The sequence below is a fragment of the Barbus barbus genome (genome assembly GCF_936440315.1).
Source record: "Barbus barbus genome assembly, chromosome: 16".
In the NCBI taxonomy this organism is placed as follows: Eukaryota; Metazoa; Chordata; class Actinopteri; order Cypriniformes; family Cyprinidae; genus Barbus; species Barbus barbus.
In genome coordinates, this window is record NC_136744.1 from 6,489,654 (window position 1) to 6,615,122 (window position 125,469).

At 38.6% G+C, this 125,469-nt stretch overlaps 1 protein-coding gene across 2 annotated transcripts; it reads left to right on the top strand.

Moving 5' to 3' along the window:
- Positions 1–28,164: 28,164 nt before the first annotated feature.
- On the top strand, positions 28,165–121,497 carry LOC306882821 (tight junction-associated protein 1-like). Of its 2 annotated transcripts, XM_079437741.1 has the most exons (10): positions 28,165–28,590; positions 67,209–67,357; positions 74,443–74,502; positions 81,136–81,331; positions 84,154–84,182; positions 99,161–99,322; positions 103,151–103,217; positions 109,631–109,738; positions 112,434–112,517; positions 118,604–121,497. In XM_079437741.1, exons 4-10 carry the CDS (start codon positions 81,152–81,154, stop codon positions 120,035–120,037), a joined length of 2,064 nt encoding a protein of 687 aa, XP_079293867.1. In that variant the 5' UTR covers positions 28,165–28,590; positions 67,209–67,357; positions 74,443–74,502; positions 81,136–81,151; the 3' UTR covers positions 120,038–121,497. The 2 variants fall into 2 exon arrangements, with proteins under 2 accessions (XP_079293867.1, XP_079293868.1); XM_079437742.1 differs by lacking the exon at positions 67,209–67,357 and having other exon boundaries at positions 28,264–28,590.
- The last annotated feature ends 3,972 nt before the right edge of the window (positions 121,498–125,469 follow it).

The window sequence follows — 125,469 nt, forward strand, 5'->3', positions numbered from 1 at the left end:
TCAGTGTTTTTTATTTATGATTACTATGTACTTGACCTTTCCACCCCAACCAGCTCTTAAAGTCTCCGAGGACAAACAGTTGCATGATGCAGTGCATGAACTCTGACAGTTGAACTAACAAACCTTATGCAAGAGTATGATAATGTTGACATAAGGCAGTGCTACAATTCTAGCACCACTGTGTCTCAGACTACCTGCACTAATCTTAGACAGTTCATAAGAGATTAATGCTCAACTGAACCTCTACAGTTTGATATGATGAAAGTACATTAATTAAAACTGTATAAAGAAATAGATGCAGCTTTATAGATTTTTGGGGTTTTCAATTTGATATGAGTACTCTTAAAACTCATTTTCCCAAGATAGTGGTGTGTGCCTAAAGCCTGCACATCAGTTTTAATATAATCATCAAGAGTGCTCTTTAAAGGATCAACGGCATCCTTTTAGAAGCAAGTCAATGAGACGTTGACCAATCCTCCCTGACCATGTGAACATTTAAGTGTATTGACCGATGTCGTCTTCCCTTCTTAGGCTAAACGATACTGAAGAGTGAATAAGAAATGCTGTCAAGTCACTATCAAATATTAATGAATGCTGTGTGTCTGGAAGTCAAGTCAAGTCAATATTATTTGTATAGCGCTTTTAACAATGCAAATTGTGTCAAAGCAGCTTTACATTGGCTTGATATAAATCTGGGTGGCTTTATATCAGCTTTACAGTATTTAGACGGGGAAATAGTTTGTTGAAATAGTGTCATTCTCCTCTGGCCAGACAAAATGAGCAGTTTTAATCTAGGCTAAACAGAGTCAGATTGTGCAAAGGACTCATCTGGTTCCTGTGGTCTTGTCCCGATGGCCGTCTTGGAGACAGGGTCTTCACTGGGGATCAGTCTCTGGGGCTCATCTGGGTGTCCTGGCTGTAGAGGTCATCTCTAGGTGCTGATCCACCATCTGATCTGGATACAGTCTGGATCTGGGTGGCTACGTTGACCTCGGAATAAGAAAGAAACAGACTAATATTAGCGTAGATGCCATTCTTCTAACAATGAAACAAGTACATCAGGTGTTCTGGGAAGTGTTCCCGGTTCTGGTTGACCTAATTAATGCAGCCTAACAATCCTTTAACAGATTTGAATTATAGAAATGTGATAGTGTATTATGTGTAAACCAGGTTAAAGAGATGGGTCTTTAATCTAGATCTAAACTGACAGATTGTGTCTGCTTCCCAAACAGTGTTAGGTAGATTGTTCCAGAGTTTGGGCGCTAAATAGGAAAACGATCTCCCGCCCGCAGTTGATTTTGATATTCTAGGTATTATCAAATGGACGTGAAGGACTATAAAGCATTACAATAATCTAGCCTCGAGGTCATGAATGCATGAATTAATGTTTCTGCATTTGACATTGAGAGCATAGGTCGTAATTTAGATATATTTTTAAGATGGAAAAATGCAGTTTTACAAATGCTAGAAACATGTTTTTTGAAGGAAAGACTGCTATCAAAAAATACGCCTAGGTTCCTAAGTGATGACGAAGAATTTACAGAGCAGCCATGTTGTGGTCGATAGTGTCAAACGCGGCGCTATGATCCAGTAGCACTAATAGAGAGATACAACCACGATCAGATGATAAAAGCAGGTTGTTTGTAACTCTAATGAGAGCAGTCTCAGTACTATGATATGGTCTAAAACCTGACTAGAAATCCTCACATATATAATTTTTCTCTAAGAAGGAACAGTTGTGATGATACTACCTTTTCTAATATCTTTGACAGAAAAGGGAGATTCGAGATCGGTCTGTAATTAATTAATTATTTAGGGTCAAGTTGTGTTATTTTAATGAGAGGCTTAATAACAGCCAGTTTGAAGGTTTTTGGGACATATCCTAACGACAATGATGAGTTAATAATATTCAGAAGAGGATCTATTACTTCTGGAAGCAGCTCTTTTAGGAGCTTAGATGGAACAGGGTCTAAAATACAGGTTGTTGTTTTAGATGATTTAACAAGTTTATACAATTTGTATTTCAAATAGAAGAGAATGAGTGGAATTGTTCCTCAGGGGATCTATAGTGCACTATCTGATGCAATACTTTGGCTGACAGCTGCATGGTTACAATTTTATCTCTAATAGTTTTGATCTTGGAAGTAAAGTAGTTCATAAAGTCATTACTAATGTGCTGCTGGGTAATGTCTGCTCCTGCTGATGTTATATTTTTTGTTAATTTAGCCACTGTATTAAATAAATAGTTGAGGTTGTGTTTGTTTTATTGTAAAAGAAACGTAAAGTAAGCAGATCTAGCAGTTTTCATGTTTTTTCTGTAGGATAGGGTACTTTCCCGCCAAGCAATACGAAATACCTCTAATTTTGTTTTTCTCCAACTGCGCTCCATTTTCCGGGCTGCTCTCTTTAGGGCCTGAGTGCGCTCATTATACCACGGTGTTGGACTCTTTTCCTTAATTTTCCTTAAGCGTAAAGGAGCAACCGTATCTAAAGTGCTAGAAAAGTGAGAGTCAATAGTTTCTGTTACATCATCAAGTTGTTCTGAGCTATTGGATATGCTGAGGAATTGAGATAAGTCAGGAAGATTATTTATAAAGTAGTCTTTTGTGGTAGAAGTGATGGTTCTACCATATTTGTAACAAGGAGTTTGCTTTACAGCTTTAGCTATATGGAATATACACGAAACTAGATAATGATTTGAGATATCATCGCTCTGCTGCAATATTTCAACACCACTGACATCAATTCCATATGACATGATTTCAGTATGATTTCTACAATTAGTAGGTCCTGAAATGTGTTGTTTAACACCAATAGAGTTTAGAATGTCTACAAATGCTGATCCCAACGAATCTCTTTCATTATCAACATGGATATTAAAATCATCAGCAATTAGGACTTTATCTGCAGCCAGCACTACCTCAGATAGAAAATCAGCAAATTCTTTAATAAAGTCTGTATGGTGCCCTGTATACAGTAACCAGTACAAACATCACAGGGGATTTATCATTAACACTTGTTTCTTTGGATAGGAAGGCACGTAACGTGTTGACTAAATACCGCATATACAATAAGACAGCCTACATCTATTTGATATCTGATCTTTACCACCACAGTACTGAGAGGTGATGAACTACATTATTATTTTTTGTACAGCAGGAACATATGGAGTTTCTACATTCTGCATCAGAAAAATCTTATACAATTCTGCAAACTAAAAAAACCTATACATTAATTTTCATTTTGCATTTGATATCTCATCAAATCACCTCTTCCAAATCCTCTTCCAAATGCAAGAAAAGGTGTGTTTATGAATAAAATGCAAATACGTTATATTTAGCCAATAAATGTCTGTGAATTGTCAAAAAGCTTGAGATGAATCCAGCAAACCTGGTTTGTTAAAGGGCTGTCTTAGTCTTAAGTCACATGGCCACAGCTATCCATTAGCATGCATTTACTCAATGGAAGTTGCTTGTCTGACACATACAGCCTCAGAAGTAAACAAAAAAAGAGAAGCATTTTGCCCTCATAATGGTGTAATACATACAGTAAACCAGCCAGGGCTAACTAACTAGAACATGCTAACCAGCAAAGTCTGACCCCTTGCATCAACTATTCCAGATAAACACGTTCTTAAACAACACATTTAAACAAAATGAAGTGTAATAGGTTGTTTTTTGATATCCCATGGGTTAGTTTCTCAAATTGGACCTCACTTTACTGACTGTCAAAGGTTTGGATATGCCAGACTAGTTAAGGGAGTTATAATACTTAGCACATGTTCATATTATTTACCTGGATCTAATGTTTTCTAGCTTACTAAAAAATTTTTTTGTCAATGAATCAAACAAGTAGTAACATTTCATAGCTTTTAATCATGATGAAAATATCTGGTAAAGCCATTCTTGAAATTGTGTGATGAAGAAAACCTTTGCTTTCTTCTCATCATATGCCAAACAGTTTTGGTTTCCCTCTAGCACACGTGTCTGCTCTTGCTTTAAAGTGTTCAATTATGCTTAAATGCCACAAGCTCAAAAAGCGAAAACATTTACCTGCGCTCAAGTGTAAAATGAGGGAAACCTTAAACCGACAGTCCCAAATAATCCCCTTTTTCTTCTTTTTCCTCCAGATCACCATCACACTCTTCTAAGACAGCAACACAAACTCTCCGAGGCTGTTTATTGCCCACTGCAATATATCAGCTTATTCACTCAGCCCTCGAGTGCAACTGTATGCTCAGAACCACCTGTCTGTTGGGCGATCCTCTTCCAAACGTCACACTGATATTAAATGATAATGCAGATGTGACATTGCCAGTGTGTGAGGCGCATAAAGGCCAACTAAACATTAATAGATCTCAGAGTGCATGATAAGTGTTTAGAGCTGAACAATATTAGTCTTAGTCACATACTGAATGCAGTCGCGATTTACACAGTTTATCATCGCATAAGGGAAAGTGTAAGGAGATATATAGACTATCCGATCTTTGATTTCACACACTATTAAGTGACAGCCACTGAAAATGAAGGGGAGCTCTAGATCTGAGAATGAAATCAGGGAGTGATAAAACCAGGCAATCTCACCAGTCTACAGTGTTTTACATATAAGGCTAATATAAATAATCACATGACTTGATCAGTTTTATAATCTAAAACTATTATTTTGCTAATAATGCTATGGTGTTAATTAAGTCACCATTACGATGTAAACCCTAAAGCTGTCATTAGTAGAAGATTAATCTCTTTTAATAATATACCCTATAATTCATCTGGTGATTTATAATGAATTGAAATGTCATGTTTTAGAATGTTCTTTAGATACATTTGTCATGCGCAGCTTCTTATGGCATATTGTAGCTGTTATAGCCATTCTTTTAGTTTTGATTGTGTTGTTTTTTTTTAGTTTGTGGATATATTTTGTGTGAAACCACAAAAGGACTATTCCCTCTTTGGTGATCTTGGAATCTGTTCAATTTAAGCAATTTCTCTCCATTTAAAAGTGCAGTCACATTAGCAAAATTTCCATAATATTTTAGCAAAACTTTCTATTATCTATAGTTAATAGAGTGCAGTGATATAAGAAGCACAGCTCGCACAAAAGTCGCTTTCATACCAAGCAGCTTTCTGTTGGTTAATGCCGTCAATCTGCATTACCAGCTGAACTGGATGCATAATCTGTGTGGGGAAATCTTTCATTTTCATGTGAAATTCCAGACTGCATGGATTTAACTTTAAAACAACTGGATTTCACAAGTGAAAAATCACCTAACAATATGTAATGTGACAGCTTTAATATAACTATTTTGAATAATTTTGTTCTAACTCAATTTAAATAATTGAGTAAAAGCACTAATGTTGATCACCTCTGTGAGTCTACTTTAAAATATATAACTAGTTCATAAATCCTTGTTCAAATTTTTACACTTTTCAGTTTACACTGAAGGCAATTGGTTTGCATGCCATTATTTCAAAGTAGTGTTACATTAAACCAATCAAAAAAAAAAAAAAAAAATATATATATATATATATTCTTATTTTTTTATCATGTTATTTGCCATTCCCTTTCTTCCAACTTTCATTTGGGTCTGCTCCTTAAGGAAAAAAAAAGAAGAAAAAGAAAGGAAATATTGGGTCCCTCTCTATATCAGGACTGGATGGACCCAATATTTCCTTTCTTTTTCTTCTTTTTTTTTTTAAGGACAACAAAATCATTAATATGCATCGGACTCAATGTGCAAGGTTTCTGTGCGTGACAAATTTTTAGGATTACGAATACGATAAAATGCATGCGAAAAGTTCGGACTCAGTGCGCAGAGACCTTTAGAAATGAAACTGTTGATATAAGTAGAGATAATGCATGCTCACACCATCTGCCTGCTTTAAATCATTTGTAGTCTGATTCTGAGAAGGAGTCTTCAGCAAGTAGAAGACTAGATACTGAGCACCACCATTTACAAGCCCTGACTATTACCTCATACCTCTGTCTCAGACCATTTTTTACAGAGATGCATTTGTCAGCCAGTTCATATGTCCAGGCCTCTGATGTACCCCAGTATAAATACCCCCTTACCCTCAAGCTATTTTGGAAAAGTGTAAGATTTGGAGGAAAGTCTCACATGTGTGTTTCCCCCGTGACGTCCCAAAGCAGTCTGCGTCACCATTAGATGCTTATAATAACTGGACACCTGATCCCTGACTGCTGAAGGTGGGGGTGAAGATGCCTCGTAAGACATTGTGAATCAATCATACAGACAGATAAGGTGACAACCGAGGGCAGGGTGAAAGAAGGGAGATAACCATGTGAAGACAAATGCTGCTAAGAAAGTGTGAACACAAAAGAACTCACTCATCTATAAAACATTACATATTTAGAAAATATGCAGGTTAATGTATAGATTTCCCCACAAAGATTACAAGAAGATAGAAAAGAAATCTGAAAACAGATTGATTAAACTATTGTAAACAATACTCACTACCGTAATGCAGCAATTATCATTGCCGTAATGTTGTAAATATTAATGTAATGAGAACTGTGCAGGAAATGTGCATAACAGCCATAAAAATAATAACCATTGCATTATAGGTTAAAGCAAGAATTCAAGAATCTGTGGTTTACAGTGATATTAGAAAAGCTAAGGGGTGTTGCTAGGCACAATGCAGAGTGTATAGCTGACAAAGTTTCATAAAATAAACATATAGCAACAATAATTTCTTGATATAAAAATTGATTCCACCATTTCGTTCTTTAGGAATATTTAGCAGAATGGTTAACAAACAACACACAGATCCAGTAACAAAGATGTAGTAGCACAGTAATACTAATGTAATGAGGTCACAGATGTGTATTTATAGGGTATTTTACAACTGCTTTGAATGTGATTCAGGCAATCATGAGCGAGTCATTTGAACAGTCCATTTAACCGATTTCTTCAAAAACACTCAGGATGTATCCATTGTAACGGGACGCTTTCCCCGGCAGACAGGCGGACACAGGATACAAAACAAAACTCCAACTTTATTAAAAGAAACAGAAGAAAACTCCAAGTAATCTGCATACTCGTAACTTCAAGACTAGACGAAGACTTAAGGGAAACTGAGGACTTTTAAAGTGAGTGGAACAAACGAGGAAACAAGGTAATTAATAGAACACAGGTGATGAATATAACTAATTAACAAAACTGGGTCATGAACTAAAACAGGAAGAACCAAATATGGGCAGAAAGGAAACTAAACAGAAACAGATATATTACAGTATCTCCCCCTCCCGGAAGGTGCGTCCCGCACCGTAACAGTAACATCGGGGAGGGGGGGGGCGGGCGTCCTGGAGGCTGGAGCAGGACCAGGATAGGACAGGGGAGCCTCCAGGACGGATCAGGAGCCTTGGGAGACCATGGCAGGACTGGAGATTCGGGAGGCCATGGCGGATCTGGAGCCTTGGGAGGCCATGGCAGGACTGGGGATTCGGGAGACCATGGCGGATCCGGAGCCTTGGGAGGCCATGGCAGAACTGGAGATTCGGGAGACCATGGCAGGACTGGAGATTCGGGAGGCCATGGCGGATCTGGAGCCTTGGGAGGCCATGGCAGGACTGGGGATTCGGGAGACCATGGCGGATCCGGAGCCTTGGGAGGCCATGGCAGAACTGGAGATTCGGGAGACCATGGCAGATCCGGAGCCTTGGGAGGCCATGGCAGGACTGGAGATTCGGGAGGCCATGGCGGATCTGGGGACTCAGGAGTCCATGGTGGATCAGAGTCCATTGTGGCCTTGGCCTTTGGCCTGGCCACACAGACTGGGGCTATATGGCCCCCCCCCAAAATTTCTTTGGGAAAGTTCCCCTCTGGGGGCCACATTGGAGGAGAGGGCTCTAGAGGGCGCTCTGGAAGAGCGGGCACTACAGGGCGCTCTGGAGGAGCGGGCACTAGAGGGCGCTCTGGAGGAGCGGGCACTTGGGGGCGCTCTGGAGGAGCGGGCACTTGGGGGCGCACGGGAGGTGCAGAGCTGGACGGAACCAGCGGAGACGAAGGAGAGCTGGACGGGACCAGCGTAGATGCAGGAGGGCGCTCTTGCAGAGCGGACTCCTGAGGGCGCTCTTGCAGCGCCGACACTTGAGGGCGCTCTTGCAGCGCAGACACTTGAGGGCGCACGGGAGGCGCGAAGCTGGATAGAACCAGCGGAGACGAAGGAGAGCTAGACGGGACCAGCGGAGACGCAGGAGGGCGCTCTTGCAGCGCGGACTCTTGAGGGCGCTCTTGCAACGCGGACACTTGAGGGCGCTCTTGCAGCGCGGACACTTGAGGGCGCTCTTGCAGCGCGGACACTTGAGGGCGCTCTTGCAGCGCGGATTCAAAGGGGCGCTCTTGTAGCGCGGACATTAGAGGGCGCACGGGAGGCGCGGGGCTGGACGGGACCAGCGGGAACTCAGGTGGGCTGGACGGGACCAGCGGGAACTCAGGTGGGCTGGACGGGACCAGCGGGAACTCAGGTGGGCTGGACGGGACCAGCGGGAACTCAGGTGGGCTGGACGGGACCAGCGGGAACTCAGGACGGCTGGACGGGACCAGCGGGAACTCAGGACGGCTGGACGGGACCAGCGGGAACTCAGGACGGCTGGACGGGACCAGCGGGAACTCAGGACGGCTGGACGGGACCAGCGGGAACTCAGGTGGGCTGGACGGGACCAGCGGGAACTCAGGTGGGCACTTGCGAGGTGCCGGAATTGGTGGGCTCAGACGAGGAGCAGGCACAGGAAGGCACTGGCGAGGAGCTGGCACTGGAGGGCGCCTGCGAGGAGCAGGTACTGGATGGCACTGGCGAGGAGCAGGCACTGGATGGCACTGGCGAGGAGCAGGCACTGGATGGCACTGGCGAGGATCAGGCACTGGAGGGAATGTCATGCCCTCAAACTCAATTAAAATCCCTACCGGCACCTGTTTTTCCTTCCTCGGTGGTTCAGGGTGAACCGTTATAGGCGGCGGGATCCTCTCCAGCGCGGACGGCGCAACGTTCATCGCCCCTTGCGGCGGAATCCTCCTCGCCGTGGGCGGAACATTCATCGCCGTGTACGGCGGAATCCTCTTCGTCGCGGACGGCGCAACGTTCATCGCCCTTCGCGGCGGAATCCTCTTCGCCGCGGGCGGAACATTCATCGCCGTCTCAGGCGGAGCGAATTTCTCTTGGGCGGGGGGTAAGGGCGAGCGGCGAATGGCGACCCGTTCTCCCCAAAACGGGTGGCCTGGGTAAGCCGCGACAGGCAGCCCAATATCCCACGCACGACGGGTAGGGGCGAGCCGCGAACGGCGGCGTGATCCCCCGTGACCGACGGCGACTAACTCGATCATAGCTGGCGTCGATCACGTCTTCGGTATAGGTCTAGTCTTCTGTAACGGGACGCTTTCCCCGGCAGACAGGCGGACACAGGATACAAAACAAAACTCCAACTTTATTAAAAGAAACAGAAGAAAACTCCAAGTAATCTGCATACTCGTAACTTCAAGACTAGACGAAGACTTAAGGGAAACTGAGGACTTTTAAAGTGAGTGGAACAAACGAGGAAACAAGGTAATTAATAGAACACAGGTGATGAATATAACTAATTAACAAAACTGGGTCATGAACTAAAACAGGAAGAACCAAATATGGGCAGAAAGGAAACTAAACAGAAACAGATATATTACATCCATATGCTTTTTACTATATAGTATACTAAAAACAGTATTTGAAATAAGTAGTATAATCAAATTTAAGTATTCACAAAAAAGTAGGCAAAAACTGCAAGATTGTGAAATGGACACTTTACTATCCCATGAGGCCACGGAAAAGGATTTGCGTATGGCAGTAATGCAACTGATGCTGTAGGTCACATGACATGACAACATGATGAATGCAGTATGTCCAGGTTACATTCATACTATGCCCTTTCATAGTATAGAATACATATTCAACAGTAAAGCCCCGTTCACACCAAGAACAATAACTATAAAGATAACGATATTAGCGTCCACACCAGCGAACGATATCGTTATAGCTCGGTATAGCAGGGTGGATTCTGATTGGCTGTCAGTGTTTGTATCTGTCACGCCTTTGGACTGTCAGTGTGTTTGTTTTCCTCCACTTGTCTTCCTTCTGTCTCTGTAGGGTCTACTTGTTGTCTACGTGTGTTTGCTCCAGTTCCTGTTGTGGATTATCCCCTGTGTTTCTATTATTAAAGACTGTTAATGTCGCTTCGCATCTCCATCGCTCCTTTCGGCATAGTGTGACAGTATCGTTCATCAGCTAGAAAAAAATAGTTCTGAAAGTGATCCCAACGATATCGTTTCTCTGTGCCTTTATCGTTATAGTTGTGGTGTGGACTCTGCTATTCTTTAATACTGAGAACGATTATCTATATCTTTATCGTTATCTTTGTAGTTATCGGGCTTGGTGTGAACAGGCCTTAACACCAGTAGCAAAGGTTCTTACTCAGCCCAAATCATTTTATGAGTGAGCCACTGAATCATTCACTCAACCATTTTTTTTTTCTTCAAAAACGCAAAAACAAAATTAACTGGCAATGTTGTGTCTGACATGTAGAGTAAATTACTTTAACGTTTGTTTAATTGAATTGTAGTATGAGGAATATTGCAATCATGCTGCCTCCTTGTTAATCCAATAACTTCTCAGAAACAGCTCAAACTGTTGTAGCTAATTAATGTAATATTTTCAATTTAGTGACAATCTTTTAAACTAGCACTTAGACTGGGAGCTACTAGAATAATCACCACACTTCACCTCACTAACAACGACTCTGTCAATTACTTACCTTCGCTCACCTTTTGTTCAACTTTGAAACACAAAGTTCTGTCATGAACTCTATATGGCGCAGGCTGATAGGTCTAACTTAATCTGATATAAGTACATCATTATTCACACAGTGCAGCCCATTAGTTAGTTGTATCAGCAGTCAATGAGCTTGATGCTCAACATTCAGATACTAGGATAGTACTGTTAGAGAAGCTGCCGGACACAAGGGTAAGTGTAACACACAGTGACTTTATTTATAGAGATTGTGCAGTGGATGAGTGCGGCTGGTGATGAGAGGTGAGTGTCCGCCTTGAAAAGGTCTTTGAATGCCAATGGGGAAGGAACTGAGTGTTGTCTTTGTGCTTTCCAGGAACAAGGAGCAGAGCATCCGATGAGGACCGGGGTGACAGAGAAACTGACCACGGAGAGGAACAATCTGGACACAGGGAGACAACGGGACGGAGAACAGGAGGTAAGTACAACAGGTAAAGAGTAGGAGACAATACTCATCGATCTTGGTATGCAGGAATTGGAGTCCACGTTGGAATAACGAGATCGGACCCAGAGTGACTGGAGGTGAGTGCTTTTGTGTGGTTCTGGATGATGATGATGGTGATAAGGAGCAGGTGCGCATGATTAGAAAAAAGGTGCAGGTGAAAGTGATCGTGATGACGGTGGAGACGGGCCATTCTGTGACAAGTACCTGCCATAGGAGTTGCAGCGTGCCTCAGAAACCACCTTCTCCACCTTCCCCAGCTCCACCTGTATAGATCTGCTACGGGGCAATTTAATGTATGCAATGTATGGGGATAATTTCTAAACACATTGACATTTCTAATCTCTCAGAGTTGTCATGACAGAAATTAAGATATTTTAATGAATCCTGAGAAGTCTTCAAAAGGTTTTGAAACTTTGATGCTTCAAAAAGTTCAGAAAGACATTGGATTGTGCCCCGAAACCTTCTCGAACAAGGAAGACTATGACATCAGTGGCAGACCGTAGTTTGAAATGTGCCATTTTTTAAAAGCCGTCAGAGTTCAGGTAAATTAACAACTTTAACAACAACAATTAAATATGTCAGTTCAGCAGCTCGACAGAGGAGACCAACACTCTCCTTCTGCGAGAGATAATGATTTTTTTGTTAATGGTGTTTGTTTGGACTGTTGTTATTTGTATGTTTAATTTTATAGTTAAATTTGTTTTGTTAAGCAGCGGTTGTGTGTGGTCTTGATTTTTGTTGCGTTCTTAGGCCCCATCCACACGGAGACGCATTTAGCTGTATACGCAAAAGTTTTGTATCGGATTGACGTTTCGTCCAGACGGATCTGGCATTTTGGGAGAGTGAAACCGCTATTTTTTTAAACCAGGTCCCAGAGTGGATAAATCTGAAAACAACACCCTTGCATTTTCGTGTGTACAGCCAATCCGTATATTTTGTGAAACGATGACGTCTCGACCCTAGTCAGACACCGCTACATCACGTAACAGCAACAACAACAACATGAACAAACACGGTACGATTGTCTTTTTATTAACTATCTTTAACACAGATTAATAAATGTATTGTTCCATGTTTGTTTGTATACCGCGCACAAGGTTTATGCTCATAGTCCAAGTCTTTTTCTCCGTTTTTAGTGTATCTCTGTGGCAGAATTACAGCGCCACATACTGGTCTGGCATGTAAACTATATCGTTTTGTGTTGGTTTCATGGTTTCGAGTGTATGCAGATGTTTCTTGAGACAAGGGGGAAAAAAAGATCGGATAGGGAAAGCTCTGGCTTCGTTTGGATGTAGCCTTAGAAAAAGATTCGTAACAACATATAAACACTGATCAACATTGCTAAGTTCTTACGAAGACTCAGATGCTTGTACGGCGAATAAACCTCATTGGTTCTTGTGCATCAGGCAAGCACATTTGCACTTTGTCAGGAACTTTATGAAGCATCAAATTTTGGGTAAACGGCCTTTCATTGAAGGGACAGATATCTCTCAGGTTTCATTAAATATATCCTCACTTGTGTTAAGAACATGAATGAAAGACTTTGAAAAGAGTTCGAAACAACACGTGAGTGAATAAAAGATGACAGAATTTTAATTTGAACGAAACTTGTTATCATTTGTCATTTTGGTAACTCTTTAGACTAGGAAATACATATTCATTATTAATTAAGAGTTTTCCCTCAAACTCCTAACTACTGCTTATTGACAGAATGTAAGGTGGTTGTTGTGGTAGTTATGTTTAAGTATAGGGTAGGGTTAAGGGATCTAGGATATGGTCATGCAGTGTGCTTTTTTCGCTAATAAACAGCCAATATGCTAGTAATATGCATGCTAATAAGCAACTAGCTATAAGTAAATTGTGTTCCCTAATCTAAAGTATTACCATAATTTCTTTCTTTTAAGATAATTCTGAAGCTCCTAGAGTGCCATGACCTACAGAGTTCAGTTCCTACCCTAATTAAATCAATTATAACCAATCAAGGTCTTCAAGATTACTTGATTATTAGAGGCGAAAAGGTATTTCGGCATTTGAGCTATTCTATGGTAATAGCCACCACACATTTCTGTAAAATCCAGCATTTACACAAAACAATATAAGCTCATTATTTTTTAAGGTGCACCTGAGCACCTGCTATGTTCCCTTAGGAGTTCCCATAATGCAACTAGTCTTTGTGTGCTGCTCAGTGGCGGTGAAGGTGGTGAAATAAGGTGCTATTTCAAGTTTGACATGAGGCTCTTGGCCTTTGAAGTCTGAAGTACAAGAAGATTACTTTTATACCGATGCTGTCATCTGTCAACAACCATATATTGAAAGATGAGCAGCGTATCTCTCAGTCCTGCTGACCTGCACAATCTGATAGAGTTTTCCATTAGAGTTGGGACCTTTGGACAGACCGATATCTCAGGCCTTCTAAAATAACACCCATGGCTGTAACAGAGGGACCGGGGTCAGAGCGAGAACGGCAGCTGCAAGGGTCCGGAGTCCCCTGAAAGTGATGGGCATGCTCACCATTGACGTTCTTCAATGCATTGTTCTAAACAAAATGGTTCATGTGGGTATTGTCTTTCCCTACGACGAGTTAAGCTGCACTTGTGCTACAAGCCGTTGGCATGCGAGAACGCTGATGCTCTCTAAGGTCCCTGTCGAGATCGACCTGTCTGTCATTGTTGCTTGTAAAAATAACCACATCATTCTTCAGAAAGCAGCTGCCTACACAACTGCAGGGCGACAATCAACCAGGACAAGGAGGAACAAAATGGAGCAGCTCCCTGATTACTGATGGCTGCTGTCTGATAACAGGCAGCTTTGCGTAATGAGTGTTAATGAGCGTCTGCCATCTTATAGCCTAATCAATAGCCCCCCTTAAGTACTACAAAGAGCCACTGCACTGATTATTTATATGGCAAAATGAGGAGTTATAAGAGGAAACAGAGATAATAAGCTACTAATGAGGAATTAGTCAAGAGAAATTAAGCATCTGAAGACTTAGCTTCTGTTTCCCTACTGCACCTTGATTGAGATGAATCTTCACACTAATAAAAAAACACAGCAGCAGTACCTTTATATAAAACATATTCTATAAAAAAAACGTATACTACGTTAAAAAATGATACTGTTATCGTTATAAATGACCTATACCTACAGAACAGAGCCGTTCACTTGCTGCACACACTATAAAGAGCTGATTCATTGCTGATAAAACAAAGAAAACATTTGTAAGTTTTGTCTCCTAAAGTGAATTGTAGGTACATTTCCATCTAATCCAGTGCTCTTTTTGTTTTCTGTTTTTTAAAGTATATCGTTGCTATTTTTATTTTGGCGTGTAATCGCTGCACTTGACTCATATTAAAACAAAACAAATCAAACTGAATCGTGAAATCCGTTTGACCAAATGAGTGATTCATTCACGAATCTGGCATCGTTTGTTCTGATAGAAAACACACACGACTGCTGAAATAATTGTCTTACAATTTATCAGTAATATTTTCTGGACTGCAGCGGCATTTCACTGGGTACAAAACGTTTTTAATCTGACTTAAATTGTTATGCTGATGGTATGGTAATTAAACATAATAATAGAAAGATCAGTGATCTTTTGGGATATTAATTTGGTATAACCATCTGATCACACCATCTGATCAAATTTAATTCATGTCAAACTATATGATGTAAACCAGAAACATACATGAGTAAAAAATGATAAATGGACTTGTGATTCCATCAGCATTAGGCTATATTTTGAAAGAGCTGGTAGTTTTTGAAGTGAACTACTTATAGTACTCAAGGTATTATCAAGCTCAAGGGCCAAACCATTAGGAAATCTTTGTTCTTCCGTCAAGTTAAATACTGTATGTTTGGAATAATAATGAAGGTCTTGTATGTATTAGGTCTTCCAGTGTGACCTAATACATAAAACAAGATTGTGCTTAAATATTGGCTACATCAAAATAGCAATAATTTCTGCAAATTAAGAATATTGACAAACCAACAATAGTTTCTAAATCACATTTTTATATTTACAAGGTAGCGTGGTTGACATGAGATTTTCCAATCTTGCCGTATGTTTGTAGCATTAAATCTATGAAGATAGGACACCAAGTGTCACTAAATGAGCAGAAAAAAATTCACATTTCTATTTTATTTTATGTCTTATTTTTTAGTTACGTGAAAAATAGGCCTAGTACTTTTTATTTTCTGACAGACAGAAAATCTGTCTGAAATCGTCCCCTATACCAGAGGTTCTCAACTCTGGTCCTTATGGTCCACTTTCTTGTAGAATTTAGCTCCAATCCTGAAGACCCTGATTAGCTTGTTCAGGTGTGTTTGATTAGGGTTACAGCTAAACTCTGCAGGAAAGTGGGCCTTGAGTTGAGAGCCCCTGCCTTATACCTCATATAGTGCACTTTTTAAGGAGGTTAAGCCATATTTGTCGTGGTGTCTGAAAGCATAGTGTATATTATCAAGTGCACTAATGCAATCCCATAATGCACCTTATCTACAAATGTAAAACCATTGTACATTAAACAGCTTCTAGACAACAAGTAATGGTGACCAAAACATTCTTGTTTGGTTACCGTCATTCCTCGAAATATCTTTATATTTCACAGAAGAAAGAAAGTCATACAGGTTTGAAACGACACATGGGTAAGTCAATTTCCATTATTTTCATTATTTCATTTTTTGGGGTATCCGTTTAATAACAGCATATGCTAAATATGGACAAACTGCCTCTGCAAATAGAAACAGTGGTTGTTAGTTGAAGCTCACTGACAGGGATACCTCAGGGACACAATCAGCACATCTCTGCCCTGTTTCACCAAAGACAGTAAGTTATGAGCTGCACCAAGCTGGAATTTATGACACTGCTACCATTTGGAAAGGGCCTGTATTCAAGGCTAAAGCATGACAATAACCTTTAGCAAGCTGTGCTTGCACTGATGCCCCACAGTAACTGGTACCGACTGCAGGGAATCCATTACAGTGTGGGCAGTTTCTGCACAGTATATGGTGGGAGTTATTAGATTGGATGGCATAATTTTGTAGGACCAGGTTCACCTTCTTGTTCTAATATGCTCCTTTTTTATGTATATGTGAGGGCAGTCCAAGAGAGGCTCTTCCAATGAGAAATTTAATATGCTTATTCACTGTACATAGTGCATTTAAACCATGCATGTGCTATATATTTAATACAAGCACTTTCCCCCATCAGTTTATTATTACAGAAAATGAACTGCTTTGAGAACCATTAATAATGAGAGTGGATTAATACTGTATGAGTGTGGTGCTGTTCTAAATCACTGGCACACATCCTCCCCTTGTGGCTGCTCTTGGTACTGACAAACAATTATAAGAAACTGTTAGTATTTGAAGAGAATGCCAAACACTATGGTATAAATGTATTTTTACAACCATACTGTCGTCTGAACAGTGATTCGTAACTGGTGGACCCAAACCCAGAAATCAATTGCAGGTCTGTTATGACAGAGTCATGGACAGGAGTGAAAACCATTGCTAAATAATGTAAATACTAACATGTAATAAATCATAATCAGGCAAAGTTGGGCTAGCAAAAATATACAGACCAATCAAATGTATGATTTTAATATGAAAGGTAAATTATCTCCCATGTTTTTTTTGTTGATAAAAGGTCATGCGTAAAATTAAACACATTTTTAAAATGTATTAAATTCATTAATTTGTCTTTGTAAAGTTTTCTACAAATTAATTTGTTACAACACACACTAAATGCAGGTTCACTTGCAGTGAGAATTATATATAGTGAGTGTACAGCTTGTATAACAGTGTTAATTTACTGTCCACTCAAAATAACTCAACACACAGCCATTAATGTCAAAACCGCTGGCCACAAAAGTGAGTACACCCCTAAGTGAAAATGTCCAGATTGGGCCCAAAGTGTCAATATTTTGTGTGGCCACCATTATTTTCCAGCACTGCCTTAACCCTCTTGGGCATGGAGTTCACCAGAGCTTCACAGGTTGCCTCTGGAGTCCTCTTCCACTCCTCCATGATGACATCACAGAGCTGGTGGATGTTAGAGACCTTGCGCCCCTCCACCTTCCATTTGAGGATGCCCCACAGATGCTCAGTAGGGTGTAGGTCTGGAGACATGCTTGGCCGGTCCATCACCTTTACCCTCAGCTTCTTTAGCAAGGCAGTGGTCGCCTTGGAGGTGTGTTTGGGGTCGTTATCATGTTGGAATACTGCCCTGCGGCCCAGTCTCTGCTTCAGTATGTCACAGTACATGTTGGCATTCATGGTTCCCTCAATGAACTGTAGCTCCCCAGTGCCGGCAGCTTTAGAAGAGACTTCATTCTGGGACAACAGCCATGCAGACCAATTTGATGCGGTGTTCGGCGTATGGTCTGAGCGCTGACAGTCTGACCCCCCACCCCATCAACCTCTGCAGCAATGCTGGCAGCACTCATACGTCTATTTCCCAAACACAACCTCTGGATATGACGCTGAGCACATGCACTCAACTTCTTTGGTCGACCATGGCGAGGCCTGTTCTGAGTGGAACCTGTCCTGTTAAACCGCTGTATGGTCTTGGCCACCGTGCTGCAGCTCAGTTTCAGGGTCTTGGCAATCTTCTTATAGCCTACGCTATCTTTATGTAGAGCAACAATTCTTTTTTTCAGATCCTCAGAGAGTTCTTTGCCATGAGGTGCCATGTTGAACTTTCAGTGACCAGTTTGAGAGAGTGATAACACCAAATTTAACACACCTGCTCCCCATTCACACCTGAGACCTTGTAACACTAACGAGTCACATGACACCGGAGAGAAAAAATGGCTAATTGGGCCCAATTTGGACATTTTCACTTAGGGGTGTACTCACTTTTGTGGCCAGCGGTTTAGACATTAATGGCTGTGTGTTGAGTTATTTTGAGGGGACAGCAAATTTACACTGTTATACAAGCTGTACACTCACTGCTTTACATTGTAGCAGTGTCATTTCTTCAGTGTTGTCACATGGAAAGATATAATAAAATATTTACAAAAATGTGAGGGGTGTACTTACTTCTGTGAGATACCGTATATATATATACAGTGTATATATATAGTTAGGCCAATATATTTGGACTCTGACACAATTTTTATAATTTCAGCTCTGTATGCCACCAGAACAGAATTAAAAATAAAACAATCAAGATGAAATTGAAGTGCAGACTTAAAGCTTTAATTCAAGGAGATGAACAAAAATATAATACAAAATGCTTAGGAATTACAACCATTTTTATACACAGTCCCCCCATTTTCAGGGGCTCAAATGTACAAACCCAATTCCAAAAAAGTTGGGACACTGTACAAATTACGAATAAAAAAGGAATGCAATAATTTACAAATCTCATAAACTTATATTTTATTCACAATAGAATATAGATAACATATCAAATGTTGAAAGTGAGACATTTTGAAATGTCATGCCAAATATTGACTCATTTTGGATTTCATGAGAGCTACACATTCCAAAAAAGTTGGGACAGGTAGCAATAAGAGGTCGAAAAAGTTAAATGTACATATAAGGAACAGCTGGAGGACCAATTTGCAACTTATTAGGTCAATTGGCAACATGATTGGGTATAAAAAGAGCCTCTCAGAGTGGCAGTGTCTCTCAGAAGTTAAGATGGCAAGAGGATCACCAATTCCCCCAATGCTGCGGCGAAAAATATTGGCGCAATATAAGAAAGGAGTTTCTCAGAGAAAAATTGCAAAGAGTTTGAAGTTATCATCATCTACAGTGCATAATATCATCCAAAGATTCAGAGAATCTGGAACAATCGCTGTGCGTAAGGGTCAAGGCCGGAAAACCATACTGGATGCCCGTGATCTTCGGGCCCTTAGACGGCACTGCATCACATACAGGAATGCTACTGTAATGGAAATCACAACATGGGCTCAGGAATACTTCCAGAAAACATTGTCGGTGAACACAATCCACCCTGCCATTCGCCGTTGCCAAAAAAGAAGCCATATCTAAACATGATCCAGAAGCGCAGGTGTTTTCTCTGGGCCAAGGCTTATTTAAAATGGACTGTGGCAAAGTGGAAAACTGTTCTGTGGTCAGACGAATCAAAATTTGAAGTTCTTTTTGGAAAATTGTGACACCATGTCATCCGGACTAAAGAGGACAAGGACAACCCAAGTTGTTATCAGCGCTCAGTTCAAAAGCCTGCATCTCTGATGGTATGGGGTTGCATGAGTGCGTGTGGCATGGGCAGCTTACACATCTGGAAAGGCACCATCAATGCTGAAAGGTATATCCAAGTTCTAGAACAACATATGCTCCCATCCAGACGTCGTCTCTTTCAGGGAAGACATTGCATTTTCCAACATGACAATGCCAGACCACATACTGCATCAATTACAACATCATGGCTGCGTAGAAGGAGGATCCGGGTACTGAAATGGCCAGCCTGCAGTCCAGATCTTTCACCCATAGAAAACATTTGGCGCATCATAAAGATGAAGATGCGACAAAGAAGACCTAAGACAGTTGAGCAACTAGAAGCCTGTATTAGACAAGAATGGGACAACATTCCTATTCCTAAGCTTGAGCAACTTGTCTCCTCAGTCCCCAGACGTTTGCCGACTGTTATAAAAAGAAGAGGGGATGCCACACAGTGGTAAACATGGCCTTGTCCCAACTTTTTTGAGATGTGTTGATGCCATGAAATTTAAAATAAACTTATTTTTCCCTTAAAATGATACATTTTCTCAGTTTAAACATTTGATATGTCATCTATGTTGTATTCTGAATAAAATATTGAAATTTGAAACTTCCACATCATTGCATTCTGTTTTTATTCACAATTTGTACAGTGTCCCAACTTTTTTGGAATCGGGTTTGTAATTGGACAAATAAATATAATTAATAAAATGTTCATTTTTATATTTTGTTGAGACTTTTATATTGAGTTGTTTGTTTGTGGCTCTCTCTGCCTTTAGTTGTGTTCAGCAAGTGAAATGCATTTTCAGTCGGGTTGAGATCAGGAGATTGAATTGGCCACTGCAGAATATTCCACCTTTTTCCATTCAAAAACTCCTGGGTTGCTTTTGCTGTATGTTTTGGGTCATCATCCATTTTCACTATGAGGATCATCCACTCCATGCTAAAGAATGTTCCTAGAGGAACTCTGTTTCACTTGTATAGAGAGATCCTTTGACCACATGATGTGGGTTCACAGCAACAGCTTCCAAATGCAAATGGCACACTTTTAATCAACTCCAGATCTTTTACCTGCTTAATTGATGTAGAAATAATGAATAGCCCACGTCTGTCCATGATACAACTTTTGAGTCAATTGTCCAATTACTTATATTGTCCCTTGAAAAAGTGGGGAGGTACACATTCACATTAAAGAGCTGTAATTACCGTCAATTTTGATGAGAATAAAAATTAAAGCTCTTAAAGTGTGCACTTTAAGTCCATATTCATTATGTAACTTGAATATGTTTTGGTCAGGAGCTAAAATAATAAAAATTGTGCCTGTGTCCTAATATATATGGACCTAACTGTATTTATACATGGTTAATTATTGCCTGAGAATTGATAACATGAAACTTCTAATGTATTTGTTTCTTTGGATGTATGCGTGAATTGTAATACTAATACATTTTAATGCATTTTTTTAAGTTTAAAAATGGCATTTTTGTTGTGTATACTAGGCAATTTCAGTACTGTGCTTTGAAAAATCTGCGTACTACTGAAACAAATCCAGTTGGGAACCACTGTTCTAGAAAGATCTCTCTTCTTGCTGCTAGCCACTTAGCCCAGTTGAAAGCATTATTTAAACCCCAAAATCTTTCGCAGTCCTGTGAGTATAGTAGAAGAGATGTAAGTCCTCAATCTAAGTAGGTAGTAAAATATCTGCTCTGTTTTAGAGAGCTCACCAGTAATCAAGGAAGTTATATTCAAGATTCAAGATTCAAGATTCAAGAGTTTTATTCGTCACATACACAATTATACAGAGTATAACCAGCAGTGAAATGTAGGTCAGGTCCGCTCCAAGGACAGTGCAATTATAAAGTATACAAATATTAAGAGAAGAAAAGTAGAAAAAAATAAAAAAAATAAAATAAAATAAAAGAATAAAATAAAAAGATAGATAAAAAATATAAATATAAATGTGCAGGTCAGTATGTTGTTGACTTAAATAGTACTAAGAGGAATGTGCAAAATAATGTGCAAAAAAGTTATACAGGGTATATAATAGCAGCAATATGAGGTAGAGAAAAATTATGAATAGCTTATTGATATGGTGATATTTACATGGAGTCGAGTGATATTATGACACAGAGTTAGAGTTTAGGAGCCTGATGGCCTGGGGGAAGAAGCTCCTCCTAAGTCTCTCAGTTTTTGCCATCAGGCTACGGAAGCGCTTACCAGATGGAAGCAAAGTGAATAGCTGGTTACCAGGGTGATTTGAGTCCTTGATTATTTTGACAGCTCTATTTTTGCAGCGTTTGAGGTAGATGTCCTGCAGAGAGGGGAGAGCAGACCCTGAGATGCGCTCAGCTAAGCGCACAACTCTCTGTAGTGCTTTGCAGTCCTGATTGGAGCTGTTTCCATACCACACTGAGATGCACTGAGTCAATACACTTTCTATGGTCCCTGAATAGAAAGTTTTCAGGATTGCTGGTGAGACCCTGAATTTCCTCAGCTGTCGCAGATGGTACAGTCTTTGCCTGGCTTTCTTTACCTGTGTTTGGATGTGTGTAGTCCAAGTCAGGTTCTCGGAGATGTTTACACCGAGGTACTTGAAGCTGCTCACCCTCTCCACAGGGGTCCCACTGATCATAAGAGGAGTGTAGGGCTGCTGCTGTCTCTTCCTGAAGTCCATGATCAGCTCTTTAGTTTTGCTCACATTCAGAGAGAGACAGTTGTCCTGGCACCATGATGTGAGTCTCTCTACCTCGTCCAAGTATGCGGTCTCATCGTTGTTGGAGATGAGGCCCAGAACCACAGTATCATCAGCGAATTTGACAATAGATGTGGAGCTGTGAGAGGACACGCAGTCATGCGTGTAGAGAGAGTAGAGCAGGGGACTCAGGACACAGCCCTGTGGGGCTCCTATGTTCAGAGTGATGGAGTTTGAGGTGAACTGGCCAACTTTCACCACTTGAGGTCTGCCGGTGAGGAAGTCTTGAATCCAGTCACAGAGTGAGGAGTTTAGGCCGAGGTCTGTGAGTTTAGATGCCAGCTTGATGGGGACTATAGTGTTGAAAGCTGAGCTATAGTCAATGAATAGCAGCCTTACATAATTTCCATTGTTGCTATCCAAGTGTGTGAGGGAAGAGTGGAGAACGTGAGAAATGGCATCGTCCGTGGATCTGTTTGGGCGATAGGCAAACTGAAGAGGGTCCAGAGTATCAGGGATGGAGGAGCAAATGTGGCTCTTTACAAGTCTCTCAAAAACCTTCATGACTATAGATGTGAGGGCAACTGGGCGATAGTCATTCAGGCAAGAGGGTTTATTGTTCTTTGGCACAGGGATAATGATGGATTTTTTGAATGAGGTGGGAACCACGGCGGTAGCAAGGGACTCATTAAAGATAGAAGTGAACAAACCAGCGAGCTGATCGGCGCAGGACCTCAGAACACGGCCGGTTATCCCATCAGGTCCGGCTGCTTTCCTGACGTTCACTTTCTTTAGCGCCCTCCGAACCTCATCCTCCGACACGGTGATTACAGGATCATCGCTGCTCTGCCTGTTGCTTCCAGACGCGCTGGTCGGCAGAAACGCGCCGCCGCCGTTGCCATCGAAGCGGCCGTAGAAGATGTTTAACTCGTCGGCCAGCAACGGATCTGCTCTCACCTCCGCGGAGGATTTGTTTCCGAAATCACAGATGGTCCTCAGTCCCTGCCACATCCGTCGAGAGTCGTTGAGCTGGAAATGAGACTCAATTCTCTCTCTGTATCTGTGTTTGGCGGCTCTTACTGCGCGTCGGAGAGCATAGCACGATGCTTTGTACTCGCTCGTATTCCCAGACAGAAGAGCCTCATTGTAAGCGGCGGTGCATGTGTTAACCGCGGCACGGATTGTTCTGTCCACCCACGGTTTCTGATTGGAGAATGTCCTTATCGTTATTGTTTCTGTAGCTTGCTCGGTTAGCGTGTTTACGAAGCTTAATGCTACATCCGTGAACTCGCTGACGTCAGAAGAACTCGCCCGGAACATGTCCCAGTCGACGTCATCAAGCGCCGCCTGCAGCATAGTCTCTGAGTGGGAGGACCAGCGCGTCACTACTCTCTGCACCGGAGGTTCCTGAACGAGCCTTTGTTTGTATCTCGGTGTTAGAAAGATGGCGGCATGGTCCGATTTGCCAAAAGCCGGTAGTGAGCGGGCTTTGTAGGCATCCTTGAACTGAGTGTAGCAATGATCCAGTGTGTTTGGTCCTCTAGTTGGACAGGATACATGTTGATAAAAGTTCGACATGACCTGCTTGAGGTTGGCTTTGTTAAAGTCCCCCGCGATGATGAAGGCAGCGTCAGGATGTTTGTTGATGTAGCCGCTGAGCACATCGTGAAGCTTAGACAAAGCCAAGCCAGTGTCCAGTGTTATATGCCAGTGTTATATGACAGTCTATTGCAGGCCTGAAGAAAACAGTCGGACTGCATCATCTTTCCTGATTCACACTAGTGGTTGAGAGCTTGACTGTGCTTCTCCATGCATTAGAAGGAGTGGCAGGTTTTCCCGCTGTGCCACAAATGGGTTTTCCAACAGCCCAGAACCCAATCCAACTGTGGAAAACAAACAGTCAAAGGCAACCAAAGAGAAAGAGATGGGTGAAACCTCGTGGTTTCTCTTGTATAATAAAACGCCAGACAGTCTGAATGTATAATTACATCTTCAGTGTGACTTCTGACATGTTCATTCTGTACTGTTAGAATAACGGTTGACATCATTTATAATCACCAGCATTGTTTCGTGTTTTTGCCAAACACAACTGGTTACACTAGAAACAAACAGGGTGAGATCAACCACTATTTATCTGAGTGTGCATTTTTTACCCTAAACAAACCAGACTCTCAAAGTATCCTTTTGACTGCTGCTGGTTAAACAGTTTGATATGCTGCAGTGGGTGAGCGAGATTCATATTTAATATCAGTTAGTATCATCTCAATGCAAATACCCACCAAAAATGTATGTTTATTTGATCAAAAATACAGTAAAAACAATAGCATTGTGAAGGGTTATTAAAGTTGTCCATTCTGATATATTCTAAAATGTAATTTATTCCTGTGATCAAAGCTGAAATTCCAGCATCATTACTTCGGTCTTCAGTGTCACGTGATCCTTCAGAAATCATTTGAATATGCTGATTTGCTGAACCTTTTTTTCCCTGCTTAATATTTTTTGCTGCAAAGTTTTTGCTGCTTAATATTTTGAAAAAACTGTGATACATACTAAAAAAAATGTATGACCCCAAACTTTTGAACACACACACACACACACATGTTGGTTTTTGGGGTTTATGGGGACTCTCCATAGGCGTAATGGTTTTTATACTGAACAAACTGTGTGTGCTATTGCCCTACACCAACCCTACACCTAAACTTAGCCCTCACAGGAGACTTTGTGCATTTTTAGATTGTCAAAAAAGCACCATTTAGTATGTTTTTTAAGCCTTTTGAATTACGGGGACATAGGCAGTGTCCTCATAAACCACCTTCATATTGTAATACCTCTGTCATACCCATGTCATTATACAAATTTGTGTCCTCATAAACCACATAAACACGCACACACACACACACACACACACACACACACACACACGTTTACTTATATCTAAATGGGGACATTACATAGACTTCCATTGTTTTGTATACAGATTATAGATTGTAGTTATAGATTTTATAAGCTACACCACACCCTGACCCTCACAAAAACATTCTGCATTTTTACAATTATTATAATTTTTTTTGGTTTGTTTACTTTATTTTTATACCAGTTTTACAAATGTGGATGTCCCCAAAGGGAGGTTTTTGAACATTTTGTCAGGTTGGTTTAGCCCCAATTTGTCCCCAAAATATGGTTAAGTAGGTATACACCCACACACACACACGGACGGATGCACGCACGCACTGCCAAAAAAACAAAAAACAGGAAAATATACTGGTAAATGTTCTACTTGGTAACTTTTCTTCATTATCCACTTTTTGTTTTTATGTACATTTCCGGAAACTATAAAACACAAAGCAATGCAGTTTTATTTACAATAGAGCACAGCCCTTTGTTCCTTACTGCTTCCATAAAGAATAGTGGTTACCAAAAAAACTCACAATTAAAGTTTTTATTAGTTTCACCCGAAGCGCCTCATGAAACAGTAATCCGCATGTAGCAATTTAGGGTTAAGTGTTGAAGTGCTCCGTGGTGATAAGGCTCTGAGTAACTCATGAGATCAAACCTGAGATGTTTATATGACTTAATCACTACACTCCCACCACCAGGGAAATGTATTTCCTACCTAGCAATCTACTTACAATCATTTGCCTTCTCAGATTCTGCCTGCTTTTATATAAAATCCTGCTGGAAACATCAATGAAATTAGATTCATATTTCAGCCACCTTGTCTAAACACAGGCGTGCATGCATGCTAGTTCTCTATTGGTGTGGATTTGGAGGGATTTGCTTGCATTTGTGTAGGCTCTCTCTGACAGCTTCATGACCACACAAGTCCGCAGGTGTTCTAAAAATGAATCATGCAGGGCTGGTGGTTTGAAGTCATTGAAGTCTCTCCTCTTTGCTTGAAATGCAAATGTTTGCTTTCCCAGCTCTCCGATACAAGCCAGCAGGAGGTCTGGGGCAAGCAGACCATGACCCCTTTAAAACACATGGCTGTTCTGAGGTCAGCTGTCTGCCTTGGTGACAGAGTGGTTCAGCATTAGTATTCACCCTACACTGATGCTATACCTGTCAGATGAAGGGCTCACATCTGGGGAAGACAGCTAAGACAACGGCACCTCATGGACGGATGTGTTTCCTCAGTGAATCGATTTTTCCTTTAAATGCTCTGTTAGACCCAAACAGTGTGGGAAAAAGTTGTTTTGTTTTTTTCTCTGCTCAAGGTGAGAGAAAGAAGATCGAGGTGACATGGTCTGATTACAGATTGAATCTAAAATGGGAGAGCATGGGGGAAAAGGAGGAAGGGGAATTAAATGCTTCAGTTTGTTTATTAACTGTCAACATAATCTGCACACAGGAACCAATGAGTCAGTGTTTCTCAGTGACTTCTGGCCAGGTCTCAGTACACTCTCATTGATGACCCAATTAACTACACAAACATTCCCATGCAGAAGCCCCCTTGGCAACGAGGCATACTTGCACCCTTGACTGCCATCTGGTGCTGACTTTCCTCTCCATGACACATTGTTTTCCCCTTTCCAGTTGGATAAGGATATACACTGTGTTTATTTAATACAGAAAAACAGTAATATTGTGAAATATTGTTACAATTTAATACCTGTTTTCTGTTTGAATATATTTTTAAATGTATTAGTGATGCAAAGGATCATTCCTCCAGTTTTCAGTGTCACATGATCCTTCAGAAATCATTCTAATATGCTGATTTACTGCTCAAGAAACATTTCTGATTATCAGTGTTGTGTTTGCTGCTGTATTTTGTGACAACCATGATGCATTTTTCAGTATTCTTTAATGCATCGGATATTTAAAAGAACAGCATAAAATATTTTGTAACCGTCACTTTACTCAAATTTACTCAAACTTAACTTTCTTCTTTCTTTTTAAACCATATTTTTGAATGGCAGTGTATCACGGTTTCCTGGAAAATATTAAGCAGCAAAAACTGTTTTCAGTGTAATATTCAGAAATGATTCTCGAGCAGCAAATCAGCATGATTTCTGAAGAATCATATGGCATTGAAGACAGAAATAAACTACATTTTCAAGGCTACTAAAATAGAAAACAGTTTTTATATAGTCCTTATATTTCACAGTATTACTGTTCAATCCTCATTTGACAAACAGATGTCGCTTGCTAACAAATTTGACTTTTCACATGATATATTTAACGACACTATTTAAAAGTCCTTATATTTCCACATCCAAGTTGTCACAGGACTGAAAAAAAAATAATTGAATTTACAAATTTTTTTAAGGTAAGCGGTTGCATTCAATTTATTTTATTTAGCTACATTTAAATAAATTTAGTTGATTAACTTTCATAATTTTTTTTTTATTAAATGTAGCTAAAATAAATAGTTTGCACCACTTACCTTAAAAAATTTTTGTAAATTCAATTAATTTTTTTTCAGTCCTGTGACAACTTGGATGTGGAAATATAAGGACTTTTAAATTGTACTTTTAAATCAGTATTCAATAAATTTTTAAGACTTTTCCACAGTTTTATAATTCTCAGTTAATGAACATGAGAACATTTCTAAACTATTCTCTGCCTAAATAAAATCTAAATTTATAGGCTACATTGTAAAAAAAAATAAAAAAATTGATCAAACCAGAGTTTTCTCAACTTGTTGTTTTAAGTTTATACAAAAATAATTTGAGAGAACTCAAAAATCTGCTGAAGCTGCCTTAAAATTTTAAGTTGGCGTTATTTTTTTTACAGTGTATGCTATTTATAAGGGAGTTATTGTTTTCAATTGAACTTTTATTGACATTAATATTCTATATATTCTCATCACTGTTTGTGACGTAGGCTACGGACCTGTATACACTGGAGTAGCCTCCTAATAGTATTAATATTAATAACTTTATATGAAGAAAGCAGCCTATAATCATAACTGATTGTACCTCATAGTAGTTTTAATAATGAGCATAATTGTAGGCAGCATTATTTTGCTATTATCAACGCTAGCTCATCATATAGACCCTGATGGTGGAAGTAGTTTAATCGCGCTCCTCCTGCGCTGTGTTTCTCATCGCAGCACTCCAGCACGAGCAGCGAACGCAACGCGTCGCGTCGGGATTCCTGAGGATTACCCGGCGTGCCCCGCGGGAAAGATGGCGCTGGACGGGAGCAGATGGAGATAAACTTTATCTGAAATCGGGAACAGCGGTTATCTACACCTGCGATCCGTGGTAACGCGTCAACTCCTCCCGGAGAGATACCGGCGACAGGACGCGGCATCGGCGATCGCTCTTGACGGCGCGAGCGGAGAGATTTTAGCGGCCGTTAGCAAGTGTGTGTGTGTTAGCCAGCGAGAAGAAGAAGAAGAAGAAGCGGGCAAAGTTTATTCAGTTTGAGCAGGAGTCTATCCCAAACTCTGGGTTTAACTGCGAAAAAAATCACTAACGCAGGTAAGAAGTTCATAAATATATTTCTGTGAAACATTAGTCCATTCAGTATCAAATCTATTTTCATATATTGTTGAGATACGCGGCCAGTCACCGTTCAGATGAACTGATAAACCATACATAAACATCATATCTCTGATCTGTGAATGCTTCTTGATCATATCTCTGACCCGTGAATGCTTCTTGATCATATTCTCGGGACCAGATTAGAGAAGGTGACTAGTCTTGTCAGGTGTTTTCCGCGCATTTATTCGGCCATGAGCAGCGAAAATAAACGCTTCTGCGGTGTAATCTGTGTAATGTGTTTTCTCCATTCACTGTTCGTGATTTAAAACACTTCTAATGTCTCTTTGTGCTCCTGATCAGAGATATACTCATATTAATGCTTACCGAGTAGATCCGGTTACACGGTCTCTTAATACTCGACCGTTTATGAATATGATGATTATGATGTCCTAAAGCGATGGGGATTAACATTTGATTCACGTGTCCTTATATTAAATAGTATAACTTCGCGGAATGCTGCCGGGAAGAAAACACGATGCGATATTTCGACGATATACTCCGTTTATGGTGAAATAACTCCATCTTGGACACCGATCAGGTAACCCTCCGGCTGTCACGATCCTCAAATGTTGCTGAAACGATGAATTGTCATACAGATAATTGCGGTTGAGGTTTAATTGTCTGTTTTTGGCACGTGCAGTGTAGGTTTAATGTACATTGACTCGTGCACTATACACACATATTGCTCAAGCAGGCTCTAACACGCATACATTTCTGCTTTGCGTCCACTTGATGTCTTTTGGCACACGGCCAACTTCAATATTATATTATGCAATATATCGTATTCCTCACTTTGATTTCCAGGTAATCTGACCTACACAACAGGGCTCTATGCTTACTTTTCTTTTAAAAAATTTAGTAGCATTTATTAAATTCTGATCAAAAATGAACCTTCACTTGCGAGGTGATATTTGACTCCTTAAAGTGATTTACAGGGATTTCGTTTTTTACCCTTGTAATGGCATTTTTCTAATTTTATTAAAAGTATGTCATTGTTTGTCAAATTCAAAAAAATATATTAATAATCTTTTTTATCATTTCTAATTAAAACAAGTAGAATAAGATAGCAATTAAATGAAATCAGTATTTAAGAAATAAATTTGTACTACAGAAGTGGCACACATTAATAAATTCATGTTGAGGTTAATGTTTAAATATACAATTTTGAATGTAGAAATATTAAACAATTTAAATAGCAGAAAATATACTTTAACTAAAACTGCCAGTAGGTGGCGCTATGTCACTGATTTTATCACATTTAATTGATTTGTTCGAATGGCCGGTTCATTCAGGAATGAAGTACGTGACTGTCTTTGGTTGTTTCTCAAACGGAAGGCTGTAACGTCGCTGAAGGCCGTCTCGATCGGAAGGACCCTTGGAAGACAGCCTTCGCTTCGCGTCCTCCTTTCAGCTGAAATTGAAGGATGCATGGGATGTACTCTCAATCACCCACAATCCTTTGTACCCATTTCATGAAAGTAAACTGATGAAAAACGAGTCAGTACTGAGCTTGTCTGAATTTATAATGACATTTGTTTTGTTGTAAATTACTAAACGCTAAACTGCCAATAATTTAAGCCACGGACAGCCTGATGAAATGGAGCAAAATAAGGCAATAGTGTTGTCGTCATACAATATAAGTCACTTAATATTAACTTCTTGTTTAATGAACTGTTGTGTTAAATCAATATCACATTTGCAAACTCCCTTAATATTCATTAAAAGCTGTCACTCATCTTAGTTCATCGTGATCTCACAAAACTCCGTTATAATCAATGAAGCTCCTTACACTGCACAATGAATCTCGTTTACACAGTTTACACTGTTATAATGGGAGAATACGTCTGTGATACATTACTCAATGCTGCAAAAACACACAAGTACATTAGAAACCTTTAAAGCTCCCTCAGCACAAACACAAATGTGACCCTGGACCACAAAACCAGTCTTAAGTGTCAATTTTTCAAATTTGAGATTTATACCATGGTACTTTTTGGTCCTCTTTTGTTAGTATAGGCAGCTCGCTAGTTTGAGATGAAGACAGTGTTGAATGTCTCTCAGGTGAGGTGAAATAAACTGCAGTGTTTCATTGCGTAGTGCTTGCTTGATATGACAGGCTAGCTGCTCCCATTCCTCCTCCCTGTTTATTGAGTGTACTTAAAGTGAGCTGATAAGTCATGCATGTCTCAGCCGTAATTTACAGATGGGTAATGTCGATAAACAATTAGTAAATTGCAGTTTGTTACGAAGAGCTGAACACATTGCTGATTAGGACTAAGCGTTTGGTCGTTATTGGGTTGTACAACTACCTAATTCAATGTTAATAATTTAGTTCATGCAAACAGATTCATTTTATTGCAAATTTCAGCTAGTCAGTACAGAGTTATTGATTATTGGCGTTTCAAAGGATTCCAAAATATTGATTTCAGGAGGGAAATGTAGATGTCGCAGTGTATAATGCAGTGAATTTTTATCGAAAGTGAAAATATAGTTTTGGCAAAAAAATGAGCTTTAAGTATAAACAAGTAATTCAATTATGCAAAATAGATTTTTGCATAATTAACTAGATTAACAGTATGATACAGATAAAGTTGATGAACAATAAAAACATTGACAACCAGTCAGAATCTATCCATCTTTAAAGATTTTGAGCATTTAAAGCAGCAGACGACAACTTTGTGTGCACTTAGATTCAACAGAACGGTATTGTCAGTTGGTGTGGACGGGCCTTTATTAATAAAGGTATCATTTTGTGAAAGTGACATGACATACGGCCAAGTATGGTGACCCATACTTGGAATTTGTGCTCTGCAATTAACCCATGCAAAGTGCACACACACAGCAGTGAACACACACCCGGAGCAGTGGGCAGCCAATGCTGTTGAGGGTTCGGTGCCTTGCTCAAGGGCACCTCAGTCGCGGTATTGAGGGTGGAGAGAGCGCTGCACATTCACTACTGACAACTGAAAAATAATAGATTTGCGTAATTGACCAATTTAATGGCAGGGTAGGTGATTTGGTTAAAAAAATTTTTTTGTTATGCTGGTTGAAAGTCTCTTCACATCCTAATAGCAATCACAAAGTTAAGTGGTCTATATTTATTTATATAATCTGTGGAAGGCTTAGGACCATAAATTGTTTGTGCAATCAGATTCTACGATAGATATGTATTTGCATACCTCTTCGAAGTTGTTTGTGCATCTGACAGCATTGCGTTCAACGCTGTTTCTTATCGTGTCGCTGGTTAGCCTCTGATTTGCCTGAGCACGTTCATGTGTTTTGGTGGAGGCATGGCTTTGGAGAGTGATTTACAGGGATTGTGGGACCTTATACTTTCTCTGGAACCGCCTATCCTGAATTTAACTCTTTATGCTGTTCTCGTTGTTCTTAGGGTTTAAAAAAACGGTGGTAGTAAGTAGGGCTGCACGATTAATCAAAATTAAATTGCAATCGCGATTTGGCAAAAACTGCGATTGTAATGCAAATCTTTCAGTGAAGCACTGTTCTGTGATCAGTAGTAAATCTCCATCTGAAGGCCAGAGGGCGCGCTCGTGCTGAAACTCAAAATATGCCACGCAGAATGCAACGATTTTGCATTCGAATGTGGATTTTTATTTTAAATTTGACGAATATTCAAAATATTTTGACAGCCCTACTGATCACAGAACTGTGCTTCACTGAAAGATATGCATGACAATTGCATTCGATTAATCGTGCTGGCCTAGTATGAAGTTTCTTTCTATTTTTTTTTTTTTTTGCAGTTTCGGACAAATATTTTTGGGTTTGCTTTACTACAGCAGTTAATGTTGAATAGCAGGTGCTTACTGATGTCTGACTGGACTATGATGGGCTATTCCATAAACTCAACTGTGCTGATGTAGTAAATACAGGGGTGAAAGGTCAGTGACCTCTCCTCCCACATGTGCTGTTGGTTCACTTAGAACATTTTCTGGGTCTTAGCAGCATTCTCTCTCATGCGGCTCCAAACGTTGAACGTGTGTGCTCTGTTAGCACCTCACACACAGCGCTGCTGGTGAATTTGTGCTAGGCGGTGTCGTATGATAGCGCAGCCCCCCGTGGAGGTTTATCAATTAGGAAACAGCCAGTGTGAAAATGTTTGGGGAGGGATTTGTTGAAAGATTACTCTGTCAAGTGCCGCTGCGTGTAGCTCGGCTTAGCTGAAGAGATAGGGCTTGTGTGCAGCCTAGAGTGTTTAATTGGGAAAAGGTGATTGAGAGTCGGATAATTGTTGGACGATTGATGCTGTTAAGTCTTCTTCCATTAAGTAAAGTGTAATGATCTGAGGCTTTCTGCTGTTTGAGTGTGGTTTTGTTAGGACTGTTTGGGGGGGGAACAAGGGTAAAGTTGGTGACCATCATAATTTGTTTATACAGCAGTTCTTTACTAAAATGCATCAAATTCACATTTGGTCGCAATTGAGATTAATAGGACTGTTAATAATTAAGCCTGCGAAGCGATTAATCGCATTCAAAATAAAAGTTTGTTTACGTACTACTATATGTGTGTATTGTATATTTATTATGTATATATAAATACACTAGGGCTGCACAATTAATCGAATTTCTAATTGCGAATACGATTATGAATGCCACGATTACATAATCGTTCAAAGCCACAATTACAAAAATAAATAAACAATTAAAAACGCCCACTTGCATTATTCTGTGTGCTTAAGAGGTGTTTGCAGCGCGGGGTTTAACAAACTCAAACACTGGATAAAAGACATTGTCTAACCCATAGTCATTGTCACTGTGTTGTGCATGATAGATATGTTAAATGCCAAACGGTACTTGTTTGAACTGTGCGCCACACTGACCTTTTATCCGCTCGCCTCAAAAGAAAACAGCGCAGCGCGAGCTTAGAGCGTATGTGTTTATTACAGTGACCCTGCAGTAACAAACTTAAACAAGCACAGAAAGTCTGGATTTTTTTGAGTATTTTTACATTTGTAGATTTTCCCCTGAATTGTGCAGCTTTAATTGCATTAAATATGTTGCTACAAAAACATACATTTAGAAAAATATGTTGTTAGTGTATAATAAAAGGCTGAAGTATATTATATTAACAATAAGGAATATTGTGATTATTTTTGATTATTATGACAATTTTAATAATTTTATTTTAATATTCAGTTCAAGACTTAGTTCCAATAATGGCTGTGAATTAAAGCGGAGTTAAATTAAATGTCTCAATGAAATGTGATTTTTATTTATTAAATATTATTATTATTTTTTTATGTTGATGTATCTTTTATTGACTTATTTTGCCCTCATATCTAAGGAGCAGTGAGATATAAAATGATTCTCATATTGTGGTTCAAATCACCAATATTTGTCACAACAATTCCGCTTTTTTGTCCAAATCATGCTGTGCTGTTCCAAATGGTCACCTTCAACACACATGCTCAATTCAGTGCAGGAATCATCTGGTTTTTGTTTTGCTTTAAACGGCACAAAGAAGGGCTGTTGAAGATGACCTTGGCAGTCGAAATTGGTTTAGAATTTCAGATACACTCTATTCATCAGCGTTTGCCCACACACTGCATGGCCTTTCAGAAAAGCTGTCAGACGGTCTTTTTTTAAAGCAGCCATTTGAATGCTTTTATTAAGATCAGCTCAGCAGTTGTTTTGACTGTATGGTATGGTACTGGAAAGATGCACCTGTGATTTTCTTCAGAAATGCCAAGGCTTCTGTGCATCTACTGGACATTTTTAGACTGCACAGATTCTTTTCACAAACAAAAATCTTTTATTCTTGGTACTAAACTATGGTTATCGGTTAGGACAAGATGTGAAGCGCCTTTGAAAGCAAGTTTTTCTTCAAAATATTTGTAATATTTTAAAGCTTACATTTTGCCTTCAGTGAATAGTCTGCAAGGACTTTTTGGTGTGACCTACATGTTGCAGTGTTTTGGAAGCTCCTCTGGAATTCGCTCAAATCTTTGTTTTGAGCAGGAGGGAGCGAGAGTCGTGAGGATTGTGTGGAAACATTCCTTTGCTTGGCCGAGCTCCCATGCTGCTGAAACGCTCCTCAGTATCCACCATTCAGTTCTTGTGCAAATGTACCCTCCGCTTGCTTGCTCCCATTGTCAGCCTGTCAAGTCTGTTTTTATGTTTGTTGCTTGAATCCAATTATCCATGACCTGCAACATATCCCTGCACCTTTTCTCAACGCTCCAGACACAGGTTACTGATTCTTTCCTCCATCTGTCTCTTTCATAGCACTTTCTGTTCTCTACCTTCATCAGTTTTCCAGCAGTGCTTGGAGATTCTCGCTTAAAGTTAATGAAATCACCCGTTTGCCCATAATGACCAAATAAGCAGCTGAAATGTCTCGCAAAGGTCAGTACTTCAGAGAAGCGAGAACATGTACATTTTTTCATTTCCAAAATTCACCTTGAAATGAAATGTCTCTGCTTAACTTTGCTTTTTCTGTGCTTGCTAAACCTTAAAAGATGATTTTTGCTTCAGTTTGGGTCTTTATGATGTCAAAGTCAACATATATGTTGTAAAACGTGTCTGATAATGAAAATGCACTGATTACAGAGATCAATCGATATTAATTAGCCTATAGTAATGTAAAGTATTAATAACATTTTTGATCCAAAAAAATAATTCTTATTTTTATACACTATATTTCTAATTTTTTATATAATATTTATAATACAATTTTATATATATTTATTATATATATATATTTTTTTTTACAATATTTTTAATAATATTATACACATTAAAATATTAAATATAGTCTTTGATGTCAAAGTGAGCATACATTTCTAGTAGTGTAAAATTACATCTGAATTTAAGGAACACTGATTACAGAATTTAATTGATATTAATTACAGAAATAATATGAAGTATTCCTGTCAGATATGATCCGAAATATAATTCTTAAAAAATATACACATTATACTATTTAAAATGGTTTTTAAAGTTATTAGAAAATTGTTATAGTGATTAAGTGATTAGGAACATTATTGGTCGTAAACAGAATAGCATTTTCATATTTGGAAGAAATCATGTGTCTGTGGCATCAACTACACCATCTTTCATTCCTGCAGCACTCAGAAGCCACATGGAAGTCTGACTGTTCTTTATGAGCACAACTGGCTTTCCAGGGAGCTCAAATCTCCACCATCTCCATCCTATTCTTTCTCGCTTGTTTCTTCTTTTACCTGCACTTGTTTTTGCCCGCGGTGTTAACAGAGCGGGAGTGGTAATCCTCAGCGCACATTAGGCCTGGCTCCACACACACCAGCTGCTAGAAGGAGCTTAGTGCTCCACATCTCACACTGGCAGGTGGCTGGGCTATCCGCTGCTTCACCACTAGCCATGAAGAGTCCCCTAGACCTCAGGTTTCCACACAGCATCAGGTCCGAGCTGATCTACTTATTATAATTGTCCGTTCCTGCACTTCCTTTGGAACGTGCTGTAATTTCATCTGAAGAGTTCTGTTGGTTATCAAGGACATTTCATAACACTCCATATTTCAGCAGTTCTGTTTGCTTGTATACTGCATTACATGTCGTGCAGCTTGATGATTATGCATTGTTAAAGGCACAGTTCACCAGTAAAAATCTCTCACTCTATTGGTTAGTAAGACTGTCACTCAAGGCTGGCAGTCATGCAAATGCTCTGGAACTGAGTAATATCGCGTCCACCTCGCAGGCTTTGCGATTAGCGTCTCAAATTGCGGTTCGATTTCGATTAATCGCACAACCCTATTCTATTCCAGCCAGAGACTATAGAGAAGTTGACATCCGTTTAATAAGAGGTTTCATAATGAGGCTAGTTTCTGTGTTCATCCCCATGAATTAAATGTTTTATCTGATTTTTGAATGTATTAACGGAAAGGGGACTAGTATAGAAGTTATGTGCTTGGATGACACACCATTATGACTAGAACTGATTCACTTGAATGCCTTGTTGCTTGATTCTTGTGCTTTGTTTTTTTAACAGAACATTGTGAAATTTTACAATTATTCTTTAAAAATGTCTTAAAATGAACAAGAATTTTTAATAAAACATGATGTGAGCTTAATGGGAACAGGGGTGTGCTTAAAGGGTACAAAAACGTACCAGACTTTTTGAATTTAATGATGTATATCTTAATTGAAATGCTTTTGTGTGGAGATTAATATTTTATTTTAACATAACGTTTTGTACTGAAACCAATATTTTGTGCACCAAAAATGCCTCAATGTGGATTTCGGTGAGTTTAATAGGTACGTTTACCCTATGCGTCTGTTCAGAGGATTCAGTTCAGTGTTCACGCACCATCTGAAACACGCTTCTCACATGTGCGCGCAAGTAACAAATAGAGTTCCCTTTCGCCTTTTCTCTCTGGAATTGTTTAAGATTCAGCATTAAGCATCCGCTCAATGACTAAATGTAAATTTCAATTTATTTATTTGAGCCTGACAACCCCAGTCTAGTGTTTAAAAGGAAGTGAGTAAATGCTAATAGAATTTTCTTTTTTGGGGGAAGTGTTACTTTAATAGAAAATGAAGCAGAATTGCATCCGTAGCATGTAAAGAACCCAAAGCGTGACGTGTGCCAGTTACTTTTGTGCCATTGCGGAACGTCACTTCTATAAGCTGCCAGCTCACAGCAGGATGTTCATTGACTCATATCCCTGCCTTTCTCTTCCTGTCCCTTCCTAAATATCTCGCTCAGTTTTTCCTCCTGACGTCAGCACTTCTATTTTTGTCCCCAATGGACATTTATGTAGAGCTATAATTAATATCTCTGAGAATTACAAATTACCCTTTAGAAGTTGGGTTTTTTAAGCCCTGTCATTCACTGAAAGGTCACAGTGGTTTGGATACCTTTATATGAGATTGTATTTAGTTCACATGGACAGAATGGCCTATTTCTGTCAGTGTTGCCCTGGAGCTTATGTTACAGGTGCAGCAGATGTCTTAAGTTATCCAGTTGACACAGATGAGTATTGGCATTTCCATTAGCCTGACAGTCTTCCATTCTGTTTCCTTATGAAGAAACGTGTGAAGCTGACACCTACACTAAATACAATCTAATTTTGGAGTTGTGGCAGTGGATAGAGTTCAGACTTGTGTCTAAACACTGCTCTTTAAAGGAAGAGTTCACTTAAATGTGAACATTTTTATCATGCGCTCACTCACACTCCTTTTCAAACCAGTTTGACCGTCCTCCTTTTTGTGGGCCACAAAATGAGATGTTTTGAATATTGTTCAAGCCATGTTTTTATCTATTGAAAGTGAGTGCAGATTATTTTGCTGCCAAGCTCCAAAGACAAAATCTCCATAATCAAACATGGCAGGATTGTGGTCCTTTTTAAAGCTTGAGATATTATAAAAATTGCTGTTCACTTTTATTGAATGGACAACATCAGCTAGAAGATTATTCAGAATTTCTTTAATTACGTTTGATTCATTTTTTCCGATTCAGAACTACACAAGGGTGAGTAAATGACCTGTTGCCTCGAGATTATTAGGAACATTTTCAAGGTTGATTCAGGCTTGAGTGGTTCCTAGCAGTTGTGCTGATTGGATATTATTCTTGTGGACACACCCCCATCCCATAGCAGTGTAAATGAAATCACTCAGAGGAACTGAAAGAGCCACCTCAGCTATAATCTGACCTCCTACAAACCCAGCGCTCACAGCTGGAGGTCCCATTACTACTGATTTACTGATGGTGGTTAAGACGAACAAGCCCTTTTAAGAGACTGAATAAAAGAAAAATCCTCGAACCCTACGTTAACAGCATGTAACTTGTCCTTTTCCTATTATTCTGCATGTTTGTATTTAGACATTTGCTATTGAACAATTTTGGATATGTTGATACTTATTTCTCCTTTTTTTACATTTAGATTAATGCTATTAAATGGCTCGAATACCCTTCACAACGGCTGCCCTGATTTGCAGTCTGTGCTAGTTGTCAAAGGTCAGATGCAATCTCACTGAAAATGTTAAGTGTTTGATCAACAAATTTCAGCTTCAGACTAGATTAAGCAATCTTCCCAAAATATCACATCACAATCTTACAACACACAATCACAATCCACTATGTGAATCGCAATATTCCCAATTTTGCAAAACATGTCTTTTTGTAAATGCTTTCCAAGATGGACATTTTGACATTTTTGTTTATATTTGACCTAGGGAATAGTCACTTTCACAGTTCCTCTTTTTAAAATACAGATCGTCCCACAGTAGACTACATTTTACGATAGTAATGCAGCATTACGATTTGGACATTACGTTTAGACATTCAAGGAGGGGCGAAAGCACGCTGCTTTAAAGGAAAGGAACGGCTTGTGGCACAGTGATCATTTTATTTTGATTATCACATTTTCATAATCGTTGGAAGCCAAAATCAAAACTTAAAGTAAATTCAGATTTATTGCACAGTCACAGCAATCTAGTAGGCAGGGATTGCTGTAGTTTTAACATTGAGCACATAAAAGATCACAATCTTTACGATTCGCTTGAAAAGACATTATGGACAACTTTAAGATCGATTAAACTTCTAGATCGCCCTCCCCTACTTAAAGGTGGGGTTTGCATTTTTTCAAAAACGCTTTAGAAAATGAGTCTGGGCTGAGTAACAAAACAAACTTGTAGCCAATCAGCAGTAAGGGGCGTGTCTACTCATGATGCGAGGAGAGAGCACTCATCAGTGCACAGGACTGGCATCAGCCGAGCTGAGCGACGACAGAAAGATAGAGATGGCGGATAAAAAACAGAGGAAAACGTCTGCGGAACAAAAGAAGGCTTACACCGTGTCCACACCGGACACGACAAAGCGACCGTTGAAAATCATTTGAAATTTGTGGAAATTATGTCATAAATAGAACGCGGCAGCAGTTTACTGTCAGGGATTTGTCGTGTCGCAGCGCGGCTTCCAGTGTAGACAGCATCACTGATTATAATAAGTTCTATAGTATTTGGCCGCGCCGTGTTACGATAAGGCAAGAAGGACCCGTGTAAATATCGGAACTCAAAGAGTGGGAAGGCTTGCAATCGGACGCTGAGGTTGCTTCGTTTCTTCTTGATAGGAGAGTAACGTTGGTTTTGCTTTGTTTCGCAGAACTAATCGTTGCAGTACGTATGTGTGGGGCGGAGCTATCAAAATAGGGGCGAGACCCTTTTGGGGTAGGGGCGTGTTTGTTTAGGTGGTTTCAAATGTCAATATACCAGAAATCGCTTACCCCACCTTTAAGACTATGACTTAATCCAGTCAAATCCAGCATGTTTGATATTTTGATCTGATTTTAGAACACATTTTCATCTGTCGTGTGTAATCTAGCAACGAAGTGCATGTTTCTGAGTTTGTACGATGTCTGGTGTTTCAAAATCCTTTCAGAGAATTACAAACACTAATAGAATAAACTGTTAGCCAGTATGTAATCTTTATCAAATTTCAAAATGAACTTGCATTTTTATACTGTACACCGATTTTAGTTTTTAGGGTTTTATTTTATTTTGACAAAATAGTAGAGAATTTTAATGTTATCCATTTATTGGTAATTCGCCAGTTACCAGCTGATCGATCTGTGCTTCTTAAAAGTTCCATACTTACATTAATGGACGGATCCAAGCCAGACGTAGAGACTTGAACACTGGTTTCTTTTGAGTTGAGCCAATAAACAACCACCTGGCGACCATTGTTGATATCTTGGCATTGTGGTGGTGAGATTTGCGCAGATATGTACGCACTTACATTTACTTAATTTGCTTCTGGCCTTTTGGAATGAATGTCTTCTATTCTACCTTTTGTAGGAAAACTTCCTCAGCCTATAGCAGCTCTGTTATAGTCTTCATTTATAGTCTACACAGCAGGCCGTCAGCCTGTCCATTACATCTCACCATTTGAGGTTAGCCGCACTGGCTGCTATTCTCAAAAGCAGAATAGTGTTCTTGTTTACGTGTTTTGTTGGTTTCTTTCCGGTGCCGAGTGAAACACTTTTGAGCAAGTTTTCGGTTTGGTGAGTGTTGTCAGATAAAGGTTTTAATAAAACTTTGAGTTCAGATACTTTGCAGGATCACACAGTTTTGTGCAAGTCCTGTGCATAGAGGAAGATGAAACCTACCTTCCTTGGATTTCTCACAATCCCTTGTTATGGAGTCTGCATCTGCATGAATGAAATATTACTTAAGTGTGCTTTCTTTCCATTTTCTCTATATGCTTTGAGCATTTGAAATCCCATTGAATTCGTGACTGAATATTGAAGAGGGTTATACGCTGACTTTGACCTGCAGGTATGGAAATAAACGAAACCATCTAAAAGCAATAAATGAAAGAGCCCCTGGATTCTGTATTAGAAGTGTCCATGTCCAATATTCTCTGTAGTCTCTCAGGGATTTTCAGAGGTGATTCCTATATGAACCGATGGTAAATTTCCCCCATGACTTGTGGGTTCGGCTGGCGATATTGTAGCACTGATGAAAGAGGCCCAGTGTAGTCAGGACTGCAGCTCCTGGCATGAGATGTATTTACATGCCTTAGCACAGAAGCCCACTGAGCCTCCCAGAGTGTGAGAGAGTTGCTTTAAGACTGAATCTCCCTCCCACCTCAGAAGAAGCTTGATTCAGACACAGAAAAACCACTCGCACTTGCCCCCGAGCTCCGTCTGCATTCATACATGGAGCTCTTCTGGGACTTACTGGCATTCAGCTCTGACATGACATGGACTGAGACTGTCCAGATTTGCCAGTGTCCCTCTTCCTCTGCTGTTTTCCATCTCGAAGAATCACAGCACTGACTGTGATTGATTGGGGGGGAAAAAACATCATGTACAAGACTGTAGAAAGAGAGAGTACGTTTGAATTGATTTTCAGGAGCTGGTGAGTGAAAACTACATTTTCATAATCGACTTTTTATAGTAATCTTTAGTGGTAACGGTTAATGTGGTTTGCCAATGTTATTACGTCCAGCTCAAACAAACAGATTGCATTTACGCTTGTTTCTGTGAGTGGCACATAAATTACACACTTCATCTGCTTCCTTCCATGAGAAAACGTTTTGGATATCATCGAATGGGCGTTCATTTGTCACTGCTGGAACCTAAGGCATTTGCAGGAGGGGAAACAGAGGCGACTCGGGATGCCTCCAGCCCTGCCTTTAGCTCTGACTACTCCCAGTCAGGAAGTTCATAATAAAGGCCAACCGAGTTCAACCACTCTAATCTAGCAGAGAGATCGATGTCTGTCATGAAACGTTTTTCATCGCAAAGCACTTTCCATCATCCTTGAAGCATGTCTTCTGTAGCCATCACATGCTCTGAAAGGCTTTGTATAAATAGACGTGCATAAATCAATAAACCTTCTGGGAAATGCGGACATATTGTCCATTCATTAAGGAAGCCCACTTCTAAGTTAACCAAATTCTCAGCATTGAAACTGTAATTGGCGGAGAAAGCTGTCCCAGAATGCAGTTTGACGTGCTCAATCAATCCAAGATGGAATATGTAATTAAAATAGACTATTACCCAATATTTGTGTGCTTTGTTTTATGCTCATTATTGAGACTTTTTTTAATGGATGTCATGGAGGAGAGGATTCACAATGCTGAATAAACTGCTTTTGTGGGGAAACAGCTCATCGTTTAATAAATTGATAGCCTATTAGCTATTTTTTTTAATCATGTTTGCAAATAAATATTCATTTTGGATTAATTTCTTATAAAACAGCAATTTGTTTCAGTTTAAACGCTTAAAAGAAGTGCCAATTGCTTACTGATTTCCTGTCACATATTGCAACATCTTATTTGCCTAAGCACCTTGAAATCAAGAGAGAAATGTCTGGAAAAACAGCAGAGGAAGAGGATTGCTGGGAAATCTCGCTCCATTTTCTGAAAGATTTAGCTTGAATAATCACCTAAATCTTTTACTTTGTAAAAAAAAACAACTTAAGTTTTTTGTAAAAACTGGTATCGGTATCGTATCGGTGCTTGTTTATTGCTTGGTTTATTCTGCAATAACAACTGGCTGGATGTACATTATTACACTTATTATTTGGCTACTTGCCACGCAAGTAATTAACATTTTTCCACAAAATATTAATTTGAGTTGAAGTGTTTTATTAGCTCTTTAAACGCAAAGTTTCCGCAAAGACAAAGTTCCTAACAACTGTCTTTGAGGCTAGACGAAGTTCAGACAAGATAGACATTTAAGGCATAATTTACAGTTGTATAACTAATTACACAGCTTTTCACCACAAAAATAAAGACGAGGCCATGAAATGTTATTTGAGAAGAATGCGTTTTAAAATCGTACCTGTTTATCTTAAATCCATTACAGTGTGCAAAAATAACGGACTGACCTGTTAATGTTCACTTTCATGTTTTTATGTTCCCATTTATTCTTTGGGTGTTTGAATAAATGAAATGAATGGTTCAAAAACAGTGGAAAAATCTGATAGTTGGCTTCTAGCTTGAGGAGAGCAGAAGTTGATGAGCTAGGACTGACCCTTCAATGGAGCTTGTCTCTTTGCTGCTTTGCTTCACATACCTCAGTGGCTGTAGCTTCTGTGGTCTCACGGCGGATTTTTCCTGAAACTCTCTCAACAAACCTGTCTTGTTCTTGCCTGCTGGTGTGTAAACTAGGAAAACAGTTTATTTGTTTTCTGTTTTTTCCACATCTTCACATCCCTTCCTTTCCTTCATGCTCTTGCTTTTCTACTTTTACTTTTTCAGCGCAGTCAGAATTCTCAATATGTCTGTGTCTTGCTTGGAGCTCAGCGAGAGCTCTTTCTAATTAAACGAGTATGCTAATGCCGTGTGTGGCTTGTCCTATGTTGCCTCTCGTTGCTCGCAGAGTCTTTGAGATGCAGACTGTGGGAACATCTGTTGAATAGCTCCTGGAAACTGAATGTCTCTGCCTCATTGTTTCTCCTCCGAAGAGCCCAGTGGTGCAGAGAGGCAGATGAAGAGGGACAGCGTGGAGGTTGTAAGTTAGGCAAGCTAATGTAAGAGAGATGTGACTTCACACTTGTATGGGAGTCTCCATCTGTCGTCGGTCTTGGCTTGTCTCTACACTTCACGCAGATATATCAGCTTCACCATCTACTCTCGCAAGGCAGTACGGTTCATCCTCTCTCGCGTTCTCCCTGGCGGGATCTCGGCACACGTTCCCAACGCTCTGTACTCCCTGGAATTGCCCTGAACAAAACGTATGCTGTAATGAGCACTCTCTCTGGCTTAAACAGACTATGCCCCGCGGACTCATGGGCTTTAAACACTCTAAATTGTTAATGGAGGGTCATTTTTAAATTCGAGTTAATATAATCCTGGGTTATCTTATTCCAGGATTCCTTTTGTTCAAACTTGGTATTATATTACTCTTTATTCCTTTGCCATAAGAAATTGGGTTGGCTTGGCATGCAAGATATATTGGTACCATATCGATTATCAGCTGATTTTAGTGATTTAAAAAAAAGTTTATCTATATCTTTAAGAAAACCACTAATAATTTTGTGACAGTCAATTGTAACCTTATTTTATAATATTTTCATACTGCACACATTATATTGTTGTGATGCCTAAATTCACTAACTGAAATTTAAAATGATTTATTTAAATTTTTAGTATTTTATTTTTTTATTTATTACAAATAAAAACAGTCGGTACTGACTGGTATCACGGTCGTTACTTTTGACAACACTGTGCTATAGCCTATGATTTATTGATATTATGGTCACTGTATGATATACGTTTTATGGGTGTGGGAGTTATTTAATGTTTTTCTATTGATTAAAGTGTTTTTTTTTTTTTTTTTTTTATTAATTGGGAAATGTAAGTGTTATTGCAGTAAGTGCAATAAGAAACAACACCCTTTGCAATCATGTTCTTTTTTGATTTTGCTCTGTTTCCTTAAGTTACAGGTGTGAAATGCTGGTTAGACCAGGGTTGAAATGCCCATAACCTGAAATTAGAAAAATTTTACAAAAGTTGAGTGCTTTTTAAAATGACCATTTGTGTCTGATCACATGATCCACTCATGAAGGTGAGCTGAGGTCATTTGAACAGCAAAAATTCTTGATATTCCTCAACTGAGGAATGCATCATTTGACAAGGAGTCATTGACAAACCAGTGTCCTGTGCCATATGCTCAGATCTCTCATTAGTATAATAAAAAAAATCAGAGGTCCAGTATCAACACTGACATTTATAATGTAGCCACAATATAGTGCAATTATTAAATGCAAAGATGGTCGCGGACACATGCAGATAGGTTAACCAGGCATATCTGGGATGTAGAATGTCAGTACATACATTTATTGGCTTTCTAAGCCATTTCAACGTTCAGCAGAGCTTTAAAGTCACTTTCGTGTAATTGCAGGTGGGTTATGGTAATTAGCCAAAGATCTGACATTTAAGAGCTCCATATTGTTCCTGTGGTAACGAGTTGACTTCATGATGGATTACTCATACGGTTCTTTTCAAACAGAACAGACGCCACATTTGCTACAGCTAGTCTGTGTGTTGTGTGTATATCATTTGACTTACCCTGAATCATTTGCATTGACCTGCTGATTAGTCAGCAATTAAAAATGAAGTGGGAACTGTTTACAATAGGGAATTCATTAACATATGAACTAACAATGACTGATCAGTTAATCTAGTTTATAAATTTCCTTTCGTTCATTGTTAATGTTAATATTCATTCATAATACTGTTAATTTATACAGCTTGAAATGTTAAAAATGTATTAATATATGCAGAAATTAACATGAACCTAGATGAATAAATGCTGTAAATGGTGTTGTTCATGATATGCGTTAATTAATATTATTGAATTAAACTATTGTAGAGTGTTGCCAGAAAAACTCGATGCATAGATTTAAAGCAGTGGTTGTCAACCTTTTTGACTCGTTGACCTCCCGTTGTCCAAATCAACATTTAAAGGCCACATGTAGGCAAAGATTTTTTTCAGTATTTCTGCTGTAATTCTAACAAAGCTGCTTATTTTTATTAACAGAAACTGGAAGTATTCATGTTTTATTGACTGTGCCACATTTTTTGTTCCAGAAGTTTCAGGATGCTCTGTTCTTCAATAAAAATATGAATCATTGAGGGGGTAGTTATAGTAATATAATTATTAAATCAATAAAGTAGTAATCCTTTAGTTGTGGTCTACATGCAGGCGTGAGTTTTACTGCGGCCCAGAGCATTTCTCCATCCCATTCCTTCTCTTTCTCTCTTTTCTTTTCCCTTCATTTTCTATGCTCCCCTTGGAATAAAAAAAAAAAGATATGAATAACGAAAATCTCCCTTTTTGATGTGGAATGTCAGTGTGAGTTAAGGAGCGGGGTTTGATTAACTAAACAGTGTTTTACTTTCACCGTTTATGAAGTCTCAACACTTGACTTGAAATGTCGCTCGTGGATTCAGGTTTAGTGCCGCAGATGTCAAATTGAAGGCGTCACACACAAACGCGCAGTTTTTCTTATGTCTTTAAGAGACAAGCCTGTATCAGCTCACTGATTTGATACATTTCACTTTCTCTTGCTGGTTTCTTCTCTCTCCTCACCAGTGCGTTTTTCCAGTCCCTGGATCTGAATCCATCTCATTGTTGCCGGTGGTTCCCAGGCTGTACTTTGTTTCCTGAGGCATGGATAAAGATTTGGTCTGGAGCTGACTGAAATGAAAATTGGACCCCCCCCCCCCCCCCCCCCTTTACAGTGCAAACAGCCTTTGATATGAGTTTGTGAAAGCAGATGAATGGTTAAAGACAGGACTGTGATGGAGGTCGAGTGTGTTTATAGACTTTGAGAGCCCATTGTATACACTGATCAGCCACAACATTTAAACCATTGACAGGCGAAGTGAATTACATTGCCTACAAAAGCGCCTATAATAGGCACGTGATTGTCAGAACTGGACCATGGACCAATGGGAGGAGGTTGCCATGTCTGATGAAGTTTTCTTTTAGATCAGGAATATGGCCGGGTGCGTGGGTGTCGTTTACCTCGGGACGAGATGCGCTATGGGAAGAAGGCCAGCCGGTGGAGGCAGTGCTATGTTCTGCTGGGAATCCTTGGGTCCTGGCATTCGTGTGGATGTTACTTTGACATGCTCCACTTACCTAATCTTTAGATTGTTGCAGACCACGTACACACCTTCATCGCAACGGCTTTCCCTGATGGTAATGGCCTCTTTCAGCCGGATAGTGCAACCGCCACGCTGCAAAAATTCTTCAGGAAGGGTTTGAGGAACATGACAAAGTGTTCAAGGTTTTGCCTTGACCTCCAAATTCCCCAGATATCATATTGAGCATCTGTGGGATGTGCTGGTCAAACACATTTGATCTATGCAGGACTTAATGGATCTGTTGCTAATGCTTTGTGCCAGAAACCACAGGGCACGTTCAGAGGTCTTGTGGTGTTCATGCCTCGATGCATCAGAGCTGTTTTGGCAGCACGACGGGGGCCTTTATGATATTAGGAAGGTGGTTTTAAAGGGATAGTTCACCCAAAAAAGAAAACTGTCGTCATTTACTCACCCTCAAGTTGTTTCAAATCTGTAGGAGTTTCTTTGAGCTGCTGAGAATGATGGTAACCAAACGGTTGATGGTAGCCATTGACTTCCATAGTATGAAAAAATACTCACTCAGTGTTTCCCACTCTATTTGTAGCGGCAATTTACTGGTTTTTGTAACCTTGATACAATAAAAAATATCAATATTCTATACCATTTTGATGACACAGGGTAAAACTGACACAGCTTTAAGGGCATAAAATTTGAGATTTTTATTGAAAGATAAATATAATAATTTAAGTAGGTAATATAACATGACAGTGAGGAATATTTTTATATTAGGGCTGCAACTAACGATTATTTTTTATATATTTGATATAAAAAAAAAATCTGATTAAATGGATAAAAAAAACTTTTTTTTATTGACAAAATACGCTATTCCACATGCTGCCCAATTGGTGTCCTTCAAACAGACGTGCCAACTGAATGTTATAAACATACTGTATGGAGAATATATCTACATCTATGCTATACATTATATGCAAAAAGAGTTATAAAGCATATTTTAAATAGAGAGTTTAAATATGAATGAATTTCATTGTGTATTGCTTAGGGCTGCAACAACTAATCGATAAAATCGATTATTATCGATTATGAAAATCATCAACAACGATTCTCATTATCGATTAATCGGGTCTGCCCACAGTGTACGTCCCACTTGTCAAATTACGGCACTGAATAATGCATTTCTATGGACAAAATGCATCTAAAAATAGTGGAGGAAACAGAATGCGATTCTGCCGGAGAAGCACGTGATCCAAGCTGCCCAAAACATGATAATTCTTTATTTTAAGCTTTAAGTTAATGCATAAAAGTAATGGCTTGCCCTGTCAGGCGCTTTGACAGATGCGTGTGCGTCCTCAGCGCAAAAACGTTCAGTTTACGGTCATATCCTTATCTATAAATGCCACAAATTCACGCGAGCATTTCCATTTTTGCATAAAGGTCCGTCCTGACAGTCTGTGTTAAGTTTAAAATACCGAATGAGCGCCGGCGCGGCGGGCGCGCGCACGCGCGTCAGACGGACAGAACACAGTAGAGAGGGAGACAATTAGTAGGCTTTTCAGCGCAAACATATCCATTGTGCTGAATTATCTGTTGTTGAAAGTTAATTTAAGGTTTAAAAGTCAACATGCAGTGCGAATATTTTATGGGAGTGTCTGAATATAAACATGAGACGCTCCATAACGGCCTTTTACAGGATAAAGAAATGACGAGGTGACTGTGATCAAAGTAGTTCCTGCAGAACATTACTCTTACCTGTTGGTTAACACTGAGTTTGTGTTTTTATTCGTCTTTATTATTATCTTTATTATTTAAATTTTTAATAGAGGTTTAAACTATATTCAATTTTTACAATGCTTAACAAATTTATGTAAGTTTAACAATGTGTTTATGTAAGTTTTGTGCTACTGCTGCTCTAAAGTAACAGTATTGGTGATAACCAAAATCATTTTTGGGCTTTCTGTACTGGTTAGTACTCCAATATGTGTAAGCTCTTTAGTAACAGTAGTAGGCTATTTTTAATGCTATAATATCATTATTGCTGTTATCTATGAAAGAAAACCAGAGCACTTATTTTTTTTTATTTTTTTTTATTTGAGTATTTTGTTTTTCACGATACCCAATTGCAGTCAAAAAGTACATAAACAATACCAGCAAGAATGCAAGCTGTTATGAGGCCATTTTTTATTATTATGTCCAATAAATGACAATAACATTTTTAAATTTAAACAAATTTTTGACAAATTTCTAAAATATTTTCTCTTTATTATGATAAGTGGTCTAATAAATTAAGCACTGTATGTTTTCATAGCATTCAGTTGTCACGTTTGTTTGAAGGACATTGGGCAGAATGTGGAATAGTGTTTTTTTTGGTCAATATTTTTTAATCCGATTAATTGATTAATCGAAAGAATAATCGGCCAACTAATCGATTATCAAAATAATCGTTAGTTGCAGCCCTAGTATTGCTGTACACAAGCGCTTTACAATCATATGGGGGTCTCTCCTCAACCACCACCAGTGTGCAGCATCAACCTGGATGACAAATAGACAAAGGGCCATTTAAAACCCTACACTAAAAATGGAGATAATAAAGAAAAACACAAACTCCGTGTTAACAGATGAGAGGAATGTTCTGCATGCACAGACATTCATTCTGAATACATTAACCTGTTACTGTCATTTCTTTATTTCTTTAAATTTATATTCAGTTACAAGCTGTTATCCCTTTACAGTTACTATCATAAAATACTTGAATTACATGTTGACTTTTAAACCTAAATTTAACATCCAATAATAGATATTTCAGCAAAATGAATATTTTTGCGCTGCATATTAATAATCTCCCTCTCTACCGCGTTCAGTCTGTTAAAAGTGCCGCCGCTCATTCAGTAAATTCTGAAGTTTTACGTAGACTTTCAAGACGAGCCTTCGTGCAAAATAGAAACACTTGAATATGTAACATTTACAGATAAGGATATAACCGTAGAATGCAAGTATTGCACTGAAGAAACCATATCACACATTAAACACACACATCTGTCAAAGCGCCTGACAGGACGAGTCATGTTAAACATTATGCTAATGCATTAGCTTAAAGTTTAAAATGAAACATTCAAAAGTTTTGGGCATCTTGGATCACACACCTTTCCCCGAAGCAGCTCACTCGGTTTCTTCCACTATTATATTAATTTCGTCCATAGAAAGGCATTATTCAGTGGTATAATTTGATGCGACTGGCGGAAGTTTTCCGTGCATGGTGAGCAGATGCGACTAATCAATAATAATATTTGTTGTCAATGATTTTCATTATCGATTATCAATTTTACCGATTAGTTGTAGCCCTATTTTACATGAATGAAAACTTCTTGTGGTTGAAAACACTGGAGAAACCTTTTGGATTTGCGTATGTTTACTTAAAATTTCTTTAGTGAGAAGTATTATTCATATTTTTACCCAAAAATAGGGTGGTGTGATTATTAGTGAGTACACTCATGTTTCATTCATACTGGAAGCCAGAGGGCGCCTTCACACCGAAACTCCAAATATGCCTCACAGATGTAATAGAACATTCCAGGAAATCCCTAATATGGACAAAGGCATCCAGCTATCGTTGTAGCTCAAGAAAATGCTTGCTTGCTCCTCATTGCGCAAGCACCGCCGCCGATGATCTGAAAACAGTGACATACAAGCTGGAGTTTAGCGATCTAATGAAAGTGTCACCCAGCCAGTCTGTGTTCTGTCATGAGATCTCGACTATATTGTTTGTGATTGTGGTTGCTGAATAAATGCACTTACTCAACCGCTGTTGTTTTAATAGAGAAACATAGGCTATTGCAATTTGGCCTACTATTAGGAATTTCACTGTTATAATATTTTTTTGTTTTAGCAGTTTTCATAAAGTAGACAAAGTGCATAAGTCTTTGGTATTAATTTATATAATAAATAGCCTATAATAAATCAGTACGCTAGATAAGGTAAAGTAAAAACCATATATGAGTCCACATTCTATTGATTTGTGCTTACTGGTGAAAGTGTAAGCAAAAATACATTTTCTCAAATGACAACAATCATTACGATTATAATTTTGACCAAAAATTATTTATATCAGTTTAACCGTTATACAGCATGACAAAAAAGATTTAATTGACTAAAACTAAATAGGATAAGGTTGACTAAATATGATTAAAAACTAACAAGGACATTTAACATGGGACTAAAGGTCATTGCACACAGAGTACGACTTTTTCATCCAAAATTTTTCGCACGTTAAAAAATAAATACGACCTCACGTTGTCAATCACGTTTACACACTGCCTCCGAAACTTTTGTCCGTCATAAAAAAATTCGGATCAGGTTCGATTTTCTGCGTTTTCGCATCTGTAGCATGCATTTGGATAGGAAAGGATGAAGAATACGAAAAAACGGAAAAGCGCACAGGAAATTGTGCAATGACCTTTAGACTGAAATTGAAAATAGCTGACAAAATTAAAATTAGTTCAGCAGGAGGAAACCCATACAGGTTTGGGAAAAAGTGGAAGGTGAGTAAATGATGACAGAATTGTCTTTTTTGGGGGGTAAACTATCCCTTTAATGTTGTGCCTGATCAGTGTTGTATAATATAATTTTCTCTCATTTTTTCACTATTTTTTCCTAAACAGTGATTAGCTTTTTTCCCCTCAATAGTGTTTTTTTCTCCTAACATGGACTTGTCATTGAATGTATTGTTTTAGTGAAGGGTGGATTCTTGCTGTGCTAAAGCATTGTGAGAGCGCTTGGCAGAGGGGATGAGAGCTCTGTTAAAGTGCTTTGTATTGTTCAGGTGAGTGTGAAGAGCAAGATCAAAATTAATAGAGGGTGTTACTCATTTAATTAGACCCCTTCAGTTTTATTAGCTGACTCGGACCCGAGAGCCGCCACACGCAGACACACACTTTCATAGACGCACAGCAATGCTGTGTCTCAGGCTGTTTACGCTAGTGTGTTTTCATTTTAAAACTGCATTTTAAAATGAAAACAATCTTTGTCCATATTGGCATTTCAGCAAAAATCTCAGTCCACACTATACAACCGAAAACGCGTCACGGGACCATTCATGCACACTGTATCTTCATGCTGCATAAGACAATTTGCATGCATATAACCTAGCTCAATAAAGAGACAGTGGAGTTAAACATCTCTGAAATTAAGTTGGTGACGACACGGGTTTGGTTGTCAGACTTTCATTGACCTTTAAAAGGAAAATCGTGAATTATGCAGACATTCCTTATTCAGGGTTTGATTTATTATTAGAATAAATGATAATGCCAAGGTCAAGTGCTGCTAATGCGTGAGAGTCCTGTGCTCCACAGGTCCTGGATAACACATGATTTAAATAAAGGTGAGGAGTCGCTCTCTGAATGCGTTTTAGTTGGACATTAATATAGTCAGCCATAATTCTCACTGCTCCTCACCGGTGATGTTTAAATCTCTAGATGTAGTGAATAGATGAAAGTCAGATGGAGTCATTTAGCAGATGCTCTAATTTAAAGCGTCTTGTACCATGCCCTAACTAGAAGCAACACAGTAGTATCATACAGTATGCAGGGGTAGACAATAAGGGAAATTTGCCACTGGCCCTCCGGGCCAGTGTCTTTTGAAGTTCACTGGCCCAGGTCAACGCGTCGGGTATTGATCCCAATAATCACGAAAAAGAACAGTTTGCTTGAACAACATGAATAACATTTATTTTTTTTAAGGTAGGTTTAGTGCAAAGTGCAGCAAAACTGTGCAAAAACATGAAACAAGTGCAAATAAACCTATTGCATAGGATTCATTCTCCGTAGTCACACAGCAATTCATTATATTATGTTCATACCATAAGTTTCATACATGTTAACTTTTCTCTAACTTACTTGTCTGCATATGTGGGCATTGATCTGCAGAGCTCACAGTAAACCTCTTTTTTTCTTGATCGTAGCCCAGCTAGGGGTGGGCGATATGGGAAAAATATCATATCACGATTTTTTTTAGAAATATCACGATTCACAATTTTATCACGATTCTTTGTCATGTTGGTTTTACAAGTTGTCTGAGCATTACAGCCAAACTAGAAAGACAAAGCCTTTCAAGGTAACAAAAAACAAAAAAAAAGACATGACAGATATTTAGGCCAAAGTGGGCGAAGATAAAAATCTTTGTCATCATTCTATCTTTCTTATTAAAAAATAAGAACAAAGATACACATTACAAATACACATAATATACAAATAAAACAAACAGTGCTTTATTTTCAGATACAATAGGTGTATTTAGCAGAGCATTCAATGAAATTGAATGAACAAATATAAAAATAAAACACTAGATAGACTGATTCCTAAAGCAACTGTATTAAAGATTTTCAGTCAAGAATAGGGAGTGATTTTTCTCTTTGCGGTTTGATTTTTTTATTATAATGTTGTATTTTTATACCATCATTTACTCAAAAGTTATTTTACACCTGAATGAGTTTCTTTCTTGTGCTGAACATAAATGCTATTTTGAAGAAGGTGGAAAACCAAACAGTTGCTGGTCCTCAGTGACTTCCATTGGATTTTTCTTTCCTGCTATCAAAGTCAATGTAGACCAGCAACTGTTTTGTTACCCTCATTCTTCAAAATGTCTTATTTTGGGTTCAGCACAAGAAATTAATAGAGGTTTGGGACAACATGTGAGTGAGTAAATAATGACAGAAATTAAATTTTAGGGTGAACTATCCCTTTAATGACAGTCAACAGCATGTTTAGTGTCCTGTCCCTTTAAGAGCTGCATGCATCTAATATACAGGCACGCATCCGTTTCTCTCTCAACTATTTACTTTCATTTTAGACATAACCAACTCAGTCTGTATGTAAACCTTGTGTGTTTTGACAGTATTAGCGCAAAAGATAACTTAGTTGAGTAATCAGGCGCTGTTAGACAGGCTTTTTAGTGCGCGTGCTTCAGGTGTATGCGCTCAGAAAAAGCGCACGTCAGACCAGCGCGCGAATTAAACATTTAACCAGCAAGGCTTGTGTGCAAATAATGTACTTTTGCGATCGCGAATAAGTGCAGTGTCCTGTCAGAGTAACTCTACTGCTGTATGTCGTGTTGTACAGTATATAGAGACCGCGGCGCCAGAACTGTATTTGACATAATGTGTGCTGTAGCACGATACTACCATATTTCTTCAAAAGCAGATCGTGGAGACATTTTTATCGTCCACGATCAAAAATCGTCATATCGCACACCCCTAAGCCCAGCCAATTCCAGCGGTCTCGCCACTGGGGCTGAAACTTTCTCTGCCTTTTCTTTTCGTATTCCCTTTCGCTTTCCCTCAATTCCTCTGGTGATTTTTCTCTTCCTTGCCTTCTTTTTTTTTATCCGGCGTTTGGCCGGGTGATGGGGGTTTCAGAAACATGTAGCCTAGCTTAATAGTAGCTATAGGTAGGTGCTGAGCAGCAGTGTGCAGTTTGCGCGCGTAACCGCGGGAGCGAGCAAGGCTGTCGGGATCACGTAACGTGTTAACGGTGGTTACCGAGACGATTAAACAGAAATCAAAACACAGAACCACAGGTAATTAATGTGAAATTAGACTTTTTTTAATCGAGGCATTATTTTTACTGGCCCCACCGGGCTAGTGGTTGGAGCGATCTGGTGGCCCTGACGGTTTTAAAAGTACGTCCGGGCCACCGGGCCAATTATATTGTCGACCCCAGGTATGTCTGGTTCTTGGTTTGACATCAGAAGGTTTAAGAGACTAGTATTAGAACTGCTTTATCTTAATTGGAAATGCTTGAAAAAATTGGGCCATTGATGCAGGCATTTGCACTGTTACCCTGTTGGTGTAAAAAAGGTGTAACTTATACACCTTTACTTTACTGTAGACAGTGCAGACTCTTTCTGCATTATTAATTACTGAATATTTAATTCATGTGCACACATCACCTGTCTACCAAGGCCCATAACAACAACAGCAACAAAAAATAAAAGAAATAAATAAGAGAAAACATTAGGGACTGTCCTACTAGTGTCTCCTCACATGTGCTGTATTGTTGTATAATGGAACTGTGAGGCTGATGGCAATGCTGATGCAAAATTACATCTGCCTTATGATGCTTGTCCAACTGAGTAGCATTAAGCACTGACTTCTGTAGCAGGTTGTAAGAAAGCTGTTGCACTTTGATCATCTATGTGACATTAGGCTATATCTTAGTGTGATCTGTGTAGTAACTGCGTTGCAGAGGCTTTATTTTAAACTCAACAGAGTCACATTCAAGTTACAAACCTTTATTGTATACAAAATTATAGATTTTTTTTTTTAAACTTACTATAATATTTTATTCGCACATGCATTAGCTAGAAATGTGTTATTTGAGTTGTTTTGCTGCTCCAAATCATTCATTAAACAATTAAACTCTTGTCGTTTTGTGCAATTATGAGACTGGAGCTCAATCAGATGAAGAACAAAAAGAAAATAATTGCACTGGAGAGTAAATGCATTACACATTTATCAAAATACCTTCTTGAACTGCAAACCGCTTTAAAGTTTCATTTAATTTTAATTTCCCCCACAAACAAAATTAATCAGACGGAAGTAATTAAATACACCTGTCTCTGTGGTAATAGTTTCTATGGTAATCAGTTTTTGATTCATTGCACCAATATATGTTTGTGCCTTTTGGACTAGATTTTTCATTTCAACATGACAAACACTAGATATGAGTTTGAAAAATGGCTGTTTTTAGCCATTTACACACAAACTATTAAACTATTAAATTGCTAAAGCTGATACACAGTTGATAATTTTGTCTACTAATGGCCAGTTACATGTATTTATTTAATATACTATGGCACTGAATGATTTGTATATTCCTCATGCACCATGTCATGTACATGATACTTCAGTTAAACAGTAATGCTTGTCCAAAAAGTCTTGCCAATACTGTAATACCCAACAAACAGGGTACAATTTCTGGTTCGAATTAGGGGTGTGCGAGATATAAACTGTCTGCGATTAATATCGTAATTGTTGTTTTAACGATGTGCGATTTGACATTTATCGAGTATTTTGCAAAAACCATTCAAAACACCCCTACAGAGTGCAGTGCACGCGTAAATACGTGAAGTCTAGACTAGTGCGTGTGCTTTCACTTTATGATTCAGTTTATTAAAATGCATTTCGAATGATCACAAATTCAAGATATGGGGGCAGAAAATGTATAAATGTATACCACTTCATATAGTTAATCAATTTCACACTGCACTGTACTGCACTGCGTCTCTGAACAACAGAAGGTGTTTCATTCCTGAATGAATCAACCGTTTAAATGATTCAGTTCAGTCGCAATGACTCGCTTAATAACCACCTATTGACTTTTGACTTTTTCATGTCTTAAATCATTTCAAATATCAGTATTCAACATTTTATGTTTAATATGTAATTGCAGGTTAAATGCATTCATGTCAGCCCAAATGTCTTCTTATTCTAATTCACTGATTAAATGTAAGAATTTGACTAAAAAGATAATGGACACTTTTAGAAAAAATGGCTTTATAAAGGTAAAAATGGCCATAAAATGTAAAAATCTGTTTAAACTTGTTGGAAAACATTAATTTCTATCAGCGCGAACTGACCACCACACAGAATATGAAGAATATCAAAAACTTTAGGAGTCAGCTGTCCCTTAAGCTACCAGCACAGTGACACACTCACCAAAATGTTGTCTAATTATCGTTATCGATAAAATCCCAGAAAATATCGACATATTATTTCTTGTCAATATCGCACACCCCTAGTTCAAATTTTAGATGGTCTTTTTTTAAACTCTGCAAAGCCTGAATTATGAATTAAAGGCCCCGATATACTTCAAATGAAGTTAGTTTTCGTTCTTTGTTCGGGGCAAAAAGAAGTTTGAAAAGGCTGAGCGACGAAATTCTGTTTTCGAACATTCCAACACCCCCGTGCTACTGGTGTGGATGTGGTGTGGAAACGTGTCGCCACGCTCGCTCGTCTGCGCTAAACACAACAACGATGCAATGGTGCATCTAGGTCTTTTATTAAACTGGATAAATTATTACATGTTTTTATATATTTTGTGTTGTCATAATTTGATAAAAACAAAGGTTTATTATTGTATGTTCTTTTGGCATTTCATTTATTGTATACCTTTTTAAATTCGCTTCTTGAAAGAACAACAACAGCAGTATGGTGTAACGTTTATTTGAAACATGTATTTGGTACTTGCTACCTTATATCTTTACTCTTACCTTTCTTTTCATGGCTTTGGAAAACTTGCATCTGATGTTTCTCTACGTCGCTTTTTGCATAACTCTGGGTCGTCGACATCAAGCTTCGTTGCCATTTCTTTCTAAGAATTAAATGCTTTCTCTGAATCTTTAAAGTCTCTCCGAGCGATCGTACAGGTGCAGATATATTATTTATGTTGCTAGTGAGTTGGAGATGTTGTTCTTCTGCCTGACCTTTGTTGAAGGAGAAACGAACCGGGAAAGAAAATTGCGCATCAAAGAAGGTGGAGCTCCAGAACACACCCACCGATTGCGTAATCGCCACGGACCAATGGCAGCTCAAAGGTGTTTAGGAGCAAAAATTAACTTCCCTAGCAAGTTCGCTTTGGTGAGCGGTTTCAAACTGCCGAAACGAACTCAAAACGAACTTCGTTTTGGCCTGATTGTGTTCGAAATGACGTCACATCAGTTCGTTCTTGATTTCGTTTGAAGTATATTGGGGATTTTTTTTTTTAATTAAACAGTTTATTGCACCTTTCATTTTTTTGGGTGTGTGTTCTTTTATTTGTTGTTGTTATTATTTAATACATCAGGCTCGTATACTTTTATGGCTCATATACAGTAGTATGATATAAGAAAAAACACCTCATTTTATTCAGAGGCCCAAACTAAGCAATAATTTAGTGCAGATGCTGATATTTATACGTCAAAGCAAGGTAAAATTCAGATAGCTTGTAATTCATTGAGCTCTTTATATAACAGTATGGCAGACCACTTGCATAAAGTCCATATTAAATATCAGTTTTCACTCTATATCCAAATAATACTTTATAGTAAGATGATATTATAATGCTTAGTTTCATGGTCAAAGCTCTCTAGTATTTATTGTGGGGCAATACAAATACAAGGACAACTGAGAGATGAACAAATAAACATTCCTCAAAAGCCTGATGATCATGTTCGGCACATTTTAACACGTTTTTTTTTTTTTTTTCAAAAAAATGAAGGATGGATGATCAAGTAAACCTAAGTTGCTTTAGTCCAGTAAGTGTTCACAAACAATATTATTAATAGTTATTACGTTTACTTAAGAAAAACAATAACGAACCAATAACCACAACCTAAAGCAGAAAATTTTTACAATTAAAAATGTGGGCTCAGAGTAGGCTTTATAGGGTTAAGAAACCTTTGGAAAGCTACATGAGTGTACAGGTGAGTCGAGGTTACATGGAAACGCCATGATGACTAAGTTGATTTCAAGTCAGTCCTTCAATGTTTGACAGATGCTGTTCAGAGACAGCTGCCCGTTGCCACATGCTCAGTGAACAGGCCGGCAAGAGCGAACTTAGGATCAAACGTCTGCTACAAACATGAGCTGACAGCTTCCAGACCCAGCCACTGACTCGACTCAATCTGTCTCACAACCGACAGCTACTTCTGTGACTCAGGGCTTCCCTTCCTCCGTTCATCTCTGACCCTGAGCCCACGTGACCAATGCCGTGTTTGCCAGCATCCGAGGGGCTGATGGGATTACATGGTGATCAACAGAGCAGGATTTAGGCCTTTGTGGGGGAAGCTGTCTTTGTGTAGACAACTCTCACAGAAGACCGAAAGAAAACAGCATCACTGTTGATTCTAGATTAGTTCATCAAGCTGACCTTTAAAAAAATCTGCTGTGGTCCGTTTGCTGACTGTATGATGCGTATTACACACTAAAACTGGGAAGGGCATTAGAACAGCCTTCTGTCTGTGCCGGCTACATTTACTTACTTGTTTTCATCACTTTCGCTTGAATTCTGCCGAACGCACTTGTTCGCTAAATTGAGCATCCAATCAGTTTTCTCACTCTCTGCGACGGTCCTGACAGCTCTTCAACATGTTGAATCGGGCAAACTTCCGCCAACGAGACCCGGTGAGTGGAACATACCAAACAGACGCTGCCCGACGGCTGACCGTTGGCTTGGTGTGTCCTGGGCTTAACAATTTTAATGGATTCACACGTTTCAAAAGCAGCGGTTCTTAGGCCCCGTTTACACTTGTGCGTTTTCGTTTTTTAAAGCGCATAACTTTTGCTACAGTTACGCTTATCGTTTATACTAGTCCGGCATTTTCATGGTCGAATGCGGAGACTTTTGAAAGCGCTGCAGACCCCGTTTTAGTTTGAAAACTCTGGGGTGGCGTTTCAGTGTAAACGGACCAAAACGGAGACTTTTGAAAATGATAGCGTGGCTGCCCATGTTCTCTCTGTGCATCTTTGAAGACCGTGCAAACAATAACATGCTCATTGTGCCCATAGATATGTATAGGTAGATTCCCCATTCGACGCGTCCGCCATCTAAATAATAGGGAATCTACCTATACATACAGTATCTATGGTTGTACCTGCATGAATTGTCATGTGACATGCGTTTTCGGTTGTGTAGTGTAAACGGAGATCGTTTCTGAAACGCTGCCGAAACACCAGTGTAAACGGGGATCGTTTTCATTCTAAACGCTGTTTTAAAATGAAAACGCACTAGTGTAAACAGGGCCTTAATCCTGTTCCTCCCTGCTCTGCACACGCTATGCTCTGCATCTCTCTCTCTCTCTCTCTCTCTCTCTCTCTCTCTCTCTCTCTCTCTCTCTCTCTCTCTCTCTCTCTCTCTCTCTCTCTCTCTCTCTCTCTCTCTCTCTCTCTCTCTCTCTCTCTCTCTCTCTCTCTCTCTCTCTCTCTCTCTCTCTCTCTCTCTCTCTCTCTCTCTCTCATCTGATCGTCAGCTCCAATAAACTGTTCCAATTATACACTTAACGTGTATAGACTTAAGAATAGCTATCTTGAATAGTGAAATAAAATCCCTTCCTTGAATGGATCCTAGTTTATCACTTTCACGTATTTCTAAGTCTTGCCAATTTAAACTTTCAAACATTTTAAACATTTCAAGAGCTATTATTTGTGCTCACGCAGAACTGTGTGCACACAGAGAGCCGCATTTCAGCGCACAAACATTGTGTCTTGAATGGACTCATACACAGAAATGTACTGTATGTGTTCAGCTGTGCAGGGTTGATGTTCAGATATTTCCATTTTGTTCTTGCAAGTTAAAAAAAAAAAGTCTCCCAGTTGATTGTTTCCCCTGAATATGTCACCTTTGCCCTTTAGATCATATCATTACTGCAAATTTGATTTGTCAAAGGTTCACTAACAGCTCCACTTCTTTACGGTGAGATTGTGGATTTCAGCAAGTGAGATTGCTTGCTTATTTCTTACTGACGTAAAAACTCGGTCTCTTCAGATATTGCATTAGCTAAAGGCAGTCGGAAAGAAAGAAAAGATGAAAGGCTTGAACCTTTGGCACCATAATGCAGGATGATGATTGCATTCTGAATTTGCTCTGTGCCTTAAATGTTCTGGGCGGTTCACTTTTTGCATGAAGCTGCATGTCCATATTGTGAAGGGTTATAAACAACCTTGAATCTCAACTGATACATTCAATTTCCATATGGGCTTTCTTGATGCAAAATGATGTGACTGTGATGCAGAGGCGTGACTATGGAGCTTATAATATGACAAAACTATTTGAATTGTGTAAATTTGAATTATTGACAGGTGTCATTTAACAAAACTGAATATAATGTGGCATTTAACATAGTTCTGAATTAGAATTTTTTTAAACTTGAATAATGAACATTTGAAATTAAACAACTGAATTTTAATAGATATGTATTTTCAAACAGCAGATTTTTTGTTCTGAATCCTTTGAATGCAAGTATCCAGTTTTAAAAAATACAGCTTCAAGTTTTCAAGATCAAGATGAAATTCGGAATATTAAACAAACAGACACCAGAAACAAAATTGTAGACCTGCACCAGGCTGGGAAGACTGAATCTGCAATAGGCAAGCAGCTTGGTGTGAAGAAATCAACTGTGGGAGCAATTATTAGACAATGGAAGACATACAAGTCCACTGATAATCTCCCTCGATCTGGGGCTCCATGCAAGATCTCACCCCGTGGGGTCAAAATCATCACAAGAACGGTGAGCAAAAATCCCAGAACCACACGGGGGGACCTAGTGAATGACCTGCAGAGAGCTGGGACCGAAGTAACAAAGGCTACCATCAGTAACACACTACGCCGCCAGGGACTCAAATCCTGCAATGTCCCCCTGCTTAAGCCAGTACATGTCCGGGCCCGTCTGAAGTTTGTTAGAGAGCATTTGGATGATCCAGAAGAGGATTGGGAGAATGTTATATGGTCAGATGAAACCAAAATAGAACTTTTTGGTAAAAACTCAACTCGTCGTGTTTGGAGGAGAAAGAATGCTGAGCTGCATCCAAAGAACACCATTACTGTGAAGCATGGGGGTGGAAACATCATGCTTTGGGGCTGTTTTTCTGCAAAGGGACCAGGACGACTGATCTGTGTAAAGGAAAGAATGAATGGGGCCATGTATCGTGAGATTTTGAGTGAAAACCTCCTTCCATCAGCAAGGGCATTGAAGATGAAACGTGGCTGGGTCTTTCAGCATGACAATGATCCCAAACACACCGCCCGGGCAACGAAGGAGTGGCTTCGTAAGAAGCATTTCAAGGTCCTGGAGTGGCCTAGCCAGTCTCCAGATCTCAACCCCATAGAAAATCTTTGGAGGGAGTTGAAAGTCCGTGTTGCCCAGCGACAGCCCCAAAACATCACTGCTCTAGAGGAGATCTGCATGGAGGAATGGCCCAAAATACCAGCAACAGTGTGTGAAAACCTTGTGACGACTTCCAGAAAACATTTGACCTCTGTCATTGCCAACAAAGGGTTTATAACAAAGTATTGAGATGAACTTTTGTTATTGACCAAATACTTATTTTCACCATAATATATTCTGTGTATGATTGTGGCATCTTTCGAATATTCAGTGATTACTATGGTGAATGACATTAAGTATACCGCTACAATATGGTGGCCCCAACATATTATCACACTCCCACGAGTTAATATGTTGTGGCCAGGACAAAACTAGCCTAAGTGAACCGAACATATCCCCTCCCGGTCGCAGTAAATGCTTCGTTCGACTTTTCAGAGATCATCTTACCTTCCCTGTGGATGACCACTGACCTACTTTCTTTACGATCTGAATTTCTGCGCTTTGAATTAAAAAAATTTGATTTGATATTCCGAATTTCTTCTTCATCTTGAAAACTTGAAGCTGTATTTTTTTAAAACTGCATGTTTGCATTCAAAGAATTCAGAACAAAAAATCTGCTGTTTGAAAATACATGTCCAGTGTTTCCGCTACATTCATTCTGCCGTGGCGGCCCGCCACACCAAAAATCATCCCCGCCACGGCTGCAGCTTTTCAGATGTCACTCGATTCATTTACAGTCTGGTAATTTATAGTGGAGGAGACGTTAGTGACACACTAATTATTAGAAGGGGAGTATAATATAGCGCAAACTTAAGTATAATCATAGTAGTGGTGTACGTTATGTGTAACAATTCGATTCAACCTCCAACATCACACAGTAGTTGTGAAACTGATCGCAGTTGATCCGTGGTCCGTACGGTCCAGACCTCAAGGTTCGGTTCGCATGTGATTAACAGACTAATTGCAAAAATGAACCATCATAGAGAGAACGTTTATCATTTGTATGCGTTTTATCTTGCCAATTTACACATTCGAGTGATTTTAAGCCATTCCAGCGCAAGACGAGGCGAACAAAACTTATTTCACTGTCCGTGCGCTGATTTCTGTGGCCACAGCTGCCGGACACGGCGCCCGCGCACAGATTTATAAGCGCGCGCGAACACCGAGTTCATTCTTCATTCGCATTTCCTTGTGTTTGAACAGACGCATACATACAGAATTATGTGACACTGGACGTCTCCACAATCATTCTCGATAACGCAGTCACTCATCTTCAGTGAACGAAAACAAGTTAGAAAGAAATAGCAGGTGTATCATTATATTGGATCCGTGCATTCGGTCTTAAAGGGACAGCTGCCTATAAACACATGCTGTTATATATGACAGAAGAAAAGGGGCATGGTCCACGGGAAAATCATTGTGTCATTGTGACAATCTGACACCCAAATGTCTTGCTGTCGGTTCAGCATTCTTTGTTCATGTAATCAAACACATCTCTAGCAGGGCTTTCAAAGCTAGTCTCATCCACAGCTGCCTGAAGCACAATTTTGCACATTACCGTTTCCACATTTTGAGCTCTTGATTAAGAAAATACTAGGGCTGTTGATGGATTAAAGTTGAATTAATGTTTTGGTTAAAATTACATGGCAATTAATCAAATTATGACTATACACATTTATCGACATTGTCTTAATCATGCTGTTACAACTCTTGATAGTACATTGTTCTGCCAGATGAAAATATTGAATATATTACAGAAAGTTGCTTCATAAATTGATATATTGTTTGTTTTATTTACTAATGCCTATCACCAGATATTGTTTATTTACAAATGCCTTTTACAGGCCTACAGGAGTTTATCAATTTTGTAGTGTACTTAAGGTTGGTATTACTAGCTTGAATTGGTCCAATAGTTAGACAATTTTTTAGAATGGAATTTATGTATGTATTGGGGGCATGGTTACTTTACTAAATTACTTGCTTTCTCTGAGTAATCACAGTAAATTAGCACATTAAATTGACAGCCCTAGAAAATACATTTCCATTGGTTTGTCAGTATGATTGCCTAATAATGCTAGAGAAGTTCCCATCATGTTCCATCCTGCTGTGCAGTGGTCCTCAATACATAATGGCAAGTTTTACGCCTTAATCTGATTCCAGTGCTTTCATGATAGTCAAAAGCCCCAGACCCAATTAGCCAAAGTGCAATCATGCCCAGCATGGGTGTCTGGTCTTTAAGTGACGAATGGGAAAGGTTTTGAAAGGGCTTTTAGCAGCATATAGCATGAAGTTCTGTTTTTTTCCGGCATAAAAACAATTCAATTGAATGTTTCATTCATTCTTGCAATTAATTAAAATTAAATCTTTTTGGGAGGGGGGGGTGCACTGGACTTTCATTTGCGACTTTCACTTTTAGTGTTTCTCCTTATCTTGTTTTCCGATGGATCGATCCGGGAATACAGAACAGCAGTCTTGCTTTGCTAAAACAGCCATGTAATTGATTTACTTGGGCTTTTATTGCGCTCGCAGTATTTTGTTCGATGTGGTCAGCTGGATTCTCAGCTCTAAAGAGAAAGTGGATTAGATTACATTCACTGTTTGTTATTGTAATTTCATGCATATTTAAAAGATTTAACCTTTTAAAACTTGTTTATGTCAAGTCTGAGCTTTAGCAGTGTGTAAAGCTTTGGTGCTCATGCAGGAGACGAGAGTTCGATTTCAGCTCATACACCGATTCTAGTCCCTTGTGTTTCTGGTCCAGCTTCTTGGCAGAGAGAAGATTTAAAGGGATAGTTCACCCAAAAATAAACATTGTGTATTTTGCTCACCCACATGACTTTCGTTCATTACAATTAAATGGGGAAGTCGTGGCCTAATGGTTAGAGAGTCGGACTCGTAATCCAAAGGTTGCGGGTTCGAGTCTCGGGCCGGCAGGGATTGTAGGTGGGGGGAGTGAATGTCCAGCGCTCTCTCCACCCTCAATACCACGACTGAGGTGCACTTGAGCAAGGCACCGAACCAACTGCTCCCCGGGCGCTGCAGCATAAATGGCTGCCCACTGCTCCGGGTGTGTGTTCACGGTGTGTGTGTGTTCACTGCTGTGTGTGTGCACGTTGGATGGGTTAAATGCAGAGCACGAATTCCGAGTATGAGTCACCATACTTGGCCGTATGTCACTTCACTTTTTCACTTTCACTTTCAATTCTGAGGGATTTGTGTCCCTCCATTGAAAGTCCGTTCCAGTTCATATAAATAATCCGTATGAGTTGGGCAGTTAAAGTCTTCTGAAGAGACACAATTGCTTAAAGGGATAGTTCAAAACTGAAAATGATCCCATAATTTACTCACTCTCAAGCCATCCTAGGGCAATATGCTTTTCTTCTTTCAGATGAACATAATCAGTTCTATTAAATAATATCCTGGCTCTTCCCAGCTTTTTAATGGCAGTAAACTATGCTTGAGTTTTTGAAGTTCCAAAAAGTCCATCCATCCATCCATCCATCATAAAAGTAATCCATAGTACTCCAGGGGTTAATGAATGCTTTCTGAAGCGAAAAGATGGGTTTTTGTAATTCAAATATCTATATTTAAAACTTAATTATTAGCACTGGCTTAATAGTTTATAAAGTTTTAAATATGGATATTTTTTCTCATAAAAACTCATCACTTCGCTTCAGAAAGCATTCATTAACCCCTGGAGTCCTATGGATTACTTTCATGATGGATGGATGTGCTTTATGGAGCTTTATATTATTAACTCGTATTGTGTTTGTCTGAAAGAGGATAGGCAGTAACACTTTATTTTGATAATCCACTTTAGACATTCTACTAACAGTAAGTAACTTTGCAACTACGTCTCAACTAGAAGTCATTAGAGTAGACTGTCTGTGTAATATCTTCTAACACTTTATTTTGATGGGTCCACAACATACAACATACTGACTATGAGAAACTTTGCAAGTGTCAACTTATTCTACTAACCCTAAACCTAGCCTACTGAGAGTTAGTAGACATGTAGTTGCAAATTAATGAGAATTAGCTGACATGTAGTTGCAAAGTTACTTGTAGAATGTTTAAAGTGGACTATCAAAATAGTGTCACCAGAAAGGCATATACTCCTAGGACTAGTGTTGTCACGGTACCAATATTTCTGTATTCGGTATCGATACCAGTGAAAATCCACGGTTCTCGGTACCAATTTCGGTACCAAAGCAAAACACAAAAACATGCTAATTAAAAAATACTATTTAATCATTGACACCGGCTAAAATATAACTTTTCAGTAAATAACAAACCTCAGCTTTTATAATAAATTTAGATTAGATTACATTTTTTATGAATAGTAAATTAAATTTACTAATACTTGAAATCAGAAGTTCAATCTGTTAGAATTGTCTTATGCACAATGAATGATCAAGTGTTTGTATTAAATAACATTCACAAACATTAATGAAGTAAGTTGATGTTAGATAATAACATGGTCATGAATGGTATTTTATTGTAAAGTAGGAGGTAAAATATGACCCGGACTTTCATTTAATCCAAACTGTGTACGTATTTCATTTTAAAGGGCTATTAAAATCTGCTAGTTATCCAGCCAAGAATAACAACGAACTAACTAGCTAAAACGAAAAAAGCCCTGAACTGCTTTTCTGACGGACTGATATGACATAAACACTGTTAACCATTTAAATAAAGCCTCCGGTATTATAGGAGCATTAAATAGTTAATAAAGAAACTTCATTCTAATGCTCATTATATTAGTGTTAGCCACGCTTATGCTAACGATAAACTCCGCTTATAACTCCGCTTTCATTTTATCCGGGTGTCGATCTTTAAAGGGTTTTGTTAGTTTGATGCGGTTCCTCCTTTTGATGTCGCCACGTCTCAGTGCTTTATGAAGAGAGCGCATCTGCGCACCTCTCGGATAGATGGCGCATCAAGAACCGATTTTTTATTTCATTTTTTTGGCTGAAGTAAGGAATACTTGACTCAAAAATTTAAGTTTTTTTTGTGTGTGTGTGTTTGGAAAAACAAATAGCATATGAGTTTGGAAATGCATGAGTGTGAGAAAGTAATGTTATTTATCTCTCTCTCTCTCATCTTCATAGGGAACTCGTCCATTTCAAACTCTGCAGGTTAATCTTTAGGACAGATCTGCTTAGACAAGAACTGGCTGGCAAAGAAACACTTTCAAATTGGTCTTGAGTCGCCATCGCATATGTTTAAGCTCTCAGTCGCCGCTTGTTCTTGCTGTTTTTCCCCCGAGCATCACTGGTCATCACGTCTCGTCATGTGCCAGGCAGTTTGTTTGGTGTGCAGTGTCAGGGGAATATCCAGCTGTCCCTCACATCCATTAATCAAGCCACTTTCTCCTGATGGAACACACCTTAATTAGCATCTAACTGCATCTATGCCTGCGTCTCTGCCCCGGCCCGCGGGACCGCGAGGGGTCGGCGTTATAGTGAGCGAATCAGTGAGTTTGAATGCAAAGCAGTCAGGCAGACGCTCATTTGAGACGCGCTCCAGCTGTCCCACGGGCCCCGCCGCGTCTTTGCTGACACTTAATCCCGGGCCTGGATGATTGGCAGCGAGCTGTTCTGGCGCCAATGACGGTCGTGTTTTTCCATCCACCTGCTTTTGTTTCAGGTCATTGATAGCCCTGAGGTTCACATGCTGAACGGGGGAGGAGGAGTGGGAGGAAGAGGAGCGAAACGTGAGCTAGATTGAGTTTCCTTGGCGACCGGAGGGACCCATTTGGGGCGATGACTCTGGAGAATACAGCATGCACACTTGAGGTGAGGGGCGATGCCATGCGGTATTTTGATGCTGTTCTGTAACTTTGTGTGTCTGTGTCTCTTGTGATGCTCACTGTGGCTACGTTTCCTGGGTCAGATCTCACCGAACAGGTGTAATGGTCAAATCGTTTCCTTTTGTACTTTATCTCCAGCTCTTACTGATAAGTGGTCAGCTTTTTGTTCTTGTCTGTTCTGATTCCTTTATATCTTGTCTGTACTGTTTCACAATTGGATCGTTTGCATAATGAATTGGCCATTTGCTCTGACAGTAATAATGGTGTTTTATACTAATTTGCCTTGAACAGTTTTTAGTGGTTGGCTGGTTTTCTTTGGACTCTAGGGTTGTCATTATTCCAAATGTTCAGTAGTTAATACCAATGCCAGTGAAATTTTAATTGCAAAAAAATTAATTACTATTGAACAAACTATAATGAAAATGAAAGCTAAAAAAACGAATGAAAACGATAACACTTTAGGGATCAATTCTTACTATAAATAGTTGCTTTTTAGCATGCCTATTATTAACATATTGGCTGTTTACTAGTATTTATAATGCACATATTCTGCATGACCATATTCTACATCCCTAATCCTACTCAATATCTAAATTTAACAACTACCTTACTATTAATAAGCAGCAAATTAGGAGTTTATTGATGCAAATTTTTTTAATAATAATATAACTTATATATAAGCTGTAAAATGTAACTTATATTTGTTTTTTACTTGTTTTTCTTTTTTATTTATGATCCTTAGCTGACACAGGGAGGGAGGGAGAATGAAGCTTGTGCTAGTTTGACTCGACAAGTGCTATAATGAGCCAAGTTATTATATTCACCCCTCTTCAAGTTCCTGGAATATAAATGACTTTTTTTATTATTGTTTGCAGAAACGGAGATATATGAACCTTTGCTGTGTGTTAAATTATTCACTCCAGGCCTGAACAAAAGTGAGCATGGGCCAGTAGAACTGAACGCTGGCCAGCTCAGGTGCTTGTTAATAATGAAGTACTTATCTTCAAGCCTCTGTGGGTGTTTTGTTTCTTTTTAAATATTTTGTCTCTCACTCAATGCTTTAGTCTCTGAATGACAGTGACGGGTAAACCGAATCACTCCTCCATCCTCAGGGTCAGTATGTGGACTTCATCGAGGTTACACGCGGATCATCTAATATGTTCATGTTGATTGTCTAGCGAGTTCAGTCTCCCAAACACGTGGATGTTACGTCAAGTTGTGCGTCATTTTCAAATGGAGTCGAGTGTCTTTTTAAAATTCCACTTTTAAGAATTAAAGGATATGAATTACCTATAAACACACATGGACTAATTCCAGGACTATTAGACAACATTACCATAATAATCACTTACATATCATTGCTCTTTTGTTGGTTTTGATCGCTTCCATTGTCCTCATTTGTAAGTCGCTTTGGATAAAAGCGTCTGCTAAATGGCTAAATGTTGGTAAAGGCTGCGAGTTATGGTCTAGTAGGTTTTATGTCGTCTTAGAATTTTATGATGCATTTGGGACTGTCGCCTGTAACAAGATTGGGCCCGTACCGGGGTCGGGGGAGAAAAAATGATTCATTGTACTCAATCGTTGGATACACCTGAACATTCGTGCATGGCCAAGAAAACAAGACACAACGTCTCCTGAACTAAAGTGGCATTGCCTCCTCTGATATTATGTTTTCATACTGTTTTTTTCTGTTGGCACGTCAGAGCAGACATATTTGTGTGGCTTCTATGAATCTTCATACAGTATTAAACAACAAGCCATTTTAAACATTGAAGCATTGATATGCATCAAGGATCAGCTTTGGAATCTGATTCCAGAAGTGTTGGATGCTGAAATATTCCCAGCACTACCCAATATAGTTGCCTCAAATGATTATAGACATTTGTGAGAGATTTAATGTGGCTGGTGCATTGAAAGAACAGGTAGTAGAGGAGATCATTGTAGAATATTCTGCTAGTCTAGACCTGATTGATTCATCATCTTTGCTGCTCACACAACAGGAGGCACCAAGCCAAGAAGCCCAGTCCAAAGAACAACATCTGTTGTCCACAATCCACGTTCCAAGAAAAATGCTCCATGCTGTGAATGATAAGCCTGTGCAGACATTAGGAGATGGGTCGTTCTGAACATTGAACACCAGCATCATTTGCGACCAGCAACACCAGCGTCATGTGGAAAGTGGGCTGAAGGTGCCGGATTTTGAATCAGCTTTCACAAGTTAAATATGTAAAGGCAATGGTGAAAAAAACCCTTCAGCACATCAGTTTATTTTTTTTTTTTTTTCCAAATGACAGACTACTGTGATTGGGATGACCTGTTATTCTGGAGCTCTGGTCTCTCAGTATTGATACTAAATCAATACTGTAGGCAACAATAACCGCAACAAGAAAAGCTTATTAACTGCATAAAGCCATTTTTTAGTTTTTTTTGCAAGCATTTTTTTTTTATCAACATAGATGACACTAACTTAAAAGTCCAAATGTGAATGAAATGTAACATGGAAATGCACCATTGTGGAAATGCAGGTTTAGTAATTAAAGTTTCAATTTACTGTAGATTGATACAAATTTCCTTCTTTTTCTTCTTCTTGGAAATAAAAAAAAAAATGGAATGAATAATAGGTGGCTCAACTTTAATTTTTAGATTTACTATTCCTTTAAAACGTTGCTTAATTGAGTTTGACTTTTTTATTTTTTATTATTAGGGTTATTATGCAAGTGTGTATTTTTTGATAAATGTCATTAGGGTTTTAGCTGCTACCTCTAAAATTGAATTAGATGTTCAATATGGAATAATGTGCATTAAGGTATCATAACTCAAGAAACACACATTATTAAATTGATTTCTTACTAACCAGTATGATTTACTATTTTAGTATTTTACTATTATAGTATTTCCTATTATTACTACTTTAAATTTGCTTTTTTAAATGAATTATTATTTTTGTAAATTTTGTTGTGATTTTGTTAGTTTTTAAATATTTCTATTTAGCTGTATTTTTATTTCAGTTTTAGTAATTTCCTTTTTATTATTTCAATTAACAAACCGTTAATATTTTTAGATTTAGTTAATGATAACAGTACTGATATTGACTTCAGTATTTTGGTTAATTTGATTCTGCTTTCAGCACATATAATTGTAGTACTATTATATGACTAACTACATGAGCCACAGAGACAGGTGACAGCTTGTCACCTAAACGGCCATCGGGACAAGACCATGGGAACCAGATGAGTCCTCTGCACAATCTGACTTTGTTGCAGCCTAGAATTAAACGTATGGTTTCATCTGGCCAGTGTTTAATGTAAACCGTAAAGCTGCTATGACACAGTCTGCATTGTAAAAAGCACTATATAAATAATGGTGACTTGACTATGATCGTGTTGATACTGTATATTTTACCAATTTAAACCAATTGCCAGATTTCCTCACAAAATCAGCACAGAGAATGCAGTTCAGGGCACTGTTATATCTCTTATCACCATTGTTTTCAGCATCCTTAAAACTTGGGATACAAGGCAAATTACCATTTTCCTTTCTACACATCACTCCGTGTTATTTAGTACTGAGGATCACCGCAGTCGATGAACACATGTTTGCAAAGAAAGAATACAGGTCTTGCAAACCAAAGTGAATCATCATATCTACTGGCCTGATAAACGATCCCTGAATCATTTTATCTGCTGTCCATGTTTCCTGTTGTTTGCACAGTGATAGTGAGGACATCGCCGAATCCTTGACTCGTGTTGAGGGTTATCCTGCCAACAAGGATTGGCAAGCTTGTGCTGTCTGTTTGGCTGGTCTAATGTACAAATATTCTATTGTCAAATCCCGATACTGTTCATTCTGATTAGCATTAGTGCAGAAAGTGCATGTTCACATACACACACACACACACTGTTGTTCAAAAGTTTGGGGTCAGTAAGATTATTAAACTGTTTTTGAGAGCTAAACCAAGTAAAAATAGTAATGCTGTAAAATTCTATTTGAATTATATTTTAAAATATAATTGATTCCTGTTAAAGCTGAATTTTCAACATCATTACTCCAGTCTTTAGTGTCACATGGTCTTTCAGAAATCATTCAAGACACTGATTTGCTGCTCAAGAAGCATTTCTTATTATTATCAATGTTAAAAACCGTTGTGCTGCGTAATATTTTTGTGTAAACCGTGAGTGTTTTTATTATTCAGGATTCTTTGTATAGAAAGTTCAAAAGAATAGTATGTATTTGATAGTCTTTTGATCGATTTAATGATCGATTTAATGCATCCTTGCTGATTAAAAGTATTAATTTCTTACATAGAAGAAAAAATAAAACATATTGACACCAAACTTTTAAAAAGTAGTGTATACTGTGATATTTTCCATTTCATTTCCGTAATTTGACATGTTTCCTAGTGGAAATAATGAAGGCATGATTTTATCCAGCAGGATTAGATTGGATTGTGAAGGGATGAAACATGTTATGCGGTGATGTCATCGGTTAATATTTTACCTCCCTGCTTGCACAGCCTAGGTTACGTCAGCAGAAAATGTTTCTGAGGCAGGGAAAGTTATTGCATTTTTAATGAGAGGTTATAAAAACAAACATTTTCTGTAGAATACAGTGAACTTACATAAGACCAGGATCATTTATTAATAAAGTAATGGTCATAGTCATGACGACACACACGAGCTGTTTTTGTCGAGTGGGGGTGGCTTTTTTCAGTCTCTTAGGAGAAGATAAAGTGTAGTGTTTGAGGGAAGCGGAGGTGAATGGGTCTCAGTATCCGAGCAGCAGCTGACTGTCATGGATGGCTAACTGCCTCTAGTTTGTTATTCTCTCCCATATCTTGTGGCAAAGCTTTCTCGTCCACAGCAGACGCCTCTGAATACGGCAGAAAAAAGACCTCTGTAAGAGCACTTTAATACTGCATGCTTTCAGGTCAGGGAGAGCAAATGTTTTCAAAAGAAAAAATTCTGAGTTAAAAACATCTCCAGGGGTAATTTACAGTCTCCTTGATGAAAATGTAATTACATTGAGAATGTTTTGCCCGGGCCCGACAGGCCCCGACTTTTTTACGCCTCTAGGGCCAGTTTGGGCCAATTTTCACGTCATAGTTCAGACGCGGGCTGGGCCTCGGGCCTTTAGGCTTCTCCTTATTTTTATATTTTAGACATTTGCTGCGCTGTTGGAAACAACACATGACTGTATTGCCGCGACTGTCAAGAGCGGCTCGACAGTGTTTAGAGTCCAGCAGCAGCATGCCGTCAGCGCAGCTGAAAAGTCGACTAAAATCGACGAATCGTGACAGCCCTACTGCGCAGTACCACCTACTTGACTTGCGCGGTCTCAACATTCACCTCTCATGCACATAATGACGGAAATGACGTACTGAGGATGGTGCCTGCGCAAAAGACATCAAATGGACTGATAGAACATGCAAATTCACTCTATGACAGCAGATGGCCTCAATTTAGTGTTCCTTTGTTACCGCTGTAAATAAAGCTGCGCTTATGAACACGGAGGTAAGAGAAAAAGAAAATGCCATCTAAAGTTTTCTGAAGAGAGTTCCCTTCAGATACTCATTCATATTAACCCCCTGCCCCCAATTCATTATTAATATTTTTCTTCCTATATTTCGAGCATTGTGAACGGTGATCTTGCGCTGCCTGCTACAGTATTTTCTCTTTCTCATTTTACTTTTACACACCCTGTTAGCTCAAGGTAAAGTGCACATTGCTTGAATCCCATTCTGCTTTCATTCAATGTAACATTTGATAACATTTAAAACTATTTTTTATTCTGTACTATAGTGCAGTGTCCTTTATCTAATCTTATCTTGCTGCTTATTACCCCGAACACGTACCAGGTATCGTTCAAACTACAGTCAGCTTTACCTTCTGTAATATATAACCAAGATGTCCCTTTCTCAGTGCCCTGACACTCCATACAGTCATTGACTATAATGTCACAGTGTGTCTGCAGTGCAGGAGTTCATTATTCTGCTGTGCTAACTGAGGGAGGAGGCCTGTCGGATACGGCGGTAATGAGCAGCGTCTGTGTTAATTAGGCAATGGAAGAACAATTGCTTTGAGTTGTGACTGAATGAGGTGATTTCCGAGAAGGCCGTGTGTGAATGCGGTGACTGATATTATTAATATTAATGTAACTTGTGATGTGTGTCTCACGGTAGACAAGTTCACTTGGAGTTTACAGACAAAGTTTGTGAATTCATGAAGCAGATGCTAAGGGGATGTTTTTCATTATCATCCCGATGTGTTATTTTTCACTCTTGAGATGGAATCTTCATTATGTTTCAGGATTATGAGCATGCAAATGTTTTAAATGCTGTTTCTGATTTAAACCTCAGTACCGAATTATGTCATTAGAGATTCATTTCTGTTCATTGTTTCAATGTAACACTGATTTAATCTCACTAATTAAATTGTAAATTATCTTGTCACCAAAAAAAAAACACTTCTAGTGTGAAGTCCTTGTCCATTTTTGATGTCTGAGTCAATAATATATTTTGCAAAGTAAATTTTTACTATGTATTGGTGCATAAAAATAGAAATAATCAGTTAATTAGTGTAACAATTGAAATCATTCTTCCTTGTTTTTGTGTGTAAACATAGCAAAACTAAATTTTTTTTTGCTATATTGACTGGATGGTCTGTTTGGTTGAAATATGGTTCACCTGACTAAAGATAATAAAAAAAAAGCAGTTAGAGCAGTTAGTATTAGCTATTGAAAAAAGTCTTAAATATATTTTGTACATTCAGTATAGTACATTGAATATTTGTAACAGCCACTCTACTCATTTGCATTTTGCATTAATATTTCAACAGTCTGTTGTCAGTTATTGTATTTATTTATTTTTCTGTATAACCCCCTAGGGTATAAATACATTTTACTCTATTATTTACAAGCATGTCAGGATTTCCTTACCAGATGACCTGGATTAGATTCACTTCTTGTCCTGGAAGGTTTTGCTGCTGATATTTATTTTAAACCTCTTTCACTTCATAGATCGTGTTGCACTGAGACAAATCACATTTCAGTAACCCAAGCAAATGTGTTTTTCAGAGCGCTCCGGGCCTGAGGACCTGTGAATGAGGACACCACTGAAACCAACTCCAGTTTCAGGTATGAAAACACACTAAATCTAAATAATTTGATGTGTTTGTGCATCCTCTTGCTCCAGAAATAGCTCTAATTGGAAAATGTCTCTACAGAGCTCTCGTGATACACAATTGTGTCTCATGATGATCTCACACAGTCATCTTCAGTGCAGGCATGATCAAAGAGATTTGGCTGTTCTAGTTTTTTTAAATGAAATATTTGGTTTTGATTTTTCAGTAGTGCTGTTGAGATGTCATATATTTTTGTAAAACGAATACTATACTGTAGTTCATGTTTAATCATTGTCTATTTTAACATACCTGTATTAGTTTTAGATTGTTGCTGCAGTGTTAGTCATCTTGCTACAGAATTAAAAGCACAATTTCATGTTTTTATGACTTTAAACCAGACAAGGTACAACAAGACCGGGGCTGAGACCAAGTCCCAACGCAACTCAGAAAGCACAGGGTGATGCATTCTGCTTGTATCATCTAGACTAAAAAAAGCTAGATTTAACCAGGCTGTTTTTCTAGACTTGTATCATCAGATATGCAGGTCGTAAGGGAATTGAGAATGATCTCTGTCTGAAGCAGTGAGAGGAAGTGTGTGGGGTGCCAGGAATGGGCGTCACATTGGCTGCTACACAAAAATGCAGACGGCTAAATGTCCTGTTGTTTTACTGAGTATCCAAACTTATGCAGTACAGACAATTTTACACTTTGTGAGAAATATTGACATATTTGGACATTATCTGTCATGCTTAAAAACAACAAAGGCAACATTTTCTGCTTTTTGGTATCCATTAAAATCCCAAACTGAAGCGGCTGTTTAAAAGTAATTTAAAAATGCTTATTTTGACTGAATATGGGTTAAAACTACATACAAAAGAAGCTCACAGTCTGAAATGCATTATAAAACATTTACTGGAACGTAGTTTTTACAAAACCAGAATGGATTAAGCCAGTAAGAATTATTCTGGTGGTTTTTAATTTAGCGACATGTATAATCAATATGCAACCAATTCAATATGTAAACTTTTTTGGTTCATAAAAATGATTTGTACCAGTCTTACAACTTGCATACACAACAATGTTAAACTCTTTAGGAAGCATAGTGAACAAAAAGTAAAAACAAATGGATTAAAAGTATTTTGTGATTTAAAACGGAGCATTGCCAAACACATTTTATTGTTATTCATTACGATGTATAATCCTGTATAATTCAACCAATCGGAGGACGACTTCGAAACTCCTGAAGCGTTTCCACTTTTGTGTGCAATATGCATCAGACGTTCAGCCAACGGTCCGTGGGTGTGACGGCTGAGACTACCAAACAGCTGACGATAGCCATTGGCTTTGTATGAAAAAAATAAAAATACTATGAAAGTCAGTATGGACCAGAAACTGTTTGGTTACATACGTTCTTCAAAATATCATAATTTGTGCCCAGCAGAAGAAAGAAACTCGTACAGGTTTGGAACAACTTTGGGTGGCAAAAGTTAATGATGACAAAATGTTCATTTTTGGGTGAACTATCCCTTTAATACTTCAAATTCTCTCATCAGAATTTATATCGCTGTTGGAGTAAATCTAACTTGGAGACCTGATTTATTTGTGGAGCACAGTAAGGTTTAATGAAAGCGTACAATCTACATGTACAATGTCAGATTCCTCTGAAATGAAGCTATGCAGCATCTGTGTGGGCATGTGATGGTGTGAAGGTCGGTATGTACTGTAATTTATTCCCTTCTGTTCTCATAGAGCTGCAACCCTCACCCACAGTCATTAGTTCTGTCATGACAAATATAAGGCTTAGCTGGAATGCTTTTTAGGACATGCAATGTTTAAAAGTGTCAGAAATTCAGCATTAATTTATAATTTGTTACATTTATATAGTGCTTTTCTAGGCACTCAAAGCACTTTACATAGTCAGGGGGGTATCTCCTCGTCCACCACCAGTGTGCAGCATCCACCTGCATGATGCGACCGCAGCCATATTGCACCAGAATGCCCACCACACACCAGCTTATTGGTGAAGAGGAGACAGTGATGAAGCCAATCGGTAGATATGGGGAATTGTTAGGAGGCCAATGGGCAAATATGGCCAGGATGCCGGGGTTACACCCCTACTCTTTTTCGAAGGACATCCTGGGATTTTTTATGACCACAGAGAGTCAGGACCTCGGTTTAAAGTCTCATCCGTAGGACGGTGCTTTTTACAGTATAGTGTCCCCATCACTATACTTGGGGCGCTAGGATCCACCCAGACCGCAGGGTGAGCACCCCCTGCTGGCCTCACTAACACCTCTTCCAGCAGCAACCTAGTGTTCCCAGGTCTCCCATCCAGATACTGACCAGGCTCAACCCTGCTTAGCTTCATTGGGCAACCAGTCTTGGGCTACAGGGTGAAATGGCTGCTGATTAATTCGGTTCTGAAAGAGCAGGAATCACACTTAGACAACAGCAAACATCTAAAGCACAGTCAAATGGTACGAGAGATTCAACATAGATTTGAAGCCACAGCATGTTAGAACAGAGACTCCTGTTGGTTAAACGGAGTCGCACCGTCAGGCGTAGTTTGGTCAGTTTTTCATTGATCTGCGGTTGTGTACTTGTGTAAGCATCACAGGAGATGGTTGTAGTTTAGTTCATGTCAGTCTTTGACAGTAGGTGTTGGCCTGTCATCAACAGCTGTCTCATAACCATAATGAAGGTTGGTTTCAATATCAAGAAGCAGTTCTTGCTGAATCTTCTGAGGTGTGAAGAGTTATTCGCATCTCAGAAATTTCACACTCTATCTTTTAGGCTCCTTTGCTTTTCAACCCTTGCGTGACTAGCAATGAAAGCTTTAGGCCTTTTGCGCCAGACGTTGTAAAATTTAGAAGGTACAAGAAAACCTTCTTCTGTTTTAAAAAGGACAAGCTGACGGAATCTCCCAAAACAGTTACATTCTTTTGTTTTAGAAGGAAGTCTTTTTCTCGCTGAATTGTGAAGTGTGTAAGGTTTTTTTTTGTTGGTAAAATGCGCTGCACACACTCTAATATTTGGGTTGAACTGTTCTGGAACAGTGTTGTAAAAACAACTTAACCACTGATTTCTAGTTGTGTCCTCTTTTGGAAGCCCAAACAAAGTACTTTCGCTTTCACAACGAACCACAACGTCTCCATGACATGGCGCCGACGGCAGCAACAATACTAGAGCGAGAAAAAATATTACGCCCTCTTTCTTTGCGTAAATATTTGGGCGGTGTTATGCAAATCTTCCCACACAGTGACGTAGATGTGGGGGTGTGTTTAAAAGAGCCATTTTATGACGGCGTGGACAAGTCTTAGCTTTTATAAAGAATGTGTTTTGGGTTTGAGACTTTAGTCTTTGGAGCTTTAGGGATCTTATCTATGCACGAACGGCTTGTAGCTCTCCAAATAGAAAGGCAAAATTGAAATCGCATCAGTTGACCCCTTTGACCATTACATGTTTATGTATCTTCGTTTAACAAATCAATATTTAAATCCCAAAATCATCTTTATTTTTGTCTGTGCTGTTTCAGTTATAGACAGTATATAGCATGGCTCCCAATCAGTAATCGCAGTATGCTTTTTGTTTCTTTTGATTATAAACAAAGTCTTATCATTCAAATCTGCCATTTTTATCAGGAAGTTCAAGTAGTTTTGTCTCTCTCTCTGACAGTGTTGGAGAAATTCACTTTTAAAAGTAATGCATTACAATAATGCGTTACTCCCTAAAAAGTAACTCATTACGTTACTTATTTTTTTATGGAAAGTAATTACGTTACTTTTGCGTTACCTTTTCTTGTCTGGGCTGCTTGGTTGTTTTTAATATAAAAAAGCCCTTTCACACCATAAAGTGAAATAAATAAGCCTCAGCCTGAAGGAATTGTAATTTCACAGCTGTATAGTAGAGGCCGCAGCTCAGACTAACCTTCCAGCTGTGCTGCCATTATGGTTTGCATGAACAATAGGATGCAGGAGAAGAAAGTTCAATACTCTTCAGCAATAGAAAAATTAAAAACAAAAGGTATGTTTATCTGAATCATTTTTGCTTGTTAGTATGGTTGAACTGGATCATTAGAGGTGAATAGCAAAGAAATGAATAAAAATGGGATTCAATACATATTGTGTTATTTAAAATATAATAGTCTTATTCTATTTTAATGCGTTACCCCCAAAGTTTTTTCAGAATGAGCTGTGGATGATTTGCCTGAGAAATGAATATATACACTCTTTTAGCCTATATGTTAATTATATTTGCAAGTGATGTCTTATTTAATGCATGTTTAAAAATTTGGAATTATAATCAAATTTATTTAAAGATTGAGCCACAATTTGTTCATTAAACCACTTTACCACTTAAACCACTTTTTCAGTTCAGATGGTGTTGCTGCTTAAATTCACATTCTTTTGATTCATCTTTTACAAACACGTTTATTTCTACTTGCTGTGTATCATCGTGTAGGCCTGGTGTGTTTGTGCACTGTGGGTAGTGGATGACGTCAAGGGGGAAAATCAGCCTGTCAATAAGTGGCACATTTTGGCAGTGGCCCCCTCACGTGTGCGTGTGCGTATGTGTGTCCCAGCCTGTGCCCTGCAGCACATTAGCAGCATGCGCAGGGAACACCATTGATTTCTTATTGGCACCACACTGTGACACACCAGCCAATTCTCCCTTCATTTTACCAGTCAGGAACTATAAAAATAGCCACACCATTGCAGAAAGCTGCTCTCCTGCAGGGAAAGATGTGACCCAAGAAGAAGTGGAGAGAATCTGAGTGCTAACCGTGACCTGCTATTGTGTGTTACACACTTGATAGCGTTCTGACCACAGGGAGCCCATTGTCGTCAATGATGGCTGCAGTGATAAAGCAAAAAGGAATGATCAAAAACTTTTCACTGACTCAAATTTACTTGGCCACAAAGTTGTTTTGTGAATACTGCCACAAGCAACCACATGTTGAGATTATATCAAATGGTCAAACATGTGAATATTGTATCTACAGGGAGAGGATTTTTGTTAACCTAGTTGGTTAGGTGCTTAAACAGGCTGTTATTTTGCAGCAGATGTTTTTGGCAGCTCTGTGCATTAGCAGACCCACAGTGGGTTTATTTTTGCCATCTAATGGTGTTGCTGGATAACTTTAGCATACGTAAATATTATATATTAACTGTTTTTTTCATAGTAGTTAATAATGGTGAGGTCTAGATCAGATTCACCAGTCAACAAGACATTTTTCTTTATTTATGGTACTCTGCCAAAGTCATAAATTGTCAATAAATGAGGTGAACTGTTCTGGAAAAATGATGTACTGCAATCATAGACATTTCTAGCAGCCCAGAATTAATTTTGTTTTTATGACACCGGGTTAGCTGAAAAACAATAGATAATTATTTCAATAACTTGAGTTAGAAATCCAAAACGTGTTTGATTTAAATGGGATTTAAATACTCTGTTTTACAAATTTTTCAGAGAAAACTGTTTAAATTGAACTTATTGATAAAAAAAAATAATACTGTGGGCTAGGGGTGTGCGATGACGATTTTTGTTCGTGCTTTTGAAGAAATACTGAAGTATCACGCTACAGTGCACATTCTATCAATTACATTTCTGGCACCGCCGTCTGAATTTTTATTCTTTAATGTTAAAACAACAACACGCAGAGAAAAAAAACCTCCCTACTCTTGACTGAAAAAAAAGTTACTTTAATAGGAATCAATCTATATAGTGTTTTATTTTTATATTTGTTCATTCAATTTCTTGAATGCTCCTGCTAAATATGAATATCGTACCTGAAAATTAAACACTGTTTGTTTTATTTGTGTATTTTTGTGTATCTTTGTTCTTATTTTTTAATAACAAAGATAAAATAAAGATTTTCCTCTTCGCCCACTTTGGCCTAAATATCTGCCATTCTTTTTATATTTTGTTACATTGAAAGGATTTGTCTTTATAATAGGGATATTAGTTTGGCTGTACTGCTCAGACAAAATAGTAAAACCAACATGACAAAGAATCGTGATATTTCCAAAAAAATCGTGATATGATTTTTTTTTTTCCATATCGCCCACCACTACTGTGGGCCAGCCCCATGTCTCTAAGTGATTGGATCCCAACAGCACACCCACTTTTCCCATTCCAAACATAGCTTCCTGTGATCAATAAGAGTCATGCAGGCAGTGGTTTAACAATTTGTCTATTGGAAACACACTCCAACATGTAATCAATCACCCGCTATAGAGCGATTCCACTTTTTCCTTTCTCATGCCTCTATATTTTATGTCTATCAAACCACGTATCTCTCTTTGCCTTTCCTTACCCATTCCCATCTTTCATTAGTAGCACCCCACATCACAGTAGAAGTATAGACAGATGTTTGGTGGTTAAGGAGGTTTTTTTGCCCCTCTATTAGCTCCAGCTGTCTATTACAGCCATAGCTGTTTTTATTGGTTGTTGCGTTTTTAACCGCCCAGTGGTGCAGCTCTCATCAATGCCTATTGATTCAAACGGCTTTTTTGTTGTTGCTGCTTGGGGAGGAAGAGGCAGGGTGGCACAGGGAGAGAGAAACAGGGGAAAGGGACTGCTATTTTGCACAGGACAGGGTTGAAGGCTACTGCTACTTTGGATTCTCATGCTTCTCTCTCGGCAGGACTAACGGATGGTGTATGGAAGCACACGGATCTCCCAGAATGACGAGTGCTGCTCCTGCCCGGAAACCGTACCGAAAGGCACCTCCGCAGCACCGCGAGACGCGCCACACTGTGCCAGTATTCCGAGAGGATGTTAGCGGAAGTGCCTTGCCATCCGCCAACCCTGCACCGTCAGCCCAGCCTGACCCCTGCCAGGTAATTTTTCCCCGAAATCATGCACCTATTTTGCAGCGTACCCGGTTTGCAGGCCCTTACCCACAATGCCCTGAGAGACCTGTCTGGTCGCAAGCGTCCGACAGTGAGCTGGATGTCTCAAGCCTGTCTAGCTTGGAGCTCAGTGTCCTCCCCCCACCACGGATCTTCAGCCACGGTTCTTTTGGTGTGAAGCTTCCTCCCAAGCATCACCGACATCAAAGAATGAACCGCTTTATAAGTTGTAGCGATGATGTACTGGCGTTCTCTGCTGATGATGATCTTCCTTCCTCTGAAGGCTCCCAACAGTGCATCCCTGGCAGTTCCCCATCACACTCCACCAAGAGTGTGGAGCGCTTCTTGTTCTTCAAAGAGAAAGCAGAGATACTTGCACCCAAAGAAGAGCAGCGTCCACCCCATGCAGTGCCTCTGCTGCATGCCCATCCACCCAAGGGCATCCTCAAGCAGTCTCATCAGTTGGGAGTATACTCTTCCGACAGTCTGCACAAGTCTAAGTCGGCAGAGATGCTAGCCCAGGCGAGAAGTCGTGGACGTAGCAGGAAGCCCAAAAGTATGTCCTTGGATAGGGAGAAGGGCGTACGAGCCTCTCCCATGGGACGTGCTACTTCCACATCGTCTACATCTCCCAGCTCGATGCCACCGGAATGGAAGATGCAGCTTCTTGAGGAAAAGGTTAAATTTTCCCAATTTCTGGATGAAATCACCTATCGGGTTCTGAGCCCGGCTAGTTTAAAGATGCTGCGTGGGAAACTACCAGAGCCAGCAGTGTCTTCAAAAGGGAGCCAAATCAAGCTGCACAACAATCCCCAACAATATGAATTCAAGAACTGTCATGACAAAAAGCAAGAGAGGAGCCGACTTTGGGACGAGTGGGCTGCCCAGCATAGCAGAGCCAGCAGGAAATCAAGGGAGGCAAGACCCAAGACATGGCACATTTCAGAGGACAGTCCAGAAGGAGAGCTGTCAGAAAAGCAACACGTAGATCCTCATCGTGAAGGGGCCCGTCCCAAAACCGAAGGCCCAATTTATAGCCAGGTGGGGGGCAGCGATGATTCTGAATGGTGTGATAAGACTCCACGGGGGCTTCAACCCCAGCAGGTACCCCATATAGAAAGCAGAGCCGTGCAAAAGGACAATACAGATAAATCAGGGCTGCCAAAGGCTGAGATTCCCATCATTCGTGTGGAGAGTGAGAAAACACCTTTATCACAAGTGACTCCCTTTTCTATATTATCACAGATCAAGGTATGTCATTGACAACATTTCTGACTTTACCCCTTCCTCATGTACAATCCACTCTTGCATTGAAGAAACTATGCCAAATTTCATGCCTTTAAAACAATTGTGCCTGAATACTCTTGCAATATTCTTTGTTTAATTAAATATTGTAGGAATAGTTCATGTAAAAATTAAAGCTTATTTTCTCATCCTCATGTTTATCCACAGACTTCTGTGATGCATTTTGAAGAATGTGGACAGTGACTAAGGGCTGTCAAGGTCTAATAGGCACCATAAAAGTAGTCCATATGACCTGTGCACTGTATTTTAAATGTTCTGAAGTCATACAATAATTGGTGTATTTCTCAAATGTTATTTGCAGTTGAATAAAAAAGAACTTGCTAGGATATGCATAAGAATTAATGGCATTTGCCATCATGTCGTCATACCTCATGTGATATTTCCATGTGGAAAGTTTGAATATTGGCGTATGCAAACTAGATTTGAGATCTATGGAGAATGATCAGTGGCTGAAGCGTTAGAGTATGGCACATGGAATAGTGCATGAGTCGTATAGATTACTTTTATGTTGGTTTTTTTGCCCATTTTGAAGCTTGACAGCCTCTAGTCACAGTGTTTTAATTGTATGGAGGAGCAGCTAAGAGTCTTCAGAATATTTTATTTTGTAAACCACAGTAAAAAGTCATGTAGGTTTGGAATGATTTAATAGTGGACTATGATCAAGAATTTTTGGGTGAACCTTTCCTATAGTGTATCAATGCCATGACAAGTATCCTCATCTCACTGTTCCAATGTTTGCTGAGGATATTTTGCTCTAAACATGAGCGTTTACTGAAGTTTACTGATCACCAGTTGTCACTTCTGTAACAGTTTTTCATGAACTTCATCCGGTTTTATTTGGATAACAGATTTTATCCACCAACAAGCAAATGCATAAATGGTGTTTAAACAAACAGAGTTGTTTGCAAGCTTTCTCCTACATTAGACAAGTTTTCTGCTCTGTGGGAAATGGTGGCTATTTAGCTGGCATTAAAAAAAACAGGCTGTCAGACCGATTTTAATAGCTTCACTAGGCATGTGCATATTGACCTGTTTGGCAGAAACGCACAGAGTATGATGTTTCCCCTGCGCCCCTTGCTTTTTTATTGCAATTATTAAATGAATTAACCAACACAAGTCATTTATAAATATGTAATATTTTGATACATGCCATAATAGTTTATTGACTGAATGTGTACTTAACATTTAGAAGTCACAAAATATTATCCATCAAAACAACTGTTTCCTATGTGTGCAATAATATGAAACTGCTTCATCACTAGTTAGAACACTGTTTTAGGTTGCTCTGACATTTTAGAAATTATTTTTCAGCCACACTTTAGATCAGCTCAGATTCAAGTCTTGAGGCGATGTTATGTTTGCCCTCTTGGTATAAAAGACAAATATACAGCAGTGTGGGTATTAAGGATATGTGAAATATTTATTGGAATATACAATTCTCTGATTCCTAAGTGTTTAAGATGATATTCAGTTTGCACATACTTAATGAATATTCTTTCTTTTAGGAGTCCTTATCAGATGCCGACAGGATCAAGTAAGTTGATTTGACTTAATTGATTGTCTTCACAAATGTTGCTGACATGGCTTGGCAGTGTGTAGGCTAGTTTCTTTGTTTCAATACTCAGATTTTTTCTAGAAGCCTTGTATTATTTATGACATGCATTGAAGTGTTAGTGTTAGGTGGTATTAGCCATCTAATCTGACCCTAAAACTGATTATTCATTGGCTCTTGCCGTTGTATGGCATGGTTGGCCAAGAGCCAATTAGGAGAGGAGACACCTGTATGATGACATCAGCTTATTAGCCCAGAAACTCCAGAAGGATAGGGTGAGTCTCAGGCTTATGAGCAGTCACAAGCTGGGCGACCGTCAGAATGACAAGCCATGAGGTCTTTTGATTAGAAAAAGTGCCCACCTTTTAATGACACCAGACATCCTCTCTTTTACCCACTATACCTCAGGTGCTCACTGGGGTTCTAGGTCGAATTCACTTTGATCAGAGACATCTCGCCTTCGTTCCAGGCTTACAGGGATTCTAAGGCTTTTAGGCTCCAAGACCAACCAGCAGGTGCACATAACTAGTGATGAGGTTCTGCTTTCAACACAAGGCCTCCCAATACCTGTGCTCCATTTTTTTTCATGTCCTGTGTTAGCTTTTATGTTCTCTTCCTGGCCTGTGTTCCCTTTTGTTGCTGCTTTTCTCCCACTGAAACCAGTGCTTTAAAGTCAGCACCTTAGATCTGGTGTAGCTTAAAAGTTATTCTCATTTTTAAGCTGTTCTTCAAGTTGACACTCTTCAACATCAATACAAAGGTGGTGCTCGTGAGAATACTAAACTACATTTTGTCAAAAAGGACTAGTTGGCTACCTTTTTTTTTGCCGTTATTGACAAATGTAGGAGAGAGTGGGAAGGGACTGAAAAGTACCACAAGTATCACACACTTCGGTCGCCCCAGTTGCAACTTCAACTGCAAGGCTTTTGGCTCAAAAATAAATACATTTTTAGCTAATTGGAAGAAAGACTTGTTTAATTTGGTTTCATGTTTGAAGGGATAGTTCGCCTTCAGTTGGTCCCCATTGACTTGCATAGTGGTTTTTTTCCATACTATGGAAGTCAGTGGGGACCAGCAACTGAAGGTGAACTATCTCTTTAACTGACCTATATTGGATGTTTTGTAAGGGCAGCGTAAAGCAGAATGCACAAGACATTTTTAACGTGATACAGTCAAGTGCATTAAAATGGTCACAACTTTTCTGACAGGGTTTCACCCTGTGAACTGTCTAACAGTTAAGGCACAGTAAAAAAAATAAAAAGGTCAATTAAACCATTGCAATTCATCCCAGATTACTCGCATATAGGATTGACAGGGGCCTAACAGAGCTGAGTCTGACTCAGTGTTCCCTACACTATCTCACTCATGTGACGCCAGGCGGAAGCGTACAGGATGCGGTCGGGCAGGCGGCGGTATTGATTGGCCTAGTTGTCTGTTTGATGGGTGGAGAGAGCTGGACGGTGAATGTAGTTTGAAGATGGGTTTCTCCATCATGTGTTTCCAACTCCCTCAGGGTGGAAATCTGGAATTAGTTGTTGAAGCTTTGTGTAAATCACAAAACAAAAAGCACTGCAAATCTGATATAATTTACTCTTTAGAATTCTGCAATATTCCATGACACACATGAGATTGGCTGTGGATTTGACCACTCTGAGAGACCAGTGATGGATACAATGAGCTCTTTACTTTATACTTTAACTGAGCTCTTCTCATAGAAACCTAGTGAGCTGCCTTGCTGTCCACTGCCCACTTAAGTCAAGTCAAGTCAAGTCACCTTTATTTATATAGCGCTTTTAACAATACAGATTGTGTCAAAGCACTTAACAGTATCAAATTGGAGGATAGAGTGTCAGTAATGTATAATAATAAGATTAAACACTCAATTTTCAGTTAAAGGCATTTAATTATTGAATTCAGTGATGTCATTGTCTAGCTCAGTTTAGTTTAAATAGTATCTGTGAAATCAAATTGACGATAATCGCTGTAATTCAAGTGTCCCCAACTAAGCAAGCCAGAGGCGACAGCGGCAAGGAACCAAAACTCCCTCTGAGACCGAATGGAGAAAAAAACCTTGGGAGAAACCAGGCTCAGTCGGGGGGCCAGTTCTCCTCTGGCCAGGATATTATTGTTTATTTATTGTTTAATTATTGATTTAATTAAAATTTAAAATGTATAAATTATATTCTATTTTTATATTGTTGCAATTTCTAACAATAATAGTATTATGTAGTTAGGTATTTTATTATATTTTTAGTTATTTTGTTTTATTTTTAGTTTTATTGTATTTTTAGTCGAGGTCTTCACTGGGGATATGTCCCCGGGGCTCATCCAGGTGTCCCGGCCTCCGCCGACGATCATAGAGACATCATATTCCGGCGCCGATCCACTATCTAATCCGGACACGGACTGAGAAACAGAATAAGAAACAAACAAACAAATATCAGCGTAGATGCCCTTCTTCTTACGATGTAACGAGTACATCGTGTGTTATGGGGAGTGTTCCTGGTTCCGGTTGATCTAATTAATGCAGCCTAACAATCCTTTAATGGATTTGAATAATAAAGCGTATTAGTGTGTTATGTGTAAGCCAGGTTAAAGAAATGTGTCTTTAATCTAGATTTAAACTGACAGAGTGTGTCTGCCTCCCGAACAGTGTTAGGTAGATTGTTCCAGAGTTTGGGCGCTAAATAGGAAAAGGATCTGCTGCCCGCAGTCGATTTTGATATTCTAGGTATTATCAAACGGTCAGAGTTTTGAGAACGCAGCGGACGTGGAGGACTATAATGTGATAAGCTCGCTCAAGTACTGAGGCGCTAAGCCATTCAGGGCTTTATAAGTAATTAACAAGATTTTAAAATCTATACGATGTTTGATAGGAAGCCAGTGCAGTGTTGACAGAACCGGGCTAATATGGTCATACTTCCTGGTTCTAGTAAGAACTCTAGCTGCTGCATTTTGGACCAGCTGTAGTTTGTTGATCAAGCGTGCAGAACAACCACCCAATAAAGCATTACAATAGTCTAACCTTGAGGTCATAAATGCATGAATTAGCATTTCTGCATTTGACGTTAAGAACATAGGTCGCAATTTAGATATGTTTTTGAGATGGAAAAACGCAGTTTTACAAATGCTAGAAACATGGCTTTCAAATGAAAGATTGCTATCAAACAGCACACTAACAGATGAAGAAAAATTGACAGAGCAGCCATCAAGTGTTAGATAGGGTTCAAGGTTATTACATGTGGGGTTTTTAGTAGGGATGCAGCGATACCATTTTTTTTTTTCAGAACCGATCCGATACCAAAGATTCTGAGTATCTGCCGATACCGATCCAATCCGATACTAGCGTTGTTGTTTTTTTTTAAATAGATGTAGAATTTCTATACTTCTGTGTGTTGACCTGATCGTCACTCTTTTGTGTGTTAAACACAATCTACTATATATAGATAACTTAATTTTAATGAAAAATAACAAATGGAAAAAATATATAATCAATCTATGACAAAAATACTATTATAAACTAGGTTAATTCAGCAGCAAAAGATAATCTAGAAAAATCATGGGTGCACAATTTTATAAAACTTTGTGAAACATTTTTATTTACAAATAAAAGTGAAGTGTAGGACTAAATCTGGTAAAATGGCACACAATGCTCGTTGAATTGTTATAAAATACATTCATGAAAAAACAAGCAAATACATTTATATAAATATATACTATAAAATTAAAAGACATTTCTTTTAAATCTATAGCACAGTAATGAAGGCAGCAACATATGATAGATAGGACAGAACAAGAAAGACTATTAAAAATCTTTCATTATACCAAAGTATTAAAACGAAAGGCTTCAATACAGAGAGGCACAAAACGCTTATGAGCATCCCGTGCGCAGAATGATGCACTTGAAGCGACACGGAGACACAGCGCGCAGGCTGCACAGCCTTCCGAGTCCGCACAGAAAAGTTCAAAATACAAAGGGAAAAGATATTGATGCATAGTGTATTAAATCTGTGCGTTAGTTTATTGATCCTTTTCTTTTAACAGTTTTAAACCTCAGTTACTGTGCGCTCTTGAAGAGAGTTTGACTGTAGTAACCGAATGTGACACGCAGTTTGAATAGACAGCTGTAGCGGAGAGAAGAGTTTACCTGAACTTTAATGACTTAAATATTCATCTGTACCTCAGATTAAACTATGAAACAGCTTCAGTGACTTGAAATATAGTGCACAAAAACTTTATGGTGCTTTATAATGTTTTTGTGCCTTTCGTGGGCTCAACAATAACACAATAGTATACGCACAATATCGGATTTGGATCGGTCTGGTCTGACCGATATTCGATCCACTGAAAATGACCATATCGGAGCCGATACCGATCCTGAGTATCGGATCGATGCATCCCTAGTTTCTAGGTCCGATAATTAACACCTCTGTTTTTTCAGAATTTAGCAGTAAGAAGTTACTCGTCATCCAGTTTTTTTTATATGGACTATGCAGTCCATTAGTTTCTCAATTTGGTGTGTTTCACCAGGCCGTGAAGAAATATAGAGCTGAGCATCATCAGCATTGTGTGAAGTAGTGTATTTATTTATTTTTTTTATATTGGAATGAGATGTAGTCAACAGTTCTCTCATTTTGTATGCCATCTTCTATATACAGTGCTATGTATAAGTTTAGACACCCATGCTAAAGTTGACTAAAAAGAGAAATAAAAAATCATCTTTTGGAAATTGAACTTAATGCCTTAATTAAAAAAATTTGGAAAAATCCAACCTTTAAGGACACCAATTTTCTTTCACCATACCTAGAGATTGGCATGGAGTACTTTCCATAAGATCATCTCTCAATGCAAATCAAACCAGCTATTAGGCTAACTGAAATAAAACCATGCCAATCTCTAGGTATGGTGAAGGCTATGTGATGATGTGGGGCTGTTTTAATTCCAAAAGCCAAGGGAACTTTATCAGGATGCATAGTATCCTGGATCCATGAAGTAACCTGCCTCTATGGGAATTTAACATAGGGGTGCCCAAACTTATGCACCCTGTATTTTAAGGAAGAACATTTATTTATTTACGATACATTATTCATTCACAAAGAAAATTGGTGTTCTTAAAGGTTGGATTTTTCCTAATTTTTTTAATTAAGGCATTAAGTTCAATTTCCAAAAGATGATTTTGTATTTCTCTTTTTAGTCAACTTTAGCATGGGTGTCTAAACTTATGCATAGCACTGTATATGTTTTTTACACTGGGAATTTCACAATGGATTCTAATGCTGCATTCCATTTGTACTCGGAAGTTGGAAATTCCTAATTCCTAGTAGGAACTTTTAACTGGAACGTCCTCCCAAGTCGGAGTTCCAACTCAGAATATTTGAGGAATCGTAACAGCTCCAACTTCAGAATCCAATATGGCTGCTCGGTGCATCAACAGAAGAGAAACAGTACTATCCAACCTCTATTTGTGGGCATGATACTACGGCGTTATCTAGCAAAATCCAGCTTTTTATGTTTTTAATTGACTGGTGTTACTAACTATGGACGCGTCTATCTTTGTTTTCTGAGTTGGGTGTGACGTCATTCCCAGCTCCAGTATCTGAATTCTGAGGTAAATGCAAAAAAAAAAAAAAAAAAATGCAACATAATATTGCCTTCACCGAAATAGATGTGTGAGATATTTGGGCAAAAATCTTCCTTTCCTGCCTATGGATGTAGCTCACCAGATTTTAGAACTGGTCAAAATATTTATATCTGCTTTTTAGCTTGCATAGAACAGTGAGGCATAATTTTCCTGATTCAGTGATGAAATATTTGCCTTCTTGGGGACGCAAAACCAGAGGAACTTCCAGTCCAAGTCTAACAAGCGTTAAGCCCAGTCTGTCCATATATAATTTCTAGGGATGCAGTGATATAAATGCATTTATATTTATATGATTCTTGATCACTTTAATATGACTGGCAGTCAACTATATGTATTATAAATTAATTCTTATTAATTTATAATCCTGATTTTATAAGCATTTATTCTGTTGTGTTCAAGAGAGACACATAATGGTGTGGGTGAGAAATAAAGCTTTGCACATTTCCATTGCAAAATTCATTGGGCTTGTGTTGATATGAATAGTGTCAAAAAACATCCATGTTCCACTCACTCAGTTGCTGTCAGCCAATTCTGACAAGTCTCAAAGGATTCTCAAAGCCATTTACAAGTATATTGGTTTGTATGTAAACACTCCATATAAACACTTTCCGTTTTCACTCTATTTTCATATTTACATAATTAAATTTAGTTTCACTGAGAAACAGTTTATATGGATGGAGCTGTTGCAACTGTGCCATGTGATCCAAGACTATTTGACACAGATCAAAACACTGACTATTTGACCATCCATAAAGTATTTTAATTGTAAATGTAAAATGTAATGTATTCCTGTGATGCAAAAGCTTACATTTCAGCAGCCATTACTCCAGTGTTATATGATCCTTCAGAAATGATTCTTGTCTGCTGATATGGTGACCAAAAACATTTCAGTATTCACTTTGAAAATAGTTTGGTTCAAAAAATTTCAAATCAAAAATCAAACAAATAGCATTTATTTGAAGTGGAAATCTTTTGTAACAATCCAAAAGGCTTTGTCACTTTTGATCAGTTTATCCATCATTGGTGAATAAAATGATTAATTTCTTTTAAAAAGTTCAGTATATGTACATTTAAACATTTTACTATGCAGTAGAATCAGTGTATGTCAAATTAATACTATTTGTTGAAGAGCTGATACAGTTTTTTTATTATACTGAAGATATCAGCCTTGAAATGATATGTCTTGGTCTATACAGTATATTGAGCATCCTTACCAATTTCCCTTTTCACAGTCTGTTTTTCTGTTTGCTTTTTTTCCCCCCACTAACTTCTTGGCTCATGATTGAGAATCTAACCTTGAAAGAGATAAAGCCGCTTTTCTACATTGCCTGAAAGCAACATATGCACGTTCAGGAAAGTGTGACCGACAATTGTGGAAACCTTTTTCTCACTGAAAGCGGTATGTGATGGTTCTCAATTAAATGAAGTGGGGGATTTTCTAAACAGATGTTTGGGTTTGCACACAAAAACCCACAGCGTGAGCGTGAGCGTGCCTCACACATTTCATTTAGCATCCTTTATGGCAGATGAATAATGAAAAAATGAAGCCAGTCATAGTAGGCTGGATGATTTCACGTGCTTTGGGAAATGTGCGGCACGTCTCTTAAAAGCACATGCTCACTTTTTTCTTTGCTTTTTACAGTTATCTGCTTTGTTCTTTTACTCCATCTGTGCTCTAAACATGTGACTGCGAACAGGCAATTTGCCACTAAAAAGAGTTACATTGGTGTATTTATAGCTTAAAACCCCTGCCCCCTTCTAGGTCTATAGCATGAATCATTGATGTTCCTGTTTCTCTGCTTTGCTGTTGCTTTCAGCGCTGTCATGTCGGCAGGTGCATGAGTATTGGTCTGGATGTGTGTTTTGAGTGCTGCTCTCTGTGCTTCCTTCACTCTGAACTAAAGAAACTGGGAAAGCACAGAAAAGGAAGAGGTGTTGCATATTCTTAGGAATCTCAGGAGCCTGTCGATGAAAGATTTGATGTCTGTGAACTGTTGGATGTTACAATCCTTCATTCATGTGTTATGTAGCACTTGAGCTGCTGTGTGGAATTTGATTCCAGTAGTCTGTCTATCACTTCCTGTCTGATGACACAGTGACGGAGACTTGCAACAGGGGCCCTCTTTTTTGCCACCACTTGTTGTTTCCTCTTTTCCCTTCAGATACATTTAACCATTTCATCAGCTGTCACCATTTGCATTTGCATGAATATAAAAGACACAACATTAAAGAATAATATCTTGTATTGATGAACCCAAATTAAACACCTTTCATTTAGCCGAAAACTTTAAGTAGAGCTTGGTAACTGAACATGATTACCTTTTGTGACTATCGTGTGCACTAAATATATATACACTGATGCAGTCAAAAAAAAAAGTGAATCTTTTTCAGTTTCAGCCAAATATTTTCGGTTGCTGAAACTTCGGTGCATATACCTTGACAATAATTAAAAATCCCAGCTTTCTGTTGCTCTGTACACACTGAGCTCATGCAAAAACGAATATGCAGTGCAATGTACTGTCCAACATACCGTCGCTTGCTCAGTTCTTTTTAATTAATCCGTAAAATTGGTTTGCAAATTAGACTGAATTGAATATAGGAGTCAAGTCACTGGTCTGAATCATGAAGTGAATCAATCAGGCTCCTCACTACCTCAGTGAATACCTCCGATGACTCACTTGTTCAGTGAACCACAGGTTATTATGTCTGACTCAAAGTATTATTTAGACTTTTTGAGCGCAATGGTAAATATGCAATTTTGTGTTATTTGTAAAAGTCACGTATTTGTGAATAGTTAAAAGAGGCTGTTTTGGTGGTAATAAATAACCCATATTATTTTAACCCATAATGGACAGGAAACATAATTTTCACTCCTATTGCCAACACTGTCCCTTGCTCCAAATCAGTCAGTCAATCAATCAATCAGTCAACCAATCACTGGCTCATACTCTGGATTATTTTGAATTTGAGAAAAGCTCCCCATATAAATATTCCTTGGAAATCTAAATTCAAAGCACCTTGTCCTAACATGTGCCAAGCCAAAACGCCACATATCAGTCAAAGAGTCTTAATGGGAGTGACTTGTAAGGTGTCTGAGTATATTTGAATCTTGCTGCCCATTTGTTAGAAAAATGGTTCTAACAGTATTAAATTAAGATTATTTGGCTTGTGACAATAACAGAACCCTTTGTGGTGCGCACACGTCCATGTAGGAAACCAGTTACAACTTTAAACACTCCACGTTTTTGAAAATAGTCTCATTTTTCAACTCCCCTTGAGTTAAACAGATGAGTTTTACCGTTTTTGAATCCATTCAGCCGATCTCCGGGTCTGGCGGTAGCACTTTTATCTTAGCTTAGCATAGATCATTGAATCGGATTAGACCATTAGCATCTGCATATTTCCTTTAAAGTTGTAACTGGCTTCCTACAATTAATACAGCCTGCATCCCAATGTGCATACTATCCATCCTAAATTCTGTGATATTAGTAATTTTCAATACTATTTAGGGCAGATAATGTGGGTAGTATGCACATTGGGACGCAGGGACAGATACCTGCTTATCTTTTGTTTTGTTTTTGCCTTTAAGTTAAATATGCACATTCTTCATTGAATCGTTTGCAGGGAAGATAAGCTATTTTATAGCTTCGCATGATGATTCAATTTTCTCCTCTTAAGATTTGTAGAATTTCGTTTACTTTGATCTGATTAGCGTGAAAACAGTGCGGATGCGCGCTGCTGCTTCAGCCGTCATGTGGTTATTATCCAAATAAATTGTTTGTTCAACAAGCGGACAGAAGTCGATCCATTTCTTGGTTGGAAACGTTTTAATGACGAAGTATAATTGTTGTTATTGTAAATATACATTTTGCCATGGCCACGGAGGAGAATCGAAGATCGTGGGTCACATTCAGCAGACAGACACAAGTATATATGTTTATATTTCAACAAATGAGAACTAAAATTAAATCCCTGGAACAGTTTTGTAGCATTTTAAAATGCTGGTTTAATGTAGTAAGACTGATGATATTAATGAAGCCAGAATATTAATGCAACTTGTTTAATTACACATTGCTTTTTCGTCCCTTTAGAAAATCGTAATGAAGAAAACCCTTATGCATTAAGACAGTGTTTATATTTTATTAGTAAGGTTTGTACAGAATGTGGTCTTATAAATATGTGGCCTCGGTACATTAAGCATTCTTTCTATGAGAGGAAAATGCTTAATGTGTAAATAAACGCGTTGGGTTAACATTTTGGGCTCATGTTTCCCAGAACTCTACGCGGCGTGACATCACCATCACCTCTATAGACGTGTAAAGAACCATCTTTTTTTTTTTTTTTTGTGCAGACTGTGGCAAACTGCCCTGAATGTTCAAGCTTGTCTAAACTCCCCATCCTTACACCACAGTTTAATTACTCTTTTGTGCTTTCAGGCATCAGGAATTATAACCGCCCTGCCGCTCAGGCTTTCGCTGGTCCTGATAAGATTCTTCATTTTGTTTTAATCTCTCAATTAGCAGGTTTAATTGTAAGACTTGAAGTTGTGATTAGCTACGTGGTTTATTTGACCCTATGTTTCCAAAAAATGACTGCTATCAAGTTTTGTGCTTTTCTTTGTGCAATTAGGCAAATGAACTTGATAGAAGATGCTGCCAGGTTACTTTTAAACAAGAGCTAGCATGAATGGTTATTATATTGTATTTTGCTATTTCTTTCATCCATTTGACATTATTTCATGTCTTAGATATTTTGATGTAGAGACATAATAATAGATCAAGTAGGTTAATGTCAAAGTAAAAAATGCCATACAAAATCTGAATAAAAAAAATGTTTAACACTATTTTTCCCTAAATGAACGTAAGAACTAACAGTATTTAATCAGTCATTTTTATACAGACATACAGGCTACAAGTACATCTTGATAAACTGCAGGTTTTTCTTTGTTTTATAGAACAAAGGCTCTACTCTAATGCTGTTTTTATGACTAGTTTACTGTAAATCTACTCATATTTTTAAGTCAAATGACATTGTGGATCTAGTCTAATGACATGATGTCAGTAAGCTTAAGCTTATATAAAATCAATGTGATTAATTTTTACCGCCTGCAGAATTACACGGAAAACTGTTTGAATGTAGTTCTACATTGAATTTTGCAGTAGGCTCTGCCTCCTTTCATGTTTATTATACTGTATATCATTAAAAAGTATGTATTAAGTAAGTTTAAAGATGGTGATAAGGTGTCAATATGTAGAATTATATCAGTACAGAAAATGAGAAATTGTACAGATTAGTTTAAATATTACTCAATTATTATGTAGTCTTCCCTTTGCCATTCAAATCTATTTATCCAAAAGTTTGATGCTTGACATAAATGGAAATTCACCCCCCAAAATATCTTCAAGTAATCATGAATGTTTAGAAAAACAAAGAAATTAATTTGTCAAGAAGTGTGGGAAACTTGCAGTATGCACCATAGATTTATCAATTAATATGCGACAGTGGAAAAAGAGAGACAGTTTCTCCCGTACACACAGTGTACATAACAATAAACACAACCAAATGAAAAGCGTAAACGTGGCATTTGTGTGGGTATAGGGATGAGATGGCAAAGTGTGACTGCTGGTACCCAGCAGATGTGTTCAGCATCACTGCCGCTGCCCATTCAGCTCAGCACAGAGCCAGCTGCTCTTCTCACACACACACACACACACGCGCTGCTCCTGTACATCCTGATCACACATTCACACACCTGCATGACTAACACTCAACTCGCTCTCAGTAGGCACAACATTTAGCCTAATGTTATACTGCAGAGAGCCTTTTAATCATGGGGCTCAGAATCGTTCAGTGTTTTGCGCACAAGTAATTATCTGTGCATCAGGTTTGGAAACCATGCTTTTGCCTCCCCAGTCCCCATTTCATCACCTTCAGTTTGCTTGAAAGTATTGTGGATGTGGTTTTCTTTGGAGTAATTGGCAGCTTTCAGGAGTCTTGGCCGGGGTGTAGGCTGAGGCATCATTATGTCTTTGACACCTTCTCCCTGTGTCTTGGATGTAGGCTGTGAAAGCTCACATTTCTGAGGTGCACCTCCAGTCTTATAATAGAGTCTACAGGGTGTTTTGTTTACTGGCCATGCTCTTAGTTTTGCACTGTTGCTCTTTCTTAGTCCACAGTGCTTTATTGGCATGACTGCAAAGATTACAAAATTACAGAAAGTATATGGTAGTCCAATTAAATTTTGGTCTGAGAGTTGAGAAACTTTTATCAGACGCAAATATGTTGTACAGGCCATGAAACTGTATTTTGCATTTTTTTTATTAATTATATTTTTTAAAATGTATATAAAATATATAACATCCTCCTTTTTTTCTAATATATTTGTTTTGATGGCTTAATGTGAGGAATATTCCATATGCATGTAGCCACATTGTTATTTATGAAATAATATAAATGCAATACATCGTAGATACATACATAGATGCTGTAAAATCAGCAAAATTAAAAAATATTGAAATAATAGCGCCCATAATATAATACATTATAAAATCAGGCATCGTATCAACTCAAGTACTGGCATTTAGAATACATTTGTATTGGTGCATTCCTAATAGGTTCATTAACATGTAAAAGTTTGTTTTAATTTAATTTAATTTGATTAACTTTCCATTCATTAAAAGAATCAATTCATGAAAAATTCAGAATTTCCTCATAGATATAAAGCAGCACAACCATGTTTTATGCACACACACACACACACACACACACACACACACACACACACAGTGTGTATATACACTGCAGCTCAAAATTTTGGGATCGTAAGATTTTTTGTTTTTTAATAGTCTCTTCTGCTCATCAAACAGTAATATTGTGAAATCTTATTGCATTTCAGAGTGGAGAGAACAGACTTTGGGTCTCAAATTAGAGATTTTATCAATGAAATGTCTCAAGAAGCTTTCACATAGAGCATTGGAGGCAACGGACACTGTGTTAACAGGAGGATTAATAACAGAATTAATAACAGAAAACAGGGCTTTAGGAGTAGAATGATTTTTTTTTTAATTAAATCAGAAAAATAAGCAGCCTCAGCAGATTTAGCAGCAGACTGATAAGCTGATAAACTGTCTTAGACCCAAACTTAGAAGAATAGGACTGAGACAGCGTTACAAATTTCTTAGTAAAATGAGAAAGATTAGGAAGAGACAGAAAATAAAATCAGCTTATGGTCAGAAAGCAGAAAATCAGATATCTCAATATCAGAAACGGCAAACCCATGAGAGAGTACAAGATCCAAAATATGGCCCTGAACGTGAGAGGAGTCCTTTATCCACTGAACCAAACTAAAAGAGTCAATAAGATTGAGAAACTCCTTTGATAGCAAGTTTGACTGACAGCATACATGGATGTTAAAATCGCCCACTAATAAAAAGCGGTCATACTTTATGGCAATATTGCCTATAAATTCAGTAAACTGCTGTATGAAGTCCTTTGCTGAATGAGGGGGACAGTAAAACACCCCAATAAAACAGGACCGTTCCAGTCAAGATGGAGAAGTTGAACTTCAAAACTGATAACCACATCCACTGAAACAGGCCGACAGTGTTCAAGAAAGGAGTCTTTTATATTTGAAAGTATATTAAAATAGAAAACTTTGATCAAATAGAGCCTTGATGAGCAGAAGAGACTTCTTTAAAAAACATAAAAAATCTTACTGATCACAAACTTTTGAGCGGCAGTATATACTAGAGCCCTGCATTTCGGCCTGGGCCCGACAGGCCCCGACTTTTTTACGCCCCTAGGGCCAGGCTTCGGGCCAATTTTCACGTCAGAATTCATACGCGGGCCGGGCTGTTTTAGGTCTCTTCTTATTTTTATATTTTAGACATCCATGATGAAAAAATTGCCGCACTGGTGGAAACAACAGGAGACCGTGCCGCGACTGAGAGCAGCTCGATGGTGTTTAGTGTCCCGCAGCAGGTGCACAAGTGACTTCAGCGTTCTGCGCTCAAATGCACGCAATAGGCTAAAGCTTGCTGCAAAGCCCCAGCAAACATAACCATGAATGTGTCCGTGGGAAATAGTAAGGAGATATTTGAATTATTGAATAATAAACTAATGTTTTCTGAGTCCGTGTTGCAAGGTTGAAATTGCTGATCCTGACTCGAGTCTCCTCATTAGACGCGCCTTTAGAGAGAAATGCATCTTTATTGATTATGATTAAGATTATAATAAAAGTTTGTTTTCGTTTTTTTTCGTTAAGTGATAATTTACGTTAAGCATCATGTTATTGTATGTTTTTTTTTTATTATTATTATCATTGTGCAGTGATGTTAAATGTATCAAAAGGATTAACAATGCAGATTTAGAACTAGATTTAGACTAGAAAATTACAGCAGATGTTTTGAATGAATACCCTTAACAAAAAGCAGCTGAACATGACATGCATTATTTAATTATTTATCTGGCTCATATAAAATTAAACTGACTGCATTAAAGTTGCTGTTAATATAGAACATGTTGTCCAACAGAAAACTATATTCTTTGAGCGCTCATTGGAAATGGGATTTAGCCTAAAGGTTCAGATTGCATAAATGTTGAAAATATTGAGCCAACGCTGTGACTTACTGTGCACAGGAAGAGGACAACATAAACACGAGACTTTCGGAATTAGCCTTCAACACTTAAGTTAAATTATTTATTAAACAACAGTTAAAAATAAAATGCCACAGTGAAAGGGAGATGGATGTTGCTGAGGTCCAATAAACACCATAAAATTGTCATTAAAGTAACCCATATGAATCATGCATGATGCAAACGGCTCTGGCGCATGCCACATTACTGTCTTTTGGCTTCATTGTTGTCAAACCTGGTGCAGTGTGCACTTTTTATGAATCTAAGTACGCACACTAATGAGATGCTCCTGATGTGGGAGAGACAGCATAACAGTCTAGTCTTTGATGCATATTCAAATGACGGTGTATCAGAACTACTTCTTAGAATATGAGCTGTAAAATGATACCAAACATGACAAAGAGATCATGAGATGTGTTGAGAGGAAATGTGAGCTTGCACAGATGCGCATCAGGAAATGTGCACATGAATGCATTCCCATGCAAGGCAAGGTGATGATGAACAGTCTTCACCATTCATATTAAAGAGTCCTTTATGCTAGTGTAGTAAAATGAAAATTGAAATACATGAGTGCTGTAGATTGTTGCCCTTTACTTCTACAGCAGTGTGAACTCAATTTGACAAACTGTTTCTCATGTCAGCGATGCAGTTTTCATGTCTTTCATTGCTCTCACTTATTTTGCAGGATCCTGCAGCAGCAAAATGAAGACCTCCGTCGCCGGCTCTCCCAGACCACTCATAAGATGGAGGCGATGGAGACGGAGTTCGAAACCAGTCGACATTACATGCAGGCAGAGATGGGTCGAACCAGAGACGACCTGGAGAAAATGAGAGACAAATTCAGAAGGTTAGCTATTTTTATTAAAAAATAATAGCATATTGCACATACAGTTCTTGCAAGACCTTGCGCTCGCGTGGCAGTACCGGCGATTCTCAGAAATTAAATAAAGGGCATTTTTGAAGGGAAAAGGAGTCTGCGATGTCGCTAAGTTGGCAACACTGTGCATCTCTATTTCTCCAACTACGGGTTACGGGTCAAATAGAAAATACGCGCTGCGTTAATCGCGCGTTAATAAAATTAGTGCCGTTAAAATGAATTTGCGTTAACGCGTGATTGACGTTATTAATATTGGCACTGATCATGTGAAAAAATAAATAATTAAATGTCAGGGTCTTTTATTGTTTTACAGCCCTGTTGTATTTATATATATATATATATATATTTATATACATTCCGTATTATACTGTAAATTCCATTTGTATGACTGGATTCCATAATTCCATTTGCATTTTCTGCATTGTGAAAATCATGGAGCCCAACCATTTATCCACAAACCTCTGACTGCAAAATGAAAAGAGTCTTCCAGCGTGAATCTTGTGTGTTGAGGAAAGAGGTGGATACAGCATCTTTCTTACTGAAGTTGCAGGCGTAGATGAGGGAGGGAGATGAGACATACCCCTGCAATCCATTTTTAATGATTATGATCAAAGCAGCCAAATTAATGAGCTCTTTGTAGTTATATGAAGCTGGCAGCCATCACTTTAATCGCACTGACCGGCGGCTGTGTAGAGTTGCAGGACCCCTGCTGCAGGCCGCACTACAAAGCACAGCGGGATCGGCAGCGCAAAGCATGCTGGTCCGGCTGACACAGTCCAGAGGAAGATGAGAGGACTGCACACTTGCCTGGATAATAACCACATATAAAACATCTGGAATACCTCCTTTCTCATCAGTATTTAATACATTTGTTGTGTGAGATTTCAAAGGGCAACGGAGTTCTGTGACGTGAATCATAAGAAATGGAACATTTTTGGTTCCAATTCCACTTAACGATTCCATTAACGATTCTTTTAGTACTTTTTCTCTCTCATCGCACTCAATTCAGACTGCGAGTTCACAACTCGTATAAAGCATAATGACTTTCAGTGGCGGCACAGTAAACTGTATTTTAGTATGTCTGTCCATCAGCAGACATCTGAAGAATCATTAACAGAATCAAACATCATGAAAATCATTTGGCTCCAGAATTTTATAGAAATGGAACCGGTTCTGAATTTACAACTCTTATTCGGTCTGAATCTAAATACACCACAGCAGTGTTTATTCGAACCGAATTTGATTTATTTAATATAATTTAAGTGGTCAGCCGCAAGTTTTTTTAAAATGTGGTTTGAAATACTACTACAATTTTAATTAAATTGACTCAACAAATGATGTTCTGTTGTGCCGTTTTAAAACAAAGTGCCTGACAGCCTAGTCTTCTGGAAATAAATAAAAAAATGTTTAACAGGCAATCAAGCAGCTCTATTGTTTGACAAAAGCCTTGTGTTTTTACAGGCTAATTAAGAACTGCATTTGAGAGGCTTAAGTGGCTGTAGTGTGTTACTTTCAGTACGGGTAAAGGAGGAGAACAGCAGCGTGAGATTGTGGCTGATTTTAATGATCATGAGCTCGCTGTGAGGCTGTGCTATTTCAAATCATTTGTGTAAGGGTTTAGTGGCACGGTAATGACCAGTTCATCTGTGTAACTTGCCTCTGACATGCAGACACAAAGGTGAAGGTTACTGCATGTCAATGACTTTTCTTTGGAATATTGTGCACTGATAATGCACAGTAAGACCAGGAACATTTCATCTTTAAGGTACAAAAAATTTGATCCGATATATGAATGCAATTTGTCTGCTTAGAAAAGTGTGAAAAAGAGAAATACAGCACAATATGCTGTTTGTACAGTATAATGTGCTGTTCGCTTATCAACATACTAAAGTTAGTTATTAAATCTGCATTAATAGCTTGCAAATGTTGGTTCATTCAAATTAAAATGGTTATCACACCGCATTTTTGCCCTGTCCAAAATTTGTTTACATTTTGTCACAATACGCTGGGTGGCTCTGCCCCTAATGAAATCTCATTGGTCCAAAATCCCATTACATATGTGTACTGTATATTAAACCTCAGATAGCTTGGCTGTGATTGTCTCTTTCATGCAGCATTTTGGCTTTCAAGATGGACAAAAAAATGACTTGTCACTAAACATCACTTCACACTTTGTTCTGAAACAATGTTATAAATTCAGCTTTAGATCAGCTGATCCAAGTGCAGATTCTGATGATTTAATCGTGGGCTCATATCGGCCTGATATGCCCCTGATGGTCTGAGTGCAGCGCTTTGTGATTGAGTCGGTGTGTAATTTGGCTGCAATCATGCCACTTTATCTCCAATCAGGATGCATCTCCGGCTTATATGCTTTCAGACGGCAGAGAGATTGAATTACCCAGCGTTCCTTCCATCAAAAAGTGTGGTGCTCACATTTGCTGCTCCATTTCCCCGCCTGCCACATCCTAAACCTGCATGCCAGCTCTCCGCAGATAATAGCCTAATTGGATTGTAATTGGTTAGTGATTCTGCAGCGTAGGCGTTTGAATGCTATCTCTGATGTAACGCTGTAACATTGTCACATGCGCTGTGGCGATTTGCACCAGGTGCTCTGGGAACCCTTGAATGAGAGCGTTTTTATTCAATTTATTTTGCTTCTCATTCTGTTCAATTGGACCTTTCCCGTCCTCTGTGATTCAGAGCGGTCATCAAGCAGCAGTAATTATTGCATTCCATCAGCACTGACTGTCCGCCGTTATGAACTGCTGCTAAAGTTTATGACTGTGCTCGGCGCAAATCACCTCCGCTTGCTAAATTGAATTGATTCAATTCTAATTGTTATGAAGCCAGAAAGTGAAAGTCCCTTATTATCTGCCAGGCAGCGGAACAGTATTGATCCACGTGAGGGAAAGAGTGATTGAGATTGAGCTTTGCGCTGTAAACTGAAAAGCAGAAGTTGGAGATAATGTGGCATACAGGCCAGATGGTCTTTGTAAGCACAAATTCTGTGTTCGAATCAATGTTTTCTTCTAAAGGTTTTATGAACAGAAGTCTTGGCACCTTGTGCTGAATCTCATTTCATGAATTCAGTGTTGATTCAATGAATCGGCAGAAAGTGCACCCTGTTTGCTTTCATTATTTTACAAAAGCACAATTATTTGTTGTTATTGTGAGTGCGCACAAATAAAAGTATACCTTTCACAGATTGGAAAGATTTATTACTCTTATCTGTATGAGCAAAAATGACGGAGTATTTTAAGTTAAATGCAAACGATCGCTCTGGCTCATGCAGCGCTACTGTTCATCTTCCACGCTTCAATAGCGCACGCTTTTCTAGGTTAATATTAAAGCGAGTGGCCATGTAATGTTGCTGCTACTTATGTTTCAGATGATAAACCACATTTGAGGTCGAAACGACCAATGTACTGTTAGTACCACATAGACCAGCTGTTAATGATGTGTCCGTCAGTTACAATGTTACTCCGCCACTTGTTTTTTTTTTTCTGTGATTAAGCGACTAATGAAATTTTGATCGACTAAACCTCTTCTGGTTGACTAACGGTTAGTCGACTATTAGGGGGCAGCCCTAGTAGCAACAGATCTTTTCTTCCTCATTAAGACGTGTATCCAAGTGTTACAGATTATCCAAAAAGAAACAAAATGTAGGAATTTGAGATGTGGGTGTTGCATTTTTAGTAAATATGTCCAAACAAATATATATATAACTATTATATATCATAGAACATATCTGGATATAGCTTTATACCCTGACAGTGACTTACACTTGTCCCCCCGCAGACTGCAGAACAGCTACACGGCGTCTCAGAGAGCAAATCAAGACCTGGAGGAGAAACTTCACGCCCTGGTAACCTTTACACTCCACTTCCCTTTCCATTTCTACATTCCTTTATCTTAAACACTGATGTCTTTAATTGCCGTTTAATTGTTCCGTGTGCTCTAACGACACCTCTCTCAGTTCGTCACAAGTATTATGAACTTTAATTGAGGAACCTTTTGCTTTGCTTCATTCTCCAGGGACTAACAAACACAGTATTCCTCATGCCACTCATGCATGCTGGAAGCTAATTTTCCACTGGGAAAATTGTTGTTGGGAGACAAGCAACAGTGATTGTGTTGCTTTGATTCGCACTTGAGATAAAAACACCATTATTCTTGCATTGTGTTTTAAATTGTTGCAGTTCTGCTACAAACCAACTGCGAGTTTTGTTTACTCGCCAAGTGTAAATCCAAATCTGACTCACTTTTGGATGTTCAATTTTGGACCCTGCCTTCATAGATGGGCTGTGATAGGCAAATAATCATGCCATAGACGATCATAGTCACTTCCCACTGCTCTCATCTCACGGCTGTGCATAAAACAGTGTTTGACCACAGTCCTGTTATCATGATTTTCTTAAATATTTCTGCTGTTGGCGACACACTACTCTACTGAGAATGTTTACAGTAAATGCATGGGCGAGTGGTTTAACAAATAATGCACTTTTACATTCATCAGACAGAATCCAGGTTTTTTGCCAGTTCTGCTTTTTTTCTCAAAGGACTAGTTCGCCCAAAAGTGAATGAGAAATCGTTGTTTACGAACTCTCTTCTCGTTCCAAACCTGACTGCTGTGGAAGACAAAAGGAAGTTATGAATAGGTCAACTGATATAGATCACATAATACAATTTAAAGTAACAACAAAATCAAAATAGACAATTCTTATTTTTTGTATAGAATATTGCAGTTTTTTTTTATATATACGTGCACATCATTATTTTTTTTTTAATTCACGTGCCCTTGTAATCTTGAATTAGTGCTGTCAAAATAAACATTCCGGCTTTTACCAAATATGCCAAATATTTTTAATAAATATTGGCTGATACATCAGCCTTGGTGATATATGTGTCGACCACAAACTTTGAATAATGTACTTATCTTATCAATGCATTAGACTTGAGGTATAATTTGAAATTGAGCTGGCAAGCTCCGAAAAGGACTCAAAAAGCTATTGAATATCTTCAAAATAGCTTCCCTGCATTTGCATAAATTTGAAAAGAGTGACCTGGATTTTCATCAAAAATTCACCTTTTATGTTGCACAGAAAAGAAAGTCATGCAGGTTTGGAATGACGCGAGGGTGAAACAATGATGAGAGTGTACATTTTTGGGTGAACTGTCCCTTTAAGTGCATCAAAGACTTTCAGGCATTGTTAAATGTATAAGAAATGTTTTATAAATTATAAAACATTTCTTCAGGAAAAGACCCATGATACTTCAGTGTTGTCGTGCTGTCATTCATTTGCCACTCCAGTACTGTTTAAAATTCAGTCACAAGAAATCAAAGCAGATTCCGCTCCCTTTTAAAATGATTGATTTGCCATTGATGTTTTTTGCTTTCAAAAAAAAGAAAGAAGAAGAAATGCAGAGGGCCCTGAATGACCACTCTGGTTGTGGTCATAATTGTCATGTTTTAAGGCCGTGCTGATGGATCAGTCAGGCGATTTGGTGGCAGACAGATCTCAGCATGGTTTTTTTTCATAAAAGCTTTGTTTGGATGAAAATTTTCTGTGCTTTAGTGCTCAAACAAAGCCAAAGTAATTGTCTGAGAACAATCGAGAGCTAAAAAAATGAGCAACATCAAAAGCTAAAGATTGAATAAATGTACAAATTTGTCCCTACGCCTCTTTTTCTTCACTGAGTATAAAACAATTCCCACTGGATGTTCTAATACATCATAATAATAGTCATAAACTGCAGTTGTCCCCCGACAATGTTATTCATTTAGGATGAATGCGATTTAAAGATTATTTGAATATGATTGTGCATCACAGAAACCGGGCGTCCTGTGTTCAGTGTGATGCATTCATTAAAATATCTTTAGAAACTGCTGTTTGTTGTAATAAATTGTTAAAGGATTCCATGTTTTAGTAAAGCCAATATGAATCTAAACCCCCCCCCCCCGACTCTGCCTTTTTCCAGTTTCGCTCAAATGAAAATTTAATCAAACATGCATCTATAATAAGTTATTTTAGGAATCTTTTATCACTCTTAGGTGGTCTGCAAAATTATCTCTAGAGTAATTTAGCATGACTGGAAAACTTCAAAATGAGTCGCCCGCTCTTAATCACGTCTGAAGACTTCATGCGTGTATAAGGATAGCATTAGCTCTTGATGATTTATGTTCGTTTTCAATGAAATCCCAGCGGTGTCTTAGTTCTGCATGGTGAGATCTCATATCCATAACCTCTGCATAAAGCTTTGCCAATCACAGGTGAAACAGGTGGCATTCCGCTCCGTAATCTCTCGTTGAGGACACGGGGATTATCCCGGCCGACCTGTTCCACCTCGTGAAGGGCCCATCATGTCTTACCGTAGGTGCTCTCAGGACACGAGCTCACTCAGAGTTCTGGTTTAGCGAAATCATCTCCAAATACAAGCACAAGAATGTGGAAATCTGTTTTCAGATTAGATTTGCAACCACGTTTCTGGTTGGGTAATGCAGCATATTCAACAATGATTGAAAAGCATAGAGAGAGGATTGAAATTAGTTTGAAATTAAGTGCAGAATTCATCTCTCTTCAAAATCAAAACTATAAAATATCCACTCTATTCTAAACTACTGGTTAGTCTTTCTCAAGCCAACATCAAAGTTTGTCTTTTCAGCTCAACTTCACTTAACAAAAACAGTTTTTAATAGGTTTAATTGATTCTGTCCTGTCTGTATTTATCTTTCTTTCATTTAATACTTGCAGAATAAGCACAAAATTAAATCTTTCTCTTCCTTTCTTCTCCTTTTCCTCTCCCCTCATGCTGCCTTGTGACTTTGGGTATTTCACCACCATCATCATCATCTTCGTCATCATCAGGCTGCCATCAGTCAAACTTGGGTCTACGCAGTTGCGTTCTCATTCTTTCTATTTATCCATTTCCTTCTGTCTGTCTCTGCTCTCCCAATAAGTATTTCTGTGGATATCATTCCCATGAGTCATTGCATCTCCTTCCTGTCTCCTCCCCTCTCTTCCTGCAGTAGATGGCTGGATATAGCTGTGGCCATGCCCGTGTCTGTGCATGTGGACAGCGGGATTCTGGGATAGATGTCACGCCATAGAGTGCAGTCCAAATGTTTAACACAGTGGTTAAAATGCAAACACTGTAAGAAAATAAAATATGAGTAAATTACAAATGATATTTTACAGCATTTAAGGTCACTGCAAGATCACTATTTGTAGGGCCATTCTGTGTGAAAGTGAGTAAAAAAAATCTCTTCTGTAAGTTCATTAGTGAAGTGTTCAGTAACAGTGGCCATGCACTACACTACCCATAATCCTGAAGAGAGATCAACCAATCACGGCAAAGCTCAACAGTCAGGCCGCTCACTTTCATTTACCAACTCAAACCACCCGGCTCTGGGTTGAATCACAACTTTTGCCCTACGAAATCTGTTTTAGTTTCTCCCAAATTCAGTGTTTTCTGTACATTTTTCTGGACTCCGAATTAATGGTTTAAATTCCGATAATCAAACGTTTCTAAAAAATGATGAAATTCATAAAACTTCATATTTTTTTATATATTTTTTAATGTTATTATTATTATTTTAATAAAAGGGCCCTGAAAAATTTATTATTTTTTAAAGAAATGTTTTTATATTTTATTCACAATTTAATGCGAATGTATTATAAAAATGGTGGTAATCAAATGAAGGCATAAAACATTAACAATTTAATCTTTTAAAATGTAATCAAAGAAAAATGTAACCATTCCCTTTATTTTTTGGCAAACAAAGTGCTATTGCTGTTAAAATAAAATAAAAAATTAAGAAAAATGTTATGTCAAAATGATATTTCCTTTTTAATATTATAATTGTGTTATTATTATTATTATTACATTGAGAAGTGCATACTGCTGTACAATAGAAATATATTGTATTTCTGTCAAAGTTTCTTCAAAGTTTTTATTTTGACAGGTTGTTGTGAAGACCTCTGAGTTTCAGCCGTGATAAATGATAAAAGTTTGGAAACAGTTAAAACATTGTTTAAAAGCAATATATAAAGACAATGTTTATTACAAAATACTCACATGAAAATGAGTGATTTTCAGATCTTTATGGGAGTGTACTGTGACTTTTGTGCTTGGCTGTGATTGGTTGATTTCTCTTTAGGATTATGGGTGGTGTAGTACTTCATGGGGAACTGTAATTACACATGATTTTTAATATTTTAGGACTTTTTAAAAACATTTACTGCTGATGAATGGGACTTTTACTCCTGGAGCCCTATTATTTACTTTGCTCTGTTTTGCACACATAAACGGGCTGTCATTCAGTATAACAATATTTTAATAGCTACAAATGATATTTTTTTCATCTATGCTTGCTAACATGTCTTGTTACACATGGCATGCTACATGTCTTTTGCTGGTAGACAGACACATTATATTATACAAGCATATATTTCCTAAATTATGTATTCTTAGTCAATTATGTAATATTTTAGAGTTGCACTAAAGCACAGACACTGTTGGCATTTTGACCACTTGACTACAACTTTGGATGATGTGAATGCAGCTGTTAAAGTGATAAAAAAACACTTTGGCTCCCTCCTTTCTATCCCCATTTCCGTCAGATGTGCTGTGCGTTATACTGGCTGTTGCATTGCCGTTGTTACATGTGGACTCTGCATTGCGTTGAAAGGCTGCCCCCTCCTTAACTCTTTTATTGGTCCACATTGTCCACTTCAGTCAAACAGGGACTATAAAGATAATTGCTTTGTTATGGACATGCCAAGCTCCAGTTTAAGGGTCATAGTTTGTCTACTTTTTCTCAGTGTCTCTCTTTGTATCTCTCTGTCTCCACTTAAACCAAGAGCCGGCCGGGCTGAAGTGTGTCTTAAGTAGCAAAGCTTCTGTTAAGTATGTCCTCTTTAAAGTTCTTTCAAGAGCTTTTGTTCAGACATTTTAGTACAAAGACATTTCGGACTTTGCCATCACAGCAGGAGTGAAGTGTCACTCTCACTCCTCAATTAGAAAAACACTGAACTCAGACAGAAAGTCAGACAGAAGACATGTTATGCATATAGACGTAGCTGGAGCGGTGATTGTCTGCAGTCTCAGCCTCAGTCAAACTACCCACAATCACTGGCTGTCTGATGCTTTTATTCTTTCCATGAAAAAAAAGGACAATTTTTTGGAGAATCTTCAACAACAGCTCATACTGACCATGGCTGAGGACAAAAAAGAAAAAGTAGCATATGATGTGTGCATTGTTTCATTATGTTGAAGGAATATGATGTTACTGTATAAGAAAACTAACTGAAGTTCTTCATTATTCATATACACTGTTCCAGGTGAATAACCATAATTTGAAAATGTTTTCATACAAAGCTACCTTATGACTTACACTACCCTTCAAACGTTTGGGGTCAGTGAATTAATGCTTCTGTTCAGCAACAATGCATTAAACTCATCAAAAGTAACATTTATAATGTTACAACGTAATTTAATCTCTATTTCAAATGCTATTCTTAAATTGGTTTTATAAACTTTTCAACTATTCATCAAAGAGTCTTGAAAAAATATCACTGTTTTCAAAATATATGTAGCAGCACAACTGTTTTCAACGACTGATAATAATAAGAAATGTTTATTGAGCAGCAAATCATCATATTAGAATGATTTCTGAAGGATCATGTGACACTGCAAACTTTGCATCAAAGAAAATTCAGCCTTTGCATTACAGGAATAAATTACATTTTAAAAATATATTCAAAAATGTAAAAAAAAAAAGTAATTTAATATTGTAACAATAAACAATGAAAAACTTTTTGTGTCTTTCTGGAGCTTGACAGATATGATCAGTATGAGCTGTCATTGTACGAAAAATAAAATAAAATCGATTTTGAGTTTGAAAACACACGAGGGTAAGTAAAGTCGGTTTATCAAAGACCGAGCTAATTGGACAAATGTTTGAGATACAGAGAATGAGACATGTCAAGAGAAAGTGATGCTTCCTTCAAAGTCAATGTTTCCTGACCTGCTTTATTTGTTTGCCCCATAGACTGTGCCTCAGCCACATTTCCAGGCTCTTTGAATGACTTTTTCTTTGCAGCCGGTGCAATGTCAGCAATGAAATTAGAACTGAAGGAAAACATGTTTTTGTGGGTTGTTTTTTCTCCCTAAACCTAAAATGGCTACTGGTGTACTTTGTATTAAGAGAGAGAGGTTGAACCTGATCCGAGATCTTTTATGTTAAAGTTTACATGAATGTCCTTTTTCTCCTTACAGCTCCGTAAAGTGGAAAGAGACAAGAAAACCATGGATCAAGAGATAGTGGAGCTCACGAATAAACTCGTGGATGCCAAAAACACTATCGACAAGCTGGAGGAACTGAATGTACGTGTGATATCAGAGCTTTGTGTTTGAGGCACGTTTTGGACTTGAGTTGTCAGAGCTGCAGTGTTACTGGGATTGATAACTACTGGAGCTGAAAATTGAAAGTTGCATGAAGAGGATCTGAGCTGAGATTTCACAGAAGTCTACTGTCAGATTCCAGAAAAGATTTCTGGCTTTTGGAGCTTTACTGGGGAACATGGAACAATGAAAGTCTCCTAATTCCTTTCATTCTCATTTTAGGATTCAAACTTGAATCAGCTGCACATAAACAACGCTCAACACACACTTCACACTTAGATTAAAAAAAACTGCCTGTTTTTAAATGATCTTCAAATGATATAAACACTATTCTTCTCTTCAAATTCGTTTCGCACACAGGACTGTAAATGAACCGACAGATTGGTATTCTGACAATGTTTTTAACTCCACAAGGAATAACAAAGCACCAGAATGCAGGTCGTTCTGAAATGTGCCTTTATTACACCACATGTATGAAACTGTGCCACAGGGAACTAATTATAGCACTGGAGAAACTGATAGCCGTCTGTTCAGTGTTTAAACAGAGCGCTTCATCTCCTTAGACAGATAGAGCACACATCAATCATAGCTCCTTCCTCTGAGGTTGACGTTAGGAGAACTTTTTCCCTTTATGGGATTTTTAGTCATGAATCCTAAAGACTGCTACCCTGGGTGCCATTTTCCTTGTTTTACTTATAAAGTTTCAGTCATGGGTTTGAACACAGAACAACCCATACGTTAAGATTGTTATTACTTAGTTTTTTTCTACACATTAAGAGCAGTGGTTCTCAATAAGGGGTAAAGAGCCCACTAGGGGTCTCAGCAAACTTTTAAGGGCACTTCAAGATGACTTTTAATGATTTAAAATAAGAACCAAATAAGTAAATAATAATTGAACCCACCCCTCAACAACTGTTTCCTTTAAAGAACTAAGGTTCTCACAGGCTTTGAAAACCTAAATATATTAAAATGTATTTTAAAAGTGGAAATTTTTATTTATTTATTTCCTTTTTTATTTATTTACTTATTTAAGACCTGTAGAAGTAATGTAAAATAATAGAATTCTAAAGCGTCATGGGCATTTACATTTTTTTTTTTTTTTTTTTTTTACAATAAATCTATATTTTACTAGTTATGCCAAGCTGTCTAAGATTGCATTAGATAGACATTGTAAAAATGTATATATTTTTTTTAAATCTTTATACAATTATTCACAACTGGAAGAGTAGGAGCTTCTAAAATTTCTGGAATCTTTTATATATATATAGTATTGGAACAGTAAGGCCAATTCCTTTATTTTTGCTGTAGACTGAAAACATTTGGGTTTGACATCAAAAGATGAATATGAGATGAGAGATTAACATTTCAGCTTTTATTTACAGGTATTTTCATCTGGATCTGATACACAACTTAGAAGATAGCACCTTTTGTTTGAACCCACCCATTTTTCATGTTACCAAAAGTATTGGAACAGATAGAATTAACAGATTAAAGTGAAAAAGACTTAATATTTAGTTGCAAATCCTTTGCTTTCAATAACTGCATCAAGCCTGTGACCCACTGACATCACCAAACTTTTGCATTCTTCTTTTGTGATGCTTTCACCGCAGCCTCTTTCAGTTTTGGGGGGTTACTCCCTTCAGTCTCTTCTTTAGCAGGTAAAATGCATACTCTACAGGGTTTAAGTGTGGAGATTGACTTGGCCAGTCTAAAACCTTCCACTTCTTGCCCCTGATGAACTCCTTTGTTGTTTTGGCACTATGTTTTGGGTCATTATCTTGCTGCATGATGAAGGATCTCCCAATCAGTTTGGTTGCATCTTTCTGTAAATTGTCAGACAAAATATTTAATTTAGTTAATTTTGCTGCTCCCATCATGTGTTACATCATTAATGAAGATTAATGAGCCTGTCCCAGAAGAAGCGATGAAAGCCCAAGCCATTACATTACTTGTGTAATGTGTACTATTATGTACACCTGTGTATACTGTGTTTCAGATGAGCTTGTATGTTTGGGATCATGAGCAGATCCTTTCTTTCTCCAAACTTTAGCCTTTCCATCACTTTGGTCCATAAAATCAGTCCATAAAACCTTGTCCCAGAATTGTTGAGGCTTGTCTCCTATTCTTCTTGCTAATGAGTGGTTTGCATCTTCTGTACTTTTGTTCATGAAGTCTTCTGCGAACAGTAGATTGTGATGCCTTCACTCCTGCCCTCTGGAGGCTGTTGCTGATGCCACTAACAGTTGTTTTAGGGTCTTTCTTTACAGCTGTCACAATGTTTCTGTCGTCAACTGCAGATGTTTTCCTTGATCTACCCGTTTGAGGTGTGTTACTTAGTACACCAGTGGTTTCTTTCTTCCTCAGGAGATTCCAAATGGTTGTACTTGCTATTGCCAGTGTTTGTGCAATGGTTTGATTGATGGGTGGGTTCAAATTAAAGGTGCTATCTTCTAAGTTGTGTATCAGATCCAGATGAAAATACCTGTAAATAAAAGCTGAAATGTTAATCTCTCATCTCATATTCATCTTTTGATGTCAAACCCAAATGTTTTCAGTCTACAGCAAAAATAAAGGAATTGGCCTTACTGTTCCAATACTTTTGGAGGGCACTGTATGTATATATATATATATGTTTCCCTGACTATTGTTCTTATATAAATTTTCTCTCCTCATGCAGGAACGGTATCGGCAAGATTGCAATTTGGCTGTGCAGCTGTTGAAGTGCAATAAATCGCATTTCAGGAATCACAAGTTTGCTGATGTAAGTAGTAGTATCTGTTCTCAGTTTTAAAGCACACCCCCTCCAACATTTTTAGGAATCGTTCACCAAAAATTCAGATTCTGTTATTTACTCACCCTCATGTTGTTTCGATCTAGGGTTGCCAACAGTCCCGTATTAGCTGAGACGTCCCATATATTATATATATATATATATATATATATATATATATATATATATATATATATATATATGATCAAATAAGGCTGTGAAAATTAATCTGCATTGTTAATCCTTTTGATCTTTTATTTAAAAATTCACCAAAATCTAACCTTTCATTGGATAATAAGAATTTAAAATGGGGGGAAATATCATTATGAAAGAAATGTTTTTCTCTAATACACATTGGCCACAACTAACGGCACCTTTTATTCAATACTTTTTGAAACCTCTATTTGCCAGTTTAACAGCTCTAAATCTTCTCCTATAACGCCTGATGAGGTTAGAGAACACCTGACAAGAGATCAGAGACCATTCCTTCATCCAGAATCTCTCCAGATCCTTTTAGATTCACAGCTCGATGACGCTGCTTCTTCTCTTCAGTTCACCTCACTCATTTTCTATAGGGTTCAGGTTAGAGGACTGGAATGGCCAGCAGAAGCTTGGTTTTGTGCTCAGTGACCCATTTGTGTGTTCTTTTTGAGGTTTGTGTTTGGATTATTGTATGGTTGGAAGATCCAAACATGGCCCATTATAAGATTTCTAATAGAATCAGTCACTTATTGATTTTTTATCTGTTGGTATTTGATAGAATCCATGATGTCATGTGTCTAAACAAGATGTCCAGGACCTCCAGCAGAAACACAACATCAAAAATACAGCAGTATATTTCATTGTACACGAGGTATTTTTTAACCCTGTGTTCACCAAACCTATCTTGAGTGATTGCTGCTGAAAAGCTCATTTTTTTAGTTTCATCTGACCATAGAAGCCAGTCCCATTTGAAGCTCCAGTCGTGTCTGATAACTGAATATGCTGGAGTTTGTTTTTGGATGAGCTAGGAGAATTTTTCTTGAAACCCTCCCAAACAACATGTGGTGATGTAGGTGCTGTTTGACAATTTTTTTTAAGGTTTTCTGACCCCAAGACTCAACCATTTTCTGCAATTCTCCAGCTGTGGTCCTTGGAGAGTCTTTAGCCACTCAAACTCTCCTTCTCACCGTGCATTAGGACGAAATAGACACACGTCCTCTTCCAGGCAGTTTCGTAACATTTTATGTTGATTAGAAATTCTTAATTATTGCCCTGATGGTGGAAATGGGAATTTTCACTGCTCTAGCTCTTTTCTTAAAGCCACTTCACTAATTTGTGAAGCTCAATTGTGATCGTGGACCACAAAGCCAGTATTAAGTCGCTGGGGTATATTTGTAGCAATAGCCAAAAATACATTGATGTAGAAATCTCAATTTCGAAAAAATTGGCACTTAAGACTGGTTTTGTGGTCCAGGGTCACAATTATCTTTTGCTGCACATCAGAAATATATTCTTTGGTTTTTCTCATTGTGATGGATGATAAAGGGAATTTGGGCTTTGTTTTCCCTCATGTTTATATTTCTGTGAAACAGGAAGCCATGGCTGGATACTTTCATGTTCATAATCACCCTGGAGTGCTCAAAATTGTGAATATGAATGGGAATATACTTCAGACATATTTTACTCATAAGAATTTCTAGGGGTGCCAATAATTGTGTCAAACGTGTATTTGAGAAAAACATTTCTTTCATAATGATATTTCCCCCCATTTTAAATTCTTATTATCCAATGAAAGGTTAGATTTTGGTGAATTTTTTTAAAGAAAAGATCAAAAGGATTAATGATGCAGATTAATTTTTTACAGGCTTTTTTGTTCACATTTATCAAGGGTGTCACTAATTCTGTCCACCACTGTATGTGTGTGTATATGTATATATGGTCACACACAGCAAGCAGCGCTCGAACGAATGCCAATTACATGTTTTGACTTCAGTAAATCAGTTTTGGCAAATACAAAGTGATTTATTTTTCATGAGTCACACATCCAGCCGCACAAGAGATGTGAACAGTAAGAGAAGTCGTCTTTCACTGTTGTAATGTTGTTAAATAGAGAAAAACATTTCACATTTAAGTAACTAATAGCATAATTCTTAACTTATCATGACCAATAAAAAAGTGTCAAGCAACAAAAGCAGCTCATTAAATCTATAAGCTGTCTTTAATTGGAAAATATGCATTTTCATATATACTAATGTATGTAGCATATATATATATATATATATATATATATATATATATATATATATATATATATATATGTATATGTGTGTGTATGTATGTATGTATGTGTAATGTATATGTATACATACACACATCTAATGTATATTACATATTTAATAAAAGCTTGGCAGTATAGCTTGCAATCCACTATGATTGTATGTAAAAGATCAGCTGGCACATTCTGCAGAAAATAAATCTGGTTTGGAATGACATGAGGACGAGTAAATGAGATCAGAATTTTCCGTTTTGTCTGAACTATCCCTGCAGCACAGGACTTGTTGGAGTCTGAATGTGTTTTGCAATCCGCAGTGACACTCGTGGATGGTGCTGAGAGAGAGAGAGTGCACGATTGCCCAGTGACTTTATTGTTATGGACATGGACCTCTGATTTTACGGACTGGGATCAGAGAGGAATAGTCAGAGAGAGAGAGATGAAGAGAAAGAGACCAAGAGAATAGAGAGAGGGCGAGGATTTAAAAAAAAAAATAGCCATGTCCGCAGGATGTGCTTTATGGCAGTGTTTAGCATGGAGAGTGTCTGTCAGGGCAGTCGTGCTGCGAGACATGGGTGGTCTTTGGATACGGACGGTCTCGCTGGCAGAGAAAAGGCACAGTATTGACAAGGTGCCAAGCTCCAGACACATCCATCTGTTTGGCCTTTGTGTTTGTCCGTGGGGGAAAATAGGACAGATTTCAGGCTGATGGACAGCTCTGTGTGTACAAGAACAGAGATATATGATAAGACAGCTTGACCTCATGGGCATATGGGTATTGAACACATCAGGACATTATCACCTGTGGCCTGCACTCTACATTAAACCCATCTATCACTCTGTCTGCACTTGTTGTTTTATTCTGCAAACCGCATTAAGTCCTGGCCAAAGCGAGGACAACGCTTCTTGCATATTTACTATTTGAACCGCTTGTCTGCATTAATTCTAAGCACCTTTTTTATATTTAGTTATTTTTATGAGTTTTTTTGCATAGAGATTGGTACAAAATTGAAATGACCGTTCTCTCAGCCAACTCCAACAATATTAAAGTTGGGACACTTGTTGCCTGCTTTTCCTTTACTGATCCAATTCATGCATTTAAAATGTACATTTATATATAACAATTTTAGTTTTGTAAAGACATTAATTCATAGGCACTGTATTTGTCTTTTCTAAACTAATTCAAATATTTTAGCAGGACCCCATGTTTTGAAGATCATGAGAAATTCAGTTATGTTTGTCCAAACGTTTAAGTTATGCAGAGAAAGATGGCATTAAATCTACTTGCTGTATTGGCTGAGGGAGAGAGTGTGGGTGCAGTAATTAATTCACAAAGGATCTTTCTTCATCCTTTTTTTAATTTATTGAATTGACAGCAGTGACTAATCTCTAGAATTATAATCTGTCTAGGAGAGCTATAGTGATGGAGTGAGTTCACTGGAACCTTGGTATTTTTAGAAGATATTTGATTCACTGTCCAGATTATCCTCTTGCCCTGCTCTCGTGAACTCTGTAATTCATTACTCTGTAAGCAGAGACCACAGGCTGTTTCTTTGCTTATTTTAAGGCTCGACTGAGCCAAAGCCATTACCTGTTTTCATCCTCTTACTGCTAACATAAAGCCACTGTTGTAAAGCATCCACTTGTGAAGCATCATTTTCCAAATTCTCCAAATGAATGTCAAACTGATCTGCACTGGAAGTGCTTATGCATCAAACAGGCCACTTGTGTATTCTATCACAGTTTTAGAAGTGCTTTGAGAACTTGAGAGCCATTATGCTTCAGTCCAGTGCTGGGAATCTGAGAGTTATTATAGTGGCTCTCATGTAGAGGCAACTCTCTATATTTAGCTAAAGATGGAAATTGTGCACAGTAATTGGCATGCAGTCTTTGATGGTTAAGTGTAGGTCACTGCAAAAATGAGTAGAATTGTAACTTGTCTTTGTAAGGGTAGCTTAGAAAGATGACGACTAGCATGCCACTAGCTAAAGATGCTGCTGGTACCACTAAATGGTTACACAAGTGCTATTGCAATTTTGTATGTGTTTGGTACCATTTATGAGGATGAGCTCATAGCCAGACTTTTGATTTGCAGGATGAAGTCAAGTCCATACTGAAGATTATTCTGGCCAAGAGCCGTGTATCTGATTGAAACCTTAAGTATACTTCAGTTTTTGTGTGTTTGCAAGGGTATGCGTACAGTGCATGTGATGTAAATTTCATCATCATTTCATCACCCAATTTTTAAACAGCGGTCACACATGCACACTTTGAATTATTTGGCCCACTAGGTGGCAACACAAGCCCAGGTCTTTGTTTCACGATCTAAAAAAGAAATGGAAGAGACCGAAGAAACAACAAACTCGTCCTTGTGCGAGTTGGTTAAGAGAGATTCTCAACTCCAAATTAAGACCTTTTTATCAGTTGTAACATCTGGAGAGAAATAACTCAGACACTGGACAAAGATTTAACTTTATAGTGCGCATTTGTCAGGCGGTTGTGTACACATGGAGTCTACTTTGAATGCTGATGTGTTTGGCTGCATGTGTACGCTAAGTGTTCGCATCAAAACTTAAGTATACTTTACCAACCACAATTCCATTTATTTTATGTGTTGATCAGGGGCAAGTAAGAATGAAATTGGATATAACACTGAAAGAACAAAACAGGTTATCAAGGATGTATAGTATTGTTTACGTGCTAGTGCATTTATGTATCAGATGGTCACTGAACGGTCCGTAAAGATATCTGAGCTGTACTCATTTTCTGTGGGAGAAAGAAGTCTTGTTTTGCGTACCGTAGTGATTGGAGTATTGTAGCACTTTTTGTAACATCTGACTTCCTACACTAGCATGTGATGGTGCAGTGGTCATGGGATACTAATGCCCTCTGGGACAATTAATTTAGGCAGTGTCATGTAGATTTCTGAGCTAGAAGGCCATGAGGGGGTCATGCTTGGAAGTGTGGTCTGGACAGATCAATTCTCCCATGCCCCACGCTCAGAGGAAATAAGGGCTTTGTGGGTAATTGCTGCCCCACAGGATCGTTACAACATAAAGCTGAGCAGGGCTGTGTGATCACTGATTTTCCCTGCCTTTTTTCCACAAATCAATGATGTGGCCTGGCTTCGTTAAATCGTGCCACACTACAGAATGAAATAAAGGCATCACCTGCCTTTTTTTCTTTTAGTCTCTCTCTCTCTCTCGTTCTGTCTGTCTCACCCCTCTTCAGTAATAATCTAATTTGAGGTGAGCTGCTTACTCTTTATTCTTCTAGGCCGGGCATATATTCTATGGTGTTAAATGAAAAAACCCTACTTTCTGCTTTTCTTGATCATGACTGAGATAACCTTCATTGGGGGCAGTATGGTAGATAGGCTTCATCAAATATCCTATTCATATCCAAGAAACTTGTATGGACTATTTTATAGTACTGTCTTGTCCTTTTTGGAGCTTGACAGATGTGCCTATTGCATGAGAAAGACAGTGCAAACATTAGTGTTTTTCCCAGTTTGTGTTCCATGTAAGAATTATGCATTCATATTTTAAGGCTGGTTCTTAAAAAGTCTTATCACTAGAAACTGAATAAACTCTGATTATCTTTTCAAAATAAGGCGATTTGAATGCCTGCAGGTGGTTACAATAAAGTTCTCATTATCCAAGGTTTTATCGGGTTGATGGATAACCTGTCATTTTTGAGAATATTTCTATCCATAATAGTTTTTTTTAAACACTGAAAACCAATTTCTAAAATGAGCTCTGCTGCAGGAAAGTAAACCCTTGTCACCTTTGTTTGTGTGTTTATTTTCTCTAATGTTTTGCAGTTGCCATATGAGCTACAAGACATGGTGAACAAGCACATGAAGAATAGCTTGCCTAAAAAGACTCAGGGCTCTCAGGGAGCTCAAGCCCAGGATCCTGACACTCTAAGCCTGACTCCTGCAGACGTAGTGCCCACTTCAGTGATCGCTCGTGTTCTCGAGAAGCCGGAGCCCCTGGTGCTCAACTCAGCCCAGTCTAGCAGCAGTGCAGGTCGGCCAGTGGCTGAAGATGTGTTCGTACACGTGGACATGACAGGACCCCAAGACGACAGTGGAGGGTGTGAAAACGGGGGTCCTGTTCATGCCAGGTCTCCTGCGGGAGCTGGTTCTGATCCGCAGCATGTAAACGGCATGTGTCGAAGCCAGGGCAGCCTGGATGGTGCAACAGGAGAAGATGGGGCAGCCCCTTCTTTTGAGAAGTTGAATCCTTACCCAGCACCACCACCACCAAACCCGCTGTACCCTGGTCGCAAAGTGATCGAGTTCTCCTCCGATGACAAAGTCAAGATTCCCAAGAACAGTCCATTGCCCAATTGCACCTACGCTACTCGTCAGGCCATTTCTCTTAGTCTTGTGCAGAACGAAGAGGAGGCAGCCGAGCGCCAGCGCACCGTGCCCAATAGCCCTGCTGTGTCTGATGGGGGTTGGCGGTCTGGAACTTCCTCATCTTCTGGTGGAGGGCATGCTTCTCACCAGTGCACACCTCCGCAGATGGATGCTACGGACACACTCTCCAGTCATTCAAGTCCCTTTAGCAGCCCCCCTCAGCCCCCGAGCGCCTTTGCAAGCTCTGGTAGCTCAGAGGAGGACCTACTGGCCAACTGGCAGCGCATGTTTGTAGAAAAAATGGCACCATCCACAGAAGGCTCCCTTGTCAACCGCACGTCCTTCAGCAGTGAGACGGTGAAAGATCTCCAAAGTCACAATGGAAAATCAGGAGTAGGGTCTCAGAGAGGTGCTTACTCTGATGGCGAGGAGGGATCCTCAGCCCAGAGCTGGACAGCAAGTAGAGAGTCCAGTTTGGATACAGACACTAGCAGCATGGCAGACCTCCGGGCAAAAAAGACTCAATACGGTGGTGACTTTTCCCAGGAAGAGGGTGAACACCTACTGATGGCCCTTGATCCACTTGACAATGATGGTGCTAGTGGTGACACCATGGTCACCATTGAAAGCAGTCCGGCCTCTGCTAAGCGTCAAGAGTTTGCTGAAGATGCTGGCTCTGCAGGAAGTTCAGCTGAGGAGCGAGATATCCTGCCCCAGGAGTTTCCTGTCATTGGCTCAAGAGTCCTAGCTGTCCTTGAGGATTATGCAGACAAGCCCCCTCGGACTGGCTCCTCACGACCTCTGAAGAGCCCCAAGAGAATGGGGGTTCATCACTTGCACCGCAAAGACAGCCTTACCAGAGCTCAAGAGCATGGAAACTTGCTGGACTGAGACTTCCAGGCTTATCCTTCTCTTCTTTTATGACCTCGAGTGCTCTTCGTCTTACTAGCAATCACTAGGCATAGCAGCATACGGCAAGTGGAAGGGATCGGATTAGCATTGCTGTAGTTATCCCTGATCATGCTGCTGTTGCTGAGGCATCATTGTAACTCTTCTGTCCTCTCTCTGAGGCTTGGAGCTCTTTTATCTGTGGAACCTATGGTATTGATGGCATCTGTGGTGAAGTTCTTCAGTCAGTCCGGCTTTGAGTGGATGGTGCTTAAGGGATCGCACAAGAATGTCATAATCTGAATTAAGGTGATTTTCACCAGTCCAAGACTTGATTCTTTTTGACGTGACATGATTGAGTGGGCAACAGCAGGACGTAGCCATACAATTGCACTTCTGCAAGAGAAAGGCGATGTTAGGAAGGACCCCTGTGGCACTGTACAGACATGGAACATCTCACATAATGGGTGTTTTGGCATTTGCTTTTGCCCTCGGGTGAGAGCTTTCTACCCAGATAATGATATCTATCCAGTATCCCAGTGCAAGTCCTTTGTTACGGGAGATTGGGATGGCACCAAATGGCCACAGCATCACAGATACCACTGTGTCAGGCATTCTGCTGGCTGAAGCAGATTAAATGTAATCTATGGACTCTCTTGTCAATTTTCAGTGCCTAACCCTTGCTCTGACAGAGGGGGCTCTCCATCACCCTTTAAAAGAATATCTTGTTCCTTTAGCCTGCTTTTAGTCATCATAGATTGAGAGGATCCTTCACTTCCAGTTTTCAGTTACCTCTCTTCATTGATCTACCACTGTATTTCAACACCCAACCTAAAGACATCTTTTGTATTTTAATCATTTGAATTTGATTTCGATGTATTTGGTATATGTTTTAATGATCAAGTACACTTCCTGATTTTCATTCTCATCTGTTTTGTTTGACTAATGGTATGTAAAACCGATTATGATTTTAAGTAAATATATAGAGTTTTGTGTATTTATTTGTCTTTTGCTGGTCTAAAGTGTCCCATTACTTCCCTCAAAGCAGTTAAGCACTTGCAGAAATGTGTATAAATGCACAGGTTACTGAATCCTGTCATGAAACGAGAAGGTATACAATCCCTTTTACACATTAGTTGTTACACAGTAAAACAATAGAAATTCAACCCAAACAGTGCTGTTTGGCTTTTTAATTATTTAACCTATTTTTTATTTTTTTTCAAAGGTCAGTATTTAAGAGAGAGAAAAAAAGTCTACAAGTAAGGCTGAAACGTTAAAATGTGTCATTGGTATTTAATGTCCTCCAATTCAGAGATGTATTAATGTGACCCCTTGCTGCTGACGGCACAAATTGCCTCTCAGAGGGCATATTAATATTTCAAAACTATGCATATAGTACTGTGTAAAAACACCACAAAAACCTAGCAAAGCTTTCTCTCTGTTAGGATGACATTACTGACTTCAAAAAAAAAAAAAAAAATGAAACTAAAAAGCTGAAATTTCTGCCTGAAACAAGAACACATTATTTAGATGATTTTTGTTTGTTTGTTCTTTTTAAACCCTGATTTCAAGAAAAGCCATGTTAACGAATGCAATCATCTTTATGTAGCATCTGTTTTCATTGGTTCGTCATTATTCTTTAGCCGATGCTAATGCTGTATGTATTTTAAGGGGACTGTGCATCCCGCCATCATTTGGTGTGTTTTTCTGTGTGTATTTTTGCGTGTTAAATCTTGATTTCTCATGATTATGGATGATTAATCTGTCCAGCAGATACTTTCTACAAGTTGTTGTTTTTTTCTGTGCGTCCTAAATTTCAGTCGTTTCATTTCAAGCCTTGTTCAAATAGCATTTTAACATTTATCAGCTTTTCTCCAACAATAGGTTTCAGATGCAATGACTACAAGCATCCTCGTTCTTTTGTTTTGATAAATATATTTTAGAGACGATTAAACTCTGTGTTGCCTTTAAGTGCTTTTTATTTGCAATAAGTTTTAGTCTGTTGACCAGTCATTATCCAGATGTCCCACCCTGGGTCAAGTACATCATGCAGTATTGTACTTTAAAAATCAGTGTATGAAACTGGACACAGCATACCCTCCACTCTTACTGACTTGAGACATTTACCTTACAGGTGATACGCAACAGTATTCTTCATGCATAAGAGTATGTTGTGTACTTACGATTTTTAGGATTTGTCTTTTATTTATGAACATATCAGCGAGTCAGAAGGTACAGCAGCATGCATTACAATTTAACGGTATTCCTGAAAGGACATCAGACATTTGTAAAACGCTTGCTGTATATATTCACCTCATAGCTGGCCTGCCACAGCACTCCTTTCCCTGAATAATTCAGCTATATGTTTCTCAGTGAAGGGCAGAATGTGGGCTCCCAAGTCCACACTTACTCTTCTTGTCTTACACTTTGGTGTTCGTATGTAGTTATCAGTCTTGCTCTGCAATATATGGGAGTCCCATTAATAGCCCATGATTAATAGAAGTGTAACTACCCACCATGCTGAATAATTAATATTTTTATCATGTTCTAAAATAGTTCTGTGATGCTTTAAAGAGACGGAGTACAGCCCGTCAGGGTCTCGCATGACAAAATAGACTCTCTTAAATATTTCAGTCTCGTCAGACGTTACACGGACCGCAGGTCATGCAAATGAATACAAAAAAGACACGACACTGGTCAGAATGTGCAATACACTGAGTGCATAAATAGGCCTTTCTTCTCTGCTCTATTAAAGGTGTTACTTTAATAACTCAAATTTAATTGCACGCATAAGAGATGTGCACATCATCTTTAATCCAAGGTGACCCTCTGGCATACACAAGTCATTCAAAATCTTTGCTGAGAAATCTAAGAAATTAAAAAAACGTCAAGGTTATCCTCCAACCAACACTCCAATCCACCTTCTGCCCAAAGCTGACGTCTCTGAGATAGAAAAACATTCATGTTATCTTCTCTTTAAACTTCAAGACGGTGCGTAATCTGCTCTCCTTTTTATTCATCAGTAGGCCAACTTTCATGTAGCCATCAACAAAATGTAAAATGTCAAGTCAAATTAAGTCTGAAATTAGCCTTTGTTATTGACTTCTGCCCTTGTATTAAAGTGAAAATCGACCCCGTTTACTTTAATACACATTCCTGGTTTTACTGTCGTGGTGATCTTTCATCAAAATGTAATTAGCTCGCTGCCCGTTTACAATGACTCACCTTTTTTTGTCGATGTTAATGTTAACAAAGAGCCCTAGTTTAAGCATTGATTGAACAAACTCGCATTCAGGTTTCATTCTAGTATGAAACAATGATTCTCGACCCAATCAATTCCTGATTAATAAAATCAAGTTTGCCCTAAATTTTGTTGTTGAATATCCTGTTTCACTTGAAAATGTCTTGAAAGTAAAAGTAGTTGTGCTTCATGTTTTGTAGAGTCCTGGCAATTCTTTGAGAAATGTCTTTGTTAGTTGTATTTAGTTTTCTTTATTTTATTAAACCTCTGTTTTTGAAGTTTTAAGTTTTGTGAAACTGTCCTGATGCTTTAACATTGTGGTGGAATTTAATTGATTATGAGGGGATTTTCTAAGGGTGCAAAAACCAGTTTCATGTTGATGTTGGCTCTCACAATCCCATCTCAGATGTGGGCATTTTTACAGTTTGTCTTAATTCCTCAGATTTCTGGTGCATACCTTGTCCTATATATGTGCAACTGTAGCAACATGGTGCTTTTTTCCTTGTCATACTGTCATTTTGATCCCCCTCTCCATGCACTGTAATTTTCACCACAGGTTAAAGAAATTTATTTTGACCTTTGCTTGATCAAGTAAAGCTTCCATGGTTGTGTAGATGTTCCATGCACAGATTTTTCCCCTCAACAACAACAACAACAAAAAAACATTCTTATGACTGGACTAATTTTATTTTCTGAATTTGTAAACTGATGTATATTTTAAAAGAAATAAAAGTATTTTAAACAATTGTTTTGAACTGTACAGTTTTGCAGTGTCACCTCCAGGCACTACTATGAGTCACAGATGTGTTTTTTGTGTCATATGACGTAATTCTAGCCGTGGAGCGGTAGTGATGAGGCAGGAGTGCCCCCTGCTGGTCATGAGGGTCCGGTGCTCATCAGTGGGTGGATACAAGCACCTAGTGTGCCAACAGTCCTTAGTTGTAATTGTCAAAACAATTACAGGCACTAATTAGGGTCAGCAAAGCATATCAACAGAGCTGACGAGAACTACTTGCGGTTTTGTCTGACAGGTTTCAGGATAATTGCATAAATTAACACCTCGAGACTGTTTAAAAAAGCAGGATCGTTTAAAAAAAAAAAGATTAATTTATAATTCTAGTCAAGCTTTTGTGTATTTTTCATTATTCTCTTACATGCTGTTGCCCTCTTTGTAAAATCTGCTTTGCATTGTGAGATTCACAAAATTATATCCTTGCATTTTTGAGAAATCACACAAGAAAGAGTTCTGTTTAAACCTTTAACCTTTAAAATGCGAAACTATCCTGCACAACAAACTGCAGGGTAAGGCTAAAAGTAGTCTCTGTATATACTGACGGCTGAAGGTCTGGAATCTATGGCAGCTTTCATTGGCCAAGGCCCGCCCATGAGGCCGTTTGACCGATGTCAAACAACCAATCACGGTTCGTTTCGTTCAGCGTCCCGTTTCGGGGCGTGGAAATGTCGCCACAATAACAGACAGGTGTGTAAAACTCTCGAATGTATTTTATAGATTCTATGCTGCGAACTTTAAATATTTCACATACTTTTGAAAATCCAGTGTTTAGTTGATCCTGATAAGCATTTGTCGTCACAGCTGTAAACACGTCGGCTTTCTTCTTTCGCCACGGCATCTTTGTTTCCAGGCGGAACGTTAAAGAACGCGACACACACGTCTCCCAGAAATCCTGTATAATTCAACCAATCCGACGATTTTGAAACTCCTGAAGTGTTTCTAGATAAGTGTGCCATGTGCATCAGACGTTTAGATGACGTTCCTTGGGCGTGACGTCTGAGGCTGAGACTAGGCTAAAACTAGCTTAATGTTAGTGTAATCCAGAGCCGTTGAAAAATTGTGTAATCTATATGCACATCATAAGCTTGTCTTTTTAGGCCAGAATCAGAATTGTGTGTGATGGTTTATAATACGCAATGGTGTAAAAAAAAAAACTAAAAATAAATATAATGCAACATGAGCAGATCTAAATTTTACGCAGCAATTGACAATTTTATTTTAATTTTTATTCATGTCAGCTGTAATAGATTTAGTAAAATTGTGCAGGGGTGTCTTTGTCCAATTTGGTGGCATTTCATGCACCTTGTGAACAATTCACTGCATGTAAAGACATTTTATATTCATAACAGCATCAAAAAAAGGAGTGGGCTTATAAAAATATAGGGACGTTTACGAGGCATG

Excerpts from the sequence above, each read along its gene's own strand:
- LOC306882821 (XM_079437741.1), top strand. The coding sequence starts at position 81,152 with ATGGAAGCACACGGATCTCCCAGAATGACGAGTGCTGCTCCTGCCCGG. Across the intron at positions 99,323-103,150 it reads ATGAGAGACAAATTCAGAAG|ACTGCAGAACAGCTACACGG; the intron begins GTTAGCTATTTT and ends GTCCCCCCGCAG. Across the intron at positions 112,518-118,603 it reads GGAATCACAAGTTTGCTGAT|TTGCCATATGAGCTACAAGA; the intron begins GTAAGTAGTAGT and ends AATGTTTTGCAG.